Here is a 131556-nt window from a genome sequence, read left to right on the forward strand (position 1 = left end):
CGCATACAGCCATTGGCAAATTGGTAATTACTCTAAAGACCTGACTGGTCCCTAAACCCTTTCTCCACATGGGATTCTCAGGAATAAAGGTTTGGGGAATTGAGATGCAAATTGCAGACCAACTTGCCATGAAAATCCTCTTGTCCTGGCGTTTGTGCCTGAGGGCGCTTGACCAGCTAAGAAATCTTACGTCTTGCTATGCTTAAACTACTGTCATTTAGTGAGCATGTTTTTAGTCAGTTATACTGTGCAACTTTTTAAAGTTCTTGTTTGTAACTTTTAAGAAATGTGCAAGCTTTTATTTTCTGAGTGACCTTTTCAATAAACTTGGAAAAGGACTTTTGCCTTTTTGAATTCTGTACCTTTGCCCGGAGAAACTAAACCACTTTGGACACCTACTGGTTTTACCTGTTGGATTTCTGTCTGCACCACGGTACAGTGACACAGTTGGGCAACCCGGTAAATATTGAAAGGGGATTTTCCTCCTTGGAGTCTTTACCAGGGTTGACCCAGGAAAAGAGGTGTTTGGCTTGTGCCTTAAAACCCCTCGCGTCCTAGCTGTCTCCCTGCTAGGTCCTGCCGGCCTTTGGAGAACTGGTAAGGGGGGGGGGGGGTTGGATAGTGTCCTGCGAACCACAACAGCTGCCTATCAAATTCCGTTGCCCACTGCCCCACATTCCTTTTTATCACCAAAATTTCAATATCGTTGCCCTCCAAGAGACATGGGCGGCGGAAAATGCAACATTGAAAGGGTATTATTCATATGCAGTTAAGGCTGTCCCAGGCAGACTCAAAGGGGTGTTATGTACTCTGATCTCGCTATGCCTAAATGCCACTTGCAAGGAGTTGCACCCCTTAGAAGAACTAGCAATGGCCTTACTTAGATCATGCGGAAGCTGTAGTGTTGGGAGACATTCTGCACAGAAACGTGTGTACCTTTAAGAAGTTTCTGTAAGCTCTGGGTTAATTGGTTGCAGCTGGCCGTGGCTACAAAAGGAAAAAAAAAGCTGCAGTTTGTACTCTGCCTGCAGGAAAAACACCCACAAGCGTTTCTGTTTGTTATTTTGTAATAAAACCTTTATTTAAGTTTGGTTTTACACCTGTCTCATGGAGTCACAGTTTCTGTTCTCTGCCACCAGTTGAAAATCCCCCTCCAATATGTAGTTTGTTAATTATAAATGTTTATATTCCTCCAACGTGCAAAAATATTGACATCAAGAGTAAGTGGAAAAGACTGGAAACCTATGTTAGGTCACTGCCCCCCAGGACTCTAGTTTAGCAGTTAAATACAGGTATAAAATTGGGTTCCCTGAGGTGTCTGGCCCAGAAGTTCTACAGCAACCAAAGCTATCAAAAGACTAACACTCAAATTATGCTGGTGCTTGCCTCTTCAAATTTCCACGGCAGTTAAATTTGTACATACTAAATGGCTGCACTAGGGGCGATATTCCTGGGGAATACACGTTCATCTCAGGGTCAAAAACCAGTACAATTGACCACATGTTGGCTGACAGTGATTTACTAGCAAAAACTAACATTGCAAGTGCTCCCATACATAGAGGGGGAACATTTCCCTCTACATCTGCAGGTGTCCCTTAAAAACAATTTTTTTTTATCCCACAGAGATTACCGCTTTAGAGCGCCCTGGGTGTCAGGTCAAATGGACCCCTGCGCTTGACACCACATTGAAGGAGATTCTAGTTTCTGAAAAACTGCTCACACAATTCCAACCCAGAGGACCTATCTACTTTTGGAGTGCTTGTTACAACGTATAAAACCCCATCTCTTCAATATCTCTGCGAAAAGGCCAACTAAACCGTTAACTGTAAATAAACCTTGGTTTGATCACATTTGTATTCAGGCTAAGAAAGCTTTGCAAAACGCCTACAAAGCCGCCCTGACAGCTGATAACTGTCAGGCAGCAAGCCTCTCTCTCAGAACCTGCCTTAAAGAATATAAAGCCCATCAAAGGAACGTCTACAGCAGAAAATGCTGGTCGGAACCAATTACTGCCCAGTGCCCCCAATTGGCTGTTCTGGCCATCTAATTTCTTCTCCTAATCCTAGGTGAGGACTAATATCCACTCAGATCCCTCCAAGTGCATCCGTGTCCTAAGGTTTGATAGAAATTTGAGAACCATGCCATGGTTTGAGTATTTAATGTTTGTCCTCATTGCCACTTTAGATGCTTCCAGAGAAATGGTTTGCATTTTCTCTTGGGGGCATCAGAACAAGGGTACCTCTTCCTCTGCCTTCATAACAACTTTGTGCACACAGGACCTTCAGAATTAGTTCAGGAAAAGATTAAACCGCTCATCACCATACAACTGCAAACCGTGCATCCTTGGACAGCCACTTCACAACACACATACTTTAAAAATCATGGTTGAACTCACAGGCCACACTTCTGATTTTCCCTAGCACTAACCCTCACTGCTTATTCTTGCTTTGCATTTCAGCAAGTCAAACAAAGCCTATGCCACCACAGACATATACATGGACCCATACAAGCATGACACTCCAAAACGCTAAGGTTTACTACAGGCTTCACAGAAGCTGGATAGAGCAGCATCTCACTCCTTTCACAACTTTGCTCACTGTTCAGACTATATACATACTCCAAAAAGTGCCCATAACACATACCTGACCCGAAATTCTCTTGGGAGGCAACTTAGAAGAATGGAAAGAAGGGGCCATTTTTCCTAAACCTATACTGGAAGACAAATACCTCAAAGGCTGATTCACCAAATTCACGGCAGGAGTAACTTAAGGGTTAAAAACGGAGAAGGGGGGGGGGCACCTGATGCTAACAGGAGTCACAACTTTATACTTGGTCCACAACTAAATGAGGCCTTGCAAAAGTGCAACTAATCACTTCACATGGAACCGAAAGTAACAAACTGCACCACCTGGAAATGATTGACTGGTCAAATGAGAGGAAAAATAACCTTTTTAAAGAAAGCTTGCTCAGGAGTAAATTTACCCATTGAGAAGGGAGGATGTGGACAGATGCCTCCAAGGCTAAAACCTTTGAGAAAAAGCCTCAAAACCGACACTAGAGCGGCCCAGACCTTTAAAGGGCTAGACTGAACTCATTTAAAATCAAAGCTCCCAAAGACATTTAAACCTTGTTCCCCCTGCTCCAAAGCAGGTCACCGGATCAGTCTGGGCTGATCTGATGGAAACCTTTTAAAGATCATTTAATCGAAATAAAGTCAGAACTCAACCTCAGATAGGCAATGCCTGCACATGCAAGTTCCACCTTTTAACAACCAATTTACTCACTTTCTTCAATCATACAGTCAGAGTCCAGAATTTCCTTTATGCCCTTCAAGAAGATATAGGTAAAGGAAAGTCACCTATTTTACACTCAGCCATCTCAAGCCCACTCCACGACTTCATAACTTTAAACATCCCCCCCTCACCCAGCTCAAAGACATATCAATTCTATTTTGATTGCTTGCTCTGTAAATTTATTCAGAAGAGCAGCCAGTAGGCGCATTCATAAATGAATTTATCCTAATTAATTTTCATTATACATTCATTATGCATTAGAATGGTATTTTTGTTGTTGCTCATTTATTGCCCCACAAAATGCATCTTGGAAATAAAGTGCAGCTTTTCAGCCGTTTCGCCTTAAAATAGAAGGAAATGAACTCCACGGGAGCTCTCTCTCTCTCTCTTGCCTACAAAAGCCTTGCATAATCCGAAACTGAAGGCAAAAATTACCTGGCTAGCCGTCGCCGGGCGCGACTCCCCTTCTCTGCCGCTCTTCAAGCCGCTCTGCAGTTCCCAGGAGCGGGGCACGTGGCCATTTATGGCAAAGGGTCGGACCAGAGTGAAGCCCGCTCCCTCCAGGTCCGCTCCCAAGCCCCGCCCCCTTGGCCGGGCCGGATTGGCCAGAATTCAAACCAGGTTTGCAAAAGCGGGAAGAAGAGGCGAGGCAGGTGGAGGAAACGGGATTGATTTGAAATGATCCAAGGGGTCATCTGCCCTCCCTTCAAGGTCCAGGATGGGCTGCAAAACGGCTCGAAACAAGAAATGCTTGCAGCTGGGGCAGCAGAGCGTCTCTTTCCAAATTATTTGTTTTCTGCTCAATTGCAGAGTCCGGGGCACCTGGCGGTACTTTCTAACTTAAGTTCAATACATGCACGCGCAATATGCATGCTTAAAGCTCCACACACACACACACACACCCCGCGCGCGCTTTTTAAAGTAGGGAGCTGCTTGCTAGAGTGCATCTTCTTTTTACTTTCTGCAATCCCCTGTGGCTTCCACCAGTAAAAGTTGATTTTGCAAGCCTTTCTTGTCCACCTCGCCCCATCCGTTTGTGCCCAATCCCAAGCATGTCTACTAGGACGTAAGCCCCATTAAGGTCAGTTGTATTTACCCCCAGGTAAAGGTGCATGCAGTCTCTGCTTTTTATTAAATTTTCTGTTTTACAATTTAAAATACTCATTTTGCATCCCTAAGATTTCAGTGACTTTCCTTCTCTTTCCGTGGTTCATATTACATATCATACATCCCTGCATATTTCACAAAAACAACAGCAATCAGTATTCCATTATTGCATCCATCAAAATAAATTTACACTGTTGAATTTATCTTAATGAAGCCAGTGTTTTCAGCTGTGCACAATTATTTCCTATATATTCAATAAACGTCTTCCAATCTTCTTTAAATGTGTGATCTTATTGTTCTCTTATTCTATATGTTAGGTCTGCAAGTTGTGCATATTCTGTCAATTTAAGTTGCCATTCTTCTTTGGTTGGGACCTCACTTGTTTTCCATTTGGGGGCTAATGAAACAGCAGCCGCAGGTGTAGCATACATAAATAATTGTTTCTGACACCTGGGAATTTCAGTCTGAATTACCCCTAACAGAAAGGACTGGTTTTTGGGGGCAAGTACTTATAAACATTTTTTTCAATACATTATAGATCATTTCCCAATACTCTTACTCATTTATATGTCCACCACATATGAAAGAACATTCCCTCCACCTCTTTGCATCACTTATCTGATTCTTTCTTTTACATCTTAGCAAGCCTATTCAGAGTTAAATACCATCCGTTAATCATTTTCAGTTGGTTCTCTTTCAAAGAATAACATGCTGTAAATTTCAAGTCACGTTTCCAGAGTTTTTCTAGGCTTTGCAAAATTAGCTAGCGGTCTCTCTCCCCCCCCCTTCCCTCCCCAGCAAAATCCCAAACATGTCTACTTGGAAGTAAGGGTGCATGCTGCTGCCTCTGCTAGGCTTAGGTACTAGGCAAAGCAAGCAAATTTGCCGTTTGTGTGGGGACTGGAGGCTGTTGTTTTGAGGGTCTCTAAAAGTTACAAGAACTCCATTGGGCTGGTGCTGTGAATAAGTGTATTAAGCTTTTTCATTAACCCCTTTTGATGTTGCAAATAAATCTTTCTGTTAGACTTTTAAAGCACTGCAAGCCTTTGAGTATATGGCACTGCATGTGTTTATGTGTGTCATCATCGTGTGTGTTTTGTTTGTGTGGTGTGTGTTTGTGTATGCAAAGGTAAACTTTATAGACTGGCACCTCCCCCCGCTTGCAGAGTTAGTGTCCCTTTAACAGATATATGGCAGGCAGAAATTCAGCAGGTCAGAACCAGCCTTTAAATTCCCACTTTTAACAAGGGTGGCAAATCCCTCACTGACTTGAGTGGGACAGCATGTGTATAAGATTTCAGACTTGAACACCCTTGTATTTGAGATTGGTGGAGCTCACAGTTTGAGCCATGTTTGCTTGTTTTAAAGTAAGTCCCACTAGAGCAGCTCAGCCAGGCAGGCACTTTCCCCTTTATTCCATCAGCGGTGAGTATATATGTGGGGTGCAGAAATGGCACTGATGTAAATTAAAGGTCAAGGGACCCCTGACCATTAGGTCCAGTCGTGGCCGACTCTGGAGTTGCAGCGCTCATCTCGCTTTACTGGCCGAGGGAGTCATGTTACAGCTTCCAGGTCATGTAGCCAGCATGACTAAGCCACTTCTGGTGAACCAGAGCAGTGCACAGAAACGCCGTTTACCTTCTCGCCGGAGTGGTACCTATTTATCTACTTGCACTTTGATATGCTTTCGAACTGCTAGGTTGGCAGGAGCTGGGACTGAGCAACGGGAGCTCACACTTTTGTGGGGATTCAAACCGCCAACCTTCTGATCGGCAAGTCCTAGGCTCTGTGGTTTAACCCACAGCGCCACCCACGTCCCTTGATGTAAATAAGAAGGTCCTTATTTTCATCTGACAAATGTTGAAGGGTATGTGTACTCCGTTCATTACCTCCCTGCCCCCCAGCCATGCAGCCCCTCATTTAAACAATGCCATAGCGAAGTTGAAAGATGTAGGTAACAGGTAAAGGGGGGGAGGCCCTGAGGTAGGGAGGACAGACAGACAGTGTCCCTGAGGGCAGCCATGAGGCCTATTAAGCAGAGTAGCCCTGCCTATGGTGGCATCCCTTTGGCTGGGCCCTTCAATGACTTCTTGGGCTTTTTGTTCTGCCAATGTTAATGTTGTATTTTAATCTTGTTTTTAAGTTGTATTACCGTATATTGTTTTTATACCTGGTGTTAGCTGCCCCGAGCCCGATCTTGGGCTGGGGAGGGCGGGGTATAAATAAAATTTATTATTATTATTATTATTATTATTATTATTAATTAAAAGGCTCTCTGTCCCTTTAAAAGCTTTGCAGCAGGCAGGCATGCAACAGGTAGAGTCCTTATGTGTGTGTCTCCCCGCCCCCCGCCCCCCCCATAATAACAGGTTGCTGGACTAGATGGGCCTTATCCAACATCAGTCCTTTCTTAAAATACATCTGCCGGAGGCATAAGGGGTTCAATACTGGGCTGCAATACTTTCCTCGCCCTGGGCCTTGGCAACTCACCTGATGCCACCGCTCTCTGAAATTCCCTGCAGAGTTTTTCTCCAAGGTGCCCAGAGGGAGGTGCCCAGTTGCTGTGCGATGGCACTGATCCCCTGGAGAGTCAGCAACAGGAGTGAGCGGCTGTCTGGCCTCCCTTTGCCTAGAGCTCAGCATCTCGGGCAAGGGTCTTCTCTGGGGGCTTCTGGGCAGAGCCGGCTTGCATAGCCAGTGGGAGGAGGAGAGCAGGCTCCCTGGAAAGTCTCCTGGCCGGCAGGATTTGCAGAAGCCTTTCCAGCTTCAGAGGTGAGTGGCAGCACCCTTCTTCATTGCATCAGACGCTGCAGCACAGGGTGCCCAGAAGGTGGCACCCAGACCTTGGCAGCAGCAGGAAGGGAAAAGCTGGCCGGTTTTGTTTGCTAACTTGCTCCTTCCTTTGCCGAATGCATCTGCAAATGCTGCTTTTTTGAGGAAAGTTGCTTGCTTGCTGTCCCTTGAAAAGCCGCCCATCAGTTAGTCTGGCCCAATATCTCCACCTTGGCTCTGGGCCCTTCCACCTGCTGGCTGTGGGGAGACCAAAATGGGGGGCATCTCTCAGGAACTCCCTACCAATGGTGGGATGAAGGGACTGCCCATGAAATGGGGGGGGTCTCTGCCTGTGCCAGAGGGACCCCCTTGGCCAAGGGCTCCTTCTCACCTGAAGGTATCCTGGGACCCCCAAGAGTCACCTAGTCAACAGGTGTGGAGAGAGTCCTCTTTTCAAGGAAGGGAGGACTAGAATTAAGGGGGGGGGGCTGAATATGCAGATATTAATACACAGCCGTCCTTTGGAATTTACACACACACCCCTGTTCTTGCTGTGCAGTCCTCTGGCCAAGACATTTGTACAGATAGATATACAGTATTGATATATATACACTAAGATAAAGGGAAAATAACGTACAAAAGCATATTATGGGAGGAGAAATTGCTTTGCCGAACTGTGCGTGTTAGGAAGAATTGCACGCAACCATGTGTGTATCCAGAGAAATGTACACTGAACTGTTGATGGATTTCCCTGGGGTCTTGCCCCCCCCCCAGATCCCAAATGCAGGGAAATGGGAAACAGAGAAATGGGCAGCAGGTTCCCTCCTTCCTCCTTCCGGCTCCGAGTCCTGCGATTCTAAGCAGCCATAACTGGGGTTGGGGCTCAGGTGCGAGATGAGGGCCAATGCGCACCCTTCTCCTCAGGGACAGCATTGCTCAAGCCAAGGGACTCCTTTTCCCAGCAGGGCCTGATCCTGGCCTCTCTGAGAGGATTCCTGCCTTGGGATCCCTTCTAGCTCTCCTCTGGCCAGAGAAGGAAGCCTCTGAGCTTAGTCTGAGGGGAAACAGATCCCCCCCCCCATTCTGTTCTGCCTCGCAGGGCTGGTTTGGGCTGCCTCCAACTTCTCTGAGCAGCCCCAAACTTGGCTTTTCCGGAAGGCGGGTGGGAATGGTCAGGGGTCCCTTTGCCTTTACCTTACCCTTCTTTGTGGGGTACCAGAAATGTCCAGTCCACAGTTTTAGGCACCTCCTCATATAACTCAGAGCCCCCACTAGTTGAGTTGCCTTTTGTTGTCTTTGCAGAATAACGGTGGAGACCCCGTATCGCCCAGCTATTGATATAACAATGCGATCCAACTTCTCTGAGCAGCCCCAAACTTGGCTTTTCCGGAAGGCGGGTGGGAACCCCAAACCTCCCCAGTCTCCTTCCATCTCGTCCAGGGAACTGGCGGCTTCCCCCACCGTTTTCAGCTTTTTATCCCAGATGGGAGGAGACCATTTTAAAGAGCTGTTCCCAAACTATCCGTTGCTTCAGTTCCTCCAGCGCCTGACCCTTCCTGCCCTCAGCCAGGCTCTTGAGGCCAGAACATAACTGGGCAGAAGTTCCCCCAGGTTTCCTCTTAATTTCTCCAAAATGTTTTCCTGCTCTGCTCAGTCGTGATCCCCAAACTCTCCCTCATTCACTCATAATCGGCGGTTTCCTCATCCCTCATTTTTGAGCAAATCTCACTAAGGAGATCCTTCATTCTGGTCTCATCCAGAACCTCTGAATTTGGTTGGTTCTCTCAAAACTGAACAAAAATGCTTCTATGTCATCTCCTTTTTGAAATTTTGCTTGTTCCGCTGAGGTAACTTCCCCACTTCTCTGTGGAACCAGTCATTCTGCTCTAAGCTTATTTTTTGCATTTTAAGATTATAGATTTCTTTTTCACGTTCCGCCTCTTTCTCTCTCTCCCTTTCTCTGTCACCTGCCTGTGTTTTCGCTAACTGAATCAGCTTGTTCTTGTTCTGCTTGTATTTTGACCTCTTTCTTTCTCCTCTGCCTTGTATTTTGTCTAACTGAATCTGTTTTTCTGCTTCTATTCTGTTTTCCATTTCTCCTGCCCTGAATTTCCCTCAGAAATTGCTCCTTCAGACTGAGCTTCTCCCTGACTGCCTCCCCTCGCCTTGGAGGTTTATGAGAAGCTGCCATTTCCTGACAGGAATTTTCCCTCACCAAAGTATAACACACTTTCTTCTACAGATAGGTAGCTGTGTTGGTCTGCCATAGTCAAAACAAAAAAATTCCTTCCAGTAGCACCTTAAAGACCAACTAAGTCAGTTCTTGGTATGAGCTTTCGTGTGCATGCACACTTCTTCAGATACACACTGTATCTGAAGAAGTGTGCATGCACACGAAAGCTCATACCAAGAACTGACTTAGTTGGTCTTTAAGGTGCTACTGGAAGGAATTTTTTTGTTTTGACACTTTCTTCTACTTTGGGGATTTTATTTCCTATCAAAATGCTCCACCAATTGCAGCGAGCCCAGTCTTAACCGCTGCTTAATTTTAGGAAGAAAAACTCTCTGATATTGGAGACTTAGGGAGATGTTTAACAGATGAAATAATTTATTTTACAAAACAAAGTTGGTAAATCAAAAGGTGTGTCAGGAGATAGAAATCGTTCAAGGAACTGTTAACTTTTTTTAGATCTATTAAACCTAGTAGATGTTACAGGCTGCTAAACTAGGTTCTTTTCGGTTATTTCACTTCAGTTTCTTAAGCTTAATTGTATAGTTGTTACAGCTTAGGTATACACACACTCTGAGTATTTACAAACAAATTGTAAACAAATTAAGACATTAGCAGGACTATTGTAAAAACTTCCAGTTTCTAAAAGAAAAAAAGAGGGTAAATTAATGGAACTGCTGGAAGAAGGGGAGGGAAGTCGAGGCCTGATAGGTGAGAATTTTGTTTTTTTGTTGAATTTTTTATTTTTTAAAAATGAAAATTATATGTGTGTGTGTGTTGATTTACAATTATTATATATATATATATATATATATATATATATCCATAATAAATATTTTATAATAGGTTTAATGTCATGCTGGGAATTTTTCTGCAGCTGCGATCCGAGGCGGAGATGATCCGGGCGTGGGGATTTCTCTTCTTCTTCGGTCTCCTGAGCCTGACTTGGGGACATGAAGGCCAAGGGGCCTTTTTGAGGATCAGGAAGAAGTACCTGGAGGAAGGTAACCTCACAATCCTTGCAGTTAGCAGGGAGAGGCAAGTGCTTGGGTCTCATCTTCCCCATTTTGCACAATATACATGCATGTCCTGAATTAGGTAGGCTGAACTTCTTTGGCCTGTGATCCATCTCTTCGCTGTGATTTCTGCATTACGGGGAGGGGGTGGACTAGATGGCTCTTCGGGGTCCTTCCAATTCTACAGTTCTATGATTCAAATAAATAAATACAAACCAGGACTAACATATTCTAAAAACTGGGCCTTGCTTACCTCTCCATTACATCACTGTTTTGATATATTTTTAAATAATAATAAAAAATAATGTAGCATGAGAAAAGCAATGAAGTACATCGTCCTAAATCTCAGCATTTTTCAGAGTCAATAAATGCCTGAGTTCTTTGACTTTTTATTCACTATCTCTAAAGCACAATCACTGATGGATCAAACTACAACTCTTTCAGAGCTTGGGAAATGTCTGGTCAGTTCTGACATGGGAGAAGAGTTAACCCATTTGGTAGGGGAACTCAGCCCTCAACCACCCCCTGATTCTGGAAAGCCCTTCTTTGGACACATCCCACATCTGCCACCCAGGTAGGATCTGTGCAGATTGGGAGCCCCCTTTGAAACAGGAACTCTGGAAGAGCACAGTAACGCTTATGTGCAGGTCCCATTCCATTTAATAGGGTGTGTTCAAGAGAATCTCTTTTATGGAGGACTCCCTTCTTCATGCGAGGGGTGCGGGTGGCGTTGTGGGTTAAACCACAGAGCCTAGGACTTGCTGATCAGAAGGTCGGCGGTTCAAATCCCCGTGACGGGGTGGGCTCCCGTTGCTCGGTCCCTGCTCCTGCCAACCTAGCAGTTTGAAAGCATGTCAAAGTGCAAGTAGATCAATAGGTACCGCTCTGGTGGGAAGGTAAACGGCATTTCCGTGCGCTGCTCTGGTTCGCCAGAAGCAGATTAGTCCTGGTGGCCACATGACCCGGAAGCTGTACGCCGGCTCCCTCGGCCAATAAAGCGAGATGAGCGCCACAATCCCAGAGTCGGCCACGACTGGACCTAATGGTCAGGGGTCCCTTTGCCTTTACCTTACCCTTCTTTGTGGGGTACCAGAAATGTCCAGTCCACAGCTTTAGGCACCTCCTCATATAACTCAGAGCCCCCACTAGTTGAGTTGCCTTTTGTTGTCTTTGCAGAATAACGGTGGAGACCCCGTATCGCCCAGCTATTGACATAACAATGCGATCAGACGATTCACTGAACGTCCATTGGATAGTGGTATTTGGCGTCTATTTAGAATAGTAAGTTCTTTTTCAGCATCTTCTTTTCAGGAAATAGCCTTGAAGACCAGCAGTGAAAACTCTGCAATTCTGTAAGTCTGTGATATTTGGGAGCATCCAAGCAATCTTGCTGATAGAGATGAACTCTGTTGACCCCCAAAGAGGTCAAATCTGTGTGAGCATCCAAAGTGTCTTCTTATCGATCATTTTAAGCCAGTTTGGATGCCTTTGTGGCTGGAAAGGGTGGTGGAAATTTCAGATAAATAAATAAATAGATGACGTATAATGCCATTAGGATGGAAAATTCCATAGGTACCATGGAACCTATTGCTCCCACAGGAGACACTGTTATACAGTGGTTCCTCTCCTTCCGCCTAGGCCGTGTTCAGAAAGTGGGGGAGGGGATGGGTGTTCAGACCCCTGGGCCCTCACTTGTGGGGTGCCTCAGGGTACCATCCTCTCCCCCATGCTTTTTAACATCTATATGAAGCCGCTGGGAGAGATCATCAGGGGGTTTGGGCTAGGTGTTCATGAGTATGAACCAGTGAAAGTGGTGAAGGTCCTGTGTGAGTGTCTGGAGGCAGTTGGAGGATGGATGGCGGCTAATAGATTGAGGTTGAATTCTGACAAGACAGAAGTACTGTTTTGGGGGGACAGGAGGCGGGCAGGTGTGGAGGATTCCCTGGTCCTGAACGGGGTAACCGTGCCCCTAAAAGACCAGGTGCACAGCCTGTGAGTCAGTTTGGACTCACAACTGTCCATGGAGGTGCAGGTCAATTCTGTGTCTACCAGTTCCATCTGGTATGCAGGCTGAGACCCTACCTGCCTACAGACTGTCTCGCCAGAGTGATGTATGCTCTAGTTATCTCCCGCTTGGACTACTGCAATGCGCTCTACGTGGGGCTACCTTTGAAGGTGACCTGGAAACTACAACTAATCCAGAATGCTGCAGCTAGACTGTTGACTGGGAGCGGCCACCGAGACCACATAATACCAGTCCTGAAAGACCAACATTGGCTCCCAGTATGTTTCTGGGCCCAATTCAAAATGTTGGTCCAGCTTTGAGGGCCTTCTGGCTGTTTCCTCACTGAGAGAAGTGAGGTTACAGGGAGCCAGGCAGAGAGCCTTCTTGGTAGTGGCACCTGCCCTGTGGAAAGCCCTCCCATCAGATGTCAAGGAAATAAACAACTATCTGACTTTTAGAAGACATCTGGAGGCAATCCTGTTTAGGGAAGTTTTTGATGTTTTATCGTGTTTTTAATACTCTGTTGGGAGCTGCCCATAGTGGCTGGGGAAACCCATCCAGATGGGCATGTTATTAATAATAAATTCTTATTCTTATTACAGTACCACCAACTTCGGTGGCTTTAAAAACAGATTAGATTAGACAAGTACATGGAACAAGAGCTCTCAATAACTGCTAGCCAGGATGGCTATTCTCTCCTGTCCAGTTGGAGGCAGCAATGCTTCTGAATACCTGTTGCTGGAAACCACAGGAAGGGAGAGGGGTCTTGCGTTCAGATCTTCCTTGTGGCTTTCTCATCTGGTTGGCCACTGTGAGAACAGGATTCTGGGGCCAGTGGCCTGATCCAGCAGGCTGTTCTTACGTTCTTAGGTAGGCTAAAACCAACACTTTGTGTTTTCAGGGCGTGATACAAATGCAATGTATCCTTTTCTTCCATCTAGTTCCTTTGATCCTTTGGGCAAAGAGGTGGAGATTCAAGTCACGAAGGACTTCTCAACTGTCATGACCATGAACAGCAGTGGATTTCAGATGAAGAGCTGCCGCTCCTGCGGTGGTTGGTCAGATATCAAAACCTGGTACAAGTAAGTAGCAGACAGAACATTTCCCTTGGGCAGGTGACAGGGGAAGAAGAGAAACAGCCAAGCAATTCACTCAGGGCAAAGAATGGCAGGCTAGACCATGTAAATGAATGTTGTGTTCCGGCATTCCTGATGGTTGGCAAATGATTTCAAATGATTTCAAGTCATCAATCTGAGCAGGTTTTTGTTTTGTTTTGTTTACTACTTAACCTACCTGATCAAAACAAATTAAAAGCAGAGTTTTCTGGTTCTTTGTTTGATCCGAAGCATTTCACTCTGCCAATGTGCTCCAAGGATTGGGGGGGGGGGGGAGAGATGTATGTGTGTGTTAGAGAGAGAGAGAGAGAGGGGGGGGGGAGAGAGAGAGAGAGAGAGAGAGAATGTCTGCCAGCCCTGGATCTCACCGATGTGTTTCTCCTCCTGCCCTCACCAGAATGAGAAAAGCAAGCCTTGGGTTTTGGCCATTCTGTTAGCACATACTCTCTCTCTCTCGTCCTCATTGAATTGCACTGTAAATAACAATTCATAGTCTTTTTGATAGTTCCTCTGGAACTCTTTGCCACTGGATTTTCAGCAGGTGCCTTTTGTGCCAGATTTTAAAGACTTGCTGGAAATCTTTTTATTCTGTCAAGCCTATGCAAGCAATTAAGGGTAAACCTCCAACCAAGGGTTTATTGATATTTGCTTTTAATTTCTATTTGCTTTTATTTATTTTATTTATTTTATTAATTTTTTGAAAAAAAAATTCTTTTACAAATTTATATAAACACATTTGTCAGAGCTGCCCAAGGTCCCAGCTCACAAAGGACCAACGCCAGTTCTTGCTATATACAAAAGTCTTTATTAAGGTTCAGTTTCCATTTCAAAGCCGCGGCGTGCAGCTCTACGTCTCAACCCTAGACCGCTGAAGCTCCATCTGAATCTCCTCCCCCTCGACACCAGTTCAAGACCCTAGCCTTGCTCCACCTCCTCCTTTGCTCCTTTCTCCTCTGGGTCCTTCTGCCCGCTGGGGTGTCGCCCTTTCTGGACTCTTCTGATGCTGATTCCCCGGATTCTTCCCCCTGCTTCCGGCGTGCTTTAGGACCTGGCTCCCAATCCGACCTCCCTGCTGTCCCGCGCGCCTGTACATTTGAACTTGGTGCGCGCGCCCAGCCGGCAACCTTCCTCCTGACCGTTACACTGCTCCTGTCACTGCTTCCCCCTTTGGGGGGGCTAGCTGGGTCTGACTCCCCCCCCCCGTTCCCTCACTCAGCGATAGGGGCGTGGTCAGCCCTGACTCATCTTCTCTCCCCACTGGAGGGGAAGCCGGCCCTGACACGTGGGACTCTTCCCCCCCGCTACGCTCTGGTGGGGAAGTTGGTCCCGATCTCCAGCTGCTGCTTTGGGAGTCGCCGCTGGCCCCTTGCTTCTGGTGCGTCCCTCCCGGGACCCCCCTTGCCCTGGCCATCGGTGCCCCCTTCTGGGAATCTTCCGAATCGCTGGAGAAGCTCATGGAATCTCTCGGCCCACTGTCATATTCTCCTACGCTGCCCTCGGATTGTTCCCCTTCGCTCTCCGCCTCCTCTCTCCCCTGTGCCTCTGCTCCCGAACCCCTGACAACATTCATATTCAATATAATACAAAATTCTTTTAGACTTCCCCCCGCTCCCTCCGCAATCCTCATAATTTTAAATTTAATTCGCATTTCCTTTATAGTTGTATTGCCAGTTTATAAATCTTTACAGCTCTTTTCCCTCTTACAATACCCTTTCTCCTCACAAAGCTTCTTTAAATCCAACTAGCGTTGTCTGTCCATCACAAATGTTTTCCAGATAAATCGTAAACTTTCTCCAGTCCTGAGTGAACTTGTGATCTTTTTGATATCTAATTTTTCCTGTCAGTTTATCTAATTCAGCAAAGTCTATCAATTTCCGTCTCCATTCTTCCAATGTTGGTAATTCTTCTTGTTTCCATTTTTGAGCCATTAAAATTCTTGCCGCAGTCACTGCATATTGAAAAAGTTTATAATCACTTCTGTGAATTTCTCTTCCTATTATTCCTAACAAAAAGGCTTCTGGTTTCTTCACAAACGTATATTTAAACATCTTTTTCAACTCATTATATATCATTTCCCAGAAGCCTTTTACTTTCTTACACTCCCACCACATATGGTAAAACGACCCTTCCGTTTCCTTACATTGCCAACATTTGTTACATGTCTTATACATTTTTGCTAGTTTAACGGGAGTGATGTACCATCTATATACCATTTTCATAATATTTTCCTTTATCGTCATACATGCAGTGAATTTCATATTTTCCTTCCATACCTTCTCCCAATCTGCTAGCTGTATATTGTAACCAAAGTCCCTGGCCCAATGTATCATGACCGATTTAACTTCTTCGTCTTTTGTTTGCCATTCCAATAGCATTTTATACATTTTTGACAATACCTTATAGTCATTGTTTATTATCTCTTTCTGAAATCTAGACTCTCCTTCAATATATCTCCTCTCTTTACAATCCTTTTTAAACATTTCATTTGTTTGGAAGTAGTGCAACCAATCATATACATATTTTTTAACTTGTTCATATGGCTTCAATTTCCATTTCCCCCCTTCTTTAATTACAATATCTCCATAAGTCATCCAGTCCTCTCTCATGTTTGTCTTTTTGACACTCATGACCTCCAGTGGGGATAACCAATGAGGTACATTTGGTTCCAAAATATTTTGGTACCTATCCCATATTTCTATTAGGGCACCTCTGAAAATATGATTGGCAAAACTTTTTTGAGCTTTCTTCTTCCCCAACCATAAGTAGGCGTGCCAACCAAACCTGTTGTCAAGCCCTTCCAAGTCCAATAACTTATTATTTTTTAGTGTTATCCAGTCCTTTATCCAACAGAGACAAGATGCTTCATAATAGAGTTTCAGGTCTGGCAGGGCGAAGCCACCTCTTTCTTTTGCATCAGTTAATAACTTAAATTTTATTCGTGGCTTTTTGCCCTGCCAGATATATTTTGAAATCATTCTTTGCCACTCTCTGAAGATCTTTGTCCCCTTGATTATTGGAATCATTTGAAATAAAAACAACATCTTTGGAAGCACGCTCATCTTAATTGAAGAAATTCTGCCCCAAAAAGATAATTTCATCCTACTCCACACTTCGAGGTCTCTCTTGATAGTGTTCCAAGTTGTCACATAATTGTTTTGAAATAAATCAATGTTTTTTTGGGTTAACCATATTCCTAAATATTTTACCTTCTTCGCCACTTCCATCTCTGTTTCTCTTTGCACTTCTCCTATCAAACTTTGGTCCAAATTCTTCGCCATAAGTTTAGTTTTCCTCTTATTTAATACAAATCCGGCCACACTTCCAAATTGGTCAATTTCTTTTATAACTTCTTTTAGACTACTTGTCGGATCTTCCACCGTAATTACCAGATCATTGGCAAAGGCTTTAACTTTGTATTGGTTTTGACCTACTGTTACCCCCTTTATTAGTTCATTTTGCCTAATTGAACTAAGCAAGACCTCCAGAACTGTAATGAATAACAGTGGTGAAAGAGGGCATCCCTGTCTTGTACCTTTCTTTATGTTCACTTCCTCTGTAATTACATTGTTTACGATCAGTTTTGCTCTCTGTTCTGAATATATTGCCTTTATGCCATTGTAAAAATCTTCTCCCACTTCCATCATTTCCAAATTTTTCAACATAAATTCCCATGAAACATTATCAAACGCTTTCTCTGCATCCACAAACATTAAAATGGCTTGTCTCTCATTACTGGCAGTCAAATATTCCAAAATATTTATTATGTTTCTTACATTGTCCTTCATATGTCTGCCAGGAAGGAAACCTGCCTGATCTTTATGGATATGTTCTTGCAATATCTTCTTGAATCTTGTTGCCAAAATACCCGAAAAAATCTTATAATCTGTGTTCAGCAGAGATATCGGTCTGTAATTCTTAACTTGTGTGAGATCGGAGTCTTGTTTCGGTATGAGTGTTATAAAGGCTTCTTTCCATGTTTCTGGTATATCCTGTTGTTTCAAAATATTATTCATAACTTCTTTAAGTGGTACTGTCAGGGAGTCCCTCATTTCTTTGTAATAAGTTGCTGTGAATCCATCTGGTCCTGGTGCCTTCCCTTTTTTCATCTGTTTTATAATTTCTACTATCTCCTCATTTTCTATTGGGGCATTCAGTCTGTCTTTCTTTTCTGTCGGGATCTTTTGCACCTTTTTTTCTTTCAAAAATTTCTCTATCTTCTTTATATTGTTTTTCTCTCGTTTTGCATACAGATGCTTGTAGAAATCCAAAAATCCTTTCCTGATACCTTTTGGGTTTTCTATTTCTTCGCCCTCCACAATAATTTTATTAATTGTGCTTTGCTCTTTCCTTTTCTTAATTTGCCATGCAAGCCATTTTCCTGGTTTATTTGTGAATTCGAAATTCCTTTGTCTTAATCTTTTGATGTTCCATTCAACTTCTTTGTTTATAATCATAGCAAACTGTGTCTGCAGAACTTTAATATTTTGTTTTATTTTGGTATTATTTGGCTTCTTAATTAACTTTTGTTCATTGTCCATTATTTGTTTTAGGATTTCCTTCTTCCCTTTCTCTCTGTTCTTATTTTTAATCGCATTTTGTTGGATGAAAAATCCCCTCATTACCGCCTTGCTTGCATCCCACACTGTGCTAATCTTTGTGCCTTTATTCATATTCTCTACAAAGTATTCCGTCAGTTTTTTACGGGCTTCTTGAATGATTCTTTCATTTTCCAAAAGGTAATCTTTCAGTCTCCATCTGAATGTTCTTTCTTCATACACTTTTATCTCCATTTTTATCGGATTATGATCCGAGATTACTCTGGGTTGGATTTCTATTTGTTGGATTCTAGTGGTTAGTTCATTCGAGATCCAAATTTGATCTATTCTTGACATGGACTGATTCGGTTCCGAATAGAATGTGAACTCTTTTTCTAATGGGTGTCTGAGTCTCCAAATGTCAATTAAATTGAGATTTTGCACCAATGCGAAAAAGGTCTTCGGTAGTTTTCCTTCTTTACTATCACTTTTTTCTCTTAATCTGTCCATTTCCGTTGATACAACTCCGTTCATACATCTCCCATTATTATAATTTTTTGATCCATGTATTCAAACAGCCTTTCTTCCAATTTCTTGTAAAAATCAGTCTTGTTTCCATTAGGTGCGTAGATCCCGACAATTATTAATTTTTCGCCCTGCCAATTGATCTGTATTGCGATTATTCTTCCTTCTTCATCTTTGAAGATCTGTTGAGCTTCTATGTTTTTCCTTACATAAAGGACTATGCCTCTCTTCTTTTCTTTATCTGAAGATATAAATTCATTTCCCAATCTATTATTAATCAGAATTTTTTTATGTTTCCTTGCCACATGTGTTTCTTGAAGACAGATGATATCCAAATTTTTCCTTTTTAGATATTGTTCAATACTATTTCTTTTCTTCTTATCATTCATTCCATTAATGTTCCAATTCCATAATTTCAATGCCATATTTTCTGGTGGTTAATTAAAAAATATAAAATTTTATTCCAAATTATCTCTTTATAATTCCTCTCCTTTTTCTTCTTCTTCCTCCTCTTCTTCTTCTTCTTCCTCTTCTTTCTCCTCCTCCTCTTCATCCGTCTCTCTATTTTTTTTGTACTTTCCTTTTAAATGTTTTCCTCCCATCGGGTCAATTCCTCCTACCGCGCCTTCTTCCTCTTCCTCTTCTGCCGTCAATTCTTTGTAACGTCTCTGGAACTTACTTGTTTCTTCGGGACTTGTAAGTCTGTGTCTCTTGGCTTTGTATACAAAAGAAATCCCCTGAGGGAATTCCCATTTGAATTCAATCTTGTTTTTCTTCAGAATTTGGACCAATAGTTTATATGGGTCTCTCCGTTTCAGCAATCTCACCGGTATGTCTTTAAAAATAATTATATGGCTCCCATCAATATTCAGTCGCTTCTCTCTGTTTTTTTGGAGTATTAAATTCCTCATGTCTTTGTCTTTAAAGGTGATCAAGCAATCTCCTGTAACCTTCCTTGTCTTAGTTGTCCTTACTCTCATCCTAAATGCGTTTTGAACCCTCTTCTCTACATCTTCTTTTTGTAATTCCAACCACTGAGCAATTTCCGTTATTAATTTATCTTTGATGTCTTCTCCTTGAACCTCTGGAACTGCTCTCAGCCTTAGGTTCACCTCCCGTTGCCTCAATTCGTTCATGGAGATTGCATCCCATAACTCCTCCTGTGTCTTACTCATTTCTGAGATTCCTGCTTTCATCTTCTCCTCTTCTTTTTTGACTTCTTTTATCTCCACTTTTGTCCTTTTTAATCCTTCCTCAACAGATTGTGTTCTTTTAATAACTTCTTTTAATTGGCCTTTCAATTCTTTTACTGTGTCATCAATTTTTTGGTCCATTTTGCCTATTTTGTTATCCACCTGCTCAATTCTAGTATCTACATGTTCTAATTTATCCTCCAAATTCTTTTCACTTTGTCTGATTTCTGCAAACATTTTTAAAATTTCAGCTTTGAAATCTGCCTCTGGTTTTGAACCTCTTCTTTCTCCTGGTGTTCCTCCTTCCCCAGCTTTCTTCTGTGAGTGAGACATTTTCTCCTTCTCCTTCTTTCCTAGCCCGTTCCCTTTTCTGGTGAATCAATCCCACTACTTCCCTAATTCAGTTGGATCCAAACCCCAATATATACTGTGTCCCTCCTCAAAACAATTCTTATATCAAACATATAAATGACACTTTTATCAAAATACAAATAACACTTTCATCCATTTATAATCCATCAAATCCAGTCCGAATCTCAATATAATCAAATATAATCAAATATAGTCAGATTAAATCCCAACGGTTAGAATTGTCTGTAAACGTCTTCTTGCCACCGATTAGGCTAATCCATAGGTACAGGTATTTCTTGACACCAATTAGGCTAATCCATAGGTACAGGTATTTGTTTTAGATGTGACCCAACTCTTAGAAATTGCTGAAGCCAGATGGAACCCAAGGAAAAATTCTTCAAATATTAATATCCAAACCAATCTTCTGCCACCAATTAGGCTAATCCTTAAATCAATATAAATAAATATTTCTTCTGCCACCAATTAGGCTAATCCAAATTTGTGTGGATAAGTAGTTCTTTTAATCCAAAGCCGAGAGTTGCTTATTAAAGAAAAAAACAAGGACCTGAAAAAAACAAGTTGTTATGTGTCTTCTGACCACTAGGGGCAAAGTCCCCAAACTGTTTTAAATTGCTCAAGTATTTAAATATTTCAATAAAAAGAAACTGCCACAAAAAAGAAATAATCCATCGAGGGGGTGTGCCGAATTATGTTTAATCCTGAAACGATAGTCCAGATCAATTTGAAAACCTTCTTTCCTCGGCAAACATCAGACAATCTTGTAAAACTTTAACAATGGAGTCTGGAAATCCCCTTTTATTACGCAGTTTTTATTTCAGCACAACACCAAAGTCTAGTTACGCCAAATCAAATTCACAAGCCCCAAAAAGGACTTAAATAGCTCCGTCTTGTTCCTCTATCCCCCCTTTTCCTTTAGATCTTCCTTGATAAATTGTATCTTCCCCAAAAAGGATTATTCTTATTCAGTTAAAGGGGAGAAGAAACAGCAGCCGCGAGCGGTAACTTACTTTCACTTTTAATCGCTTTGTTGTTTCCATGCGTCTAAGCTGATTGCGGATAAAAAGCTGGTCTCGTGACTTCCAATTTTTTTCATCCGGTTTCTTTTCTTAATTTAGAATTCTTCTTTGTATCCAATTAAGTCCGAATTTCTTCCAAATCGAGAATTGAGAGCTCTCCTTGCAAGCCCGGGGCTTCGTTTCTCGGAGGTAGCTATGGCCTCCCTGCAACCCGCTCTCCCCCCCACCGTTCTCTTCACTCCTTTTGGGAGCTACCTGACGGCCGGGAGGTTCGCATTTCGGCTGCCAGCGGGAACCTGAGTGTCAGAACACCCTCCTGACACTACTTCGAGGGGTCACTGTGCCCTGTGACACCCCCAATCCTCCGAAAAACCCGGGATCCCCCAAGAGGGAAAATCCCCGCTTGCGCTCGGATCGCTGTCAACCGGAAGTCTCAATTTCTATTTGCTTTTAACTCGTTTTTCACTTTTTATGATTTCATTGTCTAGTTTTACATTTGTATATTGTTGTGGATCGCTGTGGTATATTTTTAATGGTACAGCAGTGTGTGCGTTTGTATGCACTGGTTTGTTTGTTTTACTGTCTTCCAAGGGCTTGGAACGGCACTGTTAGAATTCCTGCTCCGTGATTGCAGTCATGGGATTGTTGTCTTTCACATGACGGTGTATGTTTTGACTCCACAGAGTGGGAAGGATGTTTGCGTTACTCTGTTCCGTGAAGTGGCGCTATTGTCCTTTGTTCTTTCTCTTTCCTTCTGATGTTAGAGAGAGAGAGGGAACCATGTTGCAGTGCTCCGTGTGTGTTTATATGTAAATAAAGTTGATTAGCCAAAATGCTGAGTTGCTGAGGTCTGTTACGCAAACTGCGAAGACTCTGTGGATCCCTAAGTGTGCTGATGTCTGTTGGCATCAGTCACTGTGATGTTTGGGCAGAAGAAAGCTTTGGAAGGCTTTGTGATGAGAAAGGGTATTGTGAGAGGGATAAGAGTTGTAAAGATTAATCAACTGGCAATACAATCATAAAGGAAATGTGAAATAAATTTAAAATTATGAGGATTGTGGAGGGAGCGGGGGGAAGTCCAAAAGAATTTGGTATTATAGTGGATATGAATGTGTCATTTAAATCTGTAAAAGAAAATTTTTCTAAAAAATTAATAATAATAATGAAGAAAGCTTTGGAAGCTCCCGAATAATTGACCAGGAGGGAGAGAACATGCCAGTCGAGCATGTGTCTCTGCCAGAGTCCTACTCGAGAGTAGGATGACGCCCTAACAGGCACTGCTAGGATGCACCTTTTCATTTAAATTGCAGGCAGCTGCTCTAACTTCTGCAAGCTTTTTGCATCTCTTTCCCATTTTTATCACTCATCAGATCTTCCAGCACTTCAATAGAGGGTGTCACGCCAATGGTGCAGATTGCTCTGGAGGAAAGACTGATCCCTGTTTTGGATGAAAAGGTTGGTCTTATCCTGCTGGAATTGAGGTTGAAATGTACATAGGGCTCTGACTGCTGATGTTAAGTGAATTGATTTTGATGATGTTCTTGGTGCTACTGGTGTTCATAGAATTGTAGAGTGGGGGGGGGGGGAAATCTCAAAGGTTATCTAATCCACCCTCCTTGCAATTCATCCTTTGCTTTAAAACCTCTGAATCCACCACCTCCCAAGGGAGTCCGTTCCACTGTCGAACAACTCTTCCCATCAGAAAGTTCTTCCTGATGTTTAGCTGCAATCTCAACCATTGGTTTGAGTCCTTCACGCCAGAGCAAGCTTGTCTGCTATATCACCTCTCCGTCTTCTCCAGGCCAAACAGACCCAACTCCCCCAGCTGTTCCTCATAAGGCTTGGTTTCAAGGCTTGTGTTTTCCACTTTCACTATAACAACAACAACAACAACAACAACAACAACAACAACAACAACAATTTATTTATACCCCGCCCATCTGGTTGGGCCTCCCCAGCCACTCTGGGTGGCTTCCAAAAAAATATTAAAATACTGTAATACATCAAACATTAAAAGCTTCCCTAAACAGGGCTGCCTTCAGATGTCTTCTAAAAGTCTGGTAGTTGTTGTTCTATATGACACCTGATGGGAGGGCGTTCCACAGGGCGGGCACCACTACCGAGAAGGCCCTCTGCCTGGTTCCCTGCAGCTTTGCTTCTCGCAATACGGGAACTGCCAGAAGGCCCTTGGCGCTGGACCTCAGTGTCCGGGCTGAACGATGGGGGTGGAGACGCTCCTTCAGGTATACTGGGCCGAGGCCGTTTAGGACTTTCAAGGTCAGGACCAACACTTTGCATTGTGCTCGGAAACGTACTGGGAGCCAGTGTAGGTCTTTCAAGACTGGTGTTATGTGGTCTCGGCGGCCGCTCCCAGTCACCAGTCTAGCTGCCACATTCTGAATTAGTTGTAGTTTCTGGGTCACCTTCAAAGGTAGCTTTGCTTTTCTGGCTTTATATTTCAGAGCTGTGGCCTCTTGCAGTCTGCCCTGTCTAGGCCTGGAGGTTGCCTTCTGAGCCAGAGTCTATGTAAGCGGCTTCCTTCTTTTGCGCATTCCTTTAAGAAATGCTAAGGCAAATCAGGGAGAAGCTACTTGAAGCAGATTCCTCTGATGCTGGTTTGGATGGGGAGAGTAAATGAAATATGCACATTCCCCAAATTTGAGCTAAATGACTATGGATGCCATTAGGTTTGGGAGAGAAACGGTGCCTTCAAAATATCTCCCTGCTTTTATTAGACATGATGTTTGAAGACCAGAATTGCAAAACTTCAGAATTCCGATACTGTTCCTTTGATGCTGTAACTGGTCCTGTGGTCTTCCCCACTCATTCAGCCAAAGGCGCTGATCTTTGTGTGCATGCCGTTGCGCGGGAGGAAAGAGTCTCCCCATTGAAATGAATGGGGAAGTCCATAGCAAGGATTATTTCAATAGATTGGGCAATTGGGAAGATTTCCTAAAAGACAGGGGAGGTTGGTGCGGGTAATGCATATTCCAGGAGCCCTGAGGCCATGGAGTAAAGACATTTGCTTCTTAGTTAAAGAGTACCAAGACTGAATGAGTCTCCTTGCTTGAGAGGCAGTGTGGTGTAGTGGGTAGAGTGTCAGAGGAGGAAGTGGGAGACCATGGTTCAGATCCCAACTCGGCCACAAAGCTCTCACTGAGTGACCTTGAGGGCCAGGCACTGCCTCTCAGATTAACCAACCTCACAGGGTTGTTGTGGCGATTAAATGAGGAGAGGAAGGGTCGCGGATGACACCTTGAGTTCCTTGGCGAAAAGGTGCGATACAAATGCAATAAATAAATATATAAATTCTTGGCTTCCCTGCAGTTGACTTGTCACCTCCTGGGATCCAGTACTTTCTCGAGAGCTTCCTTCTGAGAAACGACACTCTCATCCTCGAGCTGCGTGTAAGTACCAACCAGCGCCATGCGCTCCTGCTTCTCTGAAAAGGGATTCAGGGGGCCAAGGGCTTGCCTACACTCTCTGCCCTGGTAACTATTCATCAGGCTTCAAAAGTTTTTGTTCCCAATCAGGAGGAACACCATCTCAACCCGAAAAGTAGTTAGGGACTTGCAATGGCACTCCACGGCCATGGTGATGGCTCAACTATGACCCTATCTGGACAGGAATAACTTGGCTACAGTAATCTATGCTCTGGTAACCTCAAGGTTGGCGTGTGGCAATGCGCTGCACGTGAGTGGCCTTTGGAAACCATTCAGAAACTTCATACATGGGGCAGCCTTTGAAAATGATTTGGGAAGCTTCAGTTCCTGCAGAATGCAGCTGCCCAACTGTTGAGCTGAACAGATCATACAGCGCAGTGGCTGACCAGACGCCCCAATGGGAAACCAGCAAGCAGGATTCAAGCCCATAAGCCTCCTCTCCCCTCCTGTGTTTTCCTGCAACTGCGATTCAGAATTATTGCTTGCCTTCAGCTGTGCAGGCAGGGCATAGCCATCGTGGCTGATAGCCATTCACGGCCCTCTCCTCTGTGAATTTTGTCCAGTCCTCTTCTAAAGTCTTCTAGATCGGTGGCTCCCACTGCGTCCTGTAGGAGTGAGTTCCATAGTTCAACTATGTACTTCTTTTGCTGCTGTTGCCAGGTCTCGGAAGAAGAAGGAAAGTCGGACGGCAGAGCAGAAGAAGCAGGCAGTGGAGCAAAAGAGAGGCTTGCCAGCCTCTTGGACTCTCTTCCTAAAATGCACAAGGAAGCTGTCACTGACATTGCCATGGCGATGAAGCAGCTGGACTGGAACTTTGCCCAACTCCTACAACCGATAAAGCCCATCATTCTGGATAAGAACCACAAAATGGTGAGTGGGGCCAAACCCTGGCCCAAGTGGAAACTGTGCAGGGGGTGCCTCACCTGTACCCCAGACCTGTGCCCTCTCTCATGTCATGTTGGCAGTTCCTAGTGGCAGGCATGGAGCGCTAGATGGCATATTAGGTCACATGTTGAGTCACATCAAGCTGCACATGTGATTTGGAGCCCCAAGGAGCTGTGACTCAAGGCCAGAGTGTGGCTCTGGCATATGGAGACTAGCTGTGTGGAGGGCAGGGACAGAGAGAAGAAGAGTGAATAGATGCTGGTCCAATGCCGTCCGTTGGGATTTTCCATTGCCTGGCTGCTCCCTCCCGAGAGAAGCCAGACTGGCTCCCTCTTTATTGTCCTCCCATTGGCCTTTGGGAACTAACTGTTTTGAAGGAAAGAACGGGTGCTGTGATGTTTTTATTGCAATTATCTGTAGGTTTTAATGGATCACACAGGCAGACTTATATATAATTCTAATCAGTGTTTAATTCCTTTTTAATGATTAGTGTTTTTTCTCTGTTTTTAGTTGTTTCTATTTTATCTGTTAGCCACTTTGAGTCCTTGCCTGGGAAGAAGGCGGGATACAGTGGAACAGTTTCAGGTTAAGAACGAACCTCCAGAACAAATTAAGTTCTTAACCTGAGTTAAAGTAAAGGTAAAGGGACCCCTGACCATTAGGTCCAGTCGTGGACGACTCTGGGGTTGTGGCACTCATCTCGCTTTACTGGCCGAGGGGGCCGGCGTACAGATTCCGGGTCATGTGGCCAGCATGACTAAGCCACTTCTGGCGAACCAGAGCAGCGCACGGAAATGCCGTTTACCTTCCTGCCGGAGCGGTACCTATTTATCTACTTGCACTTTGATGTGCTTTCAAATTGCTAGGGTGGCAGGAGCTGGGACCGCACAACGGGAGCTCACCCCGTCACGGGGATTCGAACTGCCAACATTCTGATCAGCAAGTCCTAGGCTCTGTGGTTTAACCCACAGCGCCACCCGCGTCCCTTTAACCTGAGGTACCACTGTATAATTAAATATAATAATGAACATCATAATAATAATTACTTGTCATTTCATATACCTCCCAGGGCTTTTGCATGTTGGAAAGTGTTCAGCCTCTGCTTCCAGGGCAAGTTTCTGATGAGGTGAGTGGCTTTTTATCTGCTCGGCTTCTGAACCCTCCTTTCCCTCTTGCCTGGTCTTACTTGCATAATAGTAAGTACGTCTACTCAGAAGTCAGCATGGAATAAATTCCCCCTTGGGAGTTGAAGGATAGAGGCTCACACCAAACTCCCAGTCAGAAAGCCTTTATTCAGCAATGCATTACAGGACAGAGTCCAAAAGGTCAGGGGGGAAACCCTGTTTTCTAGCCAGGAAGGCAAAAGGTCAGGGAAAGCAAGCTGAACGCTCCTTGACATACTGTATTGTTGCACGTCTGGTGCAAGGTTTGCTTTCGCAAAGCAGTGCGTTACATCTACACAGACAACATCGTTGGAACTGCTCTGTTATTTCCCTGTGGAAACACAGGTGCCCAGATCTATGAGGAAGGCATTTCTGAATTATTTCAGGCTGTGCCAACATCATCCTGGATGTTTTAGGGAGGTTGTTTCCTTTGCTTTGCATTTTAAATTATTATCTACACACTCATCATTTGTGCCCTCATTCCTGTATTTAAACAACATCTGTGCAGGAGTTAGAAAACTATGTGATGAACTTAACCGCTCATGAACCACCTCGATTCTATAGCAACTTTGGCAGGCTTTACGTGATTCATCTATTGAAGCTGGAGACGTTTAATGCTGAGGGGATCTCCGTCTGGAGACTAGATGAAGTAAGTTTCGGCCCAGCTCTCTCTGCAGAGCCTTGTGCAGGAGAACTTCCCAGGGGATGGTGTCCATCTCTCTCTGCTGAACGGCTCCTCTTTTGCTTCCTTTCATGGCAGACTTACTATGCACCAGCTGATACTTCGATTGCAGACAACAAGCTGAAGGTCTCGTTGTCTCTAGAAAGGTAGGACCAGACCACTTGCCTTGCTGTCACATGCTTTGCTCACACAAGCAGGATGGTGCTAGCAGTGCCAATGCATCATTTTTGCTAAGTAGATAGTTTAATGTTGTGTTTCATATTTTCTTTCTATTCGTCATCTGCCGTAAAGTGTAAATGCAGCTAGAGACATGGCTCACAAGTAAGATACAGCACAGTCTGCAGGGCAACAGTTTGTTGTTGTTCTTTAGTCATTTAGTCCTGTCCGACTCTTCGTGACCCCCTGGACCAGAGCATGCCAGGCACCCCTGTCTTCCACTGCCTCCCACAGTGATGAACTGCCACAGTGCCTCCTGCACTCCTCTTCCTCCATCACTGACTGGCTGCCCATCTACTACTGAGCCAGGTTCAAGGTCCTTGTATTAACTTACAAAGCCCTGAACAACTTAGCTCCAAGTCACCTTAGGGACTACCTAAGGCCTTGGGATCTCAGCTTGATATCACTGCAAACAGCTTCTTGGGGGCTCCTGGCAGATGTTGTTCACAGGAACCTTACAGTATGCCAAGTCTAACATGTGGTTTCCTTATTTTCAGTGGATTTCTTCAAATACATATGAGGGGTGTAAGTTCTTCCTTATGTTTCAATTTATGTGATCATACTAGAGGCTGCATCCCTGTTCGCATTGCTTGCCACCCCCACATATCCCGCCTCCACCTGCTTGCAGCCCCTCTCTCTTTGCACCTTACCCCCCAAACCTCTTCCCCTTACAGCTCACCCCAGCCACCCCTGCCCTCCCTTTGCATTTTGCCATTCCTGCCCCCCCCCCCGCACCAGGAGCAACAGGAGGAGTGTGTGAAAGCTTGCATACTTGGGTTGTTAATAGACCACAAGCATAACATGAGCCAGTAGTGTGGTGCAGCAGCAAAAGAAGCTAATGCAATAATTCAAGAGAGTTTGCCTTGGAGTCCTACTCTCACAGTGGCCAACCAGATCCCTGTGGGAAACCCACAAGCAGGATTCAAGCAGCAGAGCACTCTCCCCTCCAGCGGATTCCTTGAAGGATCCCCTGCATTCCCCTCATTCCGTGGAACTTCCCTGGAGTAGGAGACAGAAGGTTCTGATCTGCGGTGCACGACTCACCTGAAATAATTCTCCACAATCTTCTTGGAATGCTACTGCACCAGTCAGTGGGGTTTGCACAGTAGCCCCATTTAAATTTCTGGGCGTGTGGAATAAGCAACCATTAGACAATCCACCACAGGACAGTCTTTGTGCTGACTCCCCATGCAAACCACCCTAATTGCATTGCTGCAGGTTCGTCGCTTCAGGTGCTTTTGCTTCTGGGCTGTTTCTTGGACTTTGGTAATGACATTTCTTCATCCCAAAACAGGACCTATCCAACGTAGTTGGCATGCTGGAAACCCTATTGGAATTTGAGGATCCTGTTGCATTGCTGGGTAAGAATTTGTCCAGTTTTGTGAGGGGTGGGTACTTGCTTCAGAGGAACCTTGACAGTTGGTGGGTACAGTTGTGTTAGGGACAGTCCCACATCTGTTAGGTTTGCGACGATTTTGCTCTGTTCAAAGAACAAATCTAATTGTCTAATTTCTGTGTAGCAGAAACTGAGTCCAATAGCTAATTTTTTCAGCCAAGTTCATTCTATAACTGCCATGTTAAAGGGACAGTAAACCTACCACTTCAAATATGTGCTCAGAAAATTTTCATTTGAGGGAGATAATTTAGAAAGGTTAGACATCTTCAGGAAAATATTTGATAAATTATATGCCCCAAACCCATGCATTGCAATTTTGATTCAACACAGTTAACGATCATTAAAGCAAAATAGTTTTGGCAGCTTGACTTTATGGGATTGGCAGAAATGACTGGCAGAATCCGCGACCAAGAGAAAGAGACGGTGGAGGAAGATTGGAAGAAATTCAAAGCTTATCTTAAGAACTGTTACAATATTGATGAGTGTTAAAATGTCAAGGGGAAGGAAGATGCAGAATTACAGCCGAAAATGTTTGATGATTTAAGGTGAAATTGAGAAAGATAACAAATTTAAATTTAATTGGCTAAAATGGTTGCTGAAAAATTGTAAAATAAGGATGTAAAAAGGGTGAGGTATGGGGAAGTCCGAGAAAGGAGGCTTATGAAAATGAGGTTAAGAACTTATATTTGTGTGTTTGTTTGTATTTGTCGATGTTTTTATGTTGTTGTGGTTGTTTTGTTTTAAAATTGGAAAACTAATAAAAATTATTATAAAAAAAAATAGTTTTGGCAGCATCTAATATCATTATTTTTAAAAAGCATATCTAGAGAGAAGTCGCACAGACAAATGATAAAAACCTAAATGATAGAAGAAGGAGTTTGACTCATCTCTGAATATGCTAAAAGTATTAACTTTAAAATTAGCACTCATTATGAACAGAACTTGTTCAAGTAATCTATAATGGCAATTTGAATTAGTCATGTCAATTTTCTGTGTGTGTGTGTGTCTGTGACATAGTGTGTGTCTGAACAATAGCATATAGCTGAGCAGTTTCAAGATCAGCCAATTCTAGGAGGGCAGCTTCCATGGGCGTTAGTCCAAATGCAATGGATCATTTCATTAGGGACAAACCTGAAATTAGGGGGCAGCAGGTGTTGAATGGTCACTTTAAAATGTGAAGGTTCATTATTGTTTCACAAGTTGTGTATGTCTTTAAGGGCCAGGGCAAATAATGAGACCCAGTGTTACAGCTGTGAAACGTAGCAGGTGCTGCTAAGTTGTGTTAATTAAGCTGTGTCAGCAATTGGGTATAGTATATAAAGAGCAGCACCTAGCTCTCTCTTTACCCTGGGGGATGATGGGTTGGTGGTTGGGTCACGTTTGTTGTTATTATCTTTAGTGTAAAAGGAGTTTTCGTTTTGTTATTAAAACCTTGTTAAAGTTATTTTTGAGTTCCTTGTTATGCATGGTCTCCCCAGCAAGCTCTCTGCAGCGCTGTTGTTGTTGTTTAGTCGTTTAGTCGTGTCCGACTCTTCGTGACCCCATGGACCAGAGAACGCCAGGCACTCCTGTCTTCCACTGCCCCCCGCAGCTTGGTCAGACTCATGCTGGTAACCTCGAAAACACTATCCAACCATCTCGTCCTCTGTCGCCCCCTTCTCCTTGTGCCCTCCATCTTTCCCAACATCAGGGTCTTCTCCAGGGAGTCTTCTCTTCTCATGAGGTGGCCAAAGTACTGGAGCCTCAGCTTCACAATCTGTCCTTCCAGTGAGCACTCAGGGCTGATTTCCTTCAGAATGGAGAGGTTTGATCTTCTTGCAGTCCATGGGACTCTCAAGAGTCTCCTACAGCACCATAATTCAAAAGCATCAATTCTTCGGCGATCAGCCTTCTTTATGGTCCAGCTCTCACTTCCATACATCATTACTGGGAAAACCATAGCTTTAACTATACGGACCTTTGTTGGCAAGGTGATGTCTCTACTTCTCAAGATGCTGTCTAGGCCTGTCATTGCCCTTCTCCCAAGAAGCAGGCGTCTTTTAATTTCGTGGCTGCTGTCACCATCTGCAGTGATCATGGAGCCCAAGAAAGTAAAATCTCTCACTGCCTCCATTTCTTCCCCTTCTATTTGCCAGGAGGTGATGGGACCAGTAGCCATGATCTTCGTTTTTTTGATGTTGAGCTTCAGACCATATTTTGCACTCTCCTCTTTCACCCTCAATAAAAGGTTCTTTAATTCCTCCTCACTTTCTGCCATCAAGGTTGTGTCATCTGCATATCTGAGGTTGTTGATATTTCTTCCGGCAATCTTAATTCCGGCTAGGGATTCATCCAGCCCAGCCTTTCGCATGATGAATTCTGCATATAAGTTAAATAAGCAGGGAGACAAAATGCAGCCTTGTCGTACTCCTTTCCCAATTTTGAACCAATCAGTTGTTCCATATCCAGTTCTAACTGTTGCTTCTTGTCCCACATAAAGATTTCTCAGGAGACAGATGAGGTGATCAGGCACTCCCATTTCTTTAAGAACTTGCCATAGTTTGCCATGGTCGACACAGTCAAAGGCTTTTGCATAGTCAATGAAGCAGAAGTAAATGTCTTTCTGGAACTCTCTAGCTTTCTCCATTATCCAGCGCATGTTTGCAATTTGGTCTCTGGTTCCTCTGCCTCTTCTAAATCCAGCTTGCACTTCTGGGAGTTCTCGGTCCACATACTGCTTGAGCCTTCCTTGTAGAATTTTAAGCATAACCTTGCTAGCATGAGAAATTAGTGCAACTGTGCGATAGTTGGAGCATTCTTTGGCACTGCCCTTCTTTGGGATTGGGATGTAGACTGATCTTATGGCCACTGCTGAGTTTTCCAAACTTGCTGGCATATTGAGTGTAGCACCTTAACAGCATCATCTTTTAAAATTTTAAATAGTTCAGCTGGAATACCATCACTTCCACTGGCCTTGTTATTTGCAGTGCTTTCTAAGGCAGCGCTACTCAACTGCAAATAGCCAACAGCAGGCACAGTAAATGACATTAGACAGAGGAAGGGGTTGGCAGCAGAGCAACACAAGTTCCCTGCTGCAGAGTTTCTAGATGGTCACATGCCAATCTGGACAGGTAACCTTGTTTGCCCAAATGCGGATTGTGCTTCTTTTCTTCAGACAATCTGGAGCAGGAGTTCCTGTTGCCGCTGGCTCCAGGCATGGGTGATGTGGTGAGAGTGAAAACCAGCTGTACAAAGGTGAGTCCTTTTTGGGTTTTCCATGTTTCAAGATGTAGGTTTTGAGCTACTCAGGGCCTTCTCGGTGGCTGCTCCCAGTCTCTGGAGACGCCTCCCTGAAGAAGCCATCCTGGCTCCCTCCTTATTCTCCTTCTGCCGGCAGGTGAAACCTTTCTTGTTCCAAAAGGCTGTTGGGAACTGACTCCTTTTAATGAAAGGGCGGGTGCAGTGCAGTTTTTATGGTAACGATCTGTATGTTTTTAATAGATTTCTTATGTATAAACATAGTTTCAATTTTATCACTGTTTAATTGTTATTTAACGATGTTTTTTCTGTGTTTTTAGTGGTTCGTATTTTTATCTGTATGCTGTCTTGAGTCCTCTCAGGGGAAAAGGCGGGCTATAAAATACATATATCAAAGAAGCAGTAATACGTAGCCCCGGGGTGTAGGGGGCAAAGCTCAAAGTGGAGCCAGTTTTTCAGAGGATAGCTTCGTGCCCCAAGGACCTTACAGTCTAAAAGCCTGCACTGGCAGGTATGGAAAGGGATATCCAGAGGAGGAACATGTCTTTATATCAGCTACTCAGAGTGAGGCGGATGAGCTACTGGAGAGAGTGAAAGGGAGTTCTGGGGTACAGAGGTAGTGCTCTATCAAAAGCAATGGCAAGCTCAGACTGGAAACCCCCGTAAGAGAGGGCTCAGGTGCTGTTTCAGAGGCAGCTATCCTCAGACTGAGCCTTAAGTTGGGAGGTGCAGTTCCGCTGTAGCTGTTGGCTCCACCTGCGCGGAGATGAGTGTCTGCATTGAAAGGAGCCTGGCTGGCTTGAAGAGCTGTCGTTTGCAGAGAAGTGGGAAGCCTGTGCTTCTCCCAAGACTGCTGAGCCCTCTGAGGCAGAGGTGGGCTCTATGCCACCCTGGGGCTGGAGGTGGGCTAGCAGAATGGGCTTCTCTTGCCCAAGAGCTCCTGGTTTCATATGGACAACTGGACAAACTCCCTCTCCCACTCATTCCCTGAAGGAGGGGGGACTGACCCAGAGTCAGGAATGGGAAATGTGGCACCTGAGTCCACATGGGGTTCAGGGATGTTGCCTGAGGCCAACAGGCAGAGATAGAACAGCAAGGGACATGTTTATGAGGGACTCCAAAGGAAACCAAGGAAGCGTTTCCCCTGTGAAGGGGCTAAAAGATATCCGGCAGCTCAGAAAAGAGCCAGCCAATGTCAGGTCACGGAATCCGGTGGCGTAAAAGGAGCGAAGGTAGCAAGGAGGATCAACTGTGCTGAAGGCTGCAGAGAAATCCCTTAGCACTGGGTTTGGGAGACGGAGGGGGAGCAGCAGCTTGGAGGGGTCAAAAAGCAGAATTAATGGTTTAATTAATGGTTTAATGGTCCCACTTCCGGAATTGGGAAGCCCATTTGGAACTCTTCCTTTTTCTTCAACCTAGGAATACCTTTTGATGTCTCTCATCCCCAAGCAATGATGCCCTCTGGAGCCCTGCATGAAAAGCCAAGTGGCTGGAATTGTGTCTTAGTATTTCCTCTAAATTTGGATCCAGCTCCTTCTGTTGCACCAACCATGCACGGGGGGGGGGGGGGGGGGGGTTGGCAGAAAATGCTTTTCCCAGCCTTGGAATTACTAGTATTCCCATAGTTAAGCAGCATGCAAGAAATAGAATTGCTTTAAACTTCTGAGTTGTGGCAAAAGGCAATGTGTGCAACCCATGTGTGGGACTTGTGTCTGTGTGTGTTTGCAAACCCCTTTGGAACAGACGGGAACCACACAAGGATTCCTGAGCAGGCTTTGCACAGCTCCCATTCATTTCAAGGAAGCTTGCGTGAGAGAGCTTGCAAGTGGTTTGTGTCTTTCCAGTCTTGTCTTTCAAGGGCTCTGCATGGCTTCTAGCCCGGATGGCGATGCTCTGCCTTCACAGCAGGAGGGAAGAGGGATCTTGTGCTCCAATCCTGCTCCCTGGTTTCCCACAGGCAACTGTTTGGCAACTGGGGGAGCAGGATGCTGGACTAAATGGGCCATTGGCCTAATCCAGCTTTCTCTTTCTTCCAGTAGCACCTTAAAGACCAACTAAGTTAGTTCTAGGTATGAGCTTTCGTGTGCATGCACACTTCTTCAGATGCACACGAAAGCTCATACCTAGAACTAACTTAGTTGGTCTTTAAGGTGCTACTGGAAGGAATTTTTTGTTTTGACTATGGCAGACCAACATGGCTACCTATCTGTAACTCCAGCTTTCTCTTTGACATTCTTCTGATGTCGTCTGTTGATGGATGAACTGAGCACAGGGTTCCTTTGATGGGTTTACCTCTCTCATTCCTCCTGTATTCCAAGCATCATCCTGTGGATCGTGTCCAGCAAAATATACTGCTTGTCTGATTATCTTGTCTCCCCCTCACTTTCTTCCTACCCAAAATGTCAGCATTGCTATTTCCCCCCCATGAAGGTTTTCTGCAATAAAGTCCTCTTTCTGCGTTAATAAGCCTTTTGCTTCCTCTGCATACTTATTTATTTATATTCAACAGATTTATAAACCACTTCACAATGTAGAGTTATTGAAGCTGTGTACTGTACAATAAAAGAGAAAATGAAGTAGAAACAAAACAGAGGAGAAAATGTAGACTCTAAAAGCCAATTTGATCATACCTACAATTGTGCGGTTAAGATTATACAAAAGGATTAGGGAAGCCTCCTTAAACAAAAAAGTATTTAATAAGTGCTTAAACATCAAGATGGCAGAAGCCTGTCCAGTCTCTCCTTATAATGGTTCCAGAGGGCAGGGGCTGCAACACTAAAAGCAAAGCCTGCCTCTGGGGCATGTGGGACTCTCAGTGGTGCCCTATCTGAGGAGGGCAGTTTCTGGACACGGATTTCTGGGGTGAGGCAATGTTACTTCTCAGGCTACCAGTTTGTCAAAATGTATCTCCGCCTATGCTATCATTCTGATGCTCCTACTGGCTCTAGGATCTACACTGGTGTAAAACAGCCTCCATTGTCCACCATGACAGTTTCTGAATCCATTGCTGAACCCAGATTTAATCTCAATCGCATCTATAGTCCCATCTCAGTGGAAATCAACATAAGTACCTGTGGAACTGCTGCTTATCTGAACAGTCATTAGGGTTTACCAGTGTGAAAATTATTCCAAAAACAGGGAGGGGCCCATTTCCGGGAAAGAACCCCCCACCCTGCTGCCTGGAAGACCAAGCAGCAGAAGCAGAAGAGGGTGCGACATTCTGCATTGCGTCTGGGCTCTCCTCTCTCTCTTTCTGCATCGCCATTAACCGTAGCGAACGTCTGCTCCAAAGAGCAAGAAATCCTGCGGAGAGATCAGAAGGCAGAATTAGGAACAGAGGAAGCTGCCTTATACAGAGTCAGGCCATTGGTCCTTCTAGCCAGTGCCGCTGGATTGTTAGGGGACATTCGGCACAGAAACATGTGTGTATACAGTGGTGCCCCGCAGGACGAATGCCCCGCAAGACGGAAAACTCGCTAGACGAAAGAGTTTTCCGTTTTGGAGGTGCTTCGCAAAACGAATTTCCTATGGGCTTGCTTCGCAAGACGAAAATGTCTTGCGAGTTCCTGCGGGTTTTTTCCGCTTTCCCCCCTTTTTCTAAGCCGCTTATCCGCTAAGCCGCTAAAAGCCGCTAAACCGCTAATAGCGCTAATCCGCTAAGCCGTCAATGGGCTTGCTTCGCAAGACGAAAAAACCGCTAGACGAAGAGAATTGCAGAACGGATTCTTTTAGTCTTACGAGGCACCGCTGTACCTTTAAGAAGTTTCTGGGATTAATTGGCTGCAGCTGGCCGTTGCTATAAAAGGAAAAAGCTGAGTTTTGTAGCCTGCCTGCAGGAATAACACCCACCAGAGTTTGTTTTAGTTTGGGTTTTTACACCTATGTCTCCTGGAGTCACTCTGTCCTCTGCCACCAGCTGGAAATCCCCCTCCAACACCGATTGCCCCCAAGAACAGGGGCTGCAGCATGTGTGATGTCATGTGCACATCATGTGACGTCACACCTGTTTTCCTGACACCAAGCAGGCCGGTGAAGCCTCCTGTGGCGTTGCTCTGGGCCGCCTCAATCTTGGGAGGGCTGGAACCCTTTCAAAGAAATATCGAGGGGTCGGAAGACAGCTCTGCCGCCTAGAATTGGCCTGCCTGCCTCTAGCTTAGCAGTGTCTCTCCAGCAATGGCTCTCCATGATTTCAGGCAGGAGTCTCTCCCAGAACCGCCTGGAGACACCAGCGAGGATTGAACCTGCAACCTTCTGCTTGCGAGACAGTCACCCTGCCCCTGAGCTATGTGTTGGGATACTGCCAGGGAGATATGGCCCCCACGTCGCCTCCAGACGATCCATCGAGCTCCCGTAGATACAGTATCAGCAATTAGCGACACGATCTCCAGAAAATAGCTTGCCACATTCCAGAGCTGATGCACGCTCTGTCAGCAGAATTCGCACAGCGAAAGATGCACGCAGGAGAGCATTATTTAGAAGTTTATTCAGCATTGGTCAGAACAAAGGAAAAAAACATGACTGCCTGTTTGCGTGTTCAGGCACAGAGAGAGAGAAACGAAAGCAAAGACACAACAGAAACATCCTGTGAACAGGAAATACGCAGGCTGTGACACAAACATCCTGCGCCCTTTTAAGGTGGAACGGAAATATCAAGGGGTCGGAAGACAGCTCTGCCGCCTAGAATTGGCCTGCCTGCCTCTAGCTTAGCAGTGTCTCTCCAGCAATGGCTCTCCGTGATTTCAGGCAGGAGTCTCTCCCAGAACCGCCTGGAGACGCCAGCGAGGATTGAACCTGCAACCTTCCGCTTGCGAGACAGTCACCCTGCCCCTGAGCTATGGCCCTTGCAGCTGAGTCTTCCTCTGGCCAACAGCAGGACAACAAAATCCTGGCATCCAAACACAAAGGGTCCAGGATGCCTACCTCCTGGGACGTGTGCTCTGCAAGCAGGGCTGTTTGTTTTATTTAATATTTCCTAAAAATTTATACACTGCTTGAGTGTAAAACAACAACAACAACCTTCCAAGCAGTTTGCAAAATAAGATAAAGCAATAAAATTATCACAACCACAATTCAAGAGTTTTGAAAAGTTAAAAGAACAATAGACTAAAAACAGATCTGAACTCACCTCAGATTTCTTAAACATCTGGGTAGCCTTGTCTAAGCAAGAATGTTTTAAGCAGGCGCAAGAAAGAGCAAAGTAACGGAGCATGCCTGGTGTCAAGAGGCAGGGAATTCCAAAGTGAAATAACTGAGTTCTTGCAAATGTGGAAGGGGTATTATGGGATGCCTGCTGGGCCAAGTGAGGGCCGCCTCAATGTGGGCTTCACCTGCTTCCTGAAGGAGCTTTCCCCACAATTCATTTTTAGCCTCAAAATACAGGAAGCATCCCTGAGTACCCAGAGTTTCTTTTGCGACGGGGCAAATTCATGACCCACCTGGTGAAGCTGCAGAAAGGCACTGGAGAGCTCCACGTGGTCCGGGAGAGGGAGGGGGAACCCCTCAGCCAGTCGTGCTGGAAGGTAAAATTTATCTTGCACTTACAAAAATATTGTAAAGAAGTAGACTCACTGGCAGGGTTTGATCAAATATTTGCAATTACAAGGAAACAAGTTTAAAAGTTAAGATGTAATAATGGGGAATGAATAAAGGGGGAAATGTAATTTGGGGGAAAAGGGTACAAAAATAATATAACAATATTTAATTAAAATATTGTGAAATTAAGGTAGAATAAGATGGGCAGGAGAAGCAAATATTTAAAGAACCAGAAAAGGAAGTTGAGAGAAGTCATGGGGGGGGGGGGAATTGGGATTTATAGATTTTCCTTGTGATAATAATGATTGTGTTGAATATAAAATTGTAAAAATCAATTAAAACTATTTTTCTAAAAAAGGGAGATAAAATTAAGCAAGGTCATAGAATCACAGAATTGTAGAGTTGGAAGGGACCCAAGGGTCATCTAGTCCAACCCCCTGCAATGCAACTAAAGGATCCATGGCACATGGCCATCCAACCTCTGCTTAAATACCTCCAACGAATGGAAGTCCAGCACCTTCCAAGGGAGCCTGTTCAACCACCAAACAGATGGCAGCAGAGTGGCGCATTGGGCGAACACAGCCTCCATTTTGGATTTGTATTATGTGCTTTCCCACACCAGAGCTATATGAATCCCTCCCAATTATGAAGAGAGTCTAAAAATGTTCTGCAAATTGCAAAATGGTATATAAGAGATTTCGCACACACACACCCTCTGCCAGACCTGAGGAGCTGCCAGCAGCTACTCAGCTCTATGAGAGTCCTGCTCTGCCATCTGAACTTATTCAGGTGTGCAGCCATAAAAACTAGAAACTTGCTTTAAACTATGAAAAAGAAAACTGGCCTGCACTCAGTGGTGGAGGTGCACCATTTGCACAGCCTCTGATTTATTCGTTTATTGCATTTCTGTGGATCTTTTTCTCCAAGGACCTCAAGATTATTCTGCTCTTAATTACATCTCCTCAACAACCCTGCAGGGTAGGTTAAGCCAAAAGGGACTGACTAGCCCAAGGTCACCATCCAGTGAGTCTCAGGGCCCAGTGGGGATATGAACCCCGGTCTCTCCCAGGTGCTCTAACCACTACACCACCACTGCCCCTCATAGTGGCCTCTTGTCTGCTACAGGGGAAGTGTGCATTTGCCCTGCAGTTTCCCTCACTGCTCCTGGTTGTCTCCTCACTCTGAAGTGCTCTGTGAGCTCCCCAATGCAGTGGCGTAGCGTGGGGGGTGCAGGGGGGGCCGGCCGCACCGGGCGCAACATCTGGGGGTTAGGGTTAGGGGGCGCAAATCCACGGGTTAGGGGGCGCAAATTACTTGCCTTGCCCCGGGTGCTGACAACCCACGCTACGCCGCTGCCCCAATGTTGTACACGAGATGCTAGACATTCCTCCCCTAGTAACTTTCCATGGGGTTGCAGGCCTGGCGTTTTCTCAAAACGGCACAGCCAGATGCCCTCCCAGGAACCACCTGCCAGTCTCCTCTCCTCCTCGGAGATGCAAGCGGAGGGGTCTTTGCTCTGTCCTGGGAGTCCATATCAGAGGCCTGGTTCTGTTGGGATGGTGAGTGAGAAACAAGGCTATAAGGAAGCACGTGGTGCAACAATTAGACTGATATTTACCGTTCATTGCAGGTAGGAGGGTGCTTGAAGCAAGGTAGTTCATAATGGCTTGCATTAATTGTACCTGGAAAGAGAGAGACAGAGACCATAAAAGGGAAATCAAGATGAAAGGGCTCATGGAATCACAAAATTGTGCAGCTGGAAAGGAGTGAAGGATCATTTAGTCCAAGCCCCTGCAATGCACGAATCTCATCTCACAGTCATTCATCCAATTTGAAACCATACTGGACCATGCTTAGCTTTACAAATGCACTAGCAGTTTTATTGCTGCATGGGGCAGTGGGGAGGAGGGTCAAGGTGTCTTCTAATTCCCCTCCCTGACTTTTGGCTTCATCCTGGATGCCCTACATCTGCCTTGGCCATTACATAAATGGGTGTGTGAATCAAACAACACCCAGACAATTGGAAAGAACATTAAGCCCGTGGTCCATCCGGTCCATCTCCATGGGCAACCAGAGGAGCTCAAGCAAGACCTGAGCACAAGAGCTCTCTCCCTTTCTTTGGTTTCCAGCAACTTGTATTTGGAAGCATTAAGACCTCCAACTATGGAAGCAGAGCAGAGCCATCATCCCTAGTGGCCATTAATAGCCCTCTCCTCCTCGGTCCAGTATATCTGAAGGAGCGTCTCCACCCCCATCGTTCAGCCCGGACACTGAGGTCCAGCACTGAGGGCCTTCTGGCGGTTCCCTCCTTGCGAGAAGTAAGGTTACAGAGAACCAGGCAGAGGGCCTTCTCGGTGGTGGCACCCGCCCTGTGGAACACCCTACCTTCAGATGACAAGGAACTAAACAACTACCTGACTTTTAGAAGACATCTGAAGGCAACCCTGTTTGGGGAAGTTTTTAATGTTTGATGTTTTATCGTGTTTTTAATACTCTGTTGGGAGCAGCCCAGAGTGGCTGGTGAAAGCCAGCCAGATGGGCAGGTTGTTGTTGTTGTTTCCATGAATCTCAGGGTTGTGGGTTTGAGATTTGCACGTTGGGCAAAAAATTCTTGCATTTCAGGGGGTTGGGTTAGATGAATCTCAGGGTCTCTTCCAGCTCTACAATTCTATGATTCTGTGATCTGTCTTGAACCTTCAAACAACCAGCTTAATTGAATATCAACAAGTTCTAGCGTCATGAGAAGGAGATAGAACCTTTTCTCTGCTCACTTTCTCCATGCAAGGCATAATTTAATAAACGTCTATTGTGTCAACTCTTTCTTGTCTTTTTTCTAAACTAGAAAGACCTCAGCGCTTACATGCTTCCCTCACAGGGGATTCCCCTCAATCATTCTGATGACCCTTTTCTGACTCTTTCCCATTTATTCGGTTTGCTAGTACAGTGGTACCTTGGGTTACAGACGCTTCAGGTTACGGACGCTTCAGGTTACAGACTCCGCTAACCCAGAAATAGTACTTCGGGTTAAGAACTTTGCTTCAGGATGAGAACAGAAATTGTGCTCCGGCGGCACGGCAGCAGCAGGAGGCCCCATTAGCTAAAGTGGTGCTTCAGGTTAAGAACAGTTTCAGGTTAAGAACAGACTTCCGGAACGAATTAAGTACTTAACCCGAGGTACCACTGTAGTTTTATCTTGCCCAGAGCAACCCAAAGCAACTTTGTGAGGTGAGGCGACCAGAAGTGTATAAGGGTAAAAGGTAAAGGTACCCCTGCCCGTACGGGCCAGTCTTGACAGACTCTGGGGTTGTGCGCCCATCTCACTCAAGAGGCCGGGGGCCAGCGCTGTCCGGAGACACTTCCGGGTCACGTGGCCAGCGTGACAAAGCTGCATCTGGCGAGCCAGCGCAGCACACGGAAACGCCGTTTACCTTCCCACCAGTAAGTGGTCCCTATTTATCTACTTGCACCCGGAGGTGCTTTCGAACTGCTAGGTTGGCAGGCGCTGGGACCGAGCAGCGGGAGCTCACCCCGCTGCGGGGATTCGAACCGCCGACCTTTCGATCGGCAAGCCCTAGGCGCTGAGGCTTTTACCCACAGCGCCACCCGCGTCCCACAGCGCCACCCGCGTCCAGAAGTGTATGCAGGACTCCAAATATGGTTGCACCATAGATGTGCAAAACGGCATTATGCTATTGGAAGTCTTCAGTCTCTTTCCTAATGATCTCTAGCATGGAATCTGACATTTTCACAGCTGCTGCCCACTTGGCAGAACCACCGAGAGGAATGACAAAGCAGGTGTGTGTCTATGACATCTTAGAATGGGGTGAAATTTGGGTCGGTTCACATTTAGTGCAAACCTTATTCACCCCTCCTGAAATAATAAACAAACCGAAGCTCAGCTGGCCTTCAACATTCAGACTATTCCAAATTTTGCAGCGGTGTTCTCCAGGCAAGTAATGTCTACAAAGAAACCACATGCTTAGAGGTTTGCATGTACTTGAGTAAAAATAAAATAGAAAAAAATGCATTATGTTTGAGAAAAGTGAATGCCAGTAATATGTATATTAGGAGTTACATGCAATGAGAAGTTGACAAATCTTCACGAGGACAAATAAAATAAACGCCAAAAACTGATGTGTAAAAGGGGAGAACTAAACTTAAGACTGCAGGAGTGAGAAGCTGAGATTGATAGGTTTGTCCACTGAGAGTGGCACCAAATCTTTCAGAGAGGGTACTGGCAAGAATGGGCTCTGAGCCCACTGAATACGCAGGTTGAGCACTTGAACCTCTAGCTGTGACCATGGAATCCTCGGGGGTCACTTAAGGTCACGGGATCAAGCAATTTAGGGAATGAAAAAGATCTTACTGAGAAAGGCCCGACGTCCGAGTGCTTCAGAGACAGCTGCAACCTATATGAGGATACGGGGGGGGGGGGGGGAGAGAGAGCAATGGGGGTTTTATGCCTTATGACGACAATATACCTTATTGACTTGCTGAGCTACAGGAAGCCAGTGGAACCAAGCCACAGGGTCATGGCTGATAATTCTTTTCTACACTCATCTTTCTGCATGCTCTTTGGTGCTGCCTTGGTGCAGGAGAGCACCTTTTTGGCCGAAACGTCTGATAGAAATAAATTGGAAAGTGTAGTACAACCCAGATCTCATCTCCCACAGTTTGCAGTGCAAGGTAAGCAAGCATTCAATGTGACCCTTTGGAACTCCCTGCCACTTGAAATGCCTGCTAAAAACATTCTTGTGTAGACAAGCCTTCCAAGGGGCTTAGAAAGTTTGAATGGGTTTAAATCTATACTGTGGTTTTAACTTTCTGTATATTTTAAAGTGTTGTTGGGTTTTTAAAAAATATTTTTATTGTTTTAACTTCTCTGTAAACTGCTTTGAGGGGTTTTTTCCCCCTACAATCAAGTGGTATACTGTATAAATTTTATGAAATAAATAAATAAATATGCATTGCAGGGGATGACCCTCAGGGTCCCTTGCAACTCTGTAATTCTATGATTCTACGAAATAAAGTCCATATGGTTTTTTTCCTGGATAATAGCCAAACAATGATATTTGAATTATAGAATCGTAGAGTTGGAAGGGATCCCAGGGTCATCTAGTCCAACCCCCTTACTGAAACAAATATATGCTACATCCACAGCATTCCCCTGATCCGTCAAGCTTGTAACTCTATCAAAAAGGGAAATGAGATTCATCTGGCATGACTTGTGTTTGAGAATACCATGCTGGGTCTTAGTAATCACAGCATCCTTTTCTAAGTGCTCACAGACTGACTGCTGAATTATCTGTTATAGGACATTTGGTGGTAGCTTCTAATCAAGCAAAAAACTTTTTTGGGGGGTATTAAAATGGTAAAGCACATTTGTTGTTTCTTACTTGCCAAGCTTCAGGGACCCAAAGATCTTGGTGGAGTTAACAGAAACTTTGGCTGAAATGGTGGTTGACTGAAATCAAAGAGAAGCAGGTTGAATGTGCTTTGCAAACAGATCAGAAAAAGTTTACATCATGTGAAGTCTATACATATGAAGATTTGGAATTCTTTTAATCATTGGGGAAATTTGCAACAACAAAAAGAGAAGGAAAGAGTTTTGGATTTGATATCCCGCTTTATCACTACCCTAAGGAGTCTCAAAGTGGCTAACATTCCCCTTTCCCTTCCTCCCCCACAACAAACACTCTGTGAGGTGAGTGGGGCTGAGAGATTTCAGAGAAGTGTGACTGGCCCAAGGTCACCCAGCAGCTGCATGTGGAGGAGCAGGGAAGCGAACCCGGTTCACCAGATTACGAGACTACCGCTCTGAACCACTACACCACACTGGGAAGGAAGGAAGGAGAAAATGCATCTGTTAGCAAAATTGAGGGGAATGTATAACATTCAGAAAGAAAAATATCTGGGACTAAGGAAGGGAAGAGGCAGAAATGAGCACCCACAATTGACAAAAACTCTGATGAAGGTGGAAGAGGCGGCTTAGGGCAATGGGCAGACTGGAAGGGGCACAAAATGCTTACCCTCCTGATCATGGGCAGCGCCAAGACTCAAGGTGTGTCCTGAACTTACCGCACCAATCACAAAGAGCGAGGCCAAGGAAGCGTTGGGGAGGATGGCAAATGCTCTGATGTCAACCTCCGGGGACAGCGAAATGGCGTCAGGTGTGATGGTCAGAGACGGGGCAGAAGAAGGTGAGATTTGGAGCTTCATGAGCATGTTGGGGTACAGCTTTCCCAACTGGGTGTGGAGAGCAAAGGCAGCATGAGAATCTCAGTGGAGCCTGGCTGCTGGATCAGGTCCAAGTGGACCCATCTTCTCCCGTAACCAAACAGATGCCCCAGCTGCTCACCTGTGGAACAAAGACCTTGAAGCATGTGGTGTTGAGCCGGACTTTAAACTCCTTCGGAACCTGCAGCAGGGGAGAAGAGGCGAGTTGGGGATGGAGAGATAGGACAATATACTATGACTTGGAAAAACAGAGGTTAGAAAGAACAGTCCCTTTAAACCTTCCTCTTGTTCTCCTGCTGGCTTTTAGCTGTGGGGGACATTCCTTGGGTGCCAGCCACAGTAGTGGGAGTCACTGGACCTCGCTCGTACCAGGTGGCACTCGAAGACGGACGCTTGTGGCGCCGGCACATAGACCAGCTTAGGCGCAGGGTTGGGGACTTGGACACTACCGTGGTGCCCCCAACTGCGCTCGTGGCTCCGGAACAGACACTTACAGATGGTGAGGCTCCACCTACACCTCTCTCGCAAACTGCTGGCATGGAGCCGAACCAAGCCACTTCAGAAGGTCTGCCGGACTTCCCACGGACTCAGACCACTGCCGGGCCTGACATTCCGCCAACTCCACTTGCAGAGGTTCCACCCACAGCAGCGGATCCAGGGGACTTGGTTTCAACGCCACCTAGGGTCGCACCACAGCCTCAGCAGGAATTGGGCAGCCCACCGGACCTGGGTACAGCTCCCCGGCAGTCTGGCAGAGTTTCCAAGCTCCCAACTTATTTAAAGGACTATGTTGTTGGACATGTAACACTGCTGGTCTAAGTATGTGGAAGTATGTGAAATGTAACTGATATGCTTTTGTGCCTAATTGAACCATTACGTGTAGTGCTGTATATAAGGAAACCATTATGATTGTCTCGGTGGGGAGGGGTGTTATGTACTGAAGTTCTCACCCTGGGCCAGCAGGGGGATACTGTAGATAGTTATGCAAATGAAGGATCAAAAGTGACGTTCAGTGATTGGATAGTTTTAGAAAGTTGCTACAGTAACGTTGTACTGGAGCTCTATATAAGCAGGCTGACTGAGCCCTTCAGTTCAGTTCTGTTCTGGCCTCTGAATAAAGAAGAGCTGTTTGAAGAATCGCTGTGTTGTCTGATATGTTCACCCACAACTTAACAACTTTGAAAAGCAGAGGTTAGAAAGAACAGCCCCTTTAAACCTTCGTCTTGTTCTCCTGCTGGCTTTTAGCTGGAAACTCAGCCCAGAACCTCCCATCAAAGCCAGGCTTCCATTGTGGGCCATCGACAGGCTCCTGTCGTCTTATTGGTAGAAAAACATGTCGGCAGCATTGAAGAGATGAGAAAAGCCTGCTGCACCAAGCCAATGGCCCATCTGGTTCCACATCCTGATCTCACTATCAAAGGGAGCTACTCAAGAGCCACTGTAGGGGATTGCAGCATGATCCACCCCCTGGTAAAGCCAGCTCTGCAGACTTGGGGCTCGCCAGCCCTCCTTACCATGTCGTCTGTGATGAAGAAGTTCATCTCCCCTGCTCCGTAGTATACAAGGCCTGCGGTGTTGAAGAAGTAAGTGGAGACTCCGAAATAAAGCATGCGGTCGTGATCCACCGGGAAAGCGAGGGTTGGTGGTGTGAAAGGAGGAGGAGAGCGATGGGTGAGGGAGAAGAATTCACCCTGATGGGAGAGGAAATGCAAAAAATGGAAAGTCATTCCTAGGAAAGAATGGTAATGAAGGGGACTCAGCCTGTTTCTTTTCTCCTTCCTAGAATCACAGAACTGTAGGGTTGGATGGAGCCCTTCGCTTCTTCTGGTCCAACCCCCCCCCCCCCCCAATGCAGGAATCTCAGGTAAGTGTTTTAGGAAGAGACGAAGGGAAGCAACAGGCAAGCGTCTTCCCACCAGGAAGCTGTCCACAGCACAGGAGGCCTCTGGGAGGGAAAGCTGGCCACGATCCATAAACCTCCCCCTCCCTCCCTCCCTCCCTCCCTCCCTCCCTCCCTCCCTCCCTCCCTCCTTTTCCCTACCTTCAGGTCCAAGTCTAGGGAATTCTGTGAAGTCACAGGAGGAGCAACCAGAGAGTAATCGATCCCAGACACCTTGTCAATTCTAGCCGTGACTAGGAAAAAAACAGGAGAAATCGAGGAGCTGGGGCGAGATGACAACAAAGCAGCGTTGGATAAAGGTGTCCATTTCACTCTCTCATTTTCCCAATCTTGAATCCAGTTCTCTGCATTTGCACATCAGATTATGTTTTTGTTTTTGTTTGTTGTATCCCCAGAAAGAAAGAAAAACCCACCAGCATTTTCGTGCCAATTTCTATAATACAGTACAGTGGTACCTTGGGTTAAGTACTTAATTCGTTCTGGGGGTCCGTTCTTAACCTGAAACTGTTTTTAACCTGAAGTACCACTTTAGCTAATGGGGCCTCCTGCTGCTGCCGTGCAATTTCTGTTCTCATCCTGAAGCAAAGTTCTTAACCCGAGGTACTATTTCTGGGTTAGCAGAGTCTGTAACCTGAACCGTCTGTAACCCGCGGTACCACTGTACTCATAATCAGAACCCTGCTGGATTGGTGTGTTGAAGCATAAAGCAAGCTCCATCTTGGTAGTCAAGGTAACCCAAAAAAGAATTGGTAGTTGTTGCGAGGATGAGCTCAGATATGTTTCCTTGCTTTGATCTATGCTAATGGGTTGTGCTTATCTGAGGGCCTTGGGATGCTGGGCTCTGGGCCCAGAGAGGGCAGAAGCAAACTGGGCTCTGCTGCTTTGTGCATAAAGGATGCCTAAATGTTTGCTTGGGTGCAGACAAGCCATGGCACCCTCTCACCACTGGGGGGGTCTGTCCCATGTCCGTAATGGCAGCAAGGCCCAGCAGGCTGACTTACCATAAACTTATTCTTTTTTCATATGTAATAAATCACTAGAACTGATCACTCAGGTGTCTTCATGGGTATACCTTCATCAAACCACTCCCATGAGCCCACCTTTGGGCTGGTGGATCGGGACAATCAGGCCAATGGCCCGTCTAGTCCAGCATCCTGTTCTCCGAGGGATCCACTAGATTCCTCCACAGGAAACCAGCAAGCAGAAAATGAGCATAACAGCAACTGCTTTCCAGAAGCATGGCTGCCATCTCCTCCTGCATTCATTTGTCTAAAGCATGCAGAACTCCCTGCCACTTGACACCCGGCAGGCGCCTCTACTCTTTTTGGCACCTGCTAAAAACACATTTATTTAGACAAGCCCACCTGGATGATTAGAAAGTGGACGTGAGTTTTAAACTGGTTTGAGCCTATTGCTATTTTTAACTTTTAACCATTTTAAATCATTGCTGCTATTTTTCAAAAATCTTTCTTTTTGCAAACCGCTTTGAGGTTTGTTTGCTTTTTGACAATCAAACAGTGTATTAATGAATAAGCCCATATTATGCCAAGGTATGCAGGGGCCCAGAAGCATTTTAGACTGCAGACTGAGCAAATCTACAGATCAGCTGGTCACAGACTTCCCTACTAGACTGAGCTGGATTGTATATCTATTTACATTTAGATCATAGCTGTCAACATTTCCCTTTTTTAAAGGGAAATTCCCTTATTCCGAATAGGATTCCTCACAAGAAAAGGGAAAAGTTGACAGCTATGTTTAGAGTAATTATCTCTAGAAAATTTAATCTGCATCTGTACATATAAAAGATGTGAGGTTTATGTTAGTCTTCCTCCTCCTCTATCCTCTACGTTTGGCTTAGAAAGAAATCTCCCATTGCCCTACTGACAACTTGTGTTACAGAATGAATATTAGCGAAATATTAGCTGAAAGCATTTTGGTCTCCCAAATCCTCCAGCTTGTGGGTTCTGTTTAAGGCCAGAGATGCTGGCTGGGCCAAGTCGGGGTCTCACTTCACAGAATCATAAAATAGTAGAGTTGGAAGGGGCCACGAGGGGAATTTAGTCCGACCTCCTGCAAAGCAAGAATAAAGCAGGCATTGCTTAAAGGTAAAGGGACCCCTGACCGTTAAGTCCAGTCGTGGCCGACTCTGGGGTTGCAGCGCTCATCTCGCTTTATTGGCTGAGGGAGCTGGCGTACAGCTTCCTGGTCATGTGGCCAGCAGGACTAAGCCGCTTCTGGCGAACCAGAGCAGCACACGGAAACGCCGTTTACCTTCCTGCCGCAGTGGTACCTATTTATTTTACCTATTCTACTTGCACTTTGAGGTGTTTTCAAACTGCTAGGTTGGCAGGAGCAGGGACTGAACAATGGGAGCTCACCCCATCGCAGGGATTCAAACCGCTGACCTTCTGATCGGCAAGTCCTAGGCTCTGTGGTTTAACCCAGAGCCCCACCCGCATCCCTATTTTGATAGTGTTAGGTACCACCTGAGAAACATTTTCTTGAAATTCTCTTTTATGGTGTAGCAAGCGGCGAACCTACTATCTATACACCAGAGGCTTTCCCACTGTTCCAAATATTTAAAAGGTGGGGCGTTTCCCTTTAAAGATTTCAGCAGCCCTGAAATCTTGAGTGATGCAAAAGTGGTGCTTTCGAACTGCTAGGTTGGCAGGAGCTGGGGCAGAGCAACGGGAGCTCACCCCGTTGCGGGGATTCAAACCGCCGACCTTCCAATCGGCAAGCCCTAGGCTCAGTGTTTTAACCCACAGCGCCACCTGTGTCCCTAGGCATTGTTTAGAAGGAGCTCTTTCCCCCTGATGGGGTCCAGCTTGTCACCAGCTTCCACCATCATTGCTCTTACCTGGCAGGGTCTGCAGAAAAGGCTGCAGTTTGGAGCCAATGGAACTGCTCACTTCTTCACAGACCTGGGAGGGAGAGAAGAAAGGCCATAAGGACAACTTACTCCTTGGCAGGAGCCCCATGTGTCCATGGGCTCGTTGCTTGCCTCTGAAACTAGCAGAACCTCCATTCCCAGGTGTGGTCTGTGTTGAAGTACTGGTGCTAGATGTGGGGCACAAACAACTGTGAATGGTAATCTTCACTGAGCCTCACTTGCGGCCCCTGGTCCTACCATTGTTTACCCACATCTGGCCCAGCGGTTTATCAATGTAGTTTTGGACCATGCACACCAGAGGCATATTATGGGTATGGTTGTCTTCTGCACTGCAGAGAGTTGGGCTTGAGGACCTTTGGGGAACCCCTTCCGACTCGAAAATTCCATGGTTCTAGGAATTGCTGGGCCTTTTGGGATGGGTACAGAAGGCTCTGCTTATGTTCCCATGAGAAGAAGAAGAAAACACTTCACTACCAGCTCTACCATTCTGAGATTCCACAAAGGCTCTGCTCCATAGGCCTTAGACACAGAATCATAGAAGGGACCCCAAGAGTCATCTATTCCAACCCTCTGCAGTGCAGGACTCTGAACTAAACTCAGGTTTCTGCGATGGGGCTGGACTTTCCAGGGAGACTCGGTCATTCCTTTCTCCACCCTTGGACACAGCAGATGGTGCCAGGCGGCCATGTAGCAAATACTGAAAGCAGCTTGTCTACAAGGCTTGGCGCAGGGCTCCCCTCCTGCTGCCTTTTGTGAAGAACAGGAGAGCCCATTGTTCCCGAGGGCACGTTTGGCTAAATTAAGCTCGCAAAGGCCTGTGAAATCAAAGGAAGCTAATTCCTAACACCCAAGGCACCAAAAAAACCCCACGTCTTTTCTGCTCAAAGCGCATTTGAATGCTGAAGTCCTAGGTCTGTATTCTGCTCTGGTCAGACCTCACCTGGAGTACTGTGTCCAGTTCTGGTCACCACAGTTCAAGAAGGACACTGACAAACTGGAACGTGTCCAGAGGAGGGCAACCAAAATGGTCAAAGGCCTGGAAACGATGCCTTATGAGGAACGGCTAAGGGAGCTGGGCATGTTTAGCCTGGAGAAGAGGAGGTTAAGGGGTGATATGATAGCCATGTTCAAATATATAAAAGGATGTCACATAGAGGAGGGAGAAAGGTTGTTTTCTGCTGCTCCAGAGAAGCGGGCACAGAGCAATGGATCCAAACTACAAGAAAGAAGATTCCACCTAAACATTAGGAAGAACTTCCTGACAGTAAGCTGATCGACAGTGGAATTTGCTGCCAAGGAGTGTGGTGGAGTCTCCTTCTTTGGAGGTCTTTAAGCAGAGGCTTGACAACCATATGTCAGGAGTGCTCTGATGGTGTTTCCTGCTTGGCAGGGAGTTGGACTCGATGGCCCTTGTGGTCTCTTCCAACTCTATGATTATGTGATTCTGTCTGTTTATGGGGCTACTGAATTCAGAAGCAAACAAAACCTTCCTTAAGGGGAAGCGGTTCCTTCAAGTCCAAGTGATGTCACAGGAGGTTTGCAATGCCATGTGTGAATTTTGCAGCGAACATGGAGCGTGCTTGGGAGCCACCGCAGCGGATTCCGCACGCTCAGCCTTTCCTTCCAAGTATTTGGCCCCCCCACTCCACCATCCCCAGGGCACATGCAAGCCGTTGACTCAGAAACAGGAGCAGGGCTAGAGAACCAGGCTAGGAACAAGCCAGAACATGGGCTGAGGGCCCAAGAGCAGGAGATGCACCGTGTGTTTCCTAACAACAGCAATGTACTTCCAAAAGCTTGCTTTGGCTATTGCTGTTGGTCTCCTAGGATGCCAATCTGAGCACTGCCGGGCGAACTCCTGCTTCTGAGCATGTGCAGAGTGCCATTCCCTCTTGTAGAGCAGCTAGCTCCTGCAAAACCGGGCTTTTTAGAGGGAGCAACTTCTGGGCCAGAAGGCAGGGTTTAAAGGTGCACCCATGCAGGGGTCCCACTTATTCGAGAAACTGTGGAAAGTACCTTGCCTTCCATGGTATTTCTGAATGACGACTCAATGTTTTTGTGGAAGAGGTTGTACAGCCAGCTGCGATGGGGAGAGAAGAATGGGAGGATCAATGTCAATAATGTAAAGTGCTTTTATTTCCTAAAGTGCTTGCACTACTTTCCCCCTTGAAGATCCCAGAAACTAAGAGCAGCTTTAGGTGTTCTGAAGAAGCAAGAGGGGAGGAAGTGCTTCCTGCACTGCAGGGGCTGGACTAGATGACTTTAGGGAGTCCCTTCTAGCTCTGCAATTCTATGCTTGACTGGAAGTTGCAAAGCTTGTGGCTGCTGAATGCGCAGCGATCTTGCCAAGGGAGTTCGAAGGGCTGCTAAACAGATATGAAAGACCACACAATGCAATGACAGATACTGTGCTGATGTTAAGTTAGGGGCTGGTTCCTTTTCGAGATGGATGAATGCAATGAGTTTTCAAAACGACAGATGGAAAAGGGGAGCCTGCCCTCAGCACAGGGACACTTGGTTTGGGCATCGTCTCTGAGTACATTTCTGAGCACAATTCAAAGTGTTGGTGCTGACCTTGAAAGCCCTAAACGGCCTCGGTCCAGTAGACCTGAAGGAGCATCTCCCCCCTCCCATCGTTCAGCCCGGACACTGAGGTCCAGCTCCAAGGGCCTTCTGGCAGTTCCCTCATTGCAAGAAGCAAAGCTACAGGGAACCAGGCAGAGGGCCTTCTCAGTGGTGGCACCCGCCCTGTGGAACGCCCTTCCATCAGATGTCAAAGAGAAGAACAACTACCAGACTTTTAGAAGACATCTGAATGTTAGAATTCAGGCTCGGTCAGAGGTATGTGCCTATCTCTCCAGGCACCGGCTGAATTCTTTTGACCTCCCTCCGGCGACTCCCGGCAGGAAAAACACACGAGGTCCGTTCCGGCGATTTTCCTCAGGATGTGAGAAAAACACACCAACTGCTTCTGCTGCTCCCTGCTCCCTGCATATCCCCAGGGAGGGGAATCAGACTCAGACAGAAATGTATCTACATGTCTTTTATTCCTGTCTTCAGCAGTCATACAGTAAAAGATGTCTGCTCTCTTCAACAAACAGAGAGAAAACTCCAAACTCCACCCATGTACATCCTGTACAGGTCATATGACACACACTGAGCTCACATCCTGTGCTCAATAAGGAGAATGGACTGCCCCTTTGTTTCCATGGCAACAGTCACATACATCCTGTCTGGCTTTGCAGCCACAAGCAGCTGACTGAGCTGCTAGAGCCTTTGCTTGCTGCAGCATTGCTGCTTTAGAATAACACTGAAGGCAGCCCTGTTTAGGGAAGCTTTTAATGTTTGATGCATTACTGTATTTTAATATATTGTTGGAAGCCGCCCAGAGTGGCTGGGGAAGCCCAAACAGATGGGCGGGGTATAAATTATTATTATTATTATTATTATTATTATTATTATTATTATTATTAGAGGTAGCAAAGGGGAGGCTTGTGTCGAGAGCAAGCAGGGCAGCCTTCCAGTTCAAGCTGCAGGGCAACGGACAACCACCTACCTCAACCTGCCTGAAAAGTGCACTTTGACGTCAGAGATGTGAGCGGCGCAATCTGCTGTGCCCACTGTTGGTCTCCCAGCAGCATCTGCCCCCAGCTTCAAGCCTACGGAGATGGAGATGCCCTCAACCTTCAGGTCAAATGAGCCGTGGTCCTTGCTATTTGGAAAGACAACAGAAGAAAGGATTTGCAGCAGGAGCAACAACAAACCCTGCCCTTTCTATCTTACAAAAAAAAGGTGCTTGGGTGGGGAGAAGGTATAACCAGTGTCGTGGAGAACCAGGTTGGTGCAGTGGTTAGAGTATTTGAACCCAGGAGACCAGGGCTCAAATCCTCACCCGGTAACCTTGAGCTGCCTTTCACTGTTTCTCTCAGTCTAGCCTACCTTATGGGGTTCTTGTGGGGATTAAATGAGGAGCAGGAGAACCAATTCAGGAAAGGGAGAATTTCGAAGGGCGGCTCTGTTTCGCTCTGCATACAGTGGTGCCCCGCTAGAGGAATGCCTCGCAAGGCGGAAAACCCGCTAGACGAAAGGGTTTTCCGTTTTGGAGGCGCTTCGCAAAACTAATTTCCCTATGGGCTTGCTTTGCGAGACGAAATGTCTTGCGAGTTCCTGCGGGTTTTTTCCCCTTTTCCCCCCCTTTTCCTAAGCCGCTAAGCCACTTATCAGCTGATCCGCTAAAAGCCGCTAAACCGCTAATAGCACTAATCCGCTAAGCTGTCAATGGGCTTGCTTCGCAAGACGAAAAAACCGCTATACGAAGAGCCTCATGGAACGGATTAATTTCGTCTTGCGAGGCACCACTGTATTGTTTCAGAAAGCGAGATTTGGTGAATCTGCCTTCCCCGTGAACTGAATCAAATTCCTCCCCACTGCCTCTAAGTGACCCAAAGGTAAGAGGCAACGATGGACTCACAACCAGCACTTCTTCACCGACCAGTCGCCCGTCACTTCAGCAAAGGCATTGGTGATGGAGACCTTGAGGCCCATGCCTGGGACTGGTGCTATAGCAGAGCTTGGCAACTGGAAACTGCGAATGTTCAAACTGCAAGAGAAAAAGGGAGGAGAAGGTCATTGGTTTGGGGAAATCAGCAATGCGATGGAGAGGGTGGATTCGCCTGATTCGAATAAGGGGCTTGCTCTTGACAGCAGTATGTGTGAAAAGGATCTAGGGGTCTTAGTAGACTACAAGTTTCACATGAGTCAACAGTGTGCTGGATGCAGTAGCAAAAAACGTGAATGCAATTCTAGGCTGCACCAACAGAAGTCTAGAGTCCAGATCATGGGAAGAAGTCATAGTCTCTCTCCATTCTGCCCTGCTCAGACCACACCTGGAATACTGTGTCCAGTTGTGGGCCCCAAAATGTTGACAAGCTGGAAGGTGTGCAGAGGAGGGCAACAAAGATGGGGGTGGCAGATGGGGGACAGTGGGGTTATTAGTTTGACTTTGTTCTTGTTTTTATTATATATTTTGTGGGGGTTTTCTTGTATTTTTATGTAGTGAACCACCCTGAGAGCTATGGATGAAGGTTGGTATACAAACTTAATAAATACCATATTTTTTGCTCTATAAGACTCACTTTTTCCCTCCTAAAAAGTAAGGGGAAATGTGTGTGCGTCTTATGGAGCGAATGCAGGCTGCGCAGCTATCCCAGAAGCCAGAACAGCAAGAGGGATTGCTGCTTTCGCTGCACAGCGATCCCTCTTGCTGTTCTGGCTTCTGAGATTCAGAATATTTGTTTGTTTGTTTGTTTTCCTCCTCCAAAAACTAGGTGAGTCATGTGGTCTGGTGTGTCTTATAGAGCGAAAAATACAGTAATAATCATAAAACCAAGGGTCTGGAAACCAAGCCTAATGAGGAATGGCTGAGAGAGTTGGATATATTAGCCTGGAAAAGAGGATACTGAGTAGAGATGTCTTTAAATATTTGAAGGGCTGTCCCATGGAAGATGGAGCCAGTTGGTTTTCTCCTGCTCTGGAGGGTAGGACCTGAACCAAGGTCTTCAAGTTACCAGAAGGGAGATTCCGACTAAACATTCGGAAAAGCTTTCTGGCAGTAAGAGCAGTTGGACAGTGGAATGATCTCCCTCAGGAGGTTGTAGATGTTAGAATTACTGCTCCGTGACTGCAGTCATGGGATTGTTGTCTATCACATGACGGTATATGTTTTGACTCCACAGAGTAGGAAGTGACGGAGACAGGATGTTTGTGTTCCTGTGTTCCGTGAAGTAGAACTATTGTCGTTTATTCTTTTTCTCTTTGCTGTCTGATGCTAGAGAGAGAGGGAGCCATGTTGCAGTGCTCCGTGTATGTTTATATGTAAATAAAGTAGATTAGCCAAAATGCTGAGTTGCTGAGGTCTGTTACACAAACTGCGAAGACTTTGTGGATCCCTAAGTGTGCCAATGTCTCTTGGCATCATTCGCTGTGATGTTTGAGCTGAAGAAAGCTTTCAAAGCTCCTGAATGATTGACCAGGAGGGAGAGAACATGCCAGTTGGGCATGTGTCTCTGCCAGGGTCCTACTTGAGTGTAGGCCGAGCTCCTGACAGTAGACTCTCCTTCCTTGGAGGTTGGATGGCCATCTGCCATGGATGCTTTAGTTGAGATTCCTGTCTTGCAGGGGGTTGGCCTAGATGACCGTTGGGGTTCCCACCAACTCTACAGTACCTTTTCAGTGGCCTTTTCTTTGGAACTCTAGATCTTAATGTGAGCACCGAAACAACCCTTTACCCAAAGCAAAGAGGCCTCCAGAACGTTCAGGCCTGTGAGTCGCACAAGATGAGTTTGGCCCTGGCTGGGCAGAAGTGCCAGCTTGGCCCTGCAACCGTGGGTGCCCGGCGCCATGGGTGCCATGGAATATGCATGACCCTAGCACCAAAATTTGTGGGTGCCCAGTCCCTTCATGGGCACCCAGGGCCCCAGGGAGTTGGCATCTACGTAGCTGGGTGATGTGATGTTGAAAGAGGCTGTGCAGGAGGAGCTGTGGTGGACCTTGAGCTTTTTGGAGTGGAAAGGACTAAACCATCTTAGAAATGAGCCCCCCTGCTCATTCTCAAATGATTGATCTACTTATTTAAGTCTCTGCCTGCCCCCCCCCAAAGAAATTTTATCCCTCCCAACTTCCTTTGAGTTGTCTCCACAAGACACCCCAACTGCACCTTGCCCGGGGCAGAAACCATGTTCTCCAGAACCTATTATTGTAGTCTCTTCCAATCTGTGGTGGCCTCACCTGTAGAGTTTGTAGTCCACTCTTCCAATAACTTTAACTCTGAAGGATCCAGAGAAGTCGGGCAGAGTCAGCTGTGCCAGTTTCTGCTGCAAGGCTGCCACCCCCTCCTGGCGAGCTGAAGCAAAGGAGAGAAAAGGTTGGCATCAGACCGTTTGCATCCCTCTTGAAGGAACCGATTTGCCTTTTTGGGGCCCTCTCTCCCTACTTAGAAAAAAAAATTCAAAGCCAAAAGCAATGGCTTTATTTAGTGTAAAAAGGCCAAACATCTCGGAGTGAGTGACAATAAAACAATACCGTTATCATTGAAAACAGCTCTTTCAAACATTTGAAAAGGGAAATCAGCACTAAACTTAAATTCAGATTAAAACATACATCAGAAATTCTACATCCCTGGACAGGCTTATCTAAACCAAAACATTTTTATCACACACCAAAAAGAGTGATAAAAGAGTACAGTACCAAAAGAATACAGTAAAAGAGTACCAAAAAGAGTACGGTGAAAGCGCCTGCCTGGTGTCATGAAGCAGGGAGTTCCAAAGGTTAGGTGCTGCCACACAGAAAAATTGCCTGATTACAAATAATAATAATAATAATTTATTTTTACCCCGCCCTCCCCAGCCAAGTCCAGGCTCAGGGCGGCTAACAACCAATAATAAAAACAAGTTGATTGAAATACAACTTAAAAACAAGGTTAAATACAAATTAAATGTGGGATGGGGAGTGATGTGGCACATTTAACTGCATGAGTTCCACAGATCAAAGCAGTCAGGTGGGCAGGGACCCAAGAAAGAAAGTGTGGCAGGCCTAAGGTGGACCCTGGAACCCCCCCCCCTTCAGCTGTATCCACTCAGCCAGCAGTCAAATGGAGCCCCACACTGTCAGCAGAAAACTCTTGTTCCTGCAGGCAAATATCTTGTTTTAGATCGCAGCTCACGGCACAGAGTTAAACTATGGAACTCCCTCCTGCAGGAGCATTCGTCCCTCTGAGCGTGGAAGCAGAGCAGAGGCGCCGGGGCAGCAGCCCGCGATTAACCCCCGCTGCAGGAATTTGCCTAATCCTCTTTTAAAGCCGTCCTGTGGGAGGGAGTTCCGTAGGTTAACTATGGAATTGCTTTCATTGGTCTGTCCTGAATCTTCCAACATTTCAGCTCCATGGGATGTCCACAGGTTCTAGAGTTATGAGAGAGACACACACAGAGAGAATCTTTTCCACTTTCTCTGCGTCAGGCATCGTTGTATAAACTTCTATCAAGTCAACTCTTTCTTGCCTTCGGTTTAGAGAAAAGTCCCAAGCAACTGCAGCCTTTCCTCCCCTTCCCGTTGTCATATTGGTGGCCCTTTCCTGAAGCTTTTCCAAACCTACAATATCCATTTTGACGTGAGGCAACCAGAACTGTACACACTATTTATTTTTATTGATGACGTTTCAATCCCGCTTTTCCTTCCAGGCACTCAGAGTGGGGGGCAGGAGGGCATCCTCCTCCCCATTTTATCCTCAACAACAACCCTGAGAGGCAGGTTAGGCTGAGAGACTCCAGACCTCCTGGCTCTTCAACCATGACATGAGCCTGCAGGCTGGGGGGGGGGGGTCATAATGGGTAATAAAAGGCACCCACCATAGTCCAGGCCTTTGTCCGTGATTCTGCCCACAAAGCCCGGTCCTGTGGCCCCGGAGAGAGGACTGTAGTGAAGACAGAGCAGCAGAGAAGCCAGGAGGAGGTTTCTCGCCTTGGACATCCTTGCTGCAGCCCCGAACCCCCTCAGATCCTTCTGCCCAGGGAATCTGCAGCTACGAACCCCTTTGCATTTAGCTGAGAGGAAAACGGAAGTGAGAGTGAGCAGACAGAAGCAGAGGGACCAGAAAGCTATATTTGTATTTCCTCAAAAAGGTTTTTCCCCTGTTGCACAATCTGCAGCCAAGGTTCCGGGTGGGGTTTGTGGATTTTGTGGGCTGGGCATGCACAGAGGCTTCCAGGGCCTTCAGAGCTGCATGCTCTGTGACTCACGCAGCATGGGACGGATCCTGCATCACATGGGTGCTCTCGCTGTTTGGCTTGTGACGGGCATACCAGGCTCCAGGGTTTGGCTTCAAAAGCAGAGCTGCTCCTGGACCTCAAGAATGTAAGAAGAGGGTCTGCAGGATCAGGCCCATCTAGTCCAGCATCCTGTTCTCACAGTGGCCAACTAGGTGGCCAGTATGGGAAAAACCTGCAAGAAGAAACTATGGTTTCCATCAACTGGTGTTTACAAGCACTTCTGCCTTTGTTCAGCTGCGGAGGGCAGAACATTGCTCCAATTGGAGAACAGCCTTTATCAAAGGTGTCCTGGGCTTTGAAGACACTCGAACTCAGGACACAAAGGAGAAACGTGCCAAGAGGAAGGCACGCTTGGCAAATCCACACCGTGATCAACTCCCGCCTGGAAACCAATGTCCCCACTGTGGAAGGATGTGTGGATCCAGAATTGGCCTCCACAGTCACTTATGGACTCATTGTTAAAACTGTGTTCATGGAAGACAATCTTACTCAGCTATGAGTGATCGAAGAAGAAGAAGAAGAAGAAGAGGAGGAGGAGGAGGAGGAGGAGGAGGAGGAAGAAGAAAGCTATTGTGGCTAATAGGCATCAATAGCTCTCTGCTCCTCCATGGATCTTTTAAATCCATCCAAGTTGGAGGTGATCACTGGCCCCCCCAAAACCCTTACAAGGGCTCCTCATTCAGATGATCCATTTACGTAGCATGTTTACAATTATCATTAATATCCTACCTTTTCCCCAGATCAGGACACAGGGCAGCTTACACAAATTAAAGCAGCCTCAAATAAAATTATAAAAACGTGTAAAAGATCATCGTTAAAGGGTGATCAAACTTTAGCAGAAATAAAACAATATTAAAAAAACAAATCTATTAAAATACAGGTAATAAAAACAGCATGGCGTTGTTTAAAAGCCCCTTCCTTTAAAAAAACGACACCCCAATCAGTTCACAATGCCTGCTGGGCGGAAGGACAACAAAGAAGGAGCCAGTCTAGTGTTCTGTTGGAAGCCGCCCAGAGTGGCTGGGGAAAGCCCTCCAGATGGGTGGGGTATAAATAAATTATTATTATTATTATTATTATTATTATTATTATTATTCTCTGGGGAGGGCATCCCAAGGTTGTGAGCAGCCGCCACCAGCCTCTCTGAGCCCTTAGAGTCACATAAGAAACTTGGAGCCTATTATACAATGTTCTGAAGCCCTGAACGCCCTTGCTACGTTTTATAAACATTTTATAAACACCAGCTTCATCCAGATATGTATTTGGATATTTGGCTGGCGTCTATTGACCTTCAATGGAAGCTCAGGTGGTTTTTCTTGTGTAGTTAAATGTGCTGTCAAATGTGGCTTTTCCCTGTTGTTTTTTCCTTAATACATTTGCATTGGAAATTAAAACTGTCCTAACAAATAAAGCCAAGCTGTAAGCAGAAAATACTTCCCCAAAACAAATGGTTCACCCTCACAAAGACCCCAAAGCCGGGGTGAAAAGGTGGGTCTTTTAGCAACCTTCAGCACTGAAGTTGATGCATTCCATAGAGAGGGGGCCACAACCGAGAAGGGCCTGGCATGGGTCGATTTCCCCTTGAGAACTGGAGGAACCCCCTTCCTCAGATTTCAGCTGCTGTTTCGAAGACACTGATTTCTGAACCCCTTTCACCTCGGTCACTGCTGCGGAGCATCGCGCTGAGACCTTCTGACAGCAACTCCACAGCTTCTGCTTTCCGTCATGTGGGAAGGGATTGCAAAAACTCCTTTCCTCTAAATAAGAAAAAAATATATGAGAAGAACTTTCACCTTTTACAGTACTTGCAATTCTTCTTTGGGGGGGAAAGGCCAGAAGCGAAGCCTCTATTGCATTCCATGGACAGGAAAGCAACAGTGTAGCTCAGGCATAGGCAAACTCCGGCCCTCCAGATGTTCTGAGACTACAATTCCCATCATCCCTGGCCACTGGCCCTGTTAGCTAAGGATGATGGGAATTGTAGTTCCAAAACATCTGGAGGGCTGAGTTTGCCTGTGCCTGGTCTAGCTGACACACCTTCCTGACATGCATCCCCCCCCCCAGCAACATTGTGGAAAGCACACCTTCCCCACCCGTACCCCAGAAGGGATGGGGGGAGGAATCAATTTCGTTTGTAGTTTAATGAGAAACCACCCAATTCACATTTTTAAAAATCAATATGTGAAATAGACTTGGAGTCACGTAGTGATTTCCTGCTTTTTATTGCAGCTCGTAAAACAGGGAGAGAGTCAAATCCCCACCCCCACCCCCACATAACTTAGGCTTTATGTACATTATATACACAATGGGTTCTGTCTGATTGGCTGATTCTGCTTCCCTCCTGCCGGCCAATCAGGTGGTTGCATTCAAGGATCCTACCTGCCTATCGTTCTAGGATCCAAGCTCAGTACTGTAATAAATGAAAATCTGCCCTTATTCCCTTATGAGGGACAAAAGAACCCTTATAGGGTCCTTTGTAGGTTCTCCATTGGCTGGAGAAAAGAACAGAGGCCAACCAGAGAATATTGAGAAGCAAAGCAGCTCGTAAGCCTGTTCTTTATTGATCTGTTGCAACAGGGTGCTGCTCCCCTCGCACGCAGGAAAGGAGGAGGACCTCGAACAACGTCTAGACATTTTAAATTCCCTGCCCTGGAGCTCAAGACTACCCCTCCATACATCATACTTACAGTACCTCACAGAAAAGGTGGTCTACAACAGAAATTTGAATGTTGTTATTTTTCCTGTCCGGCAGGTTTTCTGATAATGCCTTATCTGATTGCCTTTCCTGGTAGTCTAGCAATTCCTTTGAAATGGTGATTTCTAAATTCCTGTAACAAGGAAGGTTTTTTACACCTCCTCCCTCCTTGCAGAGAAACATTTGGTCAGTTTGGGAGTCAAAACGGTTTCAGGGCTGTTTTCCTGTGCTGCTTCAGACATGTGGTTTATATATTTATGTATGTGTTTGCTTGGTACATTTATGAACACTTATTATATATATGACCTTAAATTTTTTATTTCAGTATATAACAACATGCAAAACAAGACAGCTATCCTTTGCAGTGCAAACTTCACTGCCACCAGCCCAGATCTCCTCCCCCCCCCCTTTCCCCTTCACAGGAGGAGGAGGAGGCACCAACCACTGAAGTTGTACCACCTTTGGCCTCCTCCACAACTGATTGTTCTCAGCATTCAGGGGGCAGCCCCCCAGATATTTCATTGTGGGGCTGAAAGGACCTGGGCCCCTTAGAGTTGGCGTCTATGCAGGGAGATGGACTCAATGACCCCCATGGGCCACCCCAACTCTACAATTCTATTGCTCTAAGGTGGAATCTAGATACATATAAAAAAACACTGTGAAAATGCTTTTTAAAAAGAGTTTTGAAAAATATATTGAATTTCCCATGAGCTCATCATTGCCATCTAGTGTCACATTTGTATAATGCACTTAAAATGCCTGCTTCTTGGGAGAAAAGCAATGACAAACCTAGACAGCATCTTAAAAAGCAGAGACATCACCTTGCTGACAAAGGTCCGTATAGTAAAAGCTATGGTTTTCTAGTGATGTATGGAAGTGAGAGCTGGACCATAAAGAAGGCTGATTGCCAAAGAATTGATGCTTTTGAATTCTGGTGCTGGAGGAGACTCTTGAGAGTCCCGTGGACTGCAAGAAGATCAAACCTCTCCATTCTGAAGGAAATCAGCCCTGAGTGCTCACTGGAAGGACAGATCCTGAAGCCGAGGCTCCAATACTTTGGCCACCTCATGAGAAGAGAAGACTCCCTGGAAAAGACCCTGATGTTGGGAAAGATGGAGGGCGCAAGGAGAAGGGGATGACAGAGGACAAGATGGTTGGACAGTGTCTTCGAAGCTACCAGCATGAGTTTGACCAAACTGTGGGAGGCAGTGGAAGACAGAAGTGCCTGGCGTGCTCTGGTCCAGGGGGTCACGAAGAGGCGGACACAACTAAATGACTAAACAACAAGAAGTCCTAAGAGAGAGCGTGAGTTTTCAAGACAGCCTCCCTACTTTTGTCCTTTCCTCTCTTTCCCCCACACTCTGCAGTTTCCCTTTTTGCACATCTACAAGCGTACAGAGGTCTTGGGCCCAGTCTGGATCCTACAAGGTGTGGCAGAGCGACAGAGCTGTAGCAGGCCCGCCTGGGCTCCTGCTTCTCAGCTTAAAGGACAAATCAAGTCTCCTGCGCCTTTCCCTGCCTGGATCTCCTTTCTCACGAAGAGCCCTGCTTGTCTCCAGAAGTGGGAAGGAAATTTTGGCACCGAGAAAGAGCGGCTGAGGGATGCAGAGATCACTTGCAGCTGTTTGGAAAGCGAGGGTGTGGGGAGACCCCATGTTTAGAAAAAACTGCCCAGCTCTGTCTCATTGCAGACAGAAGGGATCAGATCCAAAAAAAACAGATTATCTAATAGATCTGCTCCCCGTCCTTTTCTGCAAAATGCCACCCACCTCCCATCCCTCTTTACCCTGACAGCCCAGCTGCAGAGTGCTGTCTAAAGCTTTTGGGTATTTGCAGCTGGGATTTCTGACATCCTTGCTGTGGGTCTTTCCAGACTGTTCCTCTTTGGGACGAGGGCGGGGGGGGGGGGGGAGAGATTCGGTCACATTCCGGCAAACCCAGGTTGCACAATCAAAGTTAATCTGGCGGTTTTGCACAAGCCCGTTTCTCCAAAAGCTTGCATTTTTTTTCTCTGATAAGGGAAGTGATGAGGAAACCCCTGGGCAGTGTCCGATAGCATTTGCTTGGCTCAATGTCATCTAGACTCTCCCTTCAAAAAAATCAGGAATAAATGCTGAATAAGCAGGCTCTCTGAATGATCAAGGAGGGGAGATAAATCTCCCAAAAGCAAGAATGTTTATTCGGACAGTGGTTCCCAAACCTTTCTGAGCCTCTGCCCCTTCAGTTCTATAAGCCTCTCCCCAGCCCCCAAGACTACAGAAATCATTGTTCAGAGCAGCGGTTTGCACGACTCACTAAGGAAGATAAGAACACAATAAAATTCAAAACTGTTAATTGCACATTTATTCAAAATCCAATTATAAGTATTCAGTTTAATCAATTCAACAAAACGGATGAACTTGAGTCCGTGATTCCAATGTTGGGAGCCACTCCGTTGTAGGAGACCTTGGTGAGCATGGGATGCCCAGGTGTGCCAGGCCCACAGAAATCGGTCTGCAGGGGGGAATCAGGGAATCAGGAGAAGGCCGGGGGGGGGGAGAAAGGTCCTCCCTCCTTTGCTCTGGTTCTGATGGCTATTCCCCCCTCCCTATCTCAAGCTCCCGGTCTCTTATTTCTTTACCTGCATGGAAGAAGATGTGGGAACAGAAAAGGAGCTTTGTGGGGGTGCATTCTGTGGAGGGGCTAATAGGCCACAGGGCAAATGATGAGGTCCTTCACCACGGCTACTTTTCTGTTCCTAGCTGCAGGATTTGAAGCTACCGTATTTTTCGCTCTATAAGACTCACTTTTTCCCTCCTAAAAAGTAAGGGGAAATGCGTGTGCGTCTTATGGAGCGAATGCAGGCTGCGCAGCTATCACAGAAGCCAGAACAGCAAGAGGGATTGCTGCTTTCACTGCACAGCGATCCCTCTTGCTGTTCTGGCTTCTGAGATTCAGAATTTTTCTTTTCTTGTTTTCCTGCTCCAAAAACTAGGTGCGTCTTGTGGTCTGGTGTGTCTTGTAGAGTGAAAAATATGGGACTTTCCACTAGAAGATGGAGATGATAGAGGAGGAGGAGGAGGAGGAGGAGGAGGAGGAGGAGGAGGAGTAGTTTCTTGTCAGGTCTTCTGCAGCCTCTGGATTTCTGTGAGGCACAGAAACCAGCCCAAGCGCTGTCTCATTTTCACTCTGAACGGGTATCTGGGGAAGCATTGCAGAACGGGTGTTTGGGTCCTTTGATTAACAATGGCAAAAATAAACATTTGGGAAGAGCTGCTGAGTCCCAGGGGCAGAGTCATTTGCACAGCTGTCAGTTCCTGAATCAGCTGGAGGGGAAATATTTTCAGGGTGGATGTTTCCAGGTACAAACTTCCTCTGCTCTCTGTTTCTGCAGAGGACCAAGATATTAAACATCAACCCTGAATGCCACCATGCGACTCTCAGCGATAGTCATTGCAGGGACTTGACCCCTCATCCTTTGGGTGCAAGGACAGAGCCCTCAGATACTTGAGGGTTCAAATGCACTCTGGCTTTGGGACATGCAGCATCAGTAGGACTGTATTGCCATGCAGAAGTGTGGCCTCCTGCCCGGGGCAGTGGGAGGGTTTGCTAGCCAGTTACTAACCAGGTTCCTAATGGGATTGGTGGACTGGGATGGGAACAGGACAGACTCTCTCCGCCCTGAAAGCGACCGTCTTCCATCGCATCTGCTCCATGAGAACCACAATAGGAAATGATGGCTGGCTTTGGGGGTGGGTAGCCTCCTACCCAAACAGAGCTACACACCAGCAACAGGAAGAACTCTTAGCGACGTCCAGCAACAAAGGGCAACAATAAAGGCTTTCCCTTTGAGACATGGGGCAGTGCAGCACCCAGGAATGTATCCAGCATCAAAAAAAATGGGTGCAGAAGGCCCGGCGTGGCAGCACCCAGGATGGTCCCCCGGTCTCACTGGGTGGCCATTGCGTCTGTCAGGCTGCCTGTGCTGTGATTCTCCAGATAGAGAATCCCCGGTGCCTTCTCCTGAGTCCAGGCTCCTTTGGACGATTCCATGGGCAAGGTGGCACTTGAGCTCAGAGCGTCCTCAGTGGAGCTTTGAGAATCTGCATCTTCGGAGGAAAAACTCCCGTGCCTGGAGAGCTGGAAGTACTGGGCCGCCTCTCTCTTCCTGCTGCGTTGGCCTCTGGTGGGCATGGAGAGGCCAGGCTGCTTGGTGGAAGGGAAGCTCTCGTAGGGGGCTGGCACCTTCTTGGTGTTGGGGGAAGAGGCACAGGGAAGGGTCGGTGGAGGGCAGTCCTGTCTTGTCACATGGGCGCTTCCAGGGGCTTCTTTGCCTGGGTCTGCCTGAGCTTCAGGGCCCCCACATTCCAGAATAATGTCCAACGAAGCAAGGTAGGCCTCTTCGCTGGCCTTCACACCCTTCAGCATCCCACCACCACATGAGGGGACCTCTTGGGAAGCCTTGTCATGGACACCAGCTCCACCCATATCTTGGGTCCTTCTGACGTGCTCTGTTGATGCTCCATCTAAGCAGACATCTTCCCCTGAGAGTTTGGTAGCTGTGACGGGATCCGAATCTTCTGCACCTCCTTGCCGAGCCTCCTTGGACCTGGCAAGGGCATCTTCGAGGAGCTGCCTAGCTTCTTGGCACCTCTCCAAGGCTTCGTTCCATACGGCTAGACCCCTCTTGCTGCGCACACTGGAGGCCTGCACCTTCATCTGCTGGAAGGTCTCAGTGGAGAACTCGCTGGAGAGCTTCTGGAGGGCATCCTCCATATCTCGAAGGGCTTGGATGCTCTTGGGCTCCTCCTCTCTGTAGATCCAAGTGGCCTGGTGGCGCTGGCAGTCCAGGTTAAACTGTGTGACCTGGGGGGGCAAAAACACAGGACAACCATTCTTACTTGCTCCTTCCAGGGCTTCATCCTGGCCCATTTTCTCATCCTTGCTATAATTTCTCACCAGGGATGTGGTGGTAGCAGATACGCCCCATGTCAAAGGCCCCATCTGCCTTAAAGATTCCCACTTCCTTGTTCCAGTCCCCTTCACACACCCAGCCTCCCTCCATCATTTCCTTCAGCTTTTGGGACATTCACCTTGTCGCAGAACTTGTAGAGGTCCAGGAGTGTCTCCAGCTCCGCCCCTTTCATCTCCATCTCCATGTAGAACATGGTCAGCTTGGCCTGAAAAGCCCTTTTCGCTGCCTCAAAGGCCTCCATCTCTGGGAACCTGGACCCCTGGACCTTGCTGGCTTCCTTTGACAGAGACAGACCCCGGTTGTAGTGGACCTAACAGGGGAAGGAAGGACAGAACATAAGGAGAGTGTGCTGGATGAGGCTAGTGGCCCATCTGGTCCCACCTCCTGTTCTCACAGTGGCCGACGAGGTGCCCATTAGGGGCAACCTGCAAGCAGCATCTGAGTGCAGGATCTCATCCCTCCTGCAGTTTCCAGCAACTGGGATTCAGAAGCATCGCTGCCTCCAACTGCAGAGGCATTCTAACGGGGGGGGGGGGGATGGTCTGCAAAAATGTGCATGTAATTGGAAGTAACAAATAGGGGTAGAATAAGGATACGTGGCAGTAAATATTAAGGATTAGAATATTAATAAAGGAGAAGAGGTTAGTAAATGAAAGGAGTTAATGTTATGTGATTACCCAAGAACCCCTCCCCAAAAAGAACCATCGCATAACTGACCTAAGCGGGACGATTAAAAACTGTGTAGAAATGAATTATCAACCAAAAGTTTGGCGTATGGAGATCCAGAAAAGAATAAGGGCTTTTGGAATGGCGCAGCAATAAAAAGGGAGTCGCCTGTTGGCAGGTTCTGTCGAAAGACTGATGACTGAGGAGGAGGAAGCTATGGATCTGTTTTTATATGGGATTTCTGACAGAACCTCCTCAGAAGACTGAGAAAGGGAGTGACAGACCTGTGAAGATTAACGAGTAGACGGCAAGAGTGTGTTTATTTATGGAAGTGATGAAAAGCGGCAGCAGTCTGAATATGACCCTTGGATGAATGGGAAAACCCACACAGGACTACAGTTGGTTTCAACTCGCTTGTGGAGACTATCAGAGGTCACAAAGAAAAAGGAAAAATATGTGAAAACAACAAGAAGAGATGTGGAAAACAACAAGGAAGGATTGGATAGAATTGTGAACATCATTTAGATAGATTTGTGGACATCAAAGCAGCAGCAACAAGATGATTGGATCCCTTTCGGAACTTGAAATATGGGTACCCCCAACAAAAATTTAAAATTTGGCTTTGTAATTTGGAATTAATGTGATTTGATTTGATTGGTCTGTTAATAATTTTTTTTTAAAAAGGAGTTAATGTTATTAGAAATATGAACTTGGAGAACTGTTATAAAGGTGATATAATGAAATTCAGATAGAGGGGATTCGAGGAAGTCAGTTATCAATGTTATGAGAATTAGGTATTTGAAGAAATAAATTTTCTCTGTGTTTAATTTTATTGTATTGTAGTGTGTTTTTCTTTGTTGTGTGTTTTTTTATGTCATTTTGTGATAAATGTGGAAAATCAATAAAAAAAAAATTGGGGAAAAAATGTGCATGTAAGGAGAAATTGCATATAAACAAGTGCATATTTGAATAATTTCGCACCAAAATGCCCAGCCCCTTTTACATTCTTATGTTCATATTTTTGCACCTTATTTTCATTATTATATGCGTGTTTATGCATCATTTCCACTAATACCTGCATTTTCTGCACATTACTTGGGTGAAGCCCAGTTTTCCCAGTGTGCGTTTCTGGTGCAAAGCAGGCAGCAGGGAGATTCGGCCAACTTACTGAGGCTTCTTTGAAGAATTCCTTGAACCGCTGGTGGGACTCTTGGGCCGCCTCCCAGCTGCCCTCGGCTGCAGACCCCGCCTCGCAGAGCGCCGACTCGCCTTCTTCGTCGAACCACAAACTGAGCTGTGTGAAGAAGCCACGGTTTTAGCGGCGGGACGCAAGAGATGGCTTCTTGGAAGGAACCTCCTCCAGGGAAAACTGGTGACTCCCCAATCAAGGAGCCCAGATCTTAGGAACAGAGGAAAACTCTCTTGAGACGACCTAGCTGTGTGCTGTCAGCTCTGACTGACAGCCGCTTTCCAGGGATTCAGGCAGGGGAGATGCCAGGAACTGATCCCTGAACGCAAGGAAGATCTTTCTGACAGCAAGAGCCGTTTGACAGTGGAACGGTCTCACAATCCTGAGCTTCTCTTCATCCTTCCACCCTCAACCATCCCGGCAGAGGCGACAGAAGGCAGAATCAAATCCTGCCAAATACCGTATTTTTCGCTCCATAAGACGCACTTTTCTCCTCCTGAAAAGTAAGGGGAAATGTCTGTGTGTCTTATGGAGCGAATGCACTGGATGGCAGAGAGATCCCTCAGCTGCCGCTGCAGTCGTGAGCTGAGGGATGCCTCCGCAACCGGACCCATGGCTCCCGTCTGTCACTCACTGTGAAGCCAGCAGAGCAAGAGCTGCTGACACGCTCTGCGCAAGCGAGAGCTGCACAGAGCCTGTCAGTGGCTCTTGCTCTGCTGGTTTCACAGCGAGGCAGGAGGAGGGACGGACAGGAGCAAGCAAAGCGAGAGCCGCTTATGTGGCTTCTGTCCCGCTTTGCACGGCTCTCACGTTGCTTGCCCATCCCTCCTCCTGCCTCACTGTAAAGCAAGCAATGCACCTGTTCCGGTGTCTCCTCCCCCTCTTCTTGCTCCGGCGCCGCCACGCTTTACAGCAAGGCGGGAGGAGGGATGGGCAAGCAAAGCGAGAGAGAAGCCATGTAAGCGGCTCTGGCTTTGCTTGCTTTAAAGCAAGAAAAGCGAGAGCTGCTTACACGCTCTGTGCAGAATTTTTTTTTTCTTGCTTTCCCCTCTAAAAACTAGGTACATCTTATGGGGTGCAAAATACGGTATTCTCTTGCAGGGGTTGGGTAAATGATTCTTTGGGCCCCTTCCAACTCTGAAGTTCTGCGACTGCTGACCGTTCCCAGCCATTTGGGTCAGGCAGGCACAGCCGTGGTTGGCCAACCTTGGGTGGGTACCACTTGGCTGGGGCAGGGGTGGGGGTGTCCTTGCTGACCTTGCCAAACTCCGCCTCCAGCTGTCGGATCTTCAGCAGAAATTCCAGGTGCTCCAGGCAGCCGTTGGATTTGGTGACCAGCATGTGGACTTTCTCCTCCACCAGGTTGTAGAGGGTCAGAGCCCGGCCGATGCTGTTCCTAACGAAGAGAGGGGCATATTAGGGAAGGTGCTTTTAAAAAGAGGTGCCATTTGTACAAAAGCGCTGAGGAATTTCAACAAGAACTGGGTTAATTGGTGAGGAAATTCAAAAAAAGATGTAAATTTGTTCATGTATGCCACAACGGCCGAAAGAATACTTCTGGCCCAGAAATGGAAGCAGCAGGAACTTCCTACACTGGAAGATTGGCAGATGAAGATGGTTGAATATGTGGAGTTGGCAAAGCTGACGGGGAAGATCCCGAATCGGCGTGATGAACTGTTTCAAAAGGACTGCAGCAAATTTATATTTTATATGAAAGAAAACTCTAAACATTTGAAAACGTTTGTAGGTCTGAGCTGAAATCTTTGGTAATGTGAAAATGGATTTATGTAATGAAAATGTAATGAAATATGGAAAACTTAACAAAAATTGTGTTTTTTAAAAAAATTTCAACAAGAACTTTTAAATAAAGGAAATGTGGAGAAATTGAATTTGAGTGTGAAACAAGATTTGGAATATCCTATAGGCCCTATTTTTAACTATGGAAGTTTGGTAGGAAGGAATATGATTACCGTTGGGTTGGAGCTTCCTCGAGATCTGGTTTTCAACACCAAAGACTATCAAAAAGACCGGCAGAGGGGACATGAAAGAGACTTAAGAGCCTCGGATTTAAGATCTCCGGGTTGACGGTTTTCCGAGATCGATGGACTTTTGCTAGGGGCCAAAACCGGGGAGGGAATCTGGTGGAAGAAAATTGGGAATTTAAAGTGTATATAATATAATTTGTTTCTTGTTTTTTTTTTTAATGAGAGATGGGAAAATCGTGGAATGGAATCTTTTTTGACCCTAGGGGAAGCGTCTTAAGAATAAGTACAGATATATAAGTTTTGATGAGAGTTAATATTGGATAAAGTAAAAGTGGATGGTTATTTGGTGAAAGAAAGAATGGAAAATTATAGTATAATAAGATAAGATATAAGGATAAAAATAAGATGAAGGATTTGTTGAAATATTTATATGAATTAGAATATAAAGAGGGGAATTATAGTATGCTAAGATAAATTATTGGGATTAAAAGAAAGTTGGAAGGATTTGCTGGAATATCTAATTGAATTAGAATACAAAAATGGGAGGCGTGAGGAAGTCAAGGAAATAAGTTAATGTAAGTAATTGAGTTAAAGGTTTGACTTGTTTTTTTATTTCTTTTTTCTCTTTTTTCGGTTTTTTGATGATGTCTTTTTTTGTATATGTACTGGGTTTTTTTTCTCTTTCTTTGATTGTTCTCTTTTTATTCTTTTTTTCTGTAACCTTTAAAATCTTAATAAAAAATTATTTATTTTTTAAAAAAAGAGAAATTGAATTTGAGATTGAAAAAATGTGGTAGCGAAAGGAACTGCAGTAACCCGAATCGGGTTGCAAGGAGGTGACTTTTCTCCCCAGACCCAGAGACGGCCTTGAGGAAGCCAGAGCTCCCCCCCCCCTTGCTTTCATACCGGACGTTGGGGGAGAAGCTGAGCCAGGCTGCCTCCTTCCTCAGTTTCGCCAGCGTGGCCCCACCTTCCCTCTGCAAGCTCACCAGCTGCACATTGCGCAAGACCTTCTGCATCAGCATCTGGTGCCTCTCCATTTGATGCTCAACGTCCTGCGGAACAATGACCCACATTAGCCACATTCAAGTCTGTCAATGGCCGTTAGCCCTGGAAGCTCAAGAAAACCTCCATGGGCAAAGGCAGTCTACCTTGGAATACTAGATGCTGGAGACAAATTGGGGCTGGGGAGAAGCTGTCTTTGTAAATTTCCCAGAAGCTTTTGGTTTACTGCTGTTGAGAACAAAATGGAAATGAACTGGGGGGACCCTTTGCCAACCTGGTGCCCTCTGGCTTGCATCTCCCATCAGCCCCTGCCAGCCTGCAAAAGGGTTGGCGATTCTTGAACTAGGCTGAACACTTCTTAGATTATTCTGAATGAAATAAAACGGCATTGATGGAATTATTCCACACCATAGCTGTCAACGTACAGATTTGAAAATAAGGGACCAGCAGCCTCGAAAATAAGGGACCAGCAGCCAAAATAAGGGATTTTCCGAGCACAGGTATGTTCAACTTCTGAGCCCCTCCGAGCCAAAGGCAGAAAGCCCAGCCAGCAGCCAAACGAAGCCTCAAGCGGTGGTTCCCACAGCGCAGCAACCCGGCAAAGGGGATGCAGCAAGGAAAACCACCGTCACCTCTCCGCTGGGAAGCGCTGAGCAAAGGCGAGTCCCCAGGCAACGCGGCCGATTTGATTGGCACAAGGCATGCAAGCTCCACCCCCCAGTCGTTCTTAGACTACTTATTGGGTGAGCAATGCAGCCAAGCAACACAGTTGGAGCCTCCCTCCTCCCTGGCCGGCAGCGAGGGAGGGAGAGAAGCTGCTTCCTTTGAAACCCAGGAAATTTAAGGGACATCATCAATAAGGGACAGCAGCGGGACACAGCACTGGGATAAGGGACTTTACCGCCAAATAAGGGACGGTTGACAGCTATGTTCCACACTGTTGTAAGCTCTTTGCGACAGGCAGCTCAGCTTTGGGACAGACCACAAATGAAGCCATTACAGCTCTCACCTGGAGGGAAAACACAGTCCTTTTCTCATGGCAAAGGACTGTATCACACCATTGGCTCTCCCTATTGCACTAGTAAAAGGGTCAGTGCTAATGCACTGTATTCTGCTCTGGTCAGACCTCACCTGGAGTACTGTGTCCAGTTCTGGGCACCACAGTTCAAGAAGGACACGGACAAACTGGAACGTGTCCAGAGGAGGGCAACCAAAATGGTCAAAGGCCTGGAAACGATGCCTTATGAGGAACGGCTAAGGGAGCTGGGCATGTTTAGCCTGGAGAAGAGGAGGTTAAGGGGTGATATGATAGCCATGTTCCAATATATAAAAGGATGTCACATAGAGGAGGGAGAAAGGTTGTTTTCTGCTGCTCCAGAGAAGCGGACACGGAGCAATGGCTCCAAACTACAAGAAAGAAGATTCCACCTAAACATTAGGAAGAACTTCCTGACAGTAAGAGCTGTTCGACAGTGGAATTTGCTGCCAAGGAGTGTGGTGGAGTCTCCTTCTTTGGAGGTCTTTAAGCAAAGGCTTGACAACCATATGTCAGGAGTGCTCTGATGGTGTTTCCTGCTTGGCAGGGGGTTGGACTCGATGGCCCTTGTGGTCTCTTCCAACTCTATGATTCTATGATTCTATGATTCCCTCCCCCCTGCACTGTCCCCCAAACTCAACTCCGGAGCAGATTTTGGAAGCACTCAACAGGGAGGGGAAACGATCCGTTGTGCAAGGAAAAATCATTGCGCTGCATTTCTTGAGGTCCTAACATGTGTAAAAAATCACGCCCAATGCTTCCTCGAGGTCTGGGGGGGGGGGGACACACACAGGGGGAGGAGGTGTTACCTGCAGGGTCTCCAGTCTGCCCCCCTTTTCCAGTTCTTGGGTGGTGTTCTGCAGCAATTCGGAGGCTTTTTTGAGGTCGCTCACAAACTGGTGCATCTTCTAGGGGGAGGAAGCACAGGCAGGCAGCCGGTCAGATAAAATAACCCCAAATAACAAGTTGTGACACATGGTTAGAAGAGGGCAAGAAGCAGGAAACTGAGGCAGGGAGATAGAGGAGGGTGGGATCAGAGAGGCCAAAGCTGGCTTTGCGCCCGCAGCAAAGAACAAGATGGTGCCCATCGCCTCAGAAGCTGAGCGGACTGACAGTCGACTCTGATGATGCAGCAGAGGCCTGCAGGCTGGAGGATGGGTATTCTCTCCCCCCCCCCATTAATTTTTAAATTAAATTTTAGTAATATAGAAAAAGAAATGCACCCTACAAAGACATACAAAAATAAGGCTACTATTTATATACATAAATACATAAATACTTCCCCTCCCCATATCTTCCCAGCACCATACCCTTTGACCCCCCCAACAGCTCAACCTCCTTATCTTATAGATTTGATGCTATTGTTGCAATTTTTAACTTTTAAATTTTGATCTCATTATGACATTCCTAACTAATATTTTCTACTTTACTCCTTTAATCTAAACATATCAACCTATTCTTTCTTGAACAGTGTTTGTCCATGTATTCTTCAAAACATTGCCATTCTGATCTGAGTTTTTGGTTTGTCTGTCTTCTCATGTATGCAGTTAGCTTTGCCATTTCTATAAATTGGCTTAGTCTTCTTTTGTGGGTATTAGTTTGCTCTTCCATTTGCTGGCAGATACTATCCTGGCAGCTGAAAATTCCTTTCTTTCTTCTGTGGTATATCTTTTCCCAATAAGCCTAATAAATATGTCTCTGGTTTCCTTTGTAAAGCTGTTTTTAACATATATATTTTTTAGTTCTTCATGAATCATTCCCAAGTAGGTCTTGGTTTTTTTGGCAGCTCCACCAGATATGGAACAATGTTCCTTCCATTTTTCCAACATAAATTAGACTTCTGTTTATACATTTTGGCAAGCTTTGATGGTACCACCTGAATAACATTTTCTTGAAATTTCTTGAAATTCTCTTTTATGGTGTAGCAAGCGGTGAACCTAATATCTGGACACCAGAGCCTTTCCCACTGTTCCAAATATTTAAAAGGTGGGGCGTTTCCCTGCTAGCTGCAGAAGCAGCCCTGAAGTCTTGAGCGATGCAAAAGGAGCAGGCAGAGAAAGGGGGAAGAGGAAGGCAACAACATCCACTGCAACAATAGGTACCTGGAAGTACTGGACCCACTCGCCGTGGCAATAGGGAAAGTGGCCCTCCAGGGCTGGGGTCAGCTGGCTGCTGTCGACGTGCCGCCCCAGGGCCTTCAGGGAGCTCAGCACCTCCATCTGCAGGGGGGAGACCACAGCGTCAATATCCCCCAGCATTTCTTTATTTCATGAATCCAGTTTAACAGACCAAGTCAGCTAACACAAATTTCAAAACAGCAAAGTACCGTATTTTTCACTCTATAGGACGCACCTTGATTTAGAGGGGGAGAACAAGAAAAAAAAAAATCTCCCCCTCTCTGCTCAGTGCCCCTTCAGCGAAGCGGCAGGAGAAACGGAGCCCCTTCCATTTCTCCTCCCGCTTGGCTGAAGGGGCGCTGCACAGCTCTCCCTCTCTACTGAAGCCAGGAGAGTCTTGCTCTCCTGGCTTCAGCAAAAGGAACCCAAAGCCTCCGGAATGCAGCCGGAACTCATGCTGCGCTCCGAAGGCTTCAGGCGGCTATCCCTGAAGCCTGGAGAGTGAGAGGGGTCGGTGCGCACCGACCCCTCTCGCTCTCCAGGCTTCAGCGAAAGCAACGCGTAGCCTCCGGAGCGCGGAGGGAGCGCTCCCTTTGCGCTTCGGAGGCTTTGTGTTGCTATCGCTGAGGCCAAGGAGCCTGCATTCGCTCCATAGGACGCACACACATTTCTGCTTAATTTTTGGTGCGGGAAAATGTGTCCTATAGAGCGAAAAATACGATATATAAAATACACATTTTTAAAAGACTGAGCAGAGTTGTTTTAAAAACAACAACAGTTAGCACAAGGATGGAAGAATGGGGAAATCCCAACGAAAGAACAGCGGCAAGAAAAATTGATGAGTTATGCAGAACTGGCTAAATTGACATACAAACTGCGGAACAAGGACAACTGTGACTTTAAGGAAGAATGGGAGCTTTTTGCAAATTATCTAACAAGACAACAAAATGAACTGGACTCCTTGGCAGGGTTTGAATAAACATACACAAACTTATTGGTTGATAATATAATAGATAGATAGGTGATAGATAGATAGATAGATAGATAGATAGATAGATGATAGATAGATAGATAGATAGATAGATAGATAGATAGATAGATAGATAGATATAGATAGATGATAGATAGATGATAGATAGATACATAGATAGATAGATAGATGATAGATAACGTAAGGATATGTATAATTTTATAACATGCAGAGAATAATATGTGCTGAGAAATCAGAGAGAGGAGCTGAGGAAAGTCTCGGGGGAGGGTTTGATGGGGTGGGGGGAAAGGGGGGAATAATGAATGTAATATGTTTTGGTATTATGTTATGCTGAAATTGCCAATAAAATATTTTTTTAAAATAACATCAATTATTTTCAGGCACAATAGTAAGAGGCCCAGCAGTATAAAAATTGGAGGAGGAGAGGGCTGGTGTAAAATCAAGATTTTCAGTGTTTATACTCGGCTCATTTCCCCCCCAGCCCATTTTAGGTCCAGTTCAGTCTTCACCAACCTGACGCCCTCCAGATGTATTTACTACAACTCCCATCAGCCACAGTGAGCAGGGGCTGATGGGAGTTGTGGTTCAAAAACATCTGGAGGGCCCCAAAGCACATGAGGAGAGCCCTGCATGTGCAAAGCACAGCCCTTCTGGCTAGTAGCCATTGGTAGCCCTCTGCACCATGAATTTGTCTAATCCTCCTTTAAAGCCCTCCATGGCCGCCTCTGGTGGGAGGGAGTTCCACAGTTTAACAATGTGCTGCGTTAAAAAGGGATTTCCATTATTCCCAGCCGGTTGTCAAAGCCTGTGCAGTTAGTTAGCATGAAACAGGTGAGAGTCTGGGAGGTGGGGAGGGAGCAGAGAGGGACCCCCGCCATCCATCGCCGTGCCACGCTGGAAACGGGAGCCTGCCTGGTGTCCTTTCTAGACACACACGGGGAGCCGAGAGTATTTTAATCACTAGCAGCAGAGGCCGTTTATCAAGCTCATTGAGATTTCCCATTCCATTAATTAAACCAAGCAGCATTCATAAAAGAGCAGCAAAACCCTCCCAGGGCTGAATTATTATCTTAATGCCCAAGTCTGGCCTGCGGAGCTATAATTGGGAGAGAGAGATGGATTTGCCGTGGGAACTCATTAGGGCAAAGCAGAATGGGAGTCATTATCTGGGCTGGGAGAGGGAAGAGGGCAGGAGCGGAACGGAGGGCACAGACTGGATGGATTCGGGGTGGGGGGAAATGGGGTGCCATGGGGACGTCCCATTGCACAAGCAGTGATAGGATGCTTACAGCCTGGGAAACAAGTCAATATTTAAGGCATAGGCTGCATCTGGTTCCTTAGGCGCCTGACAGAACGCCAGGCTACACGGACCTCGGAGTGCACTCCGCAAAGTCTTGGATGGGCAGAAGTTCAACAGGTGAAGCGTTTCGCAGCTTGGAAGTGCAGCCGATGGGGGAAGCCACACCTGTTGATTTATTCTGCTTGCCATACAACAGGCGGCGAATGAGGCTGACTGCATGAAAGTGTGAGAGGACAGCTGAGGAAGTAGAATGAGCAACCCAGGAGATCAGGTCCATCGCTCTTGTGGGGGAAATGATGTTAGGAGTGTGGGATGGAGGAGAGAAGAGAGCGCATCTGTTATGTACTGAGCTGAATCCTAGAACAATAGGATCCAGAATGCAGCAGTCTGATTGGTCTGCAGGAGCCACCCAATCCAGCTCCAGGTGGAAGTGAATCAGCGACTTGATTGGCCTGCAGGAGCAGCCAATCAGGCTCCTGGATGAAGTGAATCAGCAACCTGATTGGCCTGCAGGAAGAGCCCGGAATTAGCCAGTCACGCGGGGCCCATTGTGTAAATAATGTATCTATAGGTAGACATTTTGGGGAAAGTTTCATTCATTGCTACTAGGAGTTGAAAAAAGAGCATGAAATTCACACTCGACTCTGAGTATATTTCAGCATCGAAATAACACGATGCTCTGGGACTCACCTGCACACCAGGTAGCTTCTCCAAATGTGAGGCTGCCTCCTTCTCTGCCAGCAGGAAAACAGCGTGGATGGAGCCAGGCAGGGTCTTCTGCAAGGAAAATGGGAATCCAGGATGAAATTTCCCCAAACACCAGCCTCCCTTTCGCTGGCTTCCCAAACCAGGTTTCCCAGCCACCTTGATTCAGCCCTTTATCGGTTATCCCCACAGAATACGGTCCCTGGATTCTCTAGAGGCAGGGCAGCACAGTGGTTAGAGAGCTGGGCTAGGACTTGGGAGAGACTAGAGTTCAAATCCCAGCTCAGCCTCTCAGCCCAGCCTACCTCCCAGGGTTGTTGTGGGGGTTAAATGAGGAGGAAGAGAGCCCTGTAGGCCACACTCAGCTCTTTGGAGGAAAAGCTGGAGTATAAATGTGATAAATAAAACCAAAATAAAATTAGGTTTGCGTTGTCTTTCTCAGTCTCCTGCAATTTGCCTATAGTTTGTGTGTGGGAGAAGGAAGACAAGCATTTACATTCTGGTTTTATACAAATTGCTCGTCGTAAAAAGTGATTCAAAATGATTATCCTTCACAGAGGGAAGACGAAACTCAGTCCCAGGTCTCATCCCATGAAAGTTATGCTTGCATTATCTGTACTTAACAGATCTGTTTTTATATTATTTTAATTCTAACCATTTAATTACTTTTTAACAATCATCCTTCGTCTGTTTTTAGCTTTTTTTCCATTTAATTTGTGCTGTTTTAATTTGTGTAAGCCGCCTTGAGTCCCAGTCTGGGGGAAAAGGCAGGATATAAATACATGTACAGTAATTATTATTATTAACAAAATAAAAAAATTCCTTCCAGTAGCACCTTAAAGACCAACTAAGTTAGTTCTTGGTATGAGCTTTCGTGTGCATGCACACTTCTTCAGATACACTGAAACAGAAGTCACCAGATCCTTCTATATAGTGAGAAGGTGGGGAGGGGTATTCCTCAGAAGGGTGGTGGGATTGGGTGATTGGCAGATAGCTGTGATGAGCCTGTTGACGACTCTTAATGACTGCAATAGGTCTTACAGGAAAAAGCAAGGGGTTAGAAGGTGAAAAATGGCTTTGTCATGTATAATGAGATAAGAATCCAATGTCTTTGTTCAGACCAGGTCTCTCCATGGTTTTGTTCTAGGACCAATCAGACTGTTGCATTCTGGACCCTATTGTTCTAGGACCAATCAGACTGCTGCATTCTGAATCCTATTGTTCTAGGACCAATCAGACTGCTGCATTCTGGATCCTATTGTTCTAGGACCAATCAGATTGCTGCATTCTGGATCCTATTCAACTCAGTACATAACAGTGACTTAGGGTGACAAAACCTCCCTGGAAAAAGCCAGCTGCTCCCTGCAAACTCCCCCCCCCCCGTGATTTTTCCCACCCACCTGAGATTACCTGGACGGATCCGAGGGCAGCAGAGAGGGCGGGTGGTGGCATCTCCTTTCTGGCATCGATGAGAAGCGCCAGCCCCGTGTCCTTCGACTGCTTCCTGCAGGATGGAAAGAGATGCAGACAAACTGGAGGAAAGGATGGTTTTTACTCCATAGTGGGAGAAGCAAACTCAAAAAACAAGTTTGAGTCCTTGCATGAGATGCTGCGGGAGGATAGACATTGGTGCACTTTCTGGCGCTATGGAGGGGGAGCCAAGGGGGCCACCCCCCAAAAAAAATTTTTTTCAAGGAGTGGGCCAGACCCCCCCTCTATTTTGCGGCCTGTGCACTGCCAAAGCTCAACAAGCTCTAGCTTGGGGGCCCCCAAAAAATTATAGGAAAAAAACAAGTGGTTGTACATTTCTAAAATACAAGATAAAAAACTAGGGGGGCAGTGGAGGACAGGAGTGCCTGGCGTTCTCTGGTCCATGGGGTCACGAAGAGTCGGACACGACTAAACGACTAAACAACAACAACAACAACAACAACAACAGTGTTTTGTGTTGTGTAGGCTCCTAGGATGTAAGTCATGGGCCCCACCTGCTAGCCTGCTCCCTAAAATATCCCTAAAATGTGGGGGGCCTACATTCTGCTATTTATAATGATTAGTAGTTTGCATCATATATTTACACCTATTATTATTTCATGTTATAGCAAGTTTCTAGAGACTAGATGATGAGTCTTTGTAAATTGTGTTTCTAATGGAACTTTTGCTATTGCCAAATGCCAATGTGTTTGCATTATTAAGTTTGTTATGAATAAAAATCATTTTACTTTAGAGCTGAATAATTATTTCACTATTAATATACTTCTTCTTAACTGTATTTCAGTTGAACAATTTGATAAAACACACATTTTGTTATGTGCAAATGGTAGCTATTAGGTCCATAAATTGCCATATAGCATATATTCAACACAAAAAAACAGCGACAATTTGTTGTTGACACAGGACAGCTGGACATATAAAGGGCCCCATTACCTTCAGTAGCTTAGGGCCTCATCAAACCGAAATCTGGCCCTGGGCCTGCGGTGGGAAACTCTACAATTCTATGATTGAAATCTGGAGGGCCAGGGGCTCTCTTTGACGTGGCGCTTGCGATCCCTGCATTGCCAGGGAGTTGCGGGACCAGGCGCTGGGCCCCCCATACCCCAACCCAGGGTAGATAAAAATCAATGATTTTTTTAATTATTTAAATTGGATTTTTAAAATAAAATGCTTCTGGAGGAAAAATCTTTCTAAAGATAGTTTTCTATTTAAGTTACATTATCGTCCAAAGTATCTTAAAAAGCAGAGACATCACCTTGCCAACCAAGGTTCGTATAGTTAAAGCTATGGTTTTCTCAGTAGTGATGTATGGAAGTGAGAGCTGGTCCATCAAGAAGGCTGATCGCCAAAGAATAGATGCTTTTGAATTCTGGTCTGGAGGAGACTCTTGAGAGTCCCGTGGACTGCAAAAAGATCAAACCGATCCATTCTGAAGGAAATCAGCCCTGAGTGTTCACTGGAAGGACAGATCCTGAAGCTGAGGCTCCAAGACTTTGGCCACCTCATGTGAAGAGAACACTCCCTGGAAAAGCCCTTACTGACTACTGACTAGGTACCACTCCGGCGGGAAGGTACTGATTTGGGTGCCTGCTAAAAACATTCTTGGGGACGCGGGTGGCGCTGTGGGTTAAACCACAGAGCCTAGGGAGACTTCCGGGTTAGCGCGATCTGGTTAATGGCGGATTCCCTCCGAGCTCCGGAGGGAATTGGCTCCGCTGGAGAAGGGTTCTACCGCGACGGCGACGCGGGGACCCTCAGAAACCGCAGGCACTGAAGCCTGCGAACTTGGTGACTCGGCGGGCACCTAAAGCGCCCCCCGACCCACGAAGAGCCTTTTTAAAGGCTGCGGAGAGGGTACGGGGAGTGGCGTGGTGCTGTGAGTGGACCGCTACTGCAGTGGAGCGAAGCCGCGAGCCATGGCCGGAGACCGCTGACTTTCTTCCCTGAAATTCGGACTTTAATTAATCCGTGAGTAGAATGGAATTTGGACTTTAAAATTTCTACCCTTGAATTCGGTACGACCGGGGGATGTGCTAAAGGGAAGTCCGCACCCCCCTGCTTACAGAAGATTTAAAGCAAGGATCAGAGAACTAAGGTGGAGAGTTTTATCTTTTTGGTGTTTTTTAAAAGATAATATTTTCATGAATTTGACAGAAGAAGATTTGTGCTGGAGAGTAAGAGTGGAATTTTAGAAGCTTTTGTTCAACCCCCCCCAGACCCGGGAGTGTCCTGTATGTGAGCTGGAGAAAAAGGAACAAGGAGTTTGACAGCTGTCAAAGGAGCTGTCAAACGGGCAGTGAAAGTTAAAAATCTTATTATTTAACACCTTTCTGGACTAAATTTGTTACATTTAAATTAAAGTGGTTGGGAACAAAGTAGTGAAATAATAAAGTATCGGACTGTTGGGAAAAGACTATTAAGTAACCAGAATCCCCCTAGGGGAAACATTGAAACACTACAATGGCTGCAGATGGAAAATTACAGGCAGAGATAGAAAGAATGTTCTTTCTCGTGGGAAAGCTGCAGGAGCAGACTACGGCTATGAGTAAACAACTTATAACCTTGAACTCTAAAATAAGTGACTCTGCTGAATGCACAATGGACTTGACCGGGAAAAAATCTGCAGCTGAATTAGAAGAGACAACTTTGGAACAGGAGGAGAGGGAACAAGGGCCAGGACAGATGGAGAGTACCAACCACAAGCCTACATTGCCAGAACACAAAGAAGAAGACCTTTGGATTACAAATCTGCGAAAGATGCGAAAGAGGAGGGAGGAAGCCCCTGGAACACTTGGAATATTTGAATTTATAAGAAATAAGAAATATGATTGGGGCTTCCTCTTTGAGTATGGATTAGCTGACCTTTCGCAGCAGCTGGTACTGAGTACTTTGGATGGAAGAAAATCTGATGAGACTGAGCTAGAACTCCTTCGAGACCCGAGGACCAACAAAGAGGGCTACCAACAAAATCGGCAGAGAGAGACTGACAGAGACTTAAAGGCCTCAGATGTGAGGAATCCAGGCTAAAAACTGTTTTTGTGGACATGGGGACATTGGGAAGGGACAGAAACCGGGGCGGGAGGGGGGGGGAAGAATTTTTTTTTAAAAAAAGGTTTATGACTTTTGTGTTTGATTATTATGACATATTTTTAAGATAAAAGGGAAATTTGTGGAAGAAACTCGAGTCGACCTTAGAAAAGGATTTAATATTTATAAGAAAACTGGATAAGTAAAAATTGGGCCAAGTAATAAGAATTAAGTATTTCTTTAAAAATATATATATATAATAATAATATGTAAAGGATGAGAGATATGAACTTGCTGAGCTAATTTAATTGAATTAGGATGTATGAAGGGGGGGTGGGGGAGGTCAAGAACTGGGGTTAGGAAAGTAAGGATATGAAACTTTATATGTGTTGTCTTGGTCTGTGTGTGTGTGTCTGTGTCTATAAAATGTGAAAACTCAATAAAAATTTTATAAAATAAATAAATAAACCACAGAGCCTAGGGCTTGCCGATCAGAAGCTCGGTGGTGCGAATCCCTCCAACAGGGTGAGCTCCCGTTGTTCGGTCCCTGCTCCTGCCAACCTAGCAGTTCAAAAGCACGTCAAAGTGCAAGTAGATAAATAGGTACCACTCCAGTGGGAAGGTAAACAGCGTTTCTGTGTGCTGTTCTGGTTCGCCAGAAGCGGCTTAGTCCTGCTGGTCACATGACCCGGAAGCTGTACGCCGGCTCCCTCGGCCAATAAAGAGAGATGAGCGCCGCAACCCCAGAGTCGGCCATGACTGGACCTAATGGTCAGGGGTCCCTTTACCTTTACCTTTACCTAGCGTTTGGCCCTGATTCCCAACCACCAACTGAGCCACGCTCGCCACCAAACCACTCACATCTGCATCCATGCCCCTAATGCCTTCAATCGTATCTGACAACCAGAGCAGGTGAGCCTTGGAGCTCCTTCCAACATGACGCTTCTATGATGTTATTTGTCTACGATTGCAGGAAAGAGACCTGAGCATCGTTCTCATTGACCATCACAGGAACTGACAAGGGAGGCCCAGGCGGCTGGCCGGCCACTGAAGGAGGGGGACTGACCTAGACATGGTGCAAAGGAAGAGGAGAAGGTGTGCCACTTCTCTGGCTGAACACCACGGGGCTTGCCACGCTGGGCCACCGCTGCAGATCTGGACAATGGGTCTGGCAAGCTTATCCACATTTCCTGGAGCCAAAGGAAAGTCAGTGCGACCATAAATGTGACAAGATGCCAAGAGAGAGAGAGAGAGAGAGAGAGAGAGAGAGAGAGAGAGAGAGAGAGACTTAGTTCATTGATACCCCACCTTTTCCTCCAAGGTGTTCAATGTGGTGTACTTGGTTCTCCCCCATTTTATCCTCACAAGAACCCTGTGAGGTGGGTCAGGCCGAGAGGCAGTGGCTGCCCCCAAGGTCAAACCCAGTGAACTTCGTGGCTGAGTGGGAGAATTTGAACCCAGGACTCTCCCAACACTGCAACCCCCACTGGCTCTCACGTTCCCACACCTGCTTTTCGAAACCCTCCCGGTCTAACAGCACCCATTATTTTATTCAACAGAAGAAAAATATAATGTGGATTTATTTACAGTGGTACCTCGCAAGACGAAATTAATTCGTTCTGCGATTTTTTTCGTCTTGCGAAGCACGGATTTTGGAAAAGCTTCAAAAAATCACAAAAGTCTTCAAAAACCTCAAAAAAGGCTACCACACCGTGTGCTATGAGTTGCTCCTCGAAGTCAAGTCTCAACTGCACCCCCTGAATGCACGGTTTTAAGAAAAAGGAAACAAACTTGCAAGACAAAGGAAACAAACTTGCAAGACGTTTTCGTCTTGCGAAGCAAGCCCATAGGGAAATTCGTCTTGCGAAGCAACTCAAAAAACGAAAAACTCTTTCATCTTGCGAGTTTTTCGTCTTACGAGGCAGTCGTTTTGCGAGGTGCCACTGTACCTCTTTCTTTTGGGATAGCTAGAAAGGTTGCAGCCTTGGGGCAGGATCCACCAGAAAGTTCTGAGGTACTAGGCTTTCCAGACCAATGCAACAGTTTCCTGAATGGGGTGCGTTAGTCTGCTGCAACACAAAGTGAGCTGTGGTTCCCCCCAAGCCCAGATCACCATGAGATGTGTTAGTTTGTAAAGTGGCACATTGCGGTACAAATGGGAGCTGTGCTAGAGGTCAGCTGCGTGTGAAGACGGTGACGGCACTATTGCAGTACCTGGCAGACATACAATCCCAGAAGATAAAAGCTCGGGACTGAGTGTCTCCCACTGGGCCAGATCCTGTGGGCCAGATCCCAGAGGAGGCGATTCTCTGAGCAGGACATCTGCGGGGGGCGTAGGAATGGCGACACTCTCCGCGTTCTTGGGAGCTGGAAGTTCTGAAAGCACAACGTCACCTGGCCAAGAGAAAGACGTGAAAGTTAGAGAGTGGCAGAGATGGGTTGTCCCCAAACACCCACACACCCATCACAAATCAGGACTACCCAAGAAGACCCCACAAATCAGGTCACAGTGTGCCCTGAAATCAGAGAATCTAGACTGGGAAGGGATCTAAGGGTCATCTAGTCCAACCCCCTGCAATGCAGAAATCTCAGTTAAAGCATCCATAGACAGATGGCCATCCAATCTCTGCTTAAAAACCTCCAAAGTTTTTCCGAAGGTTTAGTCGGAATCTCCTTTCTTGTAACTTGAAGCCATTGGTTCAAGTCCTACCATCTGGAGCTGGAGAATTGCAGAGAGGAGCTGTCCCATAGGTAGAGCAGGGTAGAGACATATATTGGATCAGACCAAAGGCCCGTCTAGTCCGCAGTCAGAGGCAGCAGTACTCCTGAATCCCAGCTGCTGGAAGAGAGAGGGCTGGGGAGAGAGCTCTCATGCATTCAGAAGCATTGCTGCCTCCAATTGTGGAAGCAGAGAAGAGCCATCAATAGCCCTCTCCTCCTTCATGAATTTGTTTGATCCTCTTTTAAGGGGATCATCGGGGGTTTGGGCTGGGTGTCCATCAGTATGCGGATGACACCCAGCTCTACCTCTCTTTTGAATCAGAACCAGTGAAGGCGGTGAAGGTCCTGTGTGAGTGTCTGGAGGCGGTTGGAGGATGGATGGCAGCTAATAGATTGAGGTTGAATTCTGACAAGACAGAAGTACTGTTTTTGGGGGACAGGAGGTGGGCAGGTGTGGAGGACTCCTGGTCCCGAATGGGGTAACTGTGCCCCTGAAGGACCAGGTGCACAGCCTGGGAGTCATTCTGGACTCACAGCTGTCCATGGAGGCACAGGTCAATTCTGTGTCCAGGGCAGCTGTTTATCAGCTCCATCTGGTACGCAGGCTGAGACGCTCCCTGCCCACAGACTGTCACCCCAGAGTGGTGCATACTCTAGTTGTGAGGAGAGTTAGACTAGTTATCACCCACTTGGACTACTGCAATGCGCTTTATGTGGGGCTACCTTTGAAGGTCACCCGGAAACTGCAATTAATTCAGAATGCTGCAGCTAGGCTGGTGACTGGGTGTGGTCGCTGGGACCATATAACACCGGTCCTGAGAGATCTGCACTGGCTCCCAGTACGTTTCTGAGCACAATTCAAAGTGTTGGTGCTGACCTTTAAAGCCCTAACGGCCTCAGCGCAGTATACCTGAAGGAGCGTCTCCACCCCCATCATTCTTCCCGGACGCTGAGGTCCAGCTCCGAGGGCCTTCTGGCGGTTCCCTCGCTGAGAGAAGCAAAGCTACAGGGAACCAGGCAGAGGGCCTTCTCGGTAGTGGCACCCGCCCTGTGGAACGCCCTCCCATCATATGTCAAGAAATAAACAACTATCTGACTTTTAGAAGATTTGTGAATGCAGCCCATTTTAAGGAAATTTTAAAGGATTGATAAAAAAAATGTTTTTAGATATGTTGTAAGCTGCTCAGTGTGGCAGGGGTATAACTAATGAAATAATAATAACCATTTGAACAGAAAGGCAGTCTGTTCAGATTGTGTTTTAATTTGTTGAAAGCCTCCCAGAGTGGCTGGGGGAACCCAGTCAGTTTGGCAGTGCGCATATATATGGGGGGGGGGGTATTCCAAATTGGTGGCTACAGTGGATGCCCACGAGCACCAGTCTTATGAAAGGAGAAAAACTTTCCTTCATCCACTTTCTCCAAGCTGTGCATAACTGTGTCATGCTCCCTCTTTCTCTCCTTTTCTCCAGGCAGAAAAGCCCCCAAAGCTGCAACCTTTTGCACATAACCCTGAGCCCGCGATGCCAGCGCATCTTGCAGACTTCAGTGTGCCCGTCCCCCGCAGGCCTCTGAGAACGCTTCTGCTCTGCTTCCTCCCAACCCTTCCCTTCATTCCCACTCTCACCTTTCCCAGCTGCCGCCTTGGCTCTGGCCGTGCGGGGAGAGCAAACGGCCGACGTCCTTTTCCGGTGCCCCTCCTGGCCCTTCCCAGCCTTCTCCGCCCCTGGTAGGCCACCCGCCGAGGAGCCCAGCTGACGGTGGCCTTTCAGGAATGAGAATTTATTGCTGGCAGTGGGACAGTCAGCCGGAGGCTTTGGGAGTCTGGAGTGGCCTGGCTTGGAAGAGTTGTTATCTGCTTTCTCAGTCTTGTTCGGCTGCTCAGAGAGGATTTGGGGAGCCCCCTGGCCCGATCCCTCCTGAAGCTGCATGCCTGTGCTTTCCAAGGTGGAAGAGGAGGCCTGCTTTGACGTATCCATCTCTTCCAAAATAGCTGCCATCAACCCAGAGCTGAAGCTGACGGGGTTCTTGAGGGCCGCCACATACGACTCACGGTACCTGCACCTCGGCTCATGGACCTTGGCGTCTTGGCCCAGCCGCCGCCTCAGGCAAGGCGTGCAGGGCCCTTCCTCTGAGTTTTGCCCCTTCCCACAGCTCCAGCCCCCCGCCATCTCCCCGTCATCCCCGTTCACCAAAATGAGGTCCTTCTCCACCTTGGGTGACACTGCATCTCCATGCAGCTGCCCCCCAAGGGCTGACCCTGTTGCCTTGACGGGAGGAGAATTATCCTGCTTTCCTTCTTCGGAAAACCCCAGGAGATTCACGTATTCGCCTTCCAGGTTGTCGCCGATGATGTCGCACAGACTCGGCAAAGCAAAGAGAGCGGATTTCTTCCAGGTTCCTTCTACAACTTTGATGAGGCCAGGATACTTAACCGGAGAGGACTGCAAGCTCCCTGAGTCAGGACTGCAGTCCGGACGCAGATTTGCTAGGTGGTTTGAGGACTCTTGCTCCACCAAACCTTCCGTTTTGGGCACCCCAACAAATTCCGGGACGGCTATTTTATTCCACGGGAGGGGGACGATCCCATTCCCCGTGGCCACCAGGCAGGTGTGGAGCGTTGGCCGGTCCAGGTCTCGGTTGACCTCCTCCAGCCACTCTTTGGTGAACAGCAAGGAACAGGACGCTTCGGGGATGGAGATCTTCTCCACGGTGGTGAGGTCCCTGGAGAGGCACTTGACCACCAGGCAGGCCGACTGCTCCCCACAGGGCTCCGCTTGCAGGTAGAAGTCCCCCGGGCGAAGAAGGAGGGGGTTGAGCGGTCCGAGGTGGACGACCACTTTCTCGCGGAGGCACAGGGGCCACCCTTCGTGGAGGAAGACGCAGCCGGAGTAAGGAGCCTGCAGATGGGCACAAAAAAGGGGGGAGAGAAGGAGAATATATTATATTCTTTTCATATTTTCTTTTCTTGTGATTTTGGCATTCGTGCCAGAAGACAATGATTAGAGGCCTCACAACACAATAGGCTCAATTCTATGCTACCAACGGTTCAGGACCTGCTGTCGGACAGGAATGATCAGATTACTTTAATAGTGGCTGAATTTTTGAGTGCTGTCCATGTAGAAAAGCTGGGCCATTATAAAGAGATTTAGTGGTTCGTAATTGATTGGTGATGTGGTAATGTTGTATTGGATTATTTATGCAAATTGATTTTCTCTGGAGTTAAAGATCTGACTGGGACAAACCTTGTTAGGTTGAGCTCATATTTTGCACAATTTGTATACGGTGTCTATTTGATAATGTGTGGTTTGCTATGCCTAATAAAGGATATATTTATTTGTTTGTTTATAATTATGGGATGCAACGTCTCCTTGCTTCCTCAGCCTGTCCAGTATACCTGAAGGAGCATCTCCACTCCCATCATTCTGCCCAGAACCTGAGGTCCAGCTCCGAGGGACTTCTGGTGGTTCCCTCACTGCGAGAAGCCAAGTTACAGAGAACCAGGCAGAGGGCCTTCTCGGTGGTGGCACCTGCCCTGTGGAATGCCCTCCCGCCAGATGTCAAAGAGAAGAACAGCTACCAGACTTTTAGAAGACACCTGAAGGCAGCCCTGTTTAGGGAAGCTTTTAATGTTTAATAGGCTATTGTATTTTAATATTGTGTTGGAAGCCGCGCAGAGTGGCTGGAGAAACCCAGCCAGATGGGCGGGGTATAAGTAATAAATTATTATTATTATTATTATTATTATTTATTATTATTATTATTATTATTACTATTCCATGGGCCTGCATTAGACAAGATCATGATGGGAGGATGTGGTCCTCTCTGCGCTGTCTCTAATGCAATCAACCTCCACCTGCCATGCATGCTTTAATGGAGATTCCTGCATTTGAAGGGGGTTGGACTAGATTGTTTTTTTGTTTTTTTTGTTTTTTTTAAAATAATATTTATTCCAGTTTTAAAGGTTACAAAAAAACAACACTAAATTAAGCAAGAAAAAACAAAACAATACATCACAATTGATACAAACAGACAAAAAAGAAAAAAACAGCACAGAAAAATACAAACAAAAAGCAAATCAAACCTTCCCATAACTTATTTTTCATCTGCTTGTTTCCTTGACCTCCTCACACCTCCCTTTTTTGTATTCTAGTTCAATTAGATATTTCAGCAAATCCTTTGCATCTTTGTTTTTATCCTAATAATTTATCTTACCATACTATAATTTTACACTCTCTTCTTTCACCAATTAACAATTCATTATTAACCAATCCTCTATAACATTTCTGCTAAAGCCACATAACTTCATTCCAACATCCTTCTAACATTCCTTAATTTTACAATGTATCTGTAAATAAACTTTAAATTTCTTCCAATCTTCTTCCACCGACTCTGGGGGTTGGACTAGATTGACTTAGGGGGTCCCTTCCCATTCTAACCTGGTGCCCTACAGATGTTTTGGACTTTTGTGGAAAGGAAGAGGCTGAGAGGTGACATAATCACCACCTTCAAATTTCAGAAGGGCTGTCTGGGTCCCAGGGAAGATGGAGCAAGCTTGAATAAAAAATCAAGATAACAAACTTTTTATAAAATAATGGAAATCGTTTAGTGAATATTTACAGATAAGTTGCAAACAGATAAAAACATTGGCAGGATTATTGTAATAACCTGCAGCTTCATAAGAGTTTATATTTAAAGTAGATAATTAAATTAAATGATAATTTAATTTAAGATAATTAAATTATACTTTAAGATAATTAAAGTAGCAAATTAAATGAATTGAATATGCAGAAGATATTAACAACCGCAGAAAGAGGGGGAAGGAAGTCAAACCCTGAAATGTTAAAATGATTGTGAAATTGAATGGAATGTATAAATTTGAAAAGTATAAATAAAAACCTTTTTTTTAAAAAAAAGGAAGATGGAGCAGGCTTGTTTTCTGGTGCTTCAGAACCAGTGGGTTCAAATGACAAGGAAGGAGATTCTGACTCGACATTAGGAAGGACTTTCTGAGAGTAAGAGCTCTTTGACAGAGGAACGGACAGTGGTGGATTGCCAAGGGTTGGACTAAATGACTCGTGGGGTCCCTTCCACCTCTGTAATTCTAAGACTGTAGCCCCCATGGCAGAGACTGATGGCAGTTGCAGTCCAAGACCCCTGGAGGGCACCAGGTTGGGGAAGGATGCTCTAAAGGGCAGATACCCAAAGCCCGGGCAATTCCTCTTGCACTTACGCAGGCCGCCTGCCGCACATGCTCCAGAAGGCGCTTGGAAGGGATAAGGAAGTCCAGTAGGCAGCACAGCCCATCGCTGTGGTATTTGGCCTCCAGGACGCGGAAGAGCTGGCTGAGGACAGTGGGGGCCGTGATGTCAAACGGGGGGTAGAGGCCGGAGAGTGTGTTCTGCACGGCAACATCCAGGGATTGGGGGTCCTTTAAGGGAAGGCGGACAGCAAGCAGTCAGAGCAGTTCACAATCAATTGCATATACACAGACACACATATGAATTCACCTTGTTTGGAGTCAGACCCGTTTCTCTCCGTTTTGATTTCCCCCCTGGTTCCCCCCTGATTTCCCCCTCCGTTTTGATTTCCCCCCTGGTCTCAAGTTCAGGTCTCCCCATTTGCATGCTGGTTCCTAGATGACTAGATGACCCTCGGGGTCCCTTCCTACCCTCCAGTTCTATGGTTCTCTGAGTTTCTCACTCCTCTTTAGGCTTTCAGGGCACAAACAGGCCACAGAGCTTTATCTCTGCCCTTGCCAGCTTCGACCTACAGCAGACGCAATTTGCCTCATAGGTCACAGTCTGTATTTAGCTCTCCTTGACGCGGATGGGCAGGGATGGGGGCCAGAGGCCTCAGCAAAGACGAAGGCTGGCTTACGAGCCAGTGCCACCGGTGGCTGTCTCAGTAGGCTTCTCTTCTGGCCACCAACGCCCCACAACAATGGAGGACAACGGTGCTGGTCAACAAATATTTCGGCCTGGAGGCCTTGAGTCTTGGAACTCTCTAGGCAGCTTTCAAAACTTTTTTAAAAAACCCAGTTAATACACACATTTCCAACTATCATCACTGGTCAAACACATTAGCAGGGTTTTGCTGTGTTCCAAAACCTGCAGCACCTATTTATTTCCTTTTTTACTATCTCCAAGGAGCTCAAGGTGGCATCCATAATTCTCCTCCTCATTGTTTTATCCTTGCAACAACAGCCCTGGGAGGTAGGTGAGGCTGAGAGGCAGTGGCCGGCCCACAAGGTCACCCAGTGAGCTTCATGGCTGAGCAGCAGGATTTGAACCCTGGTCTCTCCCAGATCTTTGTCCAACTCTCTAACTAGCAACCACTGCTCTGCCACTGGCTCTCTACACTTGTTTAAAGGTAAAGGTAAAGGTACCCCTGCCTGTACGGGCCAGTCTTGACAGACTCTGGGGTTGTGCGCCCATCTCACTTAAGAAGCCAGGGGCCAGCGCTGTCTGGAGACACTTCCGGGTCACGTTGTCAGTGTGACATCGCTGCTCTGGCGAGCCAGAGCCGCACACGGAAACGCCGTTTACCTTCCCGCTGGTAAGCGGTCCCTATTTATCTACTTGCACCTGGAGGTGCTTTCGAACTGCTAGGTTGGCAGGCGTCTACACTTGTTTAACCACCTGCATTTCACGGGGTTGGACTAGATGACCCTGGGTTGTCCCTTCCAACTCTATGATTCTGTGATAGCAAGGGAGACGAAATGAGTAGACCTATATACAGCATCACCTCCCGGCAAATAGAAGGGGAAGAAATGGAGGCAGTGGGAGATTTTACTTTCTTGGGCTCCATGATCACTGCAGATGGTGACAGCAGTCAAAAAATTAAAAGACTCCTGCTCCTTGGGAGAAAAGCAATGACAAACTCAGACAGCATCTTAAAAAGCAGAGACATCACTTTGCCAACAAAGGTCTGTATAGTTAAAGCTCTGGTTTTCCCAGTAGTGATGTATGGAAGTGAGAGCTGGACCATAAAGAAGGCTGATCGCCGAAGAATGGATGCTTTTGAATTCTGGTGCTGGAGGAGACTCTTGAGAGTCCCATGGACTGCAAGAAGACCCAACCTCTCCATTCTGAAGGAAATCAGCCCTGAGTGCTCACTGGAAGGACAGATCCTGAAGCTGAGGCTCCAATACTTTGGCCACCTCATGAGAAGAGAAGACTCCCTGGAAAAGACCCTGATGTTGGGAAAGATGGAGGGCACAAGGAGAAGGGGACGGCAGAGGACGAGATGGTGGGACAGTGTTCTCAAAGCTACCAGCATGAGTTTGACCAAACTGCGGGAGGCAGTGGAAGACAAGAGGGCCTGGTGAGCTCTGGTCCAGGTTGTCACGAAGAGGCGGACACGACTAAACGACTAAACAACTAAACAACAACAACAATAGAGTGGTACCTCGGGTTAGAACTTAATTCATTCTAGATGTCCTTTCTTAAACTGAAAGTGTTCTTTACCTGAAGCACCACTTTAGCTAATGGGGCCTCCTGCTGTCGCCGCGCCGCCGGAGCACGACTTTTGTTCTCATCCTGAAGCAAAGTTCTTAACCCGAGGTACTATTTCTGGGTTAGCGGAGTCTGTAACCTGAAGCATCTGTAACCTGAAGCATCTGTAACCCAAGGTACCAGTGTATACAGCTTGGGTAACAAGGGCTCCAATCACAAGACTCTGAAAAGCTCTCATCTGGCTCCAGCGTGAGATCAACCCTTCTGGATCTCAACCTCTGGCAAGGCTCTGTTTGTGTTGAGATGGAAACCTCTGACCAGGAAATCTCTCCCTGGCCTCTGTGTTTGCACAGAGGGCTCTTGGCGGGGCCTCGATCACCCGTCCAATGTAAGCAAGTCGAGCGCTGGCCCGCCCTGACGCCCCTGGCCTGAGGGACCGGAGTCGGCTCTCCCAAAGAGCACCCTCCCTCCTCCCTCTTGCTCCCGGGGTGGCCTCTGGCTCTCGCTCAGCCCGACATGAAAGAGGTTTGCGGAGCTCTGTTCCAGGATCTGTCCTTCCAGTGAGCTCTGTTCCAGCCCACGCTCTGGAGGGACCACCCCGTTTATCCTGCAAGCCAGACTCTGCGTTCCTGGCAGATGGCCGAGGAGGAGAAGGAGGAGTAGGAGAAGCTGCTCCTGGGTGATGAGAGGAAGATCTTGCGAGAGGGCCTGTTGCTCTCCCCAAAACATCTCTGCCTCCCACAAAAGCTGTAGCGCTGCCAGCCAGCCCTGGAAATGTTATCACCCTCCTCGTGGTGCTCTCTTGCTGCGCTCCCTGCCAAAAGCCCTGGCTTCGGGAATCAGGCGGCCAAATGGAAATCCCAGCTGCGCCGAGGAGCTGGATTTAAATTGGAAGGAACTTGCACCTCCTCTCCGTCCCGTTCTGTTTATGGAAAAGTTCTGGGAAGCATTTGCGCAGCTGAAGAAATGCTTCGTGCCGGTGGATAGTATTGCCGGGGCTGGATATTGTTAGCTGACCTGCTGGAATTCTTTGCGCTCATCTAAACACCAGAGGTTTCAGTGGAGTTGGTCAGGTTCATGGACCCAGAAATCTGTAGAGCTGGAAGAGACCCGAAGTGTCATCCTGTCCAAACCCCTGTGGTTGTGTTACATTGCGATGTGTTATAATTATGGTCATTGTGTTTAAATTGTTAAACCTGTAAACGGAATGTGATTCAGAAGGTGACGGAGCGGGGGCCAGAGAGTGGAAGAAATATCTCCCTGCTGTGACAACTGTTTCAGATTTTAGACACTTGACGAGTAGTTTGGGGCCGCAAATAAGCCTAGATTCATTATTTTGTCTCGTTAAAACCACAGCTGAAAAATCAGAGGGTGCATCTGAGTCCCACTGAATTCAACGGCTAAATATCGCTAATTTTCGCAAATCAGGTTTGCGCTTGAAGCACAATGTGAATCATGCATTTCACGGAATGAAAATTCTGCTCTCTCCTCACAAGGTATTCTAAAAGGTCTTTGAGAGGAGGACTTTGCTTCCTCACTTTTGACCTTGGGTTGCGGGTAGGTGGGCTTGCCTGAAAGCTCTTCCCTTTCCCATTAAAACCCCAGAACCTTCTGGTGCAGTGGGACATGGGGGGCAGAGAAGAACACCCCATCACTTCAAACACACGGTCTGAGGCATTTTATGGCTTGGTGAGGATTACTGTTGTGATTTCACAGAGATTTGAGGCTTTGCCTCCTCTTTGGCTTCCCACTGCCTCAGAAAGACTTGTGGGCCCTGCAAGCCTCCTGTAACCTTCCTGCTTCTCCCCCAAATTTATTCTGCATAAAAAGAGTTTGCTGGATGAGGCCAAGGGCCCATCTAGTCCAGCCTCCTGTTCTCACAGTGCCCCACCAGGTGCCCCTTGGGGAAGCCTGCAAGCAGTATCTGAGCATATTATTATTATTATTATTATTAGTACCCCGCTCATCTGGCTGGGTTTCCCAGGCACTCTGGGCGGCTTCCAACAAAGATTAAAAATACGTTAAAATGTCACACATTAAAAACTTCCCTGAACAGGGCTGCCTTCAGATGTCTTCTGAATGTCAGGTAGTTGTTTATCTCTTTGACATCTGGTGGGAGGGCGTTCCACAGGGCGGGCACCACCACCGAGAAGGCCCTCTGCCTGGTTCCCTGTAGCTTGGCTTCTCGCAATGAGGGAACCGCCAGAAGGCCCTCGGAACTGGACCTCAGTGTCTGGGCAGAGTCCTCTCTCCTCCTGTGGCTTCCAGAAATTGGGTTTCAGAAGACTTACTGTCTCCAGTGTGGAGGCAGCGCAGAGCCATCCTGGCTAGGAGCCCTTGATAGCCCCTTCTGCATGAATTTGTCTCAAACTTCTTTCAAAGCGATCTAGGTTGGTGGTCATCACAGTTCATCTCTCTTTGAGCTCTGCCTCTGAAGCCACTTATCAAAACCAGCTTCTCTCCTTCTCTTCTGCAAGGGGGGGGGGGAGAGAATCCTCTAAATCTGAGGGAGGGAGGGAGCAAGGCCGCCTGAGGGGTCCCAGCTGCAAGGATCGTCGAGCCAAGCGTTCAGACTGTCACTCAGAGGCAGCCGTGTGCCAATGGAGCCGAAAGGGGAAAGGGGAAAGGGCTGGCTGGGTGGGTGGGTGTGCAGATCTATTAATTCCTCTGTTTTCTGGACCTGATCCCTTCTGTCTGCAATGAGGCAGAGCCAGGCGGTTTTCCTAACCGCATCGGCTTCCCAGCCCCACACACTCCCTTTCCAAACAGCTGCTAATGATCTCTGCATCCCTCAGCCACTCTCTCGGTGCCAAACTTTTGTTCCGAGCGGCAAGCTGTGCGTGAGAAAGGGGATCCTCTTCCCAGGCAGGGAGAGGAGGAGGAGGAGGAGGAGGAGGGAACCTGCTTCATCTTGCAAACTGAGAAGCGGGAGCCCTGGCTGGCAGGCCTAAGAACATAAGGAGAGCGGGCTGCTGGATCAGCCCCATGGCCCATCTAGTCCACAATCCTGTTTTCACAGGAGCCAACCAGGTGCCCGTTACAGGAAGCCCACAAGCAAGACCTGACCACAAGAACAGCTTTTCCTCCAGCAGATTCCAGCTACTCCAATGGCTACAGCTTTGTCAGTAATGACTGAGCTGAGCAACTGTTAAAGAAGAAACAGCCCACAATGCCATATCCTCCAGCATTTCACCAATGAAAATAGGGAGCTTCCAACATATAGAAGAACATCAGACATTAAAAAATTTCCCCATACAGGTCTGCCTTCAGGTGTCTTCTAAAGCTTGTCTTTATCTCCTTGGCTCGGGGGTTGCATAACTCCCTACCCTCCAGCATTTCTTTGATGAAAATAGGGACGTCCTAAGGAAAAGAGATGGGACGCGGGTGGCGCTGTGGGTTAAACCACAGAGCCTAGGACTTGCCAATCGGAAGGTCAGCGGTTCAAATCCCCGCAACGGGGTGAGCTCCCGTTGCTCGGTCCCTGCTCCTGACCACCTAGCAGTTCGAAAGCACGTCAAAGTGCAAGTAGATAAATAGGTACCGCTCCGGCGGGAAGGTAAACAGCGTTTCCATGCGCTGCTCTGGTTCACCAGAAGCGGCTTAGTCATGCTGGCCACATGACCCGAAAGCTGTACGCCGGCTCCCTCGGCCAATAAAGCGAGATGAGCGCCGCAACCCCAGAGTTGGCTACGACTGGGCATAATGGTCAGGGGCCCCTTTACCTTTAAGGAAAAGAGGGACATTCCAGGATCAAATGAGAAACTGGGGCAGCTTCTGTAAATCCAGGGCTGACCCTAGAAAACAGGGACACTTGGAGGGTCTGCAAGGATGTAGTACCACAGAGTTGGGTTGCAGCACTCATAAAATCAATATCCACACTTATATTTTGCCCCGTGCTTTCTAGGCAAAGGTCCTGTACTTTAAAGCTCTGTGTCTGAGTGCTCTTCACGCCTCCCCCCCCCCCCCCCGGCAAAAACCTGCTCTTTAAAGCTGAAGCACAACTCAAGACAATTCCGTTTCTCCACAGATTTCCATTTGCTCCGATTCCGTGGTAAAGAGTGGGTTTTGAAGTGAAATCTCCGGGGCGAAAAATGAGAGCTAGGATAGAGAACTTTGAAGCACTGACCTGCCTGGGAAGCCCAGAGGAAAAGTAGTTGTGGATAAGCCCATAGACTCATGGAACGGTAGCTAGAAGGAACCTCATCTAGTCAAACCCCTTTCAAAGCAGGAATCCCATGGCACATGGCTGCCACCCAAACTCTGTTTAAAAACCTCCAGCAAAGGAATGCTACATCAGCACCTCCACTGGTACAAACCGAGGCCGGACCATATGTGTGGAGGGCAGGAGAATCATAGAATTGTAGAGCTGGAAGGGGACACCAAGGGCCATCTAGACCAACCCCCTGCAATGCAAGGCTCACAGGCACAGAATCCCTGACCTAGTGGCCCTGCCACCTCTCTTTAAGAGCCTTCAATGGAGGAAACTCCACCCCCTTCCAAGGTGGTCCTTTTCACTGTCAAACTGTTCCCACCAACAGAATGTTCTTCCAAATGCTGAGTCAGAATCTCATTCCTTGTCATTTGAATCCCTTAGCTGGAGCCCTCCCCTCTTGGAGCAGCAGAAAGCAAGCTTGCTCCATCTTCCATCTGACCTTCAGATATTTGAAGACGGGTGTCACATTACCTCTCATGTCTTGTCCAGGCTAAACATACCCGACGCCCTCCGTCAGCAAGATCCCGGTCCTAATCAACATTTTTGAACCAATACATAAATATGTGCAACAGGCAAAGGTGTCTCTTTACCTGGCCAAGTGAGGTCAGGCAATCCTCCGCCAAAAGCACCCAAAGGTTTGCACATCGTGAGAAGCCCCTGCACCTCCAACCCTTTGCCCAGGGTGACATTCCTAGCAACTAGAGGTTCTCCAAGGAATCACACACTTTCTCCTGCACTGATTGAATTCCTGACACTTCACCCCTGACAGGTACAAAGGAAGACAGGTGGCTGCCTTATCCTGAGGCAGGCCATTGCTCCACCCAGTTCAGTATTGTCTACCCTGACTGGCAGCAGCTGTCCGGGCTTTCAGGCAGTGAAATCTCCCAACCCTTTCCAGAGATGCTGGTGAAGAGCGATCCTGGGGCCTCCTGCCACTGAGCCCCTCCCCAAGCCCAAAGATGTCCAAGGGCTTCAGGAAGGATGCTTTGACTCAGCCCAGCAACCATGAGGAATTGTGTTGGATCCAAAGACCTGCTGACTGTGGCCCCATCTCAGATGCCACTTTGCTGAAGCAGAGCAGAGGTGACCTTGCTGGCCTCACCTCTGACCCAAACCACCAGGGGCATTCCTGGCATCAACACAACTACTTAAAATCTCCCTCACCATCAGCTTCCCATCTCTGTCAATTCCCACGGAAGGTCCACAGGCTGTGCAAAGTCTACACCCAACAGCTGCTGGGAAACCAATGAAATGCCCCGTCTGACTAAGAAGGTCCTCCAACCGCTCCGGACAGGCTGTCTTTTGAAGGAGCAGGTGGTTGCAGGGACCTTATTTAGGGCAGCCTCGTTCCATGGGACAGGCACCTGCAGCTCTGGAAAGCTCTCAGAACAAGAAGAGAATCATAGAATTGGAGAACTGTAGAGTTGGAAGGGACCCTGAGGGTCATCTAGTCAAAGGTCATCAAGAGAAAGCGGACCTCTTGATCATTCCAAATGCCGAGTCATAGAATCACAGAAGGGGTCCCAAGGGTCAGCTAGCCCAACCCCCTGGAATGTAGGAATCACAGCTAAAAAGTCCCTGACAGGTGGCCCTCCGGCCCCAGTTTAAACACCGCTTATGAAGGAGAGAAAAGGGAGGCGGGTGGTGCTGTGGGTTAAACCACAGAGCCTAGGACTTGCCGATCAGAAGGTTGGGGGTTCGAATCCCCGCGACGGGGTGAGCTCCCGTTGCTTGGTCCCTGCTCCTGCCATCCTAGCAGTTCAAAAGCACATCCAAGTGCAAGTAGATCAATAGATACCACTCTGGTGGGAAGGTAAGCGGTGTTTCCGTGCGCTGCTCTGGTTCGCCATAAGCGGCTTAGTCCTGCTGGCCACATGACCCGGAAGCTGTACACCGGCTCCCTCGGCCAGTAAAGCGAGATGAGCGCCACAACCCCAGAGTCGGCCATGACTGGACCTAATGGTCAGGGGTCCCTTTACCTTTACCTTTTCTGAAGGAGAGACTACCCAGGAAGCCCATTCCACAGCCGAACAGCCACAAGGACAATCGGTATCCTACACTGATCCCAATTCCCCCCCCCCACCCGTACCCTGAAGCAGAACCCCCTCCTCCCTCCCTGCTGCCCCATCTTAGCTGCCCCTCCGTGCAACACCCACAAGATCGACAGAGAGCCGAAAGAGGAGGGTCTCACGGTGTGGCCGAGCCAGGGAAACTAAACAGCCACAAACGAAGCCCTTCGGATTACCATGGTTCCCTCGGAAGCGACGCTGGAGGGGGCAGAGAAGCGAGGGGGGCACCAAGTCCCAGCGCCGCCGCCGCCCCCTCCAAAAGAAACCTCCTGGATCACTTGTTGGCAAACTCCTTGTTGCTGCGTCTGGGTCTCGCGTCAAGCTCCTTCCCAGCCATCTGGGCTGCTGGGCTTGTCTTCTGCGCTGGGGGCACCACGACGGACCCCAGGTGTGCCCCACACCCCCCAAGGAGACGGCGGGGAGGCCTCAGGCCAGCTTGCAAACCCTCCAGCCTCAACCCTGCCAGAGTCCAGCGCCACTGGTTGCTCCTCTCCAAACTTCTCCCATCCTTCGCGTCTTGCAAAAGAAAAAGGAACCCGCTCTCTCTAGCTGCGAGGGGGAGGGATTGAGGAGTGGAAAGGAGGAGAAAAGAGGGGGAGGCTGTCTGAGCTTTAAAAAGCTGCCTCTCTCTCTCTCTCTCTCTCTCTTTCCCTGGCTGGCGTTGCTGGAGAGGCTCTCGCAGAGCAATGCCAGAGCCAGCGAACAGCGGTCCTCTTTGTGCCCAGCGGCAGAGGCCCTGCCCCGTGGCCAGACAGGCCTGGAACCAGCTGCAGGGTGCCCAGGAAGGCTTGGGGGGTGCAGAATCCAGCCATGATGTCACACGGGCCCTTTGCACCTGGGATCAAAGCCGCCAGGTCAACGGGCCAGCGAAACCATCGCTCTCTTTCCAGGCTTGTTTCTGTCCAGCTGTCCTTTTGCGCGCGCGCGCACACACTCACCAAATCCTCGCAGCAGTTTCTTTTCTCTCCTTGTGCTCTGAAAGGGGCCTGCCAGCCTCAGAGGCCTGTCAATGGGGCAGCTAAGCTTAAGGGGCCCCCTCCCCCCCGTTTCCTTTCTAAGGAGGTGACGGCATCCCCTTCCCCTAGAACTCAGGGGGGCAAAATAACCAGGGTGGGAAATGGGGAATCAAGGAGGATGCAGATCTCCACCGGTCCATACGCAACACCCCAATTATTTTATTTTCTGCTTCCAAATGCACATTTCCCAAGACGGAGGCCTCTTTCGTGCCGCACTCAGAGGTGTTTCTGCGCCTCTAAGACTGAGCTTGTGTAGAATTCATGGAGGAGAGGCTGTCGATGGCTCCTAGCCAGGACTCCGCAGTCAGAGGCAGCAGGTCCCAATTGCTGGACACTTCTGGAGTCGGGGAGAGGCTCTTGCTCTCGGATCCTGTTTACAGGTTTCCGACACGCATCTGGCTAGCCTCTGTGAGAACAGGATGCTGGACTAGACGGGCCATTGGCCTCATCCAGCAAGCCCTTCTTATGTTCATTCCTAACTTCAGCAGACCCTCCAAGTGCCCCTATTTTCCAGGGACGTCCCTGATTTAGAAAAGCCGTCCCTGTTTCTGATCTGATCCCGGAATGTCCCGCTTTTCCTTAGAATATCCCTGTTTTCACTGGAGAAACGTTGGAGGGTATGGAGTTATAAGACCCCCGAGCTGTCTGAAGGCAATCTTGTATAGGGAAGGGTTTTTTTTTTAATGTTTAATGATTTACTATGTTTTTATATATGTTGGAAGCTGCCCAGAGTGGCTGGGGCAACTCAGTCAGATGTGTGGGGTAGAAATAGTAAAATTATCATTATGGAATGGGGTGTCCCTATTTCATCAGAGAAATGTTGGGTGGTATGCTTCAGTTTTCATTTAGTTATTTTGGGGTTAATCCGTGTGTGTGTGTGTGTGTGTGTGCGTGCGTGTGCATCTATCTATCTATCACACACACATCCATATAAATTCCCCCCCCCCCCGTTCCCCTAACTGGCCGATTCTCTCTCTCTCTCTCTCTCTCTCTCGTGCACAGTGTTATTTTGGCCACATAAGGATGCAATTGTCATTAGTAGCAGAGATGGATGGATCAATCTATATTTGGTTCATTTCAGTTTCCTACATCTTCATTCATAGATACGTTCCATCATTTTCTGCATTTGCCAGCATTTTTTTTAATAAAAAGTTGCATGAAAATTTGCATTAGGTTCACACATGTGTTTTGTTTTTACAAAACACATTTTGTGCACATTAAATCATTTGAACACATGTTAGCCATAAGTGTGTGCATGCGTATGTGTTCATGTATATTTCAGTACTTATTACTTCAGAAGGTGCAGGTTAAGTGTGGCCAGAATAAGACCCTCAAGCATAATTGTTCGTTTTTTGATTACACTGGGAACCGGGTTCGCGTCTCCACTCCTCCACATGCAGCTGCTGGGTGACCTTGGGCCAGTCACACTTCTCTGAAATCTCTCAGCCTCACTCACTTCACAGAGTGTTTGCTGTGGGGGAGGAAGGGGAAGGAGAATGTTAGCCGCTTTGAGACTCCTCCGGGTAGTGATAAAGCGGGATATCAAATCCAAACTCTTCTTCTTTACATACCACCTTTTCTTCCAAGGAACTCAAGGTAATGTAATCTCACTGTGTAATCTCACTGTATACAAGTTGTACAAGTGACAATAAAGTATTTCAATTTCAATTCAATTTCAAGATGCTTTACATTATTCTCCGCTCCTTGTTTTGTCCCCACAACAATCCTAGGAGGCAGGTCAGGCTGAAAGTGACAGTGAATGGCCCAAGGTCATTCAGCGAGCTTCGTGGCTGAGTAGGGAATCAAACTCTGGTCTATCAGGCCATAGTCCAGCATTCTCGCCACTATTCCACACTCCTTATCATTCTAATTATTAGTGCGTGGGATACATTCCCGCTCTGTGCATGTGCAGGAACTGCAGAGCTGGTGCCTGGCTTGCAAGCCAAATCTTGAGCCACGTTTGCCCATCTTTTCTGACTCAAGTGAAGAGTTGAGATGAGGGTCTCTCCTGGCCACCCCTCCCTCATTCCCCACCCACTCTGCTTAGCTCTCACCCCTGCTGCTCCGCACAGCTGCCTAGGGCAACCCTCTGCATGGCTTTTCAGCTTCTTTGGAGAGGCACAGAGTCCCCATTCACAAATGCAGAGAAGCTGGTGAGGCCCCATCCCGAGAGCCTCCTCAGAAGTCACCAACCCCCTTTCTTATATCTTATTCTATTATTTTTTTTGCCAGTCGCCCCTGCCCCTGCGCTCTGGGCATCCATTGTATCTCAGGTTGCCTCTCCAGACATCATGTCACTGAGCGGAAGCGCTGGATGGGGTCAAGGGGGAGAGGAGGCTCTCAGGATGAGCGGGGTGGGCAAGGAGGGAACAGGGAGGTTTTTATGGGAGAGGCTGACCTCAGGGCGTGTGACGCGGAGCAAGGGGAGAGCCTCTGAATATGCCTTTCAGTGGGGAAGATATTTCTGTAACACAGGTGGGGGCTTCCTAAGCTGTGACATCTTTTTTTAAATATATCTATTAATTTTAAATAAATACATTTATGAAAAACAGACGTACATACAAGAAACAAACATACAATCAAACAAACAAACAAACAAATAACAGAAAAATCAAACAAACCACCACACTATAGGATATAAGAAGATTAATATAATTATTATCATATATACTCCTGGTATTGAACACAATTATAAAATTTATAGAAAAGAAATTTAAAACTGACTTCCAATTAATCTCACTGTACTTTGTCTATCCATTACTTTATACCACACAGTTACATATTCTGTGCCGTCTGTTCTGAGATGGTTTGGACTTTGCATTCTGTTGAAAATAGTGATTTACCCCATAATACTAAGCCCCTAAGCTGAGCCCTGCTGAATCCTACTGCAGGCATGACTTGGCCGCTGAACTCCATGCTCTGGTAGCTTCCAGACTGGATTACCGCAATATGGTCTACATGGGGCTGCCCTTGAAGATGACCTGGAAACTTTAGTTGCTCCAAAATGCATCAGCCAGATTAACGGATGGGGTTCCATTTAGATTGCATAAAACCATACCCTCCAGACATCTGCGTGGTCCAAGTTGGGACACTCATTTTTTGGGGTCCTGAGCTTTCGCAGGAGCCAACTGACTTGTGCCAGAGCACCAGACCAAAAGAACAGGACTTCTGTAATTCTGGGATGTCCCACTTAAATCAGGACGGCTGAACAGTATGATATATCCATTTTTTACAGGAGCTGCATTGCTTGCCAGTTTGTTTCGGGGACCAATTCAAGGTGCTCACATCAGTGTTAGTGTTGGTTCAAGGAAAAATATCCATGAAAGGAGAATTTCTGCAGATGCCAAGACCCAAGTCTGTGGCAAGATCCAAGTCTGTGAGAGAACCCCAGCAGAGATTTAAAACCAGCAAAATCTAGGCTGTAAAACCTTTAAGATGTCCCTTTTCAAGTGAGTTCCAAAATTGCCCCTTTCAAAAGTTCCTTCCAAAGTTTCCCTCTTCCCACAGCATAGGAAAAGACGGCACATTTGGTTTACTTACAAACTCTCCAAAGGTCATATTTGTGTTCTTTTCCATACATCATTCAGAAAAGCTGCACGGGCTTAGTTATGAATAGCTTAGTTACGAAATGGCAAATATTCCTAGAACTATTGATATAGGAACATAAAAGAGGCTGGTGAGAGCCATGTGGCTGCAGTCACGTAGTGTGGGTTGTCAGCACCCGGCGCAAGGCAAGTAATTTGCACCCCCTAACCCGTGGATTTGCGCCCCCTAACCCATGGATTTGCACCCCCTAACTCTAACCCCCAGATGTTGCGCCCGGTGCGGCCAGCCCCCCCTGCACCCCCCACGCTACGCCACTGTGTGGCTGGAAGGAGTAGCTCAGAGCTCCTCATATGCTGAGCTTCTCTGGTAGACTAGGGATACAACAATAGGCTTGATTACCTAGTTCAGTGTTTCCCAACCTTGTGCCTCCAGCTGTTTTTGAACTACAACTCCCATCATCCCTGACTAGCAAGACCAGTGGTAAGGGATGATGGGAATTGTAGTCCAAAAACAGCTGGAGGCACAAGGTTGGGAAACACTGATCCTAGTTCCCTGCAATGTGAAGGGGACCCAGCTAAGCCCGGCAAGACAGCTTACTCTATGGTCTTAACCCCTCCATGCATTAATTAACCCTACCATTTAAAGCCCTAAATGACTCAGGTTCAAATACCCTGAGTACCACTTCTTTCCCTATAGACCAGGGATGTCCAACTTCCAAGAGACTGTGATCTACTCCCACTAAAGAAACCTGGCAGTGATCTACCATTGTATTGACAAATGTTGCTGATCAGAGTTGAGCTTTTTTTGTTTTTTAGGAGGAACGATCAGGGTCACGCCATCAACCATCGACCCAGTAGGACATCCCTGCTATAGACCATCTTGGGTGCTGAGATGGGCAGAAGGGGCCCTCTTGGTTGTTCCTCCACCTCCAGAGGCTCAGGGGTGGTGGCCCAGCAGGAGAGGCTCTTCATCTTGTGCCTGTGATGGCCTGGAATCAGAACTCGGGCTTGGAATCAGAACTGGAGAAGTCTCAGTCCCCACCGGATCCTTTGCCTCAGGCATCATCTGAACCAAGTCTGGGGCCTGATTCTGAAGAGTCCCAGTCTGCACAGGTTCCCCTGCAACAAGCACCAGCTGGGCTGAGTCAGGGGCCTGAGCCTGCCCTGGCTCCAGATGCGGGGATTCCCTCGTTGCCTCCAGCTGGGCCATCACTTACAGCTGCTCCAGACCAGTTGGGTCAGGGGAGGCTGAGGCAGCCCCTGGGTCTAGTAACCCACCGATGTCTCCCGAGCTGCAGATACTCAGGTCTGAGAGAAGGAGAGACCTGAGTACTTGCAGGAGGAGTGCTCGCCTTTGGGTGAGACAGGGAGGTGAGTTGCCAGGGGATCAGGACCGGCCGTTACCCCAACAGAGATAAAAGGCTGTCAGAGCCCGCCCCAGGTTGCGGGAGCAACATTGCTGTTTGCTAGAACCTGCCTGTGACCCTGTGCCTGACCTTGCCTGGTTTCCTGTCTTGACCCTGTCGAACTGACTCTTTGTGGAACCCTTGGATTTGGGACCGGACCTGGACTGCGTTTCACGGTTTACCCCCGGGCCCAGCACAGTGCTTTCATTGTGCAACTTCCAGAGGACACTGAAGACATGCCATGATTAATCTATGGAACTCCTCCTATAAGAGGCAGCTATGGACACCAACCCAAATGGCTTTTAAAGAGGATTAGGAAAATTCATGGAAGAGAGGGCTATCAATGGCTCCTAGCCAGGATGGCTCTGCTCTGCCTCTGCAGCGAGGCTTCTGAATCCCAGCTGCTGTAAACCGCAGGAGGGGAGAGGGGTCTTGTATTCGAATCCTGCTTGTGGGCTTCCCATGACTGTGAGGACAGGATTCTGGACTAAATGGGCCATTGGCCTGATCCAGCAAGCTCTTCTTATGTTCATAATCCTTCTCATGCCTCAAATGCAGGGGGTTGGACTAGATGACCCCTGGGTCCCATCCAACTCCCTGATTCTGTCTCTGTGTGTCACGGTCTGGTTCACGAGCGATCGAAGTCCCAGCTGGGGACGTTGGGACCGGGGGCAAGATGGCGGGGTGGGAGCAGGAACAGGGGTCCAGGAGTCAGGAAGCCAAGAGTCCGAGGGTCAGAGAGCTGGGAGTCACGAAGTCAAGGGTCCAAGGATCAAGAAGCGAGGAGTCAAGAAGCTGAGGTTCAAGGATCAGGAAGCAAGAAGCCAAACGCAGCAAGGCAGGAGACATGTTGCTGTGGCAAAGAGCAAAAGGGAAATGCTGACCTTCTATCCCATCCCAGCTCTTACCACCAGATGCTGTGAGTTATCAAGCGGCCTCACCTGTGAGGCCGCGCCTTGGCTCTTCATAGAATCATAGAATCATAGAGTTGGAAGAGACCACAAGGGCCATCGAGTCCAACCCCCTGCCAAGCAGGAAACACCATCAGAGCACTCCGGACATATGGTTGTCAAGCCTCTGCTTAAAGACCTCCAAAGAAGGAGACTCCACCACACTCCTTGGCAGCAAATTCCACTGTCAAACAGCTCTTACTGTCAGGAAGTTCTTCCTAATGTTTAGGTGGAATCTTCTTTCTTGTAGTTTGGAACCAATGCTCCGTGTCTGCTTCTCTGGAGCAGCAGAAAACAACCTTTCTCCCTCCTCTATGTGACATCCTTTTATATATTTGAACATGGCTATCATATCACCCCTTAACCTCCTCTTCTCCAGGCTAAACATGCCCAGCTCCCTTAGCCGTTCCTCATAAGGCATCGTTTCCAGGCCTTTGACCATTTTGGTTGCCCTCCTCTGGACACGTTCCAGTTTGTCAGTGTCCTTCTTGAACTGTGGTGCCCAGAACTGGACACAGTACTCCAGGTGAGGTCTGACCAGAGCAGAATACAGTGGCACTATTACTTCCCTTGATCTAGATGCTATACTCAGAACAAACTTAGGAAGGCTCCAGTCCTGCAGAGTCCTATCGGTCACAGGGCCTGGATCCTGCACACACACCTGACACTGTGATCCAGCAGCAAGTCTGGATGAGGGCTGCTCTGCAAAGGACGGTCTTCTCCTTGCCCTTCTGCGCTCTCTGTCTTCATTTGGGCATGTTTCCCCATCTGTCCAGCTTGGGCTTCCTGTTCTCCGTGTTCCAGCTGCCTGCTGACGCTTGCTCCGCCTTCAGACACATGGACGCCATCCCAGGCATCCCTCGGAGCTCTGGGGTCAGGCTGGCCTTGGGGGGAGGAGAGCCCAAAGATGCAGCTGGGAAAACAGAAGCAAGGCAGGTGCTGCTGACCTCCTCCCTTGGCCTCCACTTGGCCTGCTGTGTCTTCTTTTTTATGCATATACATTTTTATTAGTTTTTCTAAACATATCATCTCCAACAATCATATAACATATCTTCTCATCTTATACAATATTTTTTTTATTTTTTTTTAATAAATATTTATTGAAATTTTTTAAATAAATACAAAATGCAAAAATGATAAACAATATAACATGAATCATAACACATTTTTTCAAAACTTCTTTGGACTCCCTCACGTCTCCCGCTCCCACTTAGACTTCCATCAACACCTCTGATGATTTCCCGTTCTTTATCACTTACTCTGCATTTCTTAATTTCTCTATTACTCCTAATTATCATTAACTAATAGTTCTCCTCATAGTCTTTCTTGCAATATTTCAAATAATCCACCTTACAAAACCTCTTGCGGTCCTACTAACGTAATCTGTTCATTACAATTGCTTTTCAAATAGTTCGTATATTTACTCCACTCTTCTAAGAAGAAGAAGAAGAAGAGTTTGGATTTGATATCCCGCTTTATCACTACCTGAAGGAGTCTCAAAGCGGCTAACAATCTCCTTTTCCCTTCTTCACCCACAAGAAACACTCTGTGAGGTGAGTGGGGCTGAGAGACTTCAAAGAAGTGTCACTGGCCCAAGGTCACCCAGCAGCTGCATGGCGAGGAGCGGGGAATCAAACCTGGTTCACCAGATTATGAGACTACCCTAGGGTCCCAGGGTACAGGATCCCAAGAGCTGGAAGGGATTCACACAGATTCCCATCCACCAAACGCCCAGCATCCAACAGTCTGTCATATTTTTGCAGAGCAAACCAAAGGGAAGTTTAGCTAGAGAAAATCAATGTTGCATAGGACAAAAAACCCCTGTCTCTTTAGCTATGTGGCTGGGACAAACCAGCCAGATGGGTGGGGTGCAAATAAAATGATGATGATGATGATGATGATGTGTGGGGACTGATAATAATAAATAATAATAATAATAATAATAATAATATTCTTTACATCCCGTCCCTCTGGCTGGGTTTCCCCAGCTACTCTGGGCAGCTTACAGTGTTAAAAACATAATAAAACATCAAACATTAAAGAACAGACTATCTTATGCAGACTATAAATAAAGCAATAAAGCAATAGAAAACAGCCACAACAACCACTTTACAGTTATACCCAAATTTTAAAAACTGCCAACCCCAACCCAATAAAACAACATCAACAGAGGAACCAAAATTTAAAACCCCACAAATTAAAAACCTTCTGGAGTGATGGCAAGAAGGTGCCCCTCCTACTGCAATACAGAGAACTTGTGGACGACATGGGAGGTGTGCAAAATGCAAATTTTGCAAAAGTTTTCAGTGGATTGTTTGTTTTAAATCATGGATTGCAAACCGAGAATGATTCCCACCCACCCAGATCACATTTGCGATTTATGGCTCAGAGGAGACGTCTCCTGTGTCATGGCTGACCCTTCTGCTATAAACAACGGCAGCTCAGCTCTTGAGCAATGGATCCGTTTGTTCTGTTCCCACGCAGCTCAGGCCAGGGCTTTGGGGTGGACAGGGGCTCTCTGGAGGCTTGCTGGATAGAGCAAGGAACCCTCTGATCCTGCTCTCCCTCTCCCCCCAACTTCCGGCCTCTTCCCCAGAAGAAACAACAAACGCTTCTTAAAAAGATGATCCGTCTTCTCATTCCTTCCACTTTCCAGGCAGTTTTTGGAAGCAGAAGAAAAGCTGCTCCTGGACGCTTTTGGCAAAGCCCCGCTTCTGTCAATAGAGATGGGCTCTGCCCCAAAAAGCGAGCTCAACGTGAGGCAGGGATAGGTCCCTTCGCAACATCTGCAGGAGGGATGCTATTCCACCCAGGAAGATGCAATGAGAAGGTAAATTGGTCCTTAGTGCTGCAATGGTGAGAAGTTCCAGTCTGGTCCTGTTCACCTTGGCAGATGCCACTGAAGTGTGTTTGTGTGCGCATATTTTTCCAAGTGTGGGGGGTTCAATCCAGATGATGCCCCAAGTCTCTTCCAATTCTTGGGGTCCTGCACATAGGCAGGGTGAGAATCCAACAGGAATTTGCTGAACTGGACAGATAAGGGTGTTGTTGCTTTTTTGTAAGATCTTAAAGGTAAAGGGACCCCTGACCATTAGGTCCAGTCGTGACTGACTCTGGGGTTGCGGCACTCATCTCGCTTTATTGGCCGAGGGAGCCGGCATACAGCTTCCGGGTCATGTGGCCAGCAGGACTAAGCTGCTTCTGGCAAACCAGAGCAGCGCACGGAAATGCCATTTACCTTCCCGCCGGAGTGGTACTTATTTATCTACTTGCACTTTGACGTGCTTTCAAACTGCTAGGTTGGCAGGAGCAGGGACAGAGCAACAGGAGCTCACCCCGTTGTGGGGATTCGAACTGCCGACAGTGGCATAGCGTGGGTTGTCAGCACCCGGGGCAAGGCAAGTAATTTGCGCCCCCTAACCCGTGGATTTGCACCCCCTAACCCTAACCCCCAGATGTTGTGCCCGGCACCCCCCACACTGCGCCACTGACTGCCGACCTTCTGATCGGCAAGTCCTAGGCTCTGTGATTAAACCTTAGCTGCCCACTTAAGTGTCCTGATCAGCATCCCAAAAGAATGAGTGTGCTGGTCCCGGGGGGTTACTGTGCAGCATGGTCCAAGTCCAGTCTGAGGTTGAGGGTGTGGTATGGAGGCTGTCCATCAAAGCTGAAGCGGGGTCCAAGGCAGGGAGTCAGGAGAGGTCAGGAACTCTGGCAGGAGAGCAGGACAGGGTTCAGGCAGGAACTAGCAACCAACAATGTTGCTCCCACAACTTGGGACTGGGGCTGGCCAGCTTTTATCTGCCCTGAGGCATAGGGCGGCTCCGATCCTCAGGTGACTCGCCTCTCCTGGCCTGGAGGTGAGCACTCCTCCTGTGGGAACTTAGGTCCCTCTGCCTCTCTGCCCTGAGCCTTTGCAGCTCAGGAGAGGCTGGAGGGTTACCGGACCCAGAGGCAACCTCAGCTTCCTCTGATGGGGCTGAGAGTGGAGCACCTGCAGGCAATGGGTCCTCCATCACCTCAGGAGCCAGAGCAGACTCAGCTGGTGCCGGCACCTGAGGATCCAGCACAGCTGAGGACCCTTCAGGCTCATGCCCCAGCCCCGGCTCAGCTGGTTCTGGAGGCGGGGACTCCTGTGCAGGCTGGGATTCCTCAGCTTCAGCCTCTGAATCCAATTCCCAGGCCATCACAATGTGCCAGGTTGCAAGAGCTACATCTAAGGGATTGGGCCCTGCAGGCTAGTGGGTGAGCCTTCCTCCACCCCACTGACCCACCTTCTCCTGGCTGCTAGGAAGGAGAACAAGAGCCAGAGACACTTTGTTGGAGCTGAGCTGGAAGCTAGAAACACAGAGGCCAGCTTGCTCTGTACTGGATCCAAAGCTGCGATTAACTGAGAAGCAAGATTTGCTGGGGTGTTGGTGCTGTGAGCCAACTGTGCTCAGAATGGTTGGGATCTGAAATGGAAAAAAGTATCTGTCAGAGCTGCCTCCAGGTCCCAGCTCACAGAGGACCAACGCTAGGCTGTAGTTATGTACAAAAGTCTTTATTGAGATTCAGTCTCCATTTCAAAGCCGCAGCGTGCAGCTCTACGTCCCGAGCTTAGACCGGCGAAGTCCTGTCTGAGTCTCCTCCCCCTCCACACCAGTTTAAGACTCTCGCTTTGCTCCACCTCTTCCTAAATTCCTTTCTCCTCTGGGCCCTCCTGCCCGCTAGGGTCTCATCCTTCCTCGACTCCTCTGACGCTGACCCTGACGATTCTTGCCCCTCCTTCCGGCGGGCTTTAGGACCTGGTTCCCTATCCGGGCTACCTTCTGTGCCGCTCGCCTGTACCTTTGAACTTGGCGCGCGCGCCCAGCCTGCAACTTTCCTCTTAACCGTTAACTCGCTCTCCGATGGAGGCGTGGTCCACCCTGACTCATCTTCTCTCGCTGGTGGTGCATATGTGGGCTCTGACACCTGGGACTCCTCCCCCCCACTACGCTCTGGTGGGGAAGCTGGTCCTGATTTGCAACTGGTGCTCTGGGAGTCCCCGCTGGCCCCTTGCTTCTGGGGTGTCCCCCTTGGGTCGCCCCTTGCCCTGCCCATCGGCGCCCCCTTCTGTGAATCCTCCGATTCGCTGGAGAGGCTCATGGAATCTATCGGGCTGCTGTCATATTCTCCTACGCTGCCCTCGGATTGCTCCCCCTCGCTTTCCATCTCCTCTCCTCCCTGCGCTCCCGCTGAGTCCCTGACATCCATCCCCCCCTCGAAGCCCCCCCTTCCCCCCTCCCCCTCCTCTGGCGTGGGTTCCGGGTGCTCCAATGCTGTGGGGGTGCATGCCGGATACCGGTCTTCCCCCCTGGCATGCTGCCAGTCCGTGACGGGTACATCGACGTCGCTCTCCTCCGCTTCCATCTCGTTGCCGGCGTGCTCGAAACCAGGATCCTCCCCCAACCCGTCCATGCCCCCTTGTTCCCCCATTTCCTCTGGGTAGTCTGCGTGCCAGGGCCCTCTGAGCAGTCTCCTGCGCCACTCCTCCTCGGGTTGAGTGTCCCACCAATAAGAGCGCTCCCCACCCAAGTCTGAGACCGACCCCTCCGGCGAGGTAGTCTCTGGAACCGTCTCCTCAACCGAGGAGAACCCCTGAAACGTACTGGCTGAGAGTGTGGGTGTGAAAAGATATTCGTCAAAATAATCCTCCGGCATGGGCCTGTGTGGGAAGAGTGCGTGGAACTCGTCTTTGAGGTAGTGCTCCTCCACCGCATAGTACGGCACCCAGCTGTTGGCGCTGGCCGGGGCACCTTCCCTTGCGATGAGATATTCGACTCCCTCTTCCCCCCATCTCGAGTCCAAAATCTCCGTCACCTCGTTGAGTGGCCCCGCCCTCGGCGACCCCCCTGTCATGGGTGCATCTCTAAGCGGACTGGGAGCTGTTCCTGGCTCCTGAAACCTGTGAGGTGCCTTGTAGGGCGTTAGCACCGATCTATGAAAGACCGGGTGCATTCTGGAACCCTCCGGTAGTGTCAAACGGAAAGCCACTGGGTTGATCTGTGCCTCGACTAGGTAAGGGCCCAACTGCTTGTGTCCTAGCTTCTTCTTAGCTAAGGACCTGGCCGGCACTGCCTGGGCCGCTAACCAGACCCAGTCCCCTACCCGTATGTCCTCCCCCACTCTTCTGTGTTTGTCTGCTTGCATCTTGTATACGTGTTTTGCTAGGTCTAACTGTCTACGGAGCTGTTCATGGACCTCCTGTAACTCCTCTGCCAATGCCTCTGCTCCCTGTGGCTCCCCCTCCCCCTCTTTCTCTAAGCCCGGGAAGGTCCTGGGATGTCGCCCGTGGTTGGCAAAAAACGGTGTCACCCCCGTGGACACGTGTTGTGTGTTGTTGTAGGCAAACTCGGCCAGGGGCAGATAGTCCACCCAGGTCGAGGGCTGCTGGTTGGCGTAACATCTCAGGTACTGCTGCATGACGGCGTTGACCCTCTCCGCTTGTCCGTTGGTCTGCGGGTGTCTTGCCGACGCTAGGTTGACCTTGACGTTCAGGATCCCCATCAGCTTCCGCCAGAAACTCGAGATGAACTGGCGCCCCCTGTCAGACAGGATAGACCGTGGCAGGCCGTGTACCTTGAACACGTGGTCTATGAACAGCTTGGCTGTCTGTTCCGCTGTGGCCACCTTCGCGCAAGGAATGAAGTGCGCCATCTTGGTGAACATGTCGACTACCACAAGTACTGCTGTTTTGCCCCTTGAGCTGGGCAGGTCAGTGACAAAGTCCAAGGCTACCCTCTCCCACGGTTCGGACGGGGTCTGTAGCGGTTCTAACAGTCCCGCCGGCGGTCTGTGTACTGGCTTGGCCCTTTGGCAGGTGTCGCACCTCGTGACGTATTCCGCGACTTCTCCCCGCATCTTGGGCCACCAAAAGTCTCTGGCTACTAATTCCACTGTCTTTTCCCTGCCGAAATGTCCGGCGCTGGGTGCGTCGTGTAGCTGTTGCAGTACTGTCGCGCGGAGTTCATCTCCCGGTACGTAGATGGCCCCCTTGCGGAGGAGCAGTCCGTCGCGTATCTGGAACTCGTCGTCCTTTGCCGTGCCGCTGCGCACCTCCTCCATCTTGGAGCGCGCGAAGGAATCTGTTCGCAGCTCGCGCCGTATCGCTTCCAGGTCTATTGTGGCAGAAGCGCATGCCCACGCCTTGGGTGCGAAAATGTGTTTGGCCGCTACCGGTGCTGCTTCCTCCAGATACTGCGGCTTCCTGGATAGCGCATCAGCCATGACGTTGTTGTCTCCGGGGATATATTCTATCCTGAAGTCGAAATCCGCAAAGAACTCCGCCCAGCGGATGTGTCTCTGGTTCAGGAACCGCGCCGTGCGCCAGTACTCCAGGTTCTTATGGTCCGTGCGAACTTGCACCGTGTGTTTGGCTCCGATGAGGAAGTGCCGCCACGCCTTGAATGCTGCATGAATGGCCAGCAACTCTCTGTCCCAGATGGTGTAGTTCTGCTCCGACTTGCTGAGCTTCCTGGAGTAGAAAGCACACGGCCTCCAATCCCCTTGCGGGTCTCGCTGCAACAGGACTGCCCCCACGGCTCTGTCAGAGGCATCCGTCTCCACCCTCATGGGCTTGCTGGGGTTCACATGCAGCAGTTGTTCCTCGGAAGCGAAGAGACGCTTGAGTTTCTGAAAGGACTGCTCCGCCTGGTCCGTCCAGGTGAACTTCTTCTTCTTGGAGCTGAGGGTGTCCGTGATGGCCGCCGTCTGCATAGCGAAACCCTTGATGAACTTGCGATAAAAGTTAGCAAAGCCGACAAACCTCTGGACCTCCTTCCGATTGCGCGGGCTCTTCCAGTCCAGTACTGATCGTACCTTGGCGCTGTCCATGGCGATTCCCTTGTCGGACAGCTTGTAGCCCAGGAAATCCACCTCCGTCATGTCGAACTGGCATTTCTCCAGCTTGGCGTAAAGCCTGTGCTCCCGTAGTCTTTGCAGGACTTCCTTGACATCTCTCTCGTGAGCCTCCTGCGATTCCGAGAAGATCAGAATGTCGTCCAGGAAGCAGACGCACTTCTTGTATAGGAGCCCCGCTAACACGTGATGCATGAAGGCTTGGAAGCAGTGGGAGCCATTTTGTAAACCGAAAGGCATAACCCTATACTCATAGGTCCCCAAGGGCGTGAACATGGCCGTCTTCCACTCGTCGCCCTCCCGCATGCGTATAAGATTGTACGCCCCTCGTAGATCCAGCTTGGTGAAGATGCGTCCCTTCCTCACCGTCGCGAGCAAGTCGTCGATCTTGGGCATCGGGAAAGCCGTGGGCTTGGTTTTCGAATTTAAAATTCTGAAATCAACTACAAGCCTCTTCTGGGGCGTGTCTTTTTTCTTCACAAAGAACACAGGACTGCCCCCCACTGCTTTGGATTCTCGGATGAATCCCCGCTTCAAATTGTGATCTATGAACTCCCTGAGCTCTTGCAGTTCGTCTTCAGACATGGAGTACAGTTTTCCGGTCGGCAGCGTTGCCCCCGGCAGGAGGTCAATCTTGCAGTCGTAGGGTCTGTGGGGAGGCAGCTTGTCCGCTTCCTTCTCGCAGAAGACCTCCAAAAACGCCTTGTACTTGTCGGGTACCGCTTGCAGCATGCCCAGTTGTAGCTTTGGGTCATCCTCTTGCCCCTCGTCCTCCTGGTTAGTCATGATGCAATGTTCTGCGCAGTAGGAGGAGCAGAAGGTCAATTTACGCTGGTACCATGCCAATGCCGGGCTGTGCCTGTCCAACCAGCTCATGCCCAACACTATGGGCGTGTCTGACAGTTGGGTGACGTTGAAGCTGATGACTTCGCGGTGATTTCCAATGCGCATCACCATTGGCGGCGTTTGCTGTACCACCTGTCCCCCCAGCAATTCTCTTCCATCGACTGTCACTACTTTCAGGGGCATCGTGGCAGGCAGGAGCGCTATGCTATGTTGCTTGATGAAATCCACCCCCATAAAGTCTGCATTGCTACCAGAGTCAATGGTAATAGGCACTTCCATGGTGAGCCCATTGGGAAGCTGGAGTGTTGCGGTGAGCTGCACCACTGGTTTGGGCGGGAGGGGGTCTGTGGGCTGTAAGATTCCCGGGGACTGCTTCACTGATTCGTCTGGCTGGGCCCCAGCGGCTCTGCTTCCAGCCAGACTTCGTCGTTTCCCTGCTGCGGTTCCCTCTGCTGAGCTGCTTCTGTTACTTTTGCTGAGGCTGCATTGTGCTTGTGGAGCCTCTGGGGGCACTCTTTTGCCATATGCTGAGCACTTTCGCAGATGTAACACTTCCTGTTCCCTCTAGGAGACTTCACCTTGGCTGCTCCTGGTGTGAGGGCTCTGGTCGCTGACTGAGCCTTGGCACCACCTATCTCCATCGGCTCCTCTCCCCCTCCCAGTGGAGGCGTGGATTGAGCGCGCGCTGAGTCTCTGGGGAAGAAAGGAGGTGCCCTTGCTGGCGTGCGTCCCCAACGCCCTTCATCTTTGCTCCAGGGACGTTCTTCTAGCCGCACACCAATCGTCAGCGCCTTCTGGACCACTTCTTGAGTGCTCCGTGGCCTCTCCCCCCTTGCGATTTCGTCTTTCACAGCCCCGTTCAGCCCCTCCCAGAACAGGTCCCTGACGGACGCTGAGTCTTTTTCCCATCCCAGCGCGTTGACCAATGCAAAAAAGCGGGAATGATATTGCCTTACAGTGGCTCTGCCTTGTTTCAGACCGTGAATCTCTTTTCTAGCGACATCGACATCTATCTCCGATAAAAAACAATCATCCATCGCCTTAATGAAGGCTTTTGCGTTTTGGAGGGCTGGATCATTATCTCTCCACAGATTGCGCAACCACGCTTTAGCTTCTCCATGGAGATGCGTTAGTATGAAGCCTACTTTCTCCTGCTCATCTCTAAAGTCCTTCTCCAGCAACTTTAGCGCAAAAACTACGTCTGCTCTGAAGTTAGGATATTGCTGCAGACTCCCATCGAAATGCGACACCAGGCTCCCCCCTCTCTTCCCGAGCCCGATCCCTTCTGATTTGGCTGCCGGTGGCCCCTGTTTAGTCAACATTTCCAACCTGTTTTGCAGATCCTTGCAGACAGCATCTGATTCCTCTTCTCTCCTCCTTGCCGCTCGTATTTCTGCGTTAAGTTGTACCACGGCTTCTTGCAAAGCTGCCAGTCGTTCTTCTGTAGTCATCTTGTGCTGCTTTTGTGAGCTCGCGAAGCACCAATCTTCGCCCCTCGCTGCGTCCTCTCACGTTGCGAGGTTCTTTGAAATTTGAGACAGGACTTACTGTCAGAGCTGCCTCCAGGTCCCAGCTCACAGAGGACCAACGCTAGGCTGTAGTTATGTACAAAAGTCTTTATTGAGATTCAGTCTCCATTTCAAAGCCGCAGCGTGCAGCTCTACGTCCCGAGCTTAGACCGGCGAAGTCCTGTCTGAGTCTCCTCCCCCTCCACACCAGTTTAAGACTCTCGCTTTGCTCCACCTCTTCCTAAATTCCTTTCTCCTCTGGGCCCTCCTGCCCGCTAGGGTCTCATCCTTCCTCGACTCCTCTGACGCTGACCCTGACGATTCTTGCCCCTCCTTCCGGCGGGCTTTAGGACCTGGTTCCCTATCCGGGCTACCTTCTGTGCCGCTCGCCTGTACCTTTGAACTTGGCGCGCGCGCCCAGCCTGCAACTTTCCTCTTAACCGTTAACTCGCTCTCCGATGGAGGCGTGGTCCACCCTGACTCATCTTCTCTCGCTGGTGGTGCATATGTGGGCTCTGACACCTGGGACTCCTCCCCCCCACTACGCTCTGGTGGGGAAGCTGGTCCTGATTTGCAACTGGTGCTCTGGGAGTCCCCGCTGGCCCCTTGCTTCTGGGGTGTCCCCCTTGGGTCGCCCCTTGCCCTGCCCATCGGCGCCCCCTTCTGTGAATCCTCCGATTCGCTGGAGAGGCTCATGGAATCTATCGGGCTGCTGTCATATTATCCTACGCTGCCCTCGGATTGCTCCCCCTCGCTTTCCATCTCCTCTCCTCCCTGCGCTCCCGCTGAGTCCCTGACAGTATCTAATAAGAATATATGTGTATATATACACTACAGTCTGCTCTGATCTTCAGCCCAAGAAAACAGAACCAGGGTAACTGCCTGGAACCTCTGGAGTCTCTCACGGCTTGAAGATGGGCTAGTGTATAAAAATACATTTTCAATGGGTATTGAAAGATCTACACTGGCTCCGAGTATGTTTCTGAGCACAATTCAAAGTGTTGGTGCTGACCTTTAAAGCCCTAAACGGCCTCGGCCCAGTATACCTGAAGAAGCGTCCTCACCCCCATCATTCTGCCCGGACACTGAGGTCCAGCGCCGAGGGCCTTCTGGCGGTTCCCTCCCTGCGAGAAGCCAAATTACAGGGAACCAGGCAGAGGGCCTTCTCGGTAGTGGCACCTGCCCTGTGGAACACCCTCCCACTGTAGCCTGAACCTTGTCCTCGCCAGGGAATCGTTCGCCCGCGTCCCCAGTACCGAAGAGAGAGCAAAAAGCACCAGGAAAGATTCTTCTTTGGAGAAAAGAGTTTATTGTAATCTGTGCACAGAGACAACCAGCAGAATAGGTTCTGAAAAACTGGTTGTGAAGCAATATACTTCAGCAAGCTTTCTTATACTTTCTGAACATTCTTCCCCCTCCCATTCCTTCCCCAAACTTCTCCAATCAGCTGGCAAATGTTCAACTTATTCCCTTATATGGCACATCTATATTGCTTGCTAAACATTCCCTCATACATGTCTTTCTGCTGGCTAAGCACTCCCCCTCTCCTTTTGCTTATTCGTGTCTTTTCTTATCTTTGCATTACTAAGGCAGGAAGCGCAAGGCAGGAAACGGCCTCCTTAGCAGGCCTGGTTAAATTTGCAAACAGCTGCAGTTTCTTGCTAGCTGACAAGGCAGGAAATGGACTCTTGACCTGCCAGACAGATTTAGCAAATAGCCACCGGCTGTTTGCTAACTGTCTGACCACAATTGCAGAAGTAGGATTAGCACAGGATTAGCACAGAAATTTCCATAATAAAGGACAAAAGTGGAAAGGACCTAACAGAAGCAGAAGACATCAAGAAGAGGTGGCAAGAATACACAGAGGAATTATACCAGAAAGAAACGGATGTCTCATATACCCCAGGTAGTGTGGTTGCTGACCTTGAGCCAGACATCCTGGAGAGTGAAGTCAAATGGGCCTTAGAAAGCACTGCAAATAACAAGGCCAGTGGAAGTGATGGTATTCCAGCTGAACTATTTAAAATTTTAAAAGATGATGCTGTTAAGGTGCTACACTCAATATGCCAGCAAGTTTGGAAAACTCAGCAGTGGCCAGAAGATTGGAGAAGATCAGTCTACATCCCAATCCCAAAGAAGGGCAGTGCCAAAGAATGCTCCAACTATCGCACAATTGCACTAATTTCTCATGCTAGCAAGGTTATGCTTAAAATTCTACAAGGAAGGCTCAAGCAGTATGTGGACCGAGAACTCCCAGAAGTGCAAGCTGGATTTAGAAGAGGCAGAGGAACCAGAGACCAAATTGCAAACATGCGCTGGATTATGGAGAAAGCTAGAGAGTTCCAGAAAGACATTTACTTCTGCTTCATTGACTATACAAAAGCCTTTGACTGTGTCGACCATGGCAAACTATGGCAAGTTCTTAAAGAAATGGGAGTGCCTGATCACCTCATCTGTCTCCTGAGAAATCTCTATGTGGGACAAGAAGCTACAGTTAGAACTGGATATGGAACAACTGACTGGTTCAAAATTGGGAAAGGAGTACGACAAGGCTGCATTTTGTCTCCCTGCTTATTTAACTTACATGCAGAATTCATCATGCGAAAGGCTGGGCTGGATGAATCCCTAGCCGGAATTAAGATTGCCGGAAGAAATATCAACAACCTCAGATATGCAGATGACACAACCTTGATGGTAGAAAGTGAGGAGGAATTAAAGAACCTTTTATTGAGGGTGAAAGAGGAGAGTGCAAAATATGGTCTGAAGCTCAACATCAAAAAAACGAAGATCATGGCTACTGGTCCCATCACCTCCTGGCAAATAGAAGGGGAAGAAATGGAGGCAGTGAGAGATTTTACTTTCTTGGGCTCCATGATCACTGCAGATGGTGACAGCAGCCACGAAATTAAAAGACGCCTGCTTCTTGGGAGAAGGGCAATGACAGGCCTAGACAGCATCTTGAGAAGTAGAGACATCACCTTGCCAACAAAGGTCCGTATAGTTAACGCTATGGTTTTCCCAGTAGTGATGTATGGAAGTGAGAGCTGGACCATAAAGAAGGCTGATCGCCGAAGAATTGATGCTTTTGAATTATGGTGCTGGAGGAGACTCTTGAGAGTCCCATGGACTGCAAGAAGATCAAACCTCTCCATTCTGAAGGAAATCAGCCCTGAGTGCTCACTGGAAGGACAGATTGTGAAGCTGAGGCTCCAGTACTTTGGCCACCTCATGAGAAGAGAAGACTCCCTGGAAAAGACCCTGATGTTGGGAAAGATGGAGGGCACAAGGAGAAGGGGGCGACAGAGGACGAGATGGTTGGATAGTGTTTTCGAGGTAACCAACATGAGTCTGACCAAGCTGCGGGGGGCAGTGGAGGACAGGAGTGCCTGGCGTTCTCTGGTCCATGGGGTCACGAAGAGTCGGACACGACTAAACGACTAAACAACAACAGCACAGAAATTTACTGCAGATAATATTTGAGGGCAACCCTTCTTAGGTACAAAGTACAGAGAATATTGAGAGAAACCCTTCCCATCTCCCTTCACCACCAAATGTCAAAGAGAAGAACAATTACCAAACTTTTAGAAGACGTCTGAAAGCAGCCCTGTTCAGGGAAGCTTTTAATGTTTAACAGACCACTGTATTTTGATACTTTGTTGGAAGCTGCCCAGAGTGGCTGAGGAAACCCAGCCAGATGGGTGGCGTATAAATAATAAATTATTATTATTATTATTATTATTATTATTATTATTATTATTATTATTCCATGTGTAGCCACCCTTCTGCCAAGTCACTCAAGGCAGTCTACCATTTCAAAATGTTTTATTTCATTAGAATGCTGAAGGTTGCCTTCGGGTGGAGGACGGGGGCTGAGGTGAACTGCAGAAAGGCCCCCCTCTCCATGGAAAGGAAGATCTGTGGTCCACTTGGTTCTGCTGCCCCAGCTGAGAAGCAGAAAGAAAAATGCCTCCAGCACATAGAAGCCTGTTTCTGAGAGGCGAAGTGTGGGGAGGGCAAGCTGTGCAAATCCCTCTTCCGAGGCAAATGAAATCTCTCTGGAAACAAAGCCATTGTCTGCCTGCAGACTTCCTTGCACAGGCACACTGCTTTATATAGCTGTGGGTCATGCATTGCAGGGGGCTAGATCCCCATTGAAGCCCCTTCCAACTCTAGGACTCCACGATTCTTTTTGGGAGAGATTTGAGCCACATCCTTTGGCCTACAATCCACAGTCCCTAATCCCAGAGGGAGGGGGGTGGATTGTGGTTACTGAATGCTAAGGAAAAGCTACTCTGCAAACTCTCTGGCCAGAACTCATAGAATCATAGAATCCTAGAGTTGGAAGAGACCACAAGGGCCATCGAGTCCAACCCCCTGCCAAGCAGGAAACACCATCAGAGCACTCCTGACATATGGTTGTCAAGCCTCTGCTTAAAGACTTCCAAAGAAGGAGACTCCACCACACTCCTTGGCAGCAAATTCCACAGCTCTTACTAATGTTTAGGTGGAATCTTTTTTCTTGTAGTTTGGAACCATTGCTCCGTGTCCGCTTCTCTGGAGCAGCAGAAAACAACCTTTCTCCCTCCTCTATGTGACATCCTTTTATATATTTGAACATGGCTATCATATCACCCCTTAACCTCCTCTGACATGATTTTATATCTCCTCGCAGACACAGATAAGTATGTGACCTGGCATCTAGCACTCTTTGCAACTGCTGCTAGGAAAATTAGAGCAAATTATATAGCCAAAGTGGGAAGCGGGTGGCGCTGTGGGTTAAACCACAGAACCTAGGGCTGTCAGCATCGCCCTTGAGCCAGTGCCACGAACTGGACTCATCCACTTCAGCCCCAACTGGGCTATCCGTGCTGGGTAGCACTTCCAGAGACCACCTTCTACACAGGAACAGGTCAAAGTGCTGTGGACTCACAGCTTAGAGTTGTGAGCACTGGATTCACTCCAACAAGAAGACAGTCGTCACACAGCAGAGTATAGCAGAGCATAAATGACTCGGAGAGCAGCTCTGTAGAATATATTCTATCTACAACTATAATACACAACTATATACAGAGCTAAATGAGGTCTAAACGAAAATGCTGAACTGCACTGAGTGTCTGCAGCTGCTCTTAGCAGCAACCTTATCTATACACACGATCTCTCTCTAACACTCAGTCTCTCTCTCTCTCTCTCTTTGATGTGAGGCTGGAGCGAAATAAGTAGAGAGCAGAAAACCGCCCCTCCTCTCTGGAGAATCAGCAGAGAACATCAGCAGATTCTTGGATATGGGAGGGGTGAAATCTCCTCAAGGGCTTGCCGATCAGAAGGTCAGCGGTTCGAATCCCTGTGACAGGGTGAGCTCCTGTTGCTCGGTCCCTGCTCTTGCCAGTGGCTTAGTCATGCTGGCCACGTGACCTGGAAGCTGTACGCCGGCTCCCTCGGCCACTAAAGTGAGATGAGCGCCGCAACCCCAGAGTCGGCCACGACTGGACCTAATGGTCAGGGGTCCCAGTGTGGTGTAGTGGTTAAGAGCAGTGGACTCGTAATCTGGTGAACCGGGTTCACTTCCCCGCTCCTGCACATGCATCTGCTGGGTGACCTTGGGCCAGTCACACTTCTCTGAAGTCTCTCAGCCCCACTCACCTCCCAGAGTGTTTGTTGTGGGGGAGGAAAGGAAAGGGAAATGTTAGCTGCTTTGAGACTCCTTAAGGGGAGTGAAAGGCGGGATATCAAATCCAAACTCCTCTTCTTCTTTACCGTTACATTAAAAGGTAAAGGTACCCCTGCCCGTACGGGCCAGTCTTGACAGACTCTGGGGTTGTGCGCCCATCTCACTTAAGAGGCCAGGGGCCAGCGCTGTCCGGAGACACTTCCGGGTCACGTGGCCAGCGTGACATCGCTGCTCTGGCCAGAGCCAGAGCCGCACACGGAAATGCCGTTTACCTTCCCGCTGGTAAGCGGTCCCTATTTATCTACTTGCACCTGGAGGTGCTTTCGAACTGCTAGGTTGGCAGGCGCTGGGACCGAGCAGCGGGAGCGCACCCCGCCGCAGGGATTCGAACCGCCGACCTTTCGATCGGCAAGTCCTAGGCGCTGAGGCTTTAACCCACAGCGCCACCTGCGTCCCATCGTTACATTACATCAAGCTATATTCTATCTTTATCATCAAACTCTGAATATAATTGCACATTGTATTAATTAACATTATTTTTTAATGGCCATGTGATAATTTTAGCTTATAAATTTTATTGTTTAATGTCTTAACTTGTATATTAAGGTACTTTTATAGCTCTGTTTAGAGTAGGTAATGTCTTGATAATATAAATGTTTTAAGTTTTTTGTATCAATCCAGTATATTTTCTTTTAATTGCTGGATGGTTCTGTGTACATTGCGGCAGCCTTTGGCTATGTGCAATAAAACTGAGGGACTGACTGCTGTGTCCTCTATTTGGATCCATTTCTGCCTTCTTGAATTATGTTCCTCCATATTATCCCAGCAAGGAACAAATCCATTTACAAGCCACAGGTAATTGGTCACTAATGCGAAGGCTTTGAAAGAGGAGGAAGCAGCCGTTTAGGAAAGTCATTTGGGTAATGGGACCCCCGCTGCCCCCACAGCCACAATTATTATGCTCTGCCTTTGACATCCCATCTCCTCTGGACAAAGCAGATCTATGCCTGGCAGTTTCACATAAGGAGGAACCCTAAATCAAGCACAGGACAATCCATCACTTCAGGGGAGAAAGGAGGTCACCCTATATGTCCCCCCCACCCAATCTGGGCAGCTGCAACAGCTATCCTGACTTTCCAGAAACTGTCTCCATCCTCATTCATTTCAATTTGCACAACTCTCGTTAGGCAGCCAAATGCAGTTTTATGTCATTGTGGAAATGGGGGTGAAGAAAACATTTTTGTCTCTTCTGACAAGTCACTTCTGAAAGTTATTAACACAGCACGGAAAGTAAAAGTGAGGATCCTCCAGGGATTCCCTTTTGGAGAATGAAGATACGAAATAATCTGAATTCAGAACTTTTGGAGGAACGTCCTTGTTATGTACTGAGTTGAATAGGATCCAAAAGGCAGCAGTCTGATTGGTCCTAGAACAATAGGATCCAGAATGCAGCAGTCTGGTTGGTCCTAGAACAATAGGATCCAGAATGCAGCAGTCTGATTGGTCCTAGAACAATAGGATTCAGAATGCAGCAGTCTGATTGGTCCTAGAACAATAGGATCCAGAATGCAGCAGTCTGGTTGGTCCTAGAACAATAGGATTCAGAATGCAGCAGTCTGGTTGGTCCTAGAACAATAGGATCCAGAATGCAGCAGTCTGATTGGTCCTAGAACAATAGGATTCAGAATGCAGCAGTCTGGTTGGACCTAGAACAATAAGGTCCAGAATGCAGCAGTCTGATTGGACCTAGAACAATAGGATCCAGAATGCAGCAGTCTGATTGGTCCACAAGAGCCACCCAATCCAGCTCCAGGTGGAAGTGAATCTGCAACCTGATTGGCCTGCAGGACAACCCCGGAATTAGCCAGTCACGTGGGGCCCATTGTGTAAATAATGTATATAAAGCAGACCTTCTGGGGGAACTTCCATTCCTCCTCACCACTATGAGCTCAATAAAGAGCATGAAATCCACACTCGACTCCAAGTATATTTCAGTCCCGATTGCACTTCTATAAAGGCTGTGACAATATTTTTGGCAGCTTTGAAACGTACAGAAATATGCATTTGAAAGATTGTTTTCTGGGGATATGAGGATTTGAATAGGGACACGGGAAGCTGCCTTGTATAGAGTGCAACTCGCATCGCCTGCACTTCCTGGCAGATGCTCCCTCCAAGATATCTGGGTCTCCTCCAGGCCTACCTGGGAAGGGATGCAATGGAAGGTAGCGGGTGCAAACATAAGAAAAGCACATGGAAAGCCAGGTACCCATGTTAGAATATTTACAACTAGCAAAACTGATGGGAAGAGTTAGAGGAGTATTGAACCAAAAAATATATGGAGAATGGAGATCTCCAACCATATTAGCAGAACTTGACTGATACTTGTAAACACAACAAATACCGTTTTGGAGTAGATGGGAACAATATTAAAGAATATAAAACTGTGCGGAAAAAAACAACAGTATAAACAGTACAATGAGAATGATTGGAAGACTCATTTTGTCAGAAGTCTTTTTTATTTAAGTGTTTAATTAAATATTAATTAGGAAGATTGTTATTTTATGTACGTAAATTTGCTTTTTCTTCTTTCTTCTTTCTGTATTTTCTTTTCTTTTTTCTTTTTTCTTAATTCTTTTTTCTTTAATTTTCTTTTTGTATTATGAAATTGCAAATTTTTTGTATAAGTGTGTAATTTAAATTAATAAAGATTATTTATTTATTTATTTATTTTAAAAGGAAAGCCAGTTGCCAAGACATGCAGCAGACAAGCTCTTAGCAGTCCTGGTTACCTTCTGGCAGTGGCTTCTCTCTCTGAGGGTGCAGCAAGGCAGGGAGTCCTGTACAAGGTGTGTTAAACACACACCTGTTTGAGTACTATGTGTGGCACCATCTAGGTAAAGGTAAAGGGACCCCTGACCATTAGGTTCAGTCATGGCCGACTCTGGGGTTGCGGCGCTCATCTTGCTTTATAGGCCGAGAGAGCCGGCGTACAGCTTCCGGGTCATGTGGCCAGCATGACTAAGCCGCTTCTGGAGAACCAGAGCAGCGCATGGAAACACCGTTTAACTTCCCGCCGGAGCGGTACCTATTTATCTACTTGCACTTTGACGTGCTTTCGAACTGCTAGGTTGGCAGGAGCAGGGACCGAGCTCACCCCGTCGCAGGGATCGGCAAGTCCTAGGCTCTGTGGTTTAACCCACAGGGCCACCCGCATCCCTGAGTCTGCTCTTGGTATAGCTTAATTGGATACAACCTAATATTTCATTTCAGTGGGGCTTGTACAGGATAGCTTCCCCATAGGTTGCTCCTTATAACAGAGATCAGTCTGCAACCCTTAATGGGTGTAGAATCCTCTGCCTCTGGAATTCCTTGGATAAAATGCTGTTTTAACTCTGCTGAGTTAAAATAATTCAGATTGTCCAGGTGATTCTTTATTTCACTGACTTTTTGTCTTTATAGAATCATAGAATCATAGAGTTGGAAGAGACCACAAGGGCCATCGAGTCCAACCCCCTGCCAAGCAGGAAACACCATCAGAGCACTCCTGACATATGGTTGTCAAGCCTCTGCTTAAAGACCTCCAAAGAAGGAGACTCCACCACACTCCTTGGCAGCAAATTCCACTGTCGAACAGCTCTTACTGTCAGGAAGTTCTTCCTAATGTTTAGGTGGAATCTTCTTTCTTGGAGTTTGGATCCATTGCTCCGTGTCCGCTTCTCTGGAGCAGCAGAAAACAACCTTTCTCCCTCCTCTATGTGACATCCTTTTATATATTTGAACATGGCTATCATATCACCCCTTAACCTCCTCTTCTCCAGGCCAAACATGCCCAACTCCCTTAGCCGTTCCTCATAAGGCATCGCTTCCAGGCCTTTGACCATTTTGGTTGCCCTCCTCTGGACATGATCCAGTTTGTCAGTGTCCTTCTTGAACTGTGGTGCCCAGAACTGGACACAGTACTCCAGGTGAGGTCTGACCAGAGCAGAATACAGTGGCACTATTACTTCCCTTGATCTAGATGTTATACTCCTTTTTTTTTTTAAATTCTTTTTATTAATTTTCACATTAGATCACCAAAAAGAAAAACAAATCAACGGTTACAACAGTTGTAAAAAACCCCAACACACACAAAAAAGAAAACTAAATAAATATCAATACATAACGTACAAACAATGTCGATTTCCATTACGCTTCTTTGTCTTCTCATTTATATCTTTATATCTTTAAGTATTTTAATCATTCTTCTACACACCTATTGACTTCCATCCCTCCCGGTTTCAGGCTTCTTAGTATGAATAGTTTGTTTCTCCTGCAGTTGATAGTTATAATGATTTGCACATCGTAAGATCTATATCAGTCCTGCTATAGTTTTTAGGTTCTTGTAATTCCCTTCAATATAAATCATAAATTTATTCCAGTCATTAATAAACTTTGTATTCTTTTGGTTTCTAATTTTTTGTGTCAGTTTTGCAAGTTCTACAAATTCGAATAACTTTGTTTGCCAATCACTGGGATACTTTGGCTTTTCCAATTTTGGGCAATTAATAATCTAGCAGCAGCTATAGCATACTGGAATAATGTCTTATCTTCTTTTTTAATTTCGTCCCCAATTATTCCCAGAAGAAAAAAGCCTCTGGTCTTTTGGGAAATGTATATTTAAATATTTTTTTTAACTCATTGTAAATATATTCCCAGTATTTCTTCATTTCGTCACATGTCCACCACATGTGGAAAAAATTACCTTCTTTAGTTTTACACTTCCAGCAAAACTTATTCCCTGTCTTGTACATTTTCCCCCAGCTTTGCTGGGGTAATGTACCACCTGTACATCATCTTTTCTAAATTTTCCCTCAGTGTTACACATGCCGTGAACTTCATTCCGCTAGTCCATAAATTCAGCCACTTATCATACTCTATATTATATCCCAGATCCATTGCCCATCTTGTCATGACCTCCTTTATTTCCTCATCTTTGGTGTCCCATTCTAATAGTATATCATACATTTTAGATAATAATTTGGATTTACCCTCTATTATTTCTATCTGAAATTTGGATTTCTTCTCATTCATCCCTACTTTTTTATGTTCCGTCCATATTGCGTTTATTTGGTGGAATTGTAACCAGCTTGTTAATTTCTCTTTCAGCTCCTCATATGTTCTCATCCTCCATCCACTTTCTGATCTTATTAGTAGGTCCTCATAAGTAAACCTTTTTCCTTCCATATTGGTTTTTTTGATCACTGAAATATCGATTGGTGATAGCCACCAGGGTGTTTTCCATTCAAGGAGTTTTTTATTCTTCTCCCACACTTCATATAGAGGCCCCCTAATAATATGACTAAGGTAAAGGTAAAGGTACCCCTGCCCGTATGGGCCAATCTTGACAGACTCTGGGGTTGTGCGCCCATCTCACTCAAGAGGCCGGGGGCCAGCGCTGTCCGGAGACACTTCCGGGTCACGTGGCCAGCGTGACATCGCTGCTCTGGCGAGCCAGAGCCGCACACGGAAACGCCGTTTACCTTCCCGCTGGTAAGCGGTCCCTATTTATCTACTTGCACCCGGAGGTGCTTTCGAACTGCTAGGTTGGCAGGCACTGGGACCGAGCAGCGGGAGCGCACCCCGCCGCAGGGATTCGAACCGCCGAACTTTCGATCGGCAAGTCCTAGGCGCTGAGGCTTTAACCCACAGCGCCACCTGCGTCCCCAAATAATATGACTAGAAAACCCTTTATGTACTTTTTCTTTGTTTTGCCATAGGTAGGCATGCCAGCCGAACCTATTGTCAAACCCCTCGAGGTCTAATAAGTCAGTATTTTCCAAATTGATCCAATCTTTGATCCAACAAAGGCAGGCTGCCTCAAAATATAATTTTAGGTTGGGTACCGAGAATCCCCCTCTTTCTTTCCGGTCTGTAAGAAGTTTGAATCTAATTCTTGGCCTTTTTCCTTGCCATATGAATTTCGAAAGAGTTTTTTGCCAATCTGTAAGTGTGATCCTGTCCTCTGGGGTGTTAGCCACCCCTCCCAGTTTGTTGTCATCTGCAAATTTGATCAGGATGCCCTTGAGTCCATCATCCAAGTCATTGATAAAGATGTTGAATAAGACCGGGCCCAAGACAGAACCCTGTGGCACCCCACTAGTCACTCTTCTCCAGGATGAAGAGGAACCATTGAAGAGCACCCTTTGGGTTCGGTCAGTCAGCCAGTTACAAATCCACTGAGTGGTAGCATAGTCAAGTCCGCATTTTACCAGCTTCTTTACAAGAATATCACGGGGCACCTTGTCAAATGCCTTGCTGAAATCAAGGTAGGCTACATCCACTGCGTTCCCTTCATCTACCAGGCTTGTAATTCTGTCAAAAAACGAGATCAGGTTAGTCTGACATGACTTATTTTTCAGAAATCCATGCTGACTATTGGTGATCACAGCATTCCTTTCTAGGTGCTCACAGACTGTTTGCTTAATGATCTGCTCCAGAATCTTCCCTGGTATTGATGTCAGAATGACTGGGCAGTAATTATTTGGGTCCTCTCTTTTCCCCTTTTTGAAAATAGAAACAACATTTGCCCTCCTCCAGTCTGCCGGGAGTGTTGCTGCTTTCCTTCTTCATCAAGACAGAAAGCATTAAGGCTTCAGTCAGCAGCCCATTTCCAACAGCATGGTTTCAATGTAAAGGTAAGGGTAAAGGGACCCCTGACCATTAGGTCCAGTCGTGGCTGACTCTGGGGTTGCGGTGCTCATCTCGCTTTATTGGCCGAGGGAGCCGGCGCACAGCACCCGGGTCATGTGGTCAGCATGACTAAGCCGCTTCTGGTGAACCAGAGCAGCGCACGGAAACGCCGTTTACCTTCCTGCCAGAGCGGTACCTATTTATCTACTTTCACTGGTGTGCTTTCGAACTGCTAGGTTGGCAGGAGCAGGGACAGAGCAAGGGGAGCTCACCCCGTCGCGGGGATTCGAACTGCTGACCTTCTGATCGTCAAGTCCTAGGCTCTGTGGTTTAACCCACAGCACCACCAGCGTGCCTGTGGCACCATCTAGTGGATATTTAAAACCCTGCAGAGAGAAGGGGCAGAACATAAGTCTCCTGGGTGAGGCCAATGGCCCATCCAGTCCAGTATCCTGTTCTCACAGTGACCCAAAGGGGAGCCTGCAAGCAAACGCTGAGCACTAGAGCCCTCTACCCTCCTGCAGTTTTCTGGTATTCAGAAGCATCGCTGCCTTGACCATGGAGACAGGACTGAACCGTCCTGGCCAGGAGCCACCGAGAGCTGCCACTCCCCTGAATTTGTTTTATTTATGCAACACTTGATTGCAAAATAAACTTCAGAGTGATTTACAAAGAGAATGAAATGGTAAAATTGTCTGTAGAGACAGCACTTTAAACTATAGTTTCCTTTGTGCTTTGAGAAGCAGGTACTTGGGAGGTGACAGGAAGCACGGTTGATAACCTTTCTTGCCCTGATCTGGCCACTGTGATCCATGCGACGGTCATCTCCAGGCTTGATTATTGTAACTCGCTCTATGTGGGGCTGCCCTTGAAGCTGACCCAGAAACTCCAGTGGGTGCAGAATGCTGCGGCAAGACTCCTTATGGGGTCCTTGCCGCGGGATCACATTCATCCAGTGCTTTACCAGCTGCACTGGCTCCCGGTGGAGTACAGGGTCAGGTTAAGGTGCTGGTTTTGACCTTTAAAGCCCTTCACGGCCTAGGACCCTCGTACCTACGGGACCGCCTCTCCTGGTATGCCCCGCGGAGGACCTTAAGGTCCACAAATGACAACACTTTGGAGGTCCCGAGCCTCAAGGAGGTTAGATTGGTCTCAACTAGGGCCAGGGCCTTTTCGGTACTGGCCCCAACGTGGTTGGAACGCTGTGTCACAAGAGACCAGGGCCCTGCGGGACTTGACATCTTTCCGCAGGGCCTGCAAGACAGAGCTGTTCTGCCTGGCGTTTGGTTTGGACTCGGTCTGACCCTTGTGTTTCTCTCCCCTTATGGTCTTGATTTATCAGCTATTTTAAAATGAGGCTGCATTTTAAATTGCATTTTAACCTGTATTTTAAATTGTGGTCCCCCCCCCTCTCTTTCCCCCCTGTTATGTTTCTACTGTGATTTTATTTTATTGGTGTTAGCCGCCCTGAGCCTGGCTCTGGCTGGGGAGGGCGGGGTATAAATAAAATTTATTATTATTACATTAACAGTGGTCAGTGGTTGACTCAGGTGACCTCCTGAGGACCGCTCCCTCTTTGTGACATATTTGTGATGTGATGCTGACCCAGCATCATGGGAAAAGGAAGAGAGGGCTTAAAGGCAGGTGCAAACCCATGCTGGGAGTTCTTACTCTTTGTGTGTGTGAACCTTGTTGCAACAAATAAAATCAGGTCTACCAACCGCTGATTTGCTTCTTTTCTTGGCTGGAGATTCATTTCTTCTACTGACCGAAGGGACCTGTGGGGAGTGGCACCCCAAGGAGCTGGGCAGCGGAGCAAACCCACACCCCAGGATTTTCTGTAGCAATACAAAAGATAAACGGAGCAATAATCTAAAATCAGATTCAGGCACACATTACACATAAAACAGGCAGCGTCCTCCTCTGCCCGCAGGCTGCATGGCCAAGAGGCGGAAGGAGAAAAGCCATCCTAGACTGGGAGAAGCTGTGGCAGGCACTGGTGCTTACTGGGAAGGAGGTGGGAAGGCAGATTCAGACTGAGCAGGCAGCGAGAGAGAAAGAGCCCCCGGGGGCACTGTTTGGATGAGGAAAGCATCTTCCGCATTCATCACGGAGAGGAGTTGGCAACTGACAGCCCAGAACAGGGGACAAAGATGCAGCATGTGTCCTGGTGGGAGTCAGAACTTCTGGGAACTCTGGGTTGTCTGGAAGGGAAATGATCTGTGGGGAAAAGGAACAGGGAACATTCCTGACAAGCATGTCGTCCCCCCCAGCGGTCTTCTGCTTCTCATTAGCTCACCAGAGACTAACAAGGTGGGGGTGGTTCTGAAGATGAGCATTAGGGAGGCAAGAGTCGCAGGAGAATAATAATAATTTAAAAAAAAATTATTTATACCCTGCCCTCCCCAGCCAGAGCTGGGCTCAGGGCGGCTAACACCAGTAAAATTAAAATAAAAACATAACGGATAACGGGGGGGGGGGGGGACAGGGGACGGGACCCAATTTAAAATAAGGTTAAAATGCAATTTAAAATGCAGCCTCATTTTAAAAGTAGCCCATAGATCAAAACTGTAAGGGGAGGGAAACATAAGGGTCAGACTGAGTCCAAACCAAAGGTTCTGTCTTGCAGGCCCTACGGAAAGATGTCAAGTCCCGCAGGTCCCTGGTCTCTTGTGACAGAGCGTTCCACCAAGTCGGGGTCAGTACTGAAAAGAATCAGCACTCTCTGACTGCAGACTCTGCAGTTAATCATAGACTTGCAGAGCTGGAAGGGACCCGCAGGGGTCATCTAGTCCAGCCCTCTGCAATGCAGGGATCGTGGCTAATTGGAGCCTCGTCGCTCCCACAAACTCACAGGGAGGGCTTCCATGTAGCGCCAACCAGACTGCTCCATCCTCACAAGCATTTATGCTTGCCTGATGAAACGATCTGGCTGCTTCTGCATTCATGCACTCTTAGGAGCCAACTCCCTGCCGCCCTGGGATGGAGGGGAAATTCTCCATGATCCCAGTGGGCTAATACTGAGACATCAGAACAAAAAACAACAGCAGAGCGTCCTTCACGCAGGTCAGCTTGCCCCAGGCTGAGAGAAGCAGGGGTTTTGTTTAACCAGAGTCCAAAAACAGAAAAGGACTCTACAGCTGTTTGGTGCCCAATGCATCTAAAAGCAGTCTTTAAAAACTTTTTGCAATTTAATTATATATTTCTTGCACCGGTATCCCATCTTTCATCCCCCACCCTCAAAGCAAAAGGTGGCATAAATGGTTCTCCCTCCCCTCTCATTTAATCCCTACAACAACCCTGTGATGTAGGTTATGCTGTGAGGCAAGGGCACCCGGGGAACTTCAGCGGGTTGGACTAAATGACCCTTGGGATCCCTCCCAACTCTATAATTCTACGATTCTATGATTCATGTCCGAGTGGGGATTTGAACCCTGGTCTCTCCCAGGTGCTAGTCCAGCACTCTAACTTCTATACCACACTGGTTCTCAGTAAATCCCTTTTACAGCTCCAAGGGTTTGGTGCAATATGGCCCAGATGCTCTTGGGATCACCCCTCGCCCCTAGTTCTCCTGTCACCTTATTTCTGTTGCCTGGGGTTGTTGCTTTCTCTTTCATCTCCTCCATTGCAAGGGGTTGGTCTAGATGACCCTAGGGATCCTTTCCAGCTCTATGATCCTATGATTCCTCCTCCTCCCTCCAAGAGGTGGCTGCAGTCCCAGAGTCCTGTCTGCAGTTGCCATTGCCATCCATGGAAGCCAAGGCTTTCCAGTGCTGTCAACGAACTGTTAAATAATCATTTATGATTGAAATCTGTGGTGCAAACCCAGGGAGATTTTGGAAGCTCTCCCAGAGCTGAGAGCAGCTTTGAGCTAGCGTGGGAATCCCCGGGTGGGGGGGGCTTTGCAGAGACACAAACACCCACCCACACACTCTGTACGTAAACACGGGGACATCTGGGCTCGCACAGACAATTCTGTGTGCACAGTCGCTGCTGGCTGATGCGCACCACCCTCTTATGCGCAGCTAATATTGATGCAGAGGATGGGAACGGGGAGCTTGTGACATGTGTGAGAAGCAGAGGGCTCACACAGCAGGCTTCTTCCAAAACCTCAATTATAATTCACTGTAAAACCCAAGGCATCGAAACCACAGGGACGGGCGCTGGAGAAATTCAGACCACATTTGCTCTCTATGAAACAGTACATGGACTGAGACACAGCAGCTGTCCTTCAGAATCAAGGCCAGATCACCAAATAGACAGGGTGGGCAACAGCCTATAGGCCCCAAATCTTTTAGGGGCTAGGTAGGCCTGGGCGATATATATCGATATATCGAGGGGCAGACCGCGTTGCTGTTTTCACTCAATGGTATATCTGCCGGGGCAGAGTGCAATGGTGGTTTCGCCCAGTGGTACAGTATTTTTCGCTCCATAAGACACACCTAGTTTTTAGAGGAGGAAAACAAGTAAAAAAATATATTCTGATTGAAACAGTGGATGTATGATTTTTGTGGTTCATGCTGTGGCCACAGACATGATATGTGATTTGACAGTGAGTTTGGGGTGACCCAATGCAAGAATCCTGAGAATCCATGTGGATCCGTGCTTTGTAACCACGTTTTTGCACCATTGTGGCCCCACGAAACAGTGGGTGCGTGGGTTTTTTGGTGTAGGCTGTAGCCATGGACATGCTATGTGATCTGATGGTGAATTTGGGGTGACCCAATGCAAAAATCCTGAGGATCCATGTGCTTTTACCTCCCCCCTTCCAGGCAGCCTTCTTTATCGCTAGAGTCCCTTATCTCCCTCCCGATCGCTTGCCAAGCAGCTGCTCAGCGGCTTGGTTTCAACACCCCCTTCCCTCT

The 131556-nt window shown here is 47.4% G+C and overlaps 3 protein-coding genes across 9 annotated transcripts; 1 reads left to right on the forward strand and 2 right to left on the reverse strand.

Annotated features, from left to right (window-relative positions):
- Positions 1-4296: 4296 nt before the first annotated feature.
- On the forward strand, positions 4297-34224 carry LOC307217693 (uncharacterized protein). Of its 7 annotated transcripts, XM_079979404.1 has the most exons (16): positions 7311-7605; positions 10280-10406; positions 10863-10992; positions 11595-11699; positions 13365-13505; positions 22550-22634; positions 23642-23705; positions 24507-24586; positions 25283-25492; positions 26577-26633; positions 27179-27319; positions 27431-27498; positions 28066-28093; positions 28863-28929; positions 32119-32198; positions 33621-34224. In XM_079979404.1, the coding sequence occupies exons 1-16, from the start codon at positions 7447-7449 to the stop codon at positions 33654-33656; spliced, it is 1578 nt and encodes a 525-aa protein (XP_079835530.1). In that variant the 5' UTR covers positions 7311-7446; the 3' UTR covers positions 33657-34224. The 7 variants fall into 7 exon arrangements, with proteins under 7 accessions (XP_079835534.1, XP_079835528.1, XP_079835530.1 ...); XM_079979403.1 differs by having other exon boundaries at positions 32119-34224; XM_079979408.1 differs by lacking the exons at positions 7311-7605; positions 28863-28929; positions 32119-32198; positions 33621-34224 and adding an exon at positions 4297-4374 and having other exon boundaries at positions 28066-28418.
- Positions 34225-34864: 640 nt separating this feature from the next.
- Positions 34865-57398, reverse strand: LOC307217746 (bactericidal permeability-increasing protein-like). Its single transcript, XM_079979573.1, has 15 exons — positions 57166-57398; positions 55550-55664; positions 53235-53363; positions 52320-52475; positions 50780-50843; positions 48731-48794; positions 46012-46103; positions 45485-45661; positions 44092-44151; positions 43812-43979; positions 43130-43197; positions 42100-42142; positions 39352-39415; positions 37637-37713; positions 34865-35504 (listed from the first exon to the last, which is right to left on the reverse strand). The coding sequence occupies exons 1-15, from the start codon at positions 57284-57286 to the stop codon at positions 35466-35468; spliced, it is 1437 nt and encodes a 478-aa protein (XP_079835699.1). The 5' UTR covers positions 57287-57398; the 3' UTR covers positions 34865-35465.
- A 5202-nt stretch (positions 57399-62600) lies between these two features.
- Positions 62601-97783, reverse strand: KIAA1755. Its single transcript, XM_079978927.1, has 14 exons — positions 97379-97783; positions 88697-88894; positions 85091-86363; positions 82961-83140; positions 81813-81936; positions 77639-77732; positions 76214-76300; positions 73218-73334; positions 71925-72023; positions 69981-70129; positions 68347-68485; positions 67069-67194; positions 65353-65544; positions 62601-65125 (listed from the first exon to the last, which is right to left on the reverse strand). Exons 1-14 carry the CDS (start codon positions 97379-97381, stop codon positions 64208-64210), a joined length of 3699 nt encoding a protein of 1232 aa, XP_079835053.1. The 5' UTR covers positions 97382-97783; the 3' UTR covers positions 62601-64207.
- Positions 97784-131556: the final 33773 nt, after the last annotated feature.

Source organism: Podarcis cretensis (assembly GCF_951804945.1).
Source record: "Podarcis cretensis genome assembly, chromosome: 6".
NCBI lineage: Eukaryota > Metazoa > Chordata > Lepidosauria > Squamata > Lacertidae > Podarcis > Podarcis cretensis.

Bases quoted from the DNA above. Each gene is read 5' to 3' on its own strand.
- LOC307217746 (XM_079979573.1), bottom strand. From the start codon at position 57,286: ATGTCCAAGGCGAGAAACCTCCTCCTGGCTTCTCTGCTGCTCTGTCTT. The intron at 43,980-44,091 runs GTGAGCAGCTGG...CTCCACACCCAG, and splicing joins TCAAGGTCTTTGTTCCACAG to TTGGGAAAGCTGTACCCCAA. The intron at 39,416-42,099 runs GTAAGATCTTTT...CTCTCTTTCCAG, and splicing joins CGGACGTCGGGCCTTTCTCA to GTACAATTAATGCAAGCCAT.
- KIAA1755 (XM_079978927.1), bottom strand. The intron at 86,364-88,696 runs GTAAGTGCAAGA...GCCCATCTGCAG, and splicing joins ATGTGCGGCAGGCGGCCTGC to GCTCCTTACTCCGGCTGCGT. The intron at 76,301-77,638 runs GTAATCTCAGGT...TTTTCCTTGCAG, and splicing joins CTGCCCTCGGATCCGTCCAG to AAGACCCTGCCTGGCTCCAT.
- LOC307217693 (XM_079979402.1), top strand. From the start codon at position 7,447: ATGGGGGGCATCTCTCAGGAACTCCCTACCAATGGTGGGATGAAGGGA. The intron at 10,407-10,862 runs GTAACCTCACAA...CAACTCTTTCAG, and splicing joins GAAGAAGTACCTGGAGGAAG to AGCTTGGGAAATGTCTGGTC. The intron at 10,993-11,594 runs GTAGGATCTGTG...TTGTCTTTGCAG, and splicing joins ATCCCACATCTGCCACCCAG to AATAACGGTGGAGACCCCGT.